General features: G+C 43.2%; 1 protein-coding gene across 1 annotated transcript; it reads left to right on the top strand.

The window, feature by feature from the left end:
- Positions 1 to 3783: 3783 nt before the first annotated feature.
- On the top strand, positions 3784 to 70835 carry LOC139323744 (ATP-binding cassette sub-family C member 12-like). The gene is made up of 42 exons (XM_070953211.1): positions 3784 to 3867; positions 7440 to 7619; positions 8849 to 8994; positions 10375 to 10522; positions 12581 to 12814; positions 13714 to 13887; positions 16563 to 16710; positions 17357 to 17505; positions 18694 to 18834; positions 20318 to 20590; positions 21718 to 21789; positions 22934 to 23058; positions 26200 to 26272; positions 29720 to 29923; positions 35710 to 35844; positions 38951 to 39056; positions 39140 to 39199; positions 39581 to 39748; positions 39965 to 40024; positions 40232 to 40291; positions 40997 to 41056; positions 41549 to 41608; positions 41825 to 41884; positions 42376 to 42435; positions 42652 to 42711; positions 43194 to 43253; positions 43470 to 43529; positions 43747 to 43806; positions 44022 to 44081; positions 45816 to 45905; positions 46719 to 46822; positions 48540 to 48737; positions 51469 to 51695; positions 52290 to 52427; positions 55645 to 55831; positions 59409 to 59498; positions 60922 to 61111; positions 62648 to 62807; positions 64819 to 64897; positions 66339 to 66452; positions 69982 to 70146; positions 70740 to 70835. The coding sequence occupies exons 1-42, from the start codon at positions 3784 to 3786 to the stop codon at positions 70833 to 70835; spliced, it is 5118 nt and encodes a 1705-aa protein (XP_070809312.1).
- The last annotated feature ends 31493 nt before the right edge of the window (positions 70836 to 102328 follow it).

Below are 102328 nucleotides of genomic sequence, written 5' to 3'. Positions count from 1 at the left end.
AACAACTCATTAAACAATTCATTAAATTAAAAAAAACCCACAACCGTATCAGTGGAGGGTACATTTTAACGACGTTTCTTGCCACATTGGTGAAGTGAATCCCTTGTTAAAAATTCGTGACAGGGTTGTTAAGTGAATCTGGCTTCCCCATTGACTTTGCTTGCCAGATGGTCGCAAAACGGGGATCACAGAAGCCCGGGACACGGCGACCGTCATAAATACGAACCAGCTACCGTGCATCCAAATGTAAACCATGTCACCATGATGGGGATGCAGCAATGGTCATAAGTGTGGGAAATGATCATAAGTCACTTTTTTTCAGTGCCGTTGTAACTTCGAAGGGCCACTAAATGAACTTTTAAGATGAGGGCTATCAGGCGAGTTTTTTAAAAAAATATTAAAAACGTTATTTGCTGTGTAATCAATTGCACAGCAATAGGGATGCTTCAATGCAGTAGTTAGAACTGCAAGAACTCAGTTCCCCCCAGAGATAAGGAGAATCCAGGACCTCAGTGCCTTCTGTCGTGCCCTTAAAACCCATTTTTTCAAGCAAGCCGGGCTGGCTTAAGAAGAAATTTTTAAATGTTTTTAAATGTTTTAAATGTTTTAATTGGTAGTGAGTTTTAATTGGGCCAAATTTATATATCTTTTAATTGTTTTTTAATACTTGTCCTGCATGTTTTTTTTTAATTCTGGCTGTACACCGCCCTGAGTCCTCAGGGAGAAGGGCGGTATAGAAATTCAATAGTAAATAAAATCAAAGAACTAGTCATGTCGCTTTTTTCGGGGGCCTTGAAACTTTGAACGCTTGCTAAATAAATTGTGGTAAGTCAAGGACTTCCTGTATATTTTTAAGCCTTCAAGACAAGGAAAAGCAGAGTTGCGAGGAACAGTTAAAAAGTTGACGACCGATATAAAGATTGGACTGCCTGCAATTTGGCAGTTCAATCTCACCGGCTCAAGGTTGACTCAGCCTTCTATCCTTCCGAGGTCGGTAAAATGAGGACCCAGATCCATCCTTCCTTCCTTCCTTCCTTCCTGGCTTCCACAGCCATGAGTTCGAACCTGATGGGCTCAAGGTTGACTCAACCTTCCATCTTTTTGAGGTCAGTAAAGTGAGGGCCCAGATTGTTGGGGGCAAGAGGCTGACTCTGTAAACCACTTACAGGGGGCTGTAAAGCACTGTGAAGCGGTATATAAGTCTAAGGGCTATTGCTATTCCTCCCTCCCTTCCTTTCTTCCTTGGTGGTGCAGTGGTTAGAATGTCATATTGCAGGCTGACTCTGCCCACAGTCAGGAGTTTGATCCTGATGGACTCAAGGTTGACTTCCATCCTTCCAAGGTCGGTAAAATGAGGACCCAGGTTGTTGGGGGCAATAGACTGACTCTGTAAACCACTTAGAGAGGGCGCTTAAGCACTGTGAAGTGGTATATAAGTCTCAGTGCTATTGCTATTAAAGAGATACAACTGCACTGGTCAAGGAACCAATTATTTTACTTGGAAAAATTGTATATACTGTGAAACAATTCCAGACTCTCTCCTGTTGCTTTATCAGTTTATGACCACAAGGTGTCAGGGCATCACACATTTGATTTCCTGAGCTTTAATAAATGGGATGTCTTAAAAAAAAACTTATCAGCAGATGGCACATTTTTTCTATTAAATAAATCTTTTAAATGCTTTATGGGGACCACTGAAATCACCTCAAGTTAATTGAACCTGGTTTCATTATGTATATGGACTAGCTCAAGAAAATAAAAGATTAAATCATGCAGACACACACTGTTGTTTAAACTCAACAGTGTTCCAGTGTATCAAAATCAAATGGAGAGCTTTGATCAAGGAAAAATAATACAAATACTTTGTTTCTACCTGGAAACGGCTTCTAGACTTTGTGCTTGAGGTAGAAAAGAAATGAAACTTTGATTTGGGGTTTTACGGATTAGATAGATACAGTGTTACAGAAATGGCTAGTTTAAACTACTATGTAAAACTAAAAAGTTCTGTTTTGATGTTATTACCCTATTCTACTGCACCAAAGGGAGTCGGAAGTCAGTACCTTTTCTTTCTTTTTTTTCTCTTTCTCTTCCACACTTTTCCCTTCCCTATTTCTCCTTTTTGCTTTTATTTATTATTGTTTATTTATTGGTTCGATTTATATGCCGCCCTTTTCCGGAGACTCAGGGCGGCTTACAATGCGTTAAACAATAGCCTTCATACTTTTGTATATACTTACTTATATACACCCCCTAAGCGGTGTTCTTTTTTATATGAAGTCAGCTTATTGCCCCCACAAACCGGGTCCTCATTTTACCTACCTCGAAAGGATGGAAGGCTGAGTCAACCTTGAGCCTGGTGAGATTTGAACTTGCAGTAATTGCAGGCAGCTGGTGTTACTTAACAGTGCTTTAGTCTGCTGCGCCATCAAGGCTCTTTTGTATTTTTTTTCTGTATGTTATATCATAAATTAATAAAACTGTTATAAACACACACAAAAAGAGAAATCAAATGGAGTGCTTGATAGGATAAAAAACATGGAAGTACACACGCTTTGAAAGGAAAGTGAAAATAATGAAATTGGCAACCATGACATGAAACCCTTTTTTGATTTATTTGTGTTTTTACAATGGATGCTCCTGGTAGAGAGAATGTGTGTGTGTGTTGACTTTTCTAGGCATCTCAAAGCCATTATGTGAGTGACACCTTCCTTGTTCCCTAAATTCATTGGCATTTTGTACGTCTAGTGCAATCTCTGTGAACAATTAAATGCATCAATTAAGGTTAAAGAAACAACAAATTGCACCTTCTATAAAAATGAAGCCCTAGCATTGAGTTCTTTTCACTCCTTGATAGAAGGCAATAACTAATTACTGAAAGATAGTGGTAATCTTATCACCAGCCTGATCCCCTGCTGGCTTCCCCATATTGTGCCACGCTACGGTTTATTCAACCGTAGTTTATTGTCTTAACCATCATTAGCAGGGTTCCTAAAACTCCATAAGCCATTGATCGTGGTACGTGTAAGACAAAATGAAACAATCCACCCTGTGGTTTAACTAATTCTGTGAAGCCAACTTTAGAGAAGGGCTAGGAGTGAAGCAATGCACCCTGTCCACGTGGGCTCTCCAAAAAATATTAGCCTTGGGACTCCCAAAGGTGCTTTTTCAAGAGGCAACTGGACTTTCTTTGAAAGTCTCATCCAAGAAGCTTCTTCAGCTCATCCATGACTTGGATGACTGGGAATCTCCATAGACATTTATCCTTGGGACTGGTCAGCCATTAGGGCCATTCCTTCCCAATCATCAGTTTCCTTTTTCCTAATGGCCACAGGCGTGGGAATTTTACCAATCTATGCACCTAGAACTGCCCAGACCTAAGAAGACTCAACCAGTGACTTCAAGGAGCAGAAGAATATAATCTTTTCTTTTAAGAACCAATCTCTAGACATCTCTCAAATGGCCACGTATTAACTGTCCACCATAGCATTTCTGGTTCTCTTCTCACTTACTTGCAACTCTCAAAAACGCTTCGGAGTCAGGAATATTCCAGTTCCACAAATATATCTCCCAAGAGGGCATCTTCCATTTTTTTTGTTTGTTTGTTTGCTGTTACAAAATGTACTCTTTGGTTCTTCTGACTCTGCAAAAAGCCAAAGTCAATAATTACAAAGGTTTCCAATTAGAATTGATAGAATGGGGTCATTTAAAAAAAAAAAACAGACAGCAAAAATAAAGCACTTAACTTTCTCACTGTTAATTTGATCTGAAACACATTAATCAGCCATGAAGCTGGAGTACTATGATAAACTGCCATTCCGGGTAGAACTTAAAAGTTGTTCAACCGAGGCTGTACAAAATGTTTGCATGGTAATGCAGAAAAGTTCACCAAGGAATCCTGTTCCTTAGGGGTGGGAGACGTACCCTTTGAAAGATGTGTTCTGACAACCATCAGATAGGAATGACTTGATTTAGATTCCTGTAACAAGCAGAGAATTGATATTCTAAACTGTCTCAACCGATTTTATAGTTTCATGAAATATTGTCAGTCCAACCCGGTATTTATCCAACTGGATAAATCAGAGCAGGAACTCAACCAAAGTTACTTGGACTGAGATTGGTTATCATAACACAACTTTGCTAGTCTGCTTGTGCTCCACCTTGTCCTCCTCCTTAAAAAGGTAAAGGTTCCCCTCGCACATCTGTGCTAGTCGTTCCTGACTCTAGGGGGCGGTGCTCATTTCCGTTTCTAAGCTGAAGAGCCAGCGCTGTCCGAAGATGTCTCTGTGGTCGTGTGGCCAGCATGACTAAACGACAAAGGAACATGGAACACTGTTACCTTCCCACCAAAGGTGGTCCCTATTTTTCTACTTGCATTTTTTACCTGCTTTCGAACTGCTAGGTTGGCAGAAGCTGGGACAAGTAACAGGAGCTCACCCCGTTACACGGCAGTAGGGATTCGAACCGCTGAACTGCCAACCTTTCGATCAACAAGCTCAGTTCCTTAGGGTTCAGTAAATTAGGAAGGCATCTGCCTAAGCCATTTCTGAATATATATCTTCTGGATTTTTTTTTTTTTTTAAATACATATTTCAGCCCTCTTGTCTAGGCAACAAATATACCTCTGACAAGGTTATCTTCTTTTACCCTTTATTTTTGCTGCTACCTGAGAAGTAACAACTAGACGCTGGAACAGAAAGCTATATACTAATAGAAGATCCCTGAATCTATTACTTAGCTTGGTAATGAAATATCTGCAAGAAAGCAAGAAAGCTCAGAGACCACCAAGGACCATAGTTGTCATCTCCATCATATGCTCCTCCTCCCATTTTCTTCTTCTCCTCTCCGCAAACCCCATCCCCTTCTCTCACTGATGATATTACCTACTTGGGTAATGAAATGTCTGCAAGAAAACAACCAAGCTCGGACAGCGCCAAGGACTCCGCCGAAAGCTATTATGCCATGTGGCTAACGTTGCACTTCTTCAACAATGCCAGTCTTGAACATTCATCACAAGCTGAAGAGTCTCGTGGGGTTCTACTACAAGATGAAACAGATCTCCCAAGCCTGAATTCTTCTTATCCTTCTTGCAATCCACTCACCAGTCAGAACCTGGTTTAGAAAGTTCAACAGAAGTCAGGAGGGAGAGCAGGAAGCATTCTAGAACAGGGGTCTCCAACCTTGGCAACTTTAAGACTTGTGGACTTCAACTCCCAGAATTCCTCAGCCAGCTTTGCTTTGCTGAGGAATTCTGGGAGTTGAAGTCCACAGGTCTTAATGTTGCCAAGGTTGGAGACTTCCGTTCTAGAATGTTCTTTATGAAGCCAGAGTGGCAGTTGAGTCAGGCAGTTGCGGAGAGAGAGAGGCTGCACCAGTTTGGAAGATCAGACAAAAAAATACTTTCAGGTGGAAGTGAATTGAAGGTATAGCAACACGAAGGGCGAGGAAAACATCACATATTCAGTCTGTCAATCATCTCTTTAGGGGAGCAGTGGCACATGCAGGAGAGAATTAAGCAGCGCAGTCACTCTACAGAAGGGTGAAACCAAGCTTAATCAAGAGGAGGAGTGAAATTCTCAGATTCACAACGTCAACTCGGGTCTAGAAATATTTGCATGTCTTTCGGCTAAACTTTAATCCTGCTGGCCAATCCGTTACACTGCGTGGTGGCCACACAAAGCTACTGAGAAATTGTCTTTCATCTTAAAAATCCAGGTTGTGGAGAGGAACTCATTTCAAAAGAGGGCAGATTTGCAGAAGGCAACGTTTTGATGTGAGATAAGGGGTTGTTTTTTTTTCTTATCTATAACATTCACATCCAGTCTCCTCTCTACAGCTCTACATTCTTTTTCCATTCCAAATTTCCTGTCAGTTCAGCAAATTGGGCAGAATAGCAAATGCTTTGGTTGAAAATCTAATTCTTTCGTCACAAAGTTAGCTCCAGGTTTAGGAGTCTTTTCCAACCCTTAGTGCTTAATGGCTATTTTTCATTTCTTTCTCTCTTGCTTCTGGACCGTGTCCAGAAGACAAGGGTCCCATCCTTTGATCTCCATAAAATGGTGAGCTCTCCACACACCCCCACACACAGAATGAATGGATCAGTTTGACTGACCCAGAACAATAAACTTAACACCTTTCGACCTTGAAGCATAATCGCCAACAAAGGGAATGGAAATTGGTGGGAGCAAATGTATTTCAACAGCTCAGCCAACCAGAGGCGGCACTGACCTGCAACCAACTCACACACCCCCCCTCCCACCGGCAGTTCGCCTCTCAATGACTCTGACCTGACTCCTTATCACAAGACCCATCACAAGACTCACTGATGCCTCACACCTGACCCATCACAAGAACCTCACTTGACACACCCACACCTGGTACCGAAACATTCAGAAACCAACCCACGAGCTCTGAGAATGAACCTTCAGCCACAAATGTATTTTGTTGTCACTAGGTATGCATGTAAAAACATGGGGCATAAACGGGTGGGATTCAGATGATTTGGACTGGTTCAGGTGACTCGGATGCTAATTTTACATCTGGTTCGCCAAACCGGTCGTTGTAAGGACTGGCTGGCCCCGCCCACCTTGCCTCGCCCCTCCCAGGAGTCTCCACGCGGCCCGTTTTGGATGCCAGGTAAGTGCGCCGCCCGCGCGAAGGCTCTCGGATGGCGAAAAACGGGCCTCCCAGAAGTTCCAGAAGTCCAGAAACGGGTCCATTTCCAGCCTCTGGAGGGCCTCCAGAACCTGGGGGAGGCCATTTTTGCCCTCCCAGAGGCTTGAGGGAAGCCTCCAGAGCCTGGGGATGGCAAAACCACCCCCCGCCCTATAGTGCAGGAGGCTTAGTAGGCCACGCCCACCATAGCCACGCCCAACCAGCAACCGGGTAGAGAACCGGTTGCTAAAATTTTTGAATCCCACCTCTGGGCATAAACTATGCCTGAAGAAACATCCCATCAAACTGTTGGCCTAGTTTTGATGCTACTTTGTCTTACCTTAGAATCTTTTGCTCTAAGCTATTCTTTAAAAGAGGAACATATGAAGAATTGGGGAAGGGAGGAGATGAGAAGTAGGCCACGAGAATAAGGGGGCAGCCTTTCATTAGGTTATAAACACGCGGTGCCTAGTTGCTTTGGTCTTCAAAAGTAGAGGATGGTTGCCAAACAGATTCAATCAACTATGCCCCATTGATAAGCATTTGGGACCCTTCCATTTCTGCTGCTGAAAAAAATTGACTTAATGCCTCCGAAATTAACATAGCTTTGCAAACAAAATTGATCTATGCAGGTGTATTTGCCTTTATCTTTGACTGGCAGAGATTTCTGTTCCTCTTCTGACTCCAAGCCTTCCAGCTTTTTTTTTTTTTTTTTTTTACCAACAGGAAAATGAAAAGAAATGGTTGCTCAAAATTAATCCCCTTCTCTCATTTTTTCCCCCTTAAAGGCAGACAAAATGGCTAAAGACAGCAAGCCCTGGTACCTTCAGAATGACAGTATACTATTGGAACATTATCTGCCTCCCACTGATTTGAACAAAACAAATATTGAAAAGACCTTCTACCAGAAATATTCACAAAGCTTAAAAACCATGATTCCCATCCGCTTAAGAGCAAGGCAAGTTCCAGTTCTCGTACTTATAAATATTGCGATGAATATTAGAATATTGCGATGAATACGTGGTGGCTCAGTGGCTAAGACCCTGAGCTTGTCGATCGAAAGGTCGGCAGTTTAGCGGTTCGAATCCCTAGTGCCGCGTAATGGGGTGAGCTCCCGTTACTTGTCCCAGCTTCTGCCAACCTAGCAGTTTGAAAGCACGTAAAAAATGCAAGTAGAAAAATAGGGACCCCCTTTGGTGGGAAGGTAACAGAGTTCTGTGCGCCTTCGGCATTTAGTCATGCCGGCCACATGACCACGGAGACGTCTTTGGACAGCGCTGGCTCTTCAACTTTGAAACGGAGATGAGCACCACCCCCTAGAGTTGGGATCGACTAGCACACATGTGCGAGGGGAACCTTTACCTTTACCTTTAATATCCCTATGATTGTCACCATGACTCCTGAATGAATCAATCATCTAATTTATAACTATCAGAGACCTGGTGTTTACGACCTTTCCTGCCACAGTTGTTAAGCGAACTGTAGCAATTGTTAAGTTAGCAACACCGTTGTTAAGTGAATCTGGTTTAGCCATTGACTTTGCTTGTCTGAAGGTCACAAAAGATGATCCCGTGATCCTGCCGTAAGCATGAACCGGTGGCCAAACTTCTGAATTTTGATTGCATGATCACGGGAATACTGCAACGGTCATAAGTGTGAGAAACAGTCATAAGTCACTTTTTCCCATGCCATTGTAACTTCGAACAGTCACCAAATGAACTACGAGGACTACGTGTAATCTTTTTTTTTTTAAGTACCCCTTGTTTGCTCAGTTGTTCCCCATTCCCAAGGCCAGCTTTACATTCTTCACACACACACAGAGCCCAATTTTAAACTTATCATGGAAATTAAATGATTGGCAAGCACGGGGAGAATTGTTGAGAATTCAAAGCGGGAGTGAATAAAAAACCCGTATCTTGCCTGTTTTCACTGTTGAAAAGACAACCAAGACGGCTGACTTCTCAGAGACAGCTATTCAATATCCAGTGAAAAGATTAGAGAACTCTTGCTCAAAGACCATAGCTGCCGGGGATGAGGAAAAGGTCTCACTGATGAACAAGTGCCAATCAAAGAGATGATTAGGAGGATGGAATGGGCAACGGTCCAAGGCCAAAGGCAGCTTTTGATTCCCGTAAAATCTTCCCCCTTCTCCCAATGGCTGATTCCCTCTTTCTGCCCGACCTACAGGTCTTCCAAGAATCCAGTGGACAATGCTGGACTTTTCTCCTTTGCTACCTATTCTTGGTTTTCCTCTCTAATGCTCCAAGGATACCGGCACAAAATCAATATAGCGACGTTGCCTCCCATCTCTTACTACGACAGTGCCGAACCGAATGCCAAAAGGTTATTATTTTTAAAATCTCTCTCGACCCACCCCAAGCTTCCTGGAGAGAAGGAGGTGGCCCTCGTTTGCATTTGTTGGACTTTGAAGATAACAAACCCAATATCCTGTTTTCCCGAAAATAAGACCTAGCATGATTTTTAAGGATACTCATAATATAAGCCCTCCCCAAAAATAAGCCCCAGTTAAGATAATTAGCCAGACGGATGGATATTAGTACTAATAAGCCCTCCCCAAAAATAAGCCCTAACAAGAAAATAAGCCCTAATCAGGGGTGAAATCCAGCAGGTTCTGACAGGTCCTGGAGAACCAGTAGCGGAAATTTTGAGTAGTTTGGAGAACCAGCAAATACCACCTCTGACTGGCCCCAGAGTGGGGTGGGAATAGAGATTTTATAATATCCTTCCCCCAGGAGTGGAGAGAAAAAATGGGGATTTTGCAGTATCCTTCCCCTGGTGTGGGGTGGGCATGGAGATTTTGCAGTATCCTTCGCCTGGAGTAGGGTGGGAATGGAGATTTTGCAATATCCTTCCCCCAGGAGTGGGGGAGGAAATAGGGATTTTGCAGTATCCTTCCCCTGGAGTGGGGTGGGAATGGGGATTTTGCAGTATCCTTCCCCTGGAGTGGGGAGGGAATGGAGATTTTGCAATATCCTTCCCCTGCCATGCCCACCAAGCCACACCATGCCCATCAAGCCATGCCCATAGAACCAGTAGTAAAAAAAATTGAATTCCACCACTGGCCCTAATACATTTTTTGGAGCAAAAATTAATATAAGACCCAGTCTTATTTTTAGGGAAACAGTTGTTTGTAACAAAATAAGAGGGCTGGTGGTGTCCTGCCGTACCTTTCCTAAAAGGAGAAGGAAAGCAGGGCAATGGGCCAAAGCAAGACCCTGTACTTTACTTTACTTTACTCTCTACATGATTTCGGTTGCACCTGGAAAGTTATCATCCTGGTTTAAGTCTTCTTTGCAGACATTCTTTGGAGAAGGTGTGCATTAAGAAGAGATTGGACAACCATTTGTTTGAAATGGCATAGGGTTTCCTGCCTGAGAAGGGTGTTGGACTAGAAGACTAGAAGGAAAGGTCCCCTTTGCAACTCTGTTATTCTGTTATTCCCTGCAAAGTGGAACACCAGTGAAACAAACAGTGGAGTAAAATAACCAACTTTTAGATAAGGCATTGGCCAAGCCTTGATCGATGCTTATCCAATACTAGATTTCAATGTCTGTTTAAAGCAAGATGCCCCATTATAACTTCTCAATTCTCTATCTGGCCTCTGTAATAATTAATTGACAACAGCAACTTTAACAAGCGTGGGTGTGGAAGAAATATGTCACGTGAGTTGTTTGCTTTTTTTTTTTTTTTTTTTTTTTACAGATTTCGACTCCTTTGGGAAGCCGAGGTTGCCAAAGTCGGACTTGAGAAAGCTTCTTTAGGCAAAGTGTTCTTTCGGTTTCAAAGGACAAGGATTTTCATGGACATCATTGCTAATATTTTTTATTCCATTTTTGGTGTTTTGGGGCCAGTGAGTAACCTGGAAGCGCATGTTGAGAGCTGACACCCAATAACCTTTCAAAAGATTTGGAAAGAGAATTTGACGGGGTGATTTCTCAGAAATTTCTCCGGGGGAAAGAGGACATTTCAAACCCTTGTTTGAGGCAGAACTTTTGATAAATCCACCCCTCAGTCAAAAGGCTACCCTGGAGTGGTTTCTGATGTCTGTCTTTGGGGTAGAAAGAATAGGTCGGAAGCCAGAGAGGCTGGAATGGGACAACTTGGGACAGCCAAAGTGCCATGGCCAACTCAATACAGCCAACTTGCAGTGGGACAACTTGCTGCAGGACAATTCAACTAATTAAAAAATTATTTTAATTTTTGTCATTCACATTTCATTTTGTCCCTCCTTTCCCAGCCTTTCTTTCATGATTCGATTCCACCATTTCTTCGCTAGTAGTGTAACTCTTGTCCTGCAGCGAGTTATCCCATGGCGAGTTGGCTGCAGCAAGTTGGCCATGGACAATTGGCCATGATGAGTTGGTCATGGCAACTTGGCCACACCGAGTTGGCCATGCTGTAGACCTGGCTTCCCAGTTGATTTGTCGCAAAGAGCAAAGAGAGAGGGAGGGAGGGGGAGAGGGAGAAAGAGAGGGAAGGGGGTGGGAGAGGGAGAGGGAGAGACAGAGAGAGGAAGGGATGGAGGTAGAGAGAGGGGGGAGAGAGGGAGGGAGAGGGAGGGAGAGGGAGGAAGGAGAGAGAGGGAGGGAGACAGGGAGAGAGAGAAAGGAGGGAGGGAGATGGAGAGACAGGGAGGGATAGAGGGGGAGAGGGGGAGGGTGGGGGAGGGAGACAGGGAGGGAGAGGGAGGAGGGAGGGAGAGAGAGGAGGGAGAGGGAGGAGGGAGGGAGAGAGAGAGAGACAGAGGGAAACCTACTTCACTTTTAAGACACTCATTGCAATTGGCATCTGCTTTGAAAGAAATTTCAAAAGCAAATTCTCTCTCATCAAATTGAATGAGAATCGATAGACCAGCTACTGGAGAATGTCTCTGCCTACTGCTATTGCATTTATAAACCATTTTTTTTTTTTTAAAGAGAGATCTTATTTCAGTGAAACACTCATACCACATGCAAAAAGATCCCACTTTTTGGTCTTTGGCCCAAACTTGATAGGGAAACTTTTCTTAGGCTAAGAACCACATCCATCTTGGCATCGCCATCATCCTGAGTGATCTGGAACCACAGCTCAAACTTGGTGATTTTCCTAGCAGAACACTGTTTTGACAATGATGATAAGGATGACGTCAGTTCCGATGACCCAAACATTGCTAAAACACGTCTCCTCCCAATGCTTCGAATTGTGAAAAAACACTCAAAAGAAATCTGCCAAAAAAATCCCATGAGAATTCAGGTTGCAAATAATCCCAGATGATCCAATCCTCTGAAGATTATTTTGTGTTGGCAGAGCAATTGTAAATTGCCTGGGAGACCTGTCAATTTTTTTGCACAGCTTTTATTTTTTTTTACTTTTTTAAATAGTATTTATTGAATTTTCCAACATTTAAAACACAAAATACATATTTACACTTATAACAGCTTCTCCATATCGGTATCAATATCTTTCGTAACAATCATATTTGCAAAAATTCTATTTATCTACATCACTCTCCTATGTTATATCCTTATTTAAATTATAATAATATCTACTCACAAATCAATATCATATATTTCTTATACATTTTACGTTCTATATATTATACTTTTTACAATTTATACCTTAAGTTTTACGTTTACTCTCAAGCCAGGAATACCATCTGTTCCAAATTTGATAGTACTCAGTTTCTTCCCTCTCCTTCATTTCCATAGACAGTCTATCCATTTCTGCACATTCATACATTTTCCTTATTATCAGGTGGTCTGGAGGAATATCAGTCTGTTTCCATTTCTGTTTTTAAACTGTGGGCAGGAGGGGAATTAAATCAGGCGGTATTGAATAATATTGACTGCTTTAAAAATGTATCAACTTAGCAACACACATTGTCCAAGAAATTTACATGTTTATGTTTTGGTGTGTATGTTTTTGCCAGACCTTGATCTTCCATAACATTCTTCAATACACGGACAAAAATTCGAGGGACTTGCTGGAGGGTATTGGCCTCTGCATGGCCCTTTTTTTCACCGAAGTTTCAAAAGTTGTGTTGTGGTCACTGACATGGGCTATCAACTATCGCACAGCTGTCCGGGGAAAGGTTGCCGTGACAACCATTGCTTTTGAGAACCTGCTGGCTTGTAAGTCCTTGAAACACGCGTCTTTAAGCAAGGTAAGATTTGGAGATCACATCCCAGGGTTGAAATTCAGCAGGTTCTGGAGAACCGGTAGCAGAAATTTTGAGTAGTTCGGAGAACCGGCAAATGCCATCTCTGGCTGGCCCCAGAGTGGGGTGGGAATGGAGATTTTGCAATATCCTTCCCCCAGGAGTGGTGAGGGAATGGGGACTTTGCAGTATCCTTCCCATGAAGTGGGTTGGGAATAGGGATTTTGCAGTATCCTTCCCCCAGGAGTGGGAGACAGAGGAAAGAGATGCTGCCTACAGAACAGATAACAGACAGCCTAGCCCACTGCTATATAGTGAATGGGGCAAGAAGAGAGGACAGCTTCAAATTCTCAAGTTGTAGAAGGGACACTAAGAGAACTGTACGGGTAGTCCTCGACTTACAACCACAATTGAACCCAAAATTTATGTCGTTAAGTGAGACATTTGTTAAGCAAGTTTGCAAAAGGGGGAATCACATGACCCCGGGACACTGCTATCGTCATAAATGTAAGTCAGTTCCCCCAGCTGTGAATTTTGATCACGTGACCATGGGGAATGCTGCAACGGTTGTAACTTTGAAAAACAGCACTTTTTTTCAGTGCCGTTGTAACTTTGAACGGTCACTAAACAAACTGTTGGAAGTCAAGGACCACCTACCTGTACGTTCAGACTTGCAAGTGTGTTTGTTAGTACAATTCTTGCAATAAAATAGAATTAGCTCACCTGGTCAGGTTGTCTGTTTAGTCTATCTGGGAAGGTAGATCTTCATCCGTGGTCTTTAGAGTTGGCCATTCTAGACGTAGGAATCGGCCATTCTGATCCTGCCATTCACATTGATGGACGACGATTTGGAAAGCTTTCCAAACACTGGATCATTTTTGAGCAGTTTCCTCGTTGCCTTTCAGTTGATTAATTTCTTAGCCAACGATGGTTTTCGGATATTCGAAGCTGCCTTGTTTGGCCCCATGCCCATGTTGGCGCCTCTTCTGATCGTGGTTTGCACCATCTATTCCTGTGTCCTCCTTGGTCCAACAGCACTCATAGGAACATTCATTTATACTGCATTTATACCATTGCAGGTAAAACGTTTTCCTTTTCTACAAAATGATGATGCGCTTATACCAGAAGATCTCCCCTACGGTCCTCTCTTTGTGTTATTAAAATAAGGGGGAAAAAACCCTCCCATGTTAAGGAAGTTGTTAGTGGCAATTAGATAGCAATAGCCCTTAGACTTATATGCCACTTTTAGTGCTTTTACAGCCCTCTCTAAGCAGTTTACAGAATCAGCCTATTGCCCCCAACAATCTCAGTCCTCATTTTACAGACCTCGGAAGGATGGAAGGCTAAGTCAGCCCTGAGCCAGTCAGGATTGAACTCCTGGCTGTGGGCAGAGCCTGCCATACTGCATTTTAACCATTGTACCACCATGGAAGGAAGGAGGGAAGGAAGGAAGGAGGGAAAGAAGGAAGGAAAGAAGGGAGGGAGGAATAGCAATAGCCCTTAGACTTATATGCCACTTTTAGTGCTTTTACAGCCCTCTCTAAGCAGTTTACAGAATCAGCCTATTGCCCCCAACAATCTCAGTCCTCATTTTACAGACCTCGGAAGGATGGAAGGCTAAGTCAGCCCTGAGCCAGTCAGGATTGAACTCCTGGCTGTGGGCAGAGCCTGCCATACTGCATTTTAACCATTGTACCACCATGGAAGGAAGGAGGGAAGGAAGGAAGGAGGGAAAGAAGGAAGGAAAGAAGGGAGGGAGGAATAGCAATAGCCCTTAGACTTCTATACTGCTTCACAGTGCTTTTACAGCCCTCTCTAAGCGGTTTATAGAGTCAGCCTATTGACCCCAACAATCAGGGTCCTCATTTTACCCACCTCGGAAGGATGGAAGGCTGAGTCAACCTTGAGCTTAGTGAGATTCAATCTGCCAAACTCCTGGCAGCCGGCAGTCAGCATAAGTAGCCTGCAGTACTGCACTCTAACCACTGTACCCTCATGGCTCTTATTAGATGTGTAAAGTGGGATGTGAAGAGGACATTCTATTCCAGGGGTCAGCAACCCGTGGCTCTGGAGCCGCATGTGGCTCTTTCATCCTTCTGCTGTGGCTCCCTGTCACTGGTTGGCTCCACAATTAATAGGGCTTTCGGTTAGGACAGGTAGAGGAAAAAGGATGCCGCGCTAGGAGGAGACTCTATGGTGGGGGAACCAGACTTCCGGTTGGCAGATGAGAAAGGACGCCACACTAGGAGGAGTCTCTATGGGAACAGGACTTCTGGTCGGCTCCGGAATTGAATGGGGGAGGGTGTTTCCGGTTAGGACCTTTGTGGCTCGTTGAGTGTTTAAGGTTGCCGACCCCTGTTCTAGTCCATGGGTGTCAAACTCACGATGTTTTTCCCATTCATGGAGCTGGGGTGGGCGTGGCCTGCATGGGACACATCCGGGCCGCAGACCGCCTGTTTGACACCCATGTTCTAGTCTGTTTCCATCATATTTTGATCTTAATGGTTTTGCTTCCTAGCAGAGATCTCCTTGCAGGTTCTGGTGGGATTTTACTAAAAGTCTTCTGCAAATGTTATAGTCCAAATCCATTGATATCGCCCTCCTCCTATACGACAGCAAGACGAGTGTGGACAGTTTTGGTTAAATTTAATTGATTTTAATTGGGTTGTTTTAAATTGCGGCCAAAAATATTTAATTATTTTTAAACTGTTTTTAAATTTTGTATGTTCTGTTTTATTCTGGCTGTTCACCGCCCTGAGTCCTGCTGGAGAAGGGCGGTATACAAATTAAAACAAACAAATAAATAAATAAATATTTAAGTGATAATACAGGTAGTCCTTAACTTACAACAGTTCATTTAGGGACTGTTCAAAGTTACAACGGCACTGAAAAAGGTGACTTATACGACCGTTTTTCAAAGTTATGGCCTTTGCATCATCCCCATGATCATGTGATCAAAATTCAGAGACTTGGCAACTGGTTCATACTTATGACCGTTGCGATGTCCCAAGGTCATGTGATCCCCTTTTGCGAACGTCTGACAAGGGAAATCAGTGGGGAAGACAGATTCATTTAAGAACTGTGTTACTAACTTACCAACTGTAGTGATTCACCTAACAACTGAGGCAAGACAGGTCGTAAAACGGGGCCAAACTCACTTAGTAAATGAAACATTGGGCTCAATTGTGGTCGTAAGTTGAGGACTACCTATACTCACAGCCTAAATCTGAACAACAGAAGGGATATCAATAAAGGAGAATATTTGTAGCTCTGGGTTGACATGAAGGGTCCTTAGTGCTCTCTGAGCTTTGTTGTTTTTTTTACAGACATTTCATGACCCAGGTAGGTAACATCATCAGTGCCAGTACCAAAGAGGAAGGAAGGAAGACACAGAGGGAGAGAGGGAGGAAGAGAGAGAGAGGGAGAGAGAGAGAGAGAGAAAGGAAGGAAGGAAGGAAGGAAGGAAGAAAGAAAGAAAGAAAGAAAGAAAGAAAGAAAGAAAGAAAGAAAGAAAGAAAGAAAGAAAGAAAGAGTATTTGTAGCTCAGGATTGAAATGAGGGGTCCTTGGTGCTCCCTGAGCTTTGTTGTTTTCTTGCAGACCTTTCATGACCCAGCTAGGTAACATTATCAGCGCTAGTCACAGAAGGGATAGCTACAATTATAAAGACTCTTCAGCCTTTAGCCATGGGTTTACCTGTCAGCCCTGTAATGAAATCTGGGCTGTGGCTCACCTTTTGCTCCTCTTCCTTGCAGATGCTGATGGCCAAATTAACATCTGTTTTCCGAAGACGCTCTATTTTGCTGACCGACAAACGTGTGCGAATCATGAATGAGGTGTTGACGTGCATTAAATTAATCAAAATGTATGCCTGGGAAACATCGTTTGCAAAAATTATCACAGGTACCTGTAGTGGGGAGGTTCGTGTTTCAGTGGAATGTTTTAACTAGATCCTCCGCATCCTGATTTATGATTCACCTTTAATTGAAGATGTACAGGGTATAATGTGCAAAAAAAATCATAAACCAGGGGTCTGCAACCTTAAAACACTCAAAGAGCCATTTGGACCTGTTTTCCACAGAAAAGAAAACACCGGGAGTCACAAAACCAGGGTGGGTGTGGCCAACTCGATGTCACTCACTTCCACCAGTCACATGACCCCCTAGCTGTGTCTACCCAGCCGGTCATTAGGGCAGAGAACCGGTTGTTAAAAAATATCTCCCTCTCTTTCCCTCCCTCCCTCCCTTCCTCCCCCCTCTCTCCCTCCCCTCTCTATATCTCTCTCTCTCTCTGCCCTGGCCGCTTCTCCATCCCCCCCGCCATCGTCCTTACCTTCTCAGGCCAGGTGAGGAGTGACTGGGAGGGGAGGACGAGGAGCGGAGCTAGTCAGTGGTGGGATCACCCAACAGGGAGCCACAGCAGAGGGCCCAAAGACCTGCATGCAGCTCCAGAGCCGCAGGTTGCTGACACCTGTCATAGACCATGGTCTAGAAAAGATTTACCTCTTCGTTCCATGTGTTACAGGATGATGTCTTTTTACCCTTTGCAGGCATCAGGGAAGCAGAAAGAAAAATCCTAGAAAAGGCAGGATACTTCCAGAGTGTGAACTCTGCTCTTACCCCGGTCGTTTCCACCCTAACCATTGTTATGCTGTTTTCCTTCCACACCCTGTTAAAGCGTGAACTAACAGCTGCTGCTGTAAGTTGATATTTCCATTTCATAATTGCCCCCCCCATTGTATTTTTATGATAGCTATCAATCCCTAACCAAGATGATCCCAGAATGACAGATCAACAGTCCTAGGCTGCATTAACACAGGGATAGAATCAGGATCACGTGAAGTAGTTAACACAACTTTATAATGCCTTGGTAAGGCCACACTTGGAATACTGCGTCCAGTTTTGGTCACCAAGGATGTGTGTGTGTGTGTGTGTGTGTGTGGTCATCTTCTTTTAATGACCCCATAATCCCTTGTGGGATGGAGTCAAAGCAACTGAATGGAGCTGAGTGTTTACTGGCCGGATGCCCTTCCTGTCACTAATGAGTAATTATATTCAGCTGATATATTCTCATCGTGCCCAGATAAGTGTATGTATGTATGTGTGTGTGTGTGTGTGTGTATTACAAACTATTCTAAAAATACGAGTTCCAGGTATATTTGTAAACAAATATTAGTTCCAGAGCTCGCATAATGTCTGTATCTTTGTTTAGATAGATAGATAGATAGATAGATAGATAGATAGATAGATAGATAGATAGAAAGAAAGATAGATAGCTATAGCTATAGCTATAGCTATAGCTATAGCTATAGCTATAGCTATAGCTATAAATAGAGATAGAGATAGAGATAGAGATAGAGATAGAGATAGAGATAGAGATAGAGATAGAGATAGAGATAGAGATAGAGACATATATAAAAGATGTTGGAATTCTAGAAAAAGTGTAGAGAATAAAGATGATTAGGGGACTGGAGAGCATATGAAGAAATGGTTGCAGGAATTGGGTATGCCTAATTTAATGTGCTAATCGTTCCCGACTCTAGGGGGCGGTGCTCATCTCCGTTTCAAAGCCGGAGAGCCAGCGTTGTCCGAAGACGTCTCTGTGGTCATGTGGCCAGCATGACTCAATGCCAAAAGCGCATGGAACGCTGTTACCTTCCCACCAAAGGTGGTCCCTATTTTTCCACTTGCATTTTTAACCTGCTTTGGAACTGCTACGTTGGCAGAAGCTGGGATAAGTAACGGGAACTCACCCCATTACGAGGCACTAGGGATTCAAACCGCTGAACTGCCGACCTTTCGATCGACAAGCTCAGCGTCTTAGCCACTGAGCCACCACGTCCCTACATGTGATATTAAGAATCCTTTAATTGCTTCTCTTTTACAGGCCTTCAGTGTGATTTCAGTATTTAACACCATGAGGTTTTCAATTGCCATTTTGCCATTTTCAGTGAAAGCCCTTGCAGAAGCCAGCGTCGCCTTAAAAAGGTTGAAGGTAGAAAATGGTGGTTTTTTGAGGGGAGTGCGGGTAGGATGATTACAGATGTTTTGGGATATTTAAGCAAGGACATAAAAGAAGAATACCCTGTGTTAGTTACAGAATACACTAGATTGCTATATTATATCATATCTGTTTTGCTGTCAATGCCCCTTAATCTATTATTGAAAAATTGTATTATACACACAACAATGTGAACAACTGTTCTTTATGAGGAACAGTTGCAGGAATTCAGGCAGGGGTGGGCTGCTGGAGGTTCGCAGGGGTTCGGGAGAACCTCTAGCTAAGATTCTGTGCAGTTTGGAGAACCCCCAAATCCCACTCCTGGCTGGCCCCGCCCACCTCACCCCTCCCCTCCCAGGAGTCCCCACACGGCCCATTTTGGATGCAGGTAAGTGCAGGGCGCGCACAGAGGCTCGGGGAGGGTGAAAAATGGGCCTTCCGGAAGTTCGGGCCTGTTTCCAGCCTCCAGAGGGCCTCTGGAGTCTGGGGAGGCTATTTTCGCCCTCCAGGATTCTCGAGGAAAGACTCCGGAACCTGGGGAGGGCAAAGCCATGGTGCAGGAAGCCGACTACGCCACACCCACCATGGCCATACCCACCCAGCAACCGGACAGAGAATCCCTTGCTAAAATTTTTGAAGCCTACCCCTGAATTGAGGATGTCTACCAATGAGGCAATGGATGGAAACTAATCAAGGAGAGAAGCAACTTAGATCTAAAGAGAAATTTCCTGACAGAACAATTGATCAGTGGAACAACTTTCCTCCAGAAGTTGTCGGTGCTCCATCACTGGAGGTTTTTTTTTTTTTTTAAATTGAAAAGTTTTAAAATATTTTACAAACAGATTTCCCCCCTCCTCCCCTCACCCATTCCCTTCTCCCTTCCTCCCCCCCCCCCGCAACTTCCCAGAGCAAAATACAGGGTATTGCCTTTAGCAAACATAATCTAATATAAACAAACTAACTATAAGCTCTTAACTCCCCCTTACTCTTTAACTCCCCCATGGGTACCAAAATATCAGAATAAGAAGAAAAATCATCTAAATATTTCATTCAAAAGCTATTTGCAACTTTTTAGTCCCATATTTGTTTTGTATATAGTCAATCCATCTTCTCCATTCCAGTACATATCTTTCATTCGAATGATCCTTCAAATATGCAGAGATTTTAGCCATGTTGTTTAGCATGACTAAACACCAAAGGTGCACGGAACGCTGTTCCCTTCTCACCAAAGGTGGTCCCTATTTTTCCACTTGCATTTTTTACGTGCTTTCGAACTGCTCGGTTGGCAGAAGCTGGGACAAGTAACGGGAGCTCACCCCATTACGTGGCACTAGGGATTCAAACCGCTGAACTGCCGACCTTTCGATCGACAAGCTCAGCGTCTTAGCCACTGAGCCACCGTGTACCATCCAAAAACTGCTTAGAGAGGTCTGTAAAACACTGTGAAGCGGTATATAAGTCTAAATGCTATTGCTTTATCTTAGATCATTTTTTTCCCCCTCTCTTGTAGAAAATTCTCACTATGAAAACGCCTTCTGAGTATGTGATGACCCTGCAGGGCTCCAGAAATGCGGTGGTGTTGAAAGACGTCACCTTATCTTGGGAAAGTGCTTCTGGTGAACCCCAGAGGAAAAGTGGGAAAGAAACACTTCTGAATGGGAAAAGGGTCTACAAATCTCCTCCCAGGGTAAATGCGATCATTCCTCACTCTCAGATATCGGTGGTTGGGAGCGATATCAACTGCAGCTTTGTCCTGCGGAATATAAGTTTCATAGTAGAGAAAGTAAGTATATGGGAACACTAATATTTGAAACCAAATTCGACCTGGTGATAATTTACGTTAAGAGGTTAAGATTTGGCCTGGATATAAACAATCTCCGGATTGATGGGGAAGATCCCTTACTGCCATAATATAGCTTGCCTCCCATAGAAGACCTATGTATTGTATGAGTCAGAAGGAGGGCTGAGAAAATGTCTACAGAGCCCTCACATCCTGGACATAAATTATTTCAAGAATTCTCCCTTTGCTAGAGGACATTGCATGCCAAAACAACTAAACACAATAACAATAGTACTTAGACTTATATACCGCTTCACAGTGCTTTACAGCCCTCTCTAAGCAGTTTACAGCGTCAGCATCTTGCCCCCCAACAATCTGGGTCCACATTTTACCCACCTCGGAAGGATGGAAGGCTGAGTCAACCTTGAGTCTATCAGGATCAAACTCCTGGCTGTGGGCAGAGTCAGCCTACGATATGGCATTCTAACCACTGCACCACCATGGATGGATGGATGGAGGGAGGGAGGGAGGGAGGGAGGGAGGAGGGAGGGAGGAAGCAAGGAAGGAAGGAAGGAAGGAAGGAAAATAGCCTTTAGACTTATATAGTGCTTTATTAGCCGTCTCTAAGCGGTTTACAGAGTCAGCCTTTTGCCCCCAACAATCTGGGTCCTCATTTTACCCACCTCAGAAGGATGGAAGGCTGAGTCAATCTTGAGCCTGGTGAGATTCGAACTGCCAAATTGCAAGCAGCTGGGAGTCAGCAGAAGTAACCTGTAGTACTGCATTCTAACCACTGCATCACTTAGATAGCTTTTTCCCTCATGTTATCACTCTGCTGAACACCTAATTCCCACAGTACTATCTTAGGTAGTACTATCTTAGGTAGTACTATCTACCCTTGTTGTATCTCTGTAATATTATTATTATCCTTCCCACCTTGTCTACTACCCTCTCTGATATCATTATTATGATTACTATTACCCTGTTGTTTTGCATACACACTGAGAGCTTCTGCACCAGGGACAAATTCTTTGTGTGTCTAATCACACTTGGCGAAATGAAGTATTCTAATTCTGAAGTATTCTACTGCTGTCTATAAATTATACTTAATTTTTTTTTTCCTTTCCCAGGGCAAAGTTTTAGGGATTAGTGGCAATGTCGGAAGTGGAAAAACCTCAATCCTTAAAGCAGTATTAGGACAGGTACATAAATGTCTACATTTTTCTCAGTTCAGCTCTGATGTGATATTTTACAGTTAACATGGCTTTTTCCCCTGACTCTGCTATGCTGATGAAGTCAAAGCTTCAGTATTATGTGGTAGCCAAAGTTAGGCCTATAGTGCATGAACTATATATACATCATTCTGCTAATACGCTGATCTTCTCAGCTCTTATGGTTAATGCATACCAACATTATGATGCTGGTTGCAGGTGTTTTACTATTTGCTTAAACAGAGGAAGCAGATCTAAAAATTCGTGCATTTGCTCCAGAGATGGGTTTCAAAAATTTTAGCAAGGGATTCTCTGTCTGGTTGTTGAGTGGGCATGGTCATGGTGGGCGTGGCCTAGTCAGCATTAAATATTTTATGTAACTGCAAATCGTGGGAGGGATTGCGCTGCACAGACTAAATCAAGATGCAAAAAATTCAATCTATCCGATAATTCTTGGTGTATGACACACAATAAAATCTTTCCCCAATCATAATTTCAAAACTACAATAACAGCAAAGGAAATAATTACTTCCACTACATGACATAAAGTTTAAATTTAGAGAATAGAAATTATGTCTTGTTTGGCCCTGATGGAAGGGCTGGCCTTGGTATGCAGTGTCTTCTCTCCCCTTCCCTAATTTTCCAATATTTTCAAATTCTCCATCAGAAAAAAAATAGGTATCTAACAGTGATGGGATTCAAAAACATTTACTACTGGTTCTGTGGGCGTGGCTTGATGGGTGTGGCATGGCTTGGTGGGCGTGGTTTGGTGGGCGTCGCAGGGGAAGGATACTGTAAGATGTCCATTCCCACCCCATTCCAAGGGAAGGATACTGCAAAATCTCCATTCCCTCCCCACTTCAGGGGAAGGATCCTGCAAAATCCCCATTCCCTCCCGATCAGCTGGGACTCGGGAGGCAGAGAATAGATAGGGGCGGGGCCAGTCAGAGGTGGTATTTACCGGTTCTCCGAACTCCTCAAAAGTTCCACTACCGGTTCTCCAGAACTGGTCAGAACCTGTTGAAAGCCACCTCTGGTATCTAAGAATTGTGATTTATGATACCTGGATTCACAGATAACAGGGAAACCCACTGAAGCAGATTTGACATCCAAGCATTCCTTCTCTCCACTTCAGATGTATCTGTATCGTGGGAATGTCGTGGTGAATGGCACTTTGGCATATGTGTCCCAGCAAGCATGGATATTTCATGGAAGTGTCAGGGATAACATACTGTTTGGAGAAGACTACGATGAACAAAGGTAACTATAAAAAAATGCTAAAGATTTCCCCTGTCCTGTCATGTCCAAGTCTAGCAGTGCTCATCTTCTTTTCTTAACCGGGGGGAGCCAGGATTGTCCGAAGACAATTCTGTGGTCATGTGGCCAGCATGACTATATGCTGAAGGCGCACAGAACTGTTACCTTCCCACCAAAATGGTACCTATTTATCTTCTCATGTTTGCATGATTTTGAACTGCTAGGTGGGCAGGAGCTGGGATGAGGACGGGAGCTCACCCCATTGCATGGAGCTCAGGTCTCGAACCCAGTCTGTCTGCTTTCTTTAACTGCTGAGCCATTGTGCCCCCAAAGGTAACTACAATTTTAAGTACTAAAAAACATGAAGATTAGTGGGGAGAGTGCTCCATCGTTCAAAATTATCACACTCTCTTTGCTGATCCTTGGCTCTGTTTTTTTTTATTTTTTAAGGAATTAAGTCTTTAATCCTTTTATTCTTAGCTACATAAAGGAAAAGGCAAGCATTGTGTTCAGCTAAATGCTAGGTGTTGTACTGTTAAATAACTGTTATCAGACGTATTTATGGAAACACCTACTTATTTCTCTTGCTGTATTTATAAGAAATGCCCTGGGGACAGAAAAGGGAAGTAACAAAATGAAAATGTTCAAAATGGCAACTCAGATTTAAAAAAAAAAAGCACATTAAACCAAAACATAACTCGTCAATTGGAGAGGAAATGGTGGCATAAAATGCCAGCTCCATAAAGGTTCTCAGATTCTAACATTGCCAGAGGACTTCTGCAGGCAAGGCACCACCAAACCTGTCTTTCTGAGCCATCTTACCTGAGTGAGCGATGGGAACTGATGTGAGGCTTCAGAAGTTGACCTGAATGTTTGAAGAAGTTCATTGGAGGACGGAGAGCAATTTGTATTAGGCCTTCTCTATTTGAAGTCTGGTAGCCTGCCCAGGCTCCATTTTTTGGCCACAACGACCTCCTGCAGCCCTCTGCCAGTGAAAATAGAGCATGGGTGGGGGGGTGCACGGCCTACCAGGGCTCCGTGTTTGGCCACGACGACCTCCTGCAGCTTTCTGACAGCGAAAATGAAGCATGTGTTTCTGCTGGCAGAGGGCTGCAGGAGGCCATCACATCGATAAGTGATGTGGAGCTGGCCATGCCCATCATGGCTACACCCACTATGGCCACCAACGCACGCCCCCCGGCCTCCCAAGGTCAAACACAACCTTGAATGCAAATAGAAAAAATAGGGGCCACCTTTGGTGGGAAGGTAACAGCGTTCCATGTGTCTTTGACATTTAGTCATGCCGGCCACATGACCACAGAGTTGTCTTCGGACAGCACTGGCTCTTCGGCTTTGAAATTGAGATGAGCACCACCCCCTAGTGTCGGGAACAACTATCACATATGTGCAAGGGGAATCTTTACCTTTTAACCTTAATACTCCCCATATATTTAATGTTCTTTTTAAACGTATCAAGACCAAAATTACAATTTGGTTGGCCATTTCAAAAGGTCTTTAAGGGCTTCACCCAAGTATTCTGAGGGCCACAGGCAGGTCAAGGACCTCAGCTGAACAACCTATATTACAGTAATCAAGATAAGACATGTCTTAACTTCTCATTTTCAAATAGAGTTTATGTATTCCCCAGAAAATCCTTTGCTTTTAATGAAACCAAGGAAACTGTTCTTTCTTATTAGTTTTCTAAATATTATACCCGACCAGTGTACTCAGCTGTGAGAATAAACGGTTGCTAAATATCACTTCTGTCGTTTCCTCAAATTATATTGGAGTGGATCAAAAAAAAAAAAAGAAAAAGAAAAAAGAAGAGAAAAGAAAGAAAAGTCTATTCCAGCTTAGCAGGAACAAACAAACAAGCCAACCCAACTCCCAAGAGCCCATTTTAAGACATCTTCAAAATGGTTCCAGGGAATATTACCAGCATGTCACAAGCCATTAGATGCTGCAGGGAAGCATTAAGCTTTGCTGAAATGATATGAAATAGAAAAGCAACCTTCAGTTCAAATATTACATACAATATCTAAGGGTAAAATAATTGATAAGGCCCAGTTATTTGAGTGCCTTCTTTGCTCGAGTCATTTCCATCTCAGCTGGTTATTGTAAGAGCTCTACAACTTGAAAAAAAATTGTGAAGAGATGCTATCTAGGGAAGAGTTAGATAAGAGGAAACATAGCCCACAGTTGCATAATGAGTGGAACAGGAGTTTTACGAGGGATCCTTAATGCTAAGTAACTGAGCGATACCTCAGTATTCAACATTAATTGGTTCTGGGAGGCATGCTGAGTACCAAAAATGATGAGTACCAAACAAAATTTTCTCACGAGGAATAATGTAAATAAATGTAATGTATCCCAAATCCAAATACACATTTTAAAGGCAATGTATAAAAAGATAGGGTTATATAAAACAGAACAACAGGGTTGGAAGGGAGCTTGTAGGTCATCTAGCCCAACCCCCTGCCCAAGCAGGCGACCTTACATATCATGACTTTACATGAGAAATAAACCTAGAAATTAATAAATACGTAGATTAAATAAAATAAAAACTTCAGTTTACCTGTAGTGATGAGGGGTGGGGAGCGCAAAAATACACAAAATGACCACAGAAGCTAAGATAAGACTGCAAGAGGATGTACATAGGGCACGAGTTACCACGTGACTAACATGGCACCCTTTGTTTCGGCTGGAAAAGGGTAGCGAGTCACGAGGCAACCAGCATCATCAAGTTCTAGCTTGTGTATTGTTTGTACCAAACAAACAATGAGTACCGGGACAAAATTTTCTTGTCAAAATGCGTTGAGTACCAAATTCGATGAGTTTCAAAGCAGTTGAGTACGGAGGTACCTCTATATCAGGCTATAAAGCTGATGGTGAGAAAATTGTACTTTCAAATTTGCAAGGTTCTATTAATGCAGCTTTACAATAAAATAGAATTAGGTTATCTGGTCACATTTGCTGTCTGGTCTGGCTGCTAAGGCTAAGACTGAGTCAAGACTGGCAATACTCAACATTGAAGGAATCTTCTCCAATTATAAATCACAATAATGCTACAAGGCTTATTTATAGAAGTGAAAGAAATTTGCTGAGATTCATTGCTTGCAGTTCATTTCAGTTTTAATATTTTAGGTATAATCATATCATCAACATTTGCAATCTCAAGACAGATATGGAACGTTTATCCTATGGAGATATGACTGAAGTAAGTATAATGGGGTTTCATTTAATTTAAGGATGCTAAGTTAAACCGCCAATTTACGGTTGCTTATTTTGTGTATTGGTATCTCACCTTATGGCAACATATTTGGAGATCTCCCTTGATTTTATGCATGTAATAAGTCAATGAGCTACGATGGATGGAGAGAGAATTTTTTTTTGAAAGAAGTTTTTTATTTTTATTTCTTACGCATATATAGTAAATGTACATTCGCTTATCCATAATTGATCATACATATTTTTTTCTAATGAAAGCATAAAGAGAAGACATTTTAATCCCATTTGGGGTTGCTCTTCTACCCTCTCTTTTCCCTCTTTTCACAACAAACCTTCTTCTCCTTCTTCTTTCTTTTCCCTCCCTCCCTCCTCTCCTCTTCTACTTTCTTCCTCCTCTTCTCCTCCCTACTTCCCCTTCCTTTCCCTCACTCCTCCCCTCTTTTCCCCCTTTCTCACCTTCTCTCCTGCTCTTGTCCCCTATCCTTTCTTCCTCTCCTTCCCCTTTCTTCCATTCCTCGAGAGAGAAGGATTGACCTCAAATCACCTACTGAGTTTCTCGGTCAATTGGTTAATTAATGACAGCATTATATTTGCTTTTTCAAGAAAGAAAAATGCATCACTGGGCCTGAAGCCAATTGGTCAAACTAGCTCTAGATATTCTTCCTAGTACGAAGGGTACAAAACTCCAATATTAATTCATGTTAAGCATCTTCAGGTGTTACATTAGCTTTGTGAAACAGTGATACAAATGAGTTTCCTATAATTTTGCAAAGAAGAGTTAGGGGTGACATGATTCTGATTTCAGGGCTACTACAGATATAGACTGACTTTCAGAACATATTGGCTTAGTCATGGCTTGTTGGATAAACCATAATAGGTTGTGCACAAGGTAGTAAGCCACAAAGCATGGCTAATGGACCCCTGGCTTCAAATAATACAGTAGGCTAATGTAAACTGGGATTGGATCAGTGGTGAAATCCACATTTTTTACTACCGGTTCTGTGGGTGTAGCTTGGTGGGCATGGTGTGGCTTGGTGGGCGTGACAGGGGAAGGATACTGCAAAATCCCTATTCCGTCCCCACTCCTGGGGGAAGGATATTGCAAAATCTCCATTCCCACCCCACTCTGGGGCCAGCCAGAGATGGTATTTGCCGGTTCTCTGAACTACTCAAAATTTCCGCTACCGGTTCTCCAGAACCTGTCAGAACCTGCCGGATTTCATCCCTGGATTGGATCCAGCTTGTTGTGGGAACTCATCTGTCAGTCTGTAAATAACTGATAGGCCAAGATGTTAAACCAATCGTGTTTTGCTAATTTAGTTTTGATGTGTTTCATAAACCCAACATTTGTCATAACGCGTTGAGGCTAAATTGGGCCATAATGTGTTTTTATCACCAAAGGATTAGTGGATCTGAAGGAGAGAAAAAAAAAAAAACCCTGATTTAAATATTCCTATTTTATTATCTGAGCAATCTGCTGTATTTTCCTGGAAATGGCTGGAATACAAGCAAGTCTGGGCTCCAGAAGGGGAAAAAAAAATTATTCTAACAAGATTTGGCATTTTGTCCCTCCAAGCTAGCTTGTCAGTTTACATTTTCGTTCTCGGCATTCTGGCTTGCAACATGATCAAACTTGAGACTCATAGTGAAGTAGTTTTGCCCTGGCTATGCTGCTCAACATCTGTGGATGTTCTGAAAATGGCATTATGGCCTCGCTGGAATTCTTATAGCTGCTGCTGATTTCCGAGTTTCTGACATACTGATAGAGTCCCAGGAGAAAAATCTTGAACATATCTTTTAGTAATTCCCTGTAAACACACAGACCATCTAATTTTGTTCCCTGCTGTAAATAAAATACATGGTGAGGGGCCAGGATTACGGTTAGTTATGGGGCAGGGAGGAACCACACAAAAACAGGAGGTCCTACATAATCCACAGTCCCAACCCTGGAACTAATAGTACCTCACCATAACATGTTCCCAAAAGGAAAGAGATAGATTCTTCAACCTTTAAACCGCTAAGTCAAATTAGCCACTCTGTAGTTGTTCTTAGAAAAAGTAAAAAAAAAAAAAAAAGAGAGAGAGAGAGAGAGAGAGAGAGAGAGAGAGAGAGAGAGAGATTGATTCAGACAAACTGGCGAAAGATCAGGAAAATGTCATAATTTGTCAGCCCTTTGAGGTCAACCAAGTCAGAAAATAGATGCCATCAGGACTGCTTTAAGCTACAGTTGAGGAGTAACATAAAAGAACTTGACCAAGATTTTCTTCTCCATGTTATACCAAAGAGAATCAAGATGGGACAATCTTGAGTTTCTTTCTCACTCTCTCCTCTCTTGAAGGGCTAAGATTGTGTCTTATTCAACCACATTCCTCCATGTAATTCAAGCAGGAGTCAACTGCAAATCTTTAGAGGAAACGATAGGAAGGACGGATCGTGTGGTTGAAGCCCCATCATCAACAAGACAATCATAGTTGTGTGAAAGATCTATGGTTGTGAATGCCATCTTAACTTTTTTGTTTTCTCTCTCCTCTTCATGCATGGATGTCCCTGTTCCCTTCATAATTTATCGGTACTTGGGGCCTAACCTTCTTCCTTTTGCATGCTAAGATTGATCTCACTTTCTGCAGAATACAGTAGTTGGCCAAAATATTTTTCAGAAAATGAGGCTGACTCTACGGTACTCTTAAGATGAACACCTGGCAGTCCTATCTGCGCTAACTAAAAAGGACATTATGGGCCATGGAATAGCAATAGCACTTAGACTTATATACCACTTCACAATGCTTACAGCCCTCTCTAAGCGGTTTACAGAGTTAGCCTATCGCCCCCAACAATCCGGGTCCTCATTTTACCGACCTTGGAAGGATAGAAGGCTGAGTCAACCTTGAGCTGGTCAGGATCAAACTGCTGGCTATGGGCAGAGCCTGCAATACTGCATTCTAACCATTGTACCAGGAAGGAAGGAAGGAAGGAAGGAAGGAAGGAAGGAAGGAAGGAAGGAAGGAAGGAAGGAAGGAAGGAAGGAATAGTAATAAAACTTAGACTTATATACCGCTTCACAGTGCTTTACAGCCCTCTCTAAGCAGTTTACAGAGTCAGCCTCTTGCCCCCAAACAATCTTCATTTTACCCACCTCGGAAGGATGGAATGTTGAGTTGACTTTGAGCCAATGAGACTCAAACTGCTGAACTGCAGGCAGCTGGCAGTCAGTAGAAGTAACCTGCAGTACTGCACTCTCACCACTGCACCACCTTGGTTCGTATGAATAAAGAATCAGTCCTCTGAATGTTTGTCATAAAGGCCGGAAAATTTCATAACCTGACAAATGTCACATACATTGCAATAAGGATGGAAAGCTTTTTTTTTAAAAAAAAACCCCGTATATGAATATTATATATTTGGGTTTGATTGATGTATCCCTTCTGTTTTTTTAAAGATAGGAGAAGGGGGCGTGACCCTTTCTGGAGGTCAGAAGCAGAGAATTAGTTTAGCTCGTGCTGTGTATGCAAACCGAGATATTTATTTATTGGACGATCCTTTGTCTGCCGTGGATGCTCAAGTTGGAAAGTCTATTTTCAAAGAATGCATTAAGAAAGCTCTTCAAGAGAAAACCATCCTTCTGGTGTCTCATCAGCTGCAGGTAAATGAATTGCTGAAAGAAACAGGAAAGAACTTCATAGGGAATGGCTATGAGGAACGGCGTCCTAAATCAGAAACTCACCCACGATGGAGTTGGGGTGAAAGAAATCCAATATTGGTGTTGTTCTTAGTTGCAAAGTGGTGTCAGACCCATCGCAACCCCATGGACAACGTTCCTCCAGGCCTTTCTGTCCTTTACCATCCTCTGGAGTCCATTTAATCTCACGCCGACTGCTTCAGTGACTCCATCCAGCCACCTCGTTCTCTGCCGTCCCCTTCTTCTTTTGCCCTCAATCGTTCCCAGCATTAGGCTCTTCTTCAGTGAGTCCTTCCTTCTCATTAGGTGGCCAAAGCATTTGAGTTCCATCTTCAGGATCTGGCCTTCTAAAGAGCAGTCAGGGTTGATCTCCTCTAGGACTGACCGGTTGGATCGCCTTGCAGTCCAAGGGACTCACAGGAGTCTTCTCCAGCATCATAGTTCAAAGGCCTCAATATAGGTAGATACAACTGATTCCAAAATTTCAGTTGCTGAGCAAGACCTTTGTTAAGTGAGTTTTGCCCAGGGGTGAAATGTAAAATTTGTTACTACCGGTTCTGTGGGCATGGCTTGGTGTGTGTGTGTGTGTGTGTGTTAATGTGACTGGGTGGGCGTGGCCAACTTTTTTTTTTTTAAACTTTTCAAAGCATTTTTTCTAATGCTTTGAAAAGCCTTTGCCGATCAGGCAACTCAACTGGGATCATCAGAGACTTTTCAAAGCATTTTTTTTACCACCTCTTCAGCCAAGAGTTTGCAGAAAAAAATGCTTTGAAAAGCCTCTGAGGATCCCAGCTGAGCCGCGCAATCATCAGAGGCTTTTTTTAAAACTTTTAAAAGCATTTTTTCATCAGAAGAGGTTGTAGAAAAAATGCTTTTAAAAGTAAAAAAAAAAAAAGCCTCTGAGGATCGTGCGGCTCAGCTGGGCATGGTGCGGGTGGGGGGGTTCGCAGGGATTTTTGCTACCGGTTCTCCAAACCACCCGCCACCATTGCTACTAGATTGGGCGATCCGGTCCAAACTGGGAGCATTTCACCCCTGGATGGAAGGCTGAGTCAACCTTGAACCTGGTGAGATTCGATCTGCCAAATTGCAGGCAGCCAGCAGTCAGCAGAAGTAGCCTGCAGTACTGCGCTCTAGCCACTGCGCCACCATGGCTCATAATTTATAAGATGCTTTTCGATTTTAAAAAATAATTTTAATATTTTAGCACAATGATGGCTAACCTTTTCTGGACCGAGTGCCCAAAGCACACCCAAACCCCCCAAATGCAATGTGCACGCGGCCCCTGTGCATGCGTGTGCGCCCCCCTGCACGCTCCCCGCCTCTGCGTGCATGCACATGCGGCCCTCTTCGCATGTGTCCCACCCCCTGCATGCGCTCCATGCCCCGCATGTACCCTGGGTGCCCCCCTGCACGTCCCCCAGCCCTGCGCATGTGTGGCAGAGAGGCGCACACGCACACACCTGCTGGCTGGCAGGAGGCGCACACGCATGTGTGGCAGAGCTGAACTGTGGTGATGGCTCGCGTGCCGTCAGAGAGGGCACTGCGTGCCACCTCTGGCACGTGTGCCATAGGTTCACGATCACGGCTTTAGCATGTTCAACCAATATTCATCCTTGAACTGTTTTCCAGTAACCCTCCTCCATTTTGTTTAAATTCCTGCAAACCATTTAGAACCTCTTCAGAGCTGCTAATATTTTCCTCTGGTGTGTGAACATTCCCTTCATAATAACCTACATTTGGAGAGTAAGTGTGCTATTAGTTTAGAAGCAAACAAGCATTCTGGGTTTTATGCCCCCGGAGAGAGACAATTGCACAGCGAGTCTAACATAACAGAAAATGAATTAGAGCATTTGGCAACGCTCTTAACAACACCGAGCAGGGAGGTTGGTGGCATGGTTTGGTTTTCGGGCAGCAATTATTGGTTGGAGAATTGAGGTCAGCAACCATCCATCCTTTCCACGGCAGGCGCAATGTTTGCGAGTCTTTTGAGTCTTTGCCACTCTGGTTTTATTTTTCATTGTTAAAAAGACCTTCTCGACAAACATCCCTGCGGTTTTATTTGGTTATATTTTCCCTCCTCCTCCCTTCTTGGAAAATAAAATATCTTTTTCCATACCAGCAGAGGGCACAGAAGTCCTTGATCCCTTTAAAACAGAACAGAAACAAAGATACTTGTGCTAAAGAATGGGGAGAATTTCTATAGTCTGACCTAAAACACAGCCCGTGCCCTATAAAAGTATTTTCTAAAATTTGCACTCTTTTTCTGTTGAACAGAAGTGAACCCCTGCCTCTCTGTCTCTTTGTCTCTATGTACTTTAACTGTCTATCTGTTTCCCATTGTCTGTCTGTCTGTCTGTCTGTCTGTCTGTCTCTCTCTCTCTCTCTCTCTCTCTCTCTCTCTCTCTCTCTCTCTCACACACACACACACACACACACACACATAGAGGGAGGGAGGGAGGGAGGGAAAGAGAGAGACATAGATACATATACACAATGGGAATCTCTCCCCCCTCTCTCTCACACACACAGAGGGAGGGAGGGAGGGAGAGAGAGAGAGAAGTATGTATAAATCTGCCAAAATCCATTTTATTGGTTCATTGCAATTTGTGATCCAATTCAATTCCAGCTTGAATCCAGTTTGATTTTAAAAAAATCGTTTCAATTTACCTGGAATGTCTAAGCCAGTGTTGGCAAATCTTTTCGGCATCTGAGTGGCGAAATGGAGCACTCGCGCAGGGGAGTGCCAGAAGCCAAAAGAGCAGCAGCTCAGCACGCATGTCCGTGCCAGGAAGCTGAGCTTCCAGTTTCTGGCAGGCGCATGTGTGCCAGTCACCTGGTCTTCCGGTTTCTGGTGTGCATGCATGCATGAAGACCAGCTGGTCGATGCACCATGTGCACGCCAGAAACTGGAAGCTCAGCTTCCCAGCTAGGGCCTGCGCACCAGGGAACTGCACTTCCGGGTTTCCGGTGCTACCGCGTGCACGACCAGCTGGCCGGCATGCATGCGCGCTCCAGAACCCAGAAGAGCAACAGGCAACAGCTGGTGTGCCAAGAGGGATGGCTCTATGTGCCACTTGCGACACGCGTGCCATAGGTTTGCCAACCCTGGTATAAGCTAACCACTTTCATTCAAACTTCAAAAAAAAAAAGAAAAAAAGATTAGAATAAAGGCTTTTTGGGCACACATAGACGTTCTTCAAAATTGATCCAGATCTATCCAGTGGCATCAGTTTGACTAGACAGTTGCAACTGACTTGCTGATTCAGTTCAGAAATCTCATCTGATCCAGAGATTCATTTCTACAGCCTTCAAATCAAGTCTCCAAATTGAACATTTTTATGCTGCCACAATACGGCATATTACAACATACACTAGATCAGGGGTCAGCAACCCGTAGCTCTGGAGCCGCGTGCGGCTCTTTCATCCCTCTGCTGCAGTTCCCTGTCACCGGTCGGCTCCACAAATGATAAGGCTTTTGGTTAGGACTGTTAGAGGAAAAAGGACGCCGCGCTAGGAGGAGAATCTATGGTGGGGGAACTGGACTTCCGGTTGGCAAAGAAAAAGGATGCTGCGCTAGGAGGGGACTCAGACTTCCGGTCAGCTCCAGAATTGAACGGAGGGCTTCTGGTTAGGACCTTTGTGGCTCTTTGAGTGTTTAAGGTTGCCGACCCCTGCACTAGATCCATCCACCTATCTCTATTTTTTTAAATTGCTATGTTTTATTTAATTGAATCTCTGTATCTTTCAGAACCAACAATCTCTTGCAATCTCGTCTGCTAATTGCGGCAAGTCCATTCATGCTGTCTATGAGAATAAGCAAATGGGAGGTTTAAAAAACTGGTGTGCTTAAGATACTACCCAATATCCAATCCACACGTATAAAGGTTTAGATTTTTGGCCTCATTTCAAAATGAGAAAGGAAAAGACTGAGTGTGCAAGACTGATAAAAATGAAGGAGGGAGTCCAAGGAACAGAAGTTAATCCATGATAAAAGTACAAGACTGATAAAAGTGAGGAAAGGAGTCCGAGGGACAGGAGTTAATCCATCCATGTCCTTGGACGGCATCTAGAAGCAGCAATAATTTGAGAGGGAAGGTGAGCTGCTGACACCTCTTCCTTTGCATCGTCATTCAAAGGTTTTTCTTAATTTTAGCATTCTTCAAACATTGCTGTCTTATCTCTGACTTAGCAAAGGTGGCCAGAGGAAGACTTCTGCTTTTCCTTCCTTAAGCTTCATGCTCAGACTGCATAATTTGCCTATAAGAACTTCCGAAACTCTTATCCACCAAACAAGAACATACAGGTAATCCTCAACTTACAATAATGTGTTTAGGTTGTAAAATGGGACTTTTGTGGTTTGCCAGTAGCCTGCGGAGCTGGCAGCGGAGTCAGACAGCGATGAGGCTGAGGAAGAACAGGGGCCAGTCCTGGAGGCTGGGGAAGGCCCAGATGAGGGCTCTGCGTCGGAGGCAGAGATGGGGCCAGGGCCATCGGGGAGTGATGTGCGGACTCCGGAGGCTCCAGAGGCTGACAGTAGAGAGGCAGAGGAACAGGAGGAGCCTGTATGAGAAGAGCTGCCAGAAGGCAGGAGCAGATAAAGCAAAGAAGATGACTCAGGAGTACGGACAAGAGATGATTGGCCCCTCCCATAAGGCTTAAAAGACCAGCAGTGGAGTTTGGGCTCTTTGTCAGAAAACAACATTGATAGTATTGCTGGACTTATCTCTTGTCGACGTGTTCTGCTTTTGAACTTGTGCCAAGAGAAGCCTTTGGCAGTTTGCCTAATTATACCAAGGTTGGTAATAAGACTGAAGAATTTGTGCTATGAAGAGTTTGTTTTAAATTTAGTTTGGACTACGCTGAGAATGAGTTAATTCTCAGATGTTTTAATAAAGTCTGTTTGTTTTGGAACTGTTTGCATCGATTACTACCTACCTGGGCCTGGGTCACAACAGGGACAAAACTCACCTAACAACTGTCTTGCTTAGCAATAGAAGCTCAATTGTGGTCATAAATCAAGGATTACCTGTATTTAGACCCAAGAAAGAGGGAGGCGTGAGAAAGACACCCAAGATAACCCCATGTTGATATTGTTTGGTACGTGGGTCCAATTCTCTCCTACAACAATAAACACCGTTTAAAAATATGATTACAGGTAGTCCTTGACTTACTGCCGTTCATTTAGTGACCGTTCGAAGTTAAAACGGCCATGTCTCTTCCTTGATCTTGTGTCCCTTGAAGACTAACGACAATCCTGAAAGTCTACAGGTAGTCCTTGACTTACAACAGTTCATTAAGTGACCTTCAAAGTTGCAACAACACTGAAAAAAGGGACTTATGACCGCTTTTTCACACTTACGACCGTTGCAGCATCCCTGTGGTCACGTGATCAAAATTCAAATGCTTGGCAACTGACTCGTATTTATGACGGTTGCAGTGCCCCCGGGGTCGCGTGATCCCCTTTTGCGACTTTCTGACGAGCAAAGTCGATGGGGAAGCCGGATTCGTTTCACAACAGGGTTACTAACTTAACAAGTGCAGTGATTCACTTCACGACTGTGGGAAGAAAGGATGTAAAATGGAGGCAAAACTCACTTAACCAATGTCTCATTTAGCAAAACAAAAGCTTGGGGCTCAACTGTGATCGTAAATCGAGGATACCGCTATAAACGTGGGGCCCTGAAATACAAACCCTACAACCTTCTCATTAGTTTACTGATTCTTTTCTCTCTCCTTAATACCCACAGTATCTGCAGTTTTGTGATCAAATCATCTTGCTGGAAGATGGGGAGATGTTGGAAAGTGGTACCCACACGCAGCTGTTGAAAGCCAAGGGCCGTTACGCTCAACTCTTTTATAACCAGCGCGCAGAAGATGTCATTGTGGGTTTTAGTTCTCCGGACTTATTTTGTGCTGCTGCCTATTAGCATCCTCAAAGTTAGTTCTCGGGTACTGGGTGAAAGCTTCTAGAAGAGCTGTCTTCTGACACAGCATGGGATGTGAAGCCTTTTGATGCCTTTTACCAGCAACCATTGGGTAGGATAGAGACATTCAAGAGATTGGACAAACATTTGTCTGAAACGTTATAGGGTTTCCTGCCTAAGCAGACAGTTAGACTAGAAGACCTCCAAGGTCCCTTCCAACTCTGTTATTCTCTTCTCTTCTCTTCTCTTCTCTTCTCTTCTCTTCTCTTCTCTTCTCTTCTCTTCTCTTCTCTTCTCTTCTCTTCTCTTCTCTTCTCCTCTCCTCTCCTCTCCTCTCCTCTCCTCTCCTCTCCCCTCCCCTCCCCTCCCCTCCCCTCCATTCTAATTCTAATTCTAATTCTAATTCTAATTCTAATTCTAATTCTAATTCTAATTCTAATTCTAATTCTAATTCTAATTCTAATTCTAATTCTAATTCTAATTCTAATTCTAATTCTAATTCTAATTCTAATTCTAATTAATTCTAATTCTACTCTGCTCTGCCCTGCTCTGCTCTGCTCTGCTCTGCTCTGCTCTGCTCTGCTCTGCTCTGCTCTGCTCTGCTCTACTCTTGCTTTAAAACCTCCAAGGTCTCTTCCAACTCTGTTCTTCTATTCTATTCTATTCTATTCTATTCTATTCTATTCTATTCTATTCTATTCTATTCTATTCTATTCTATTCTATTCTATTCTATTCTATTCTTCATCCCAATCTATTATTCTATTCTATTCTATTCTATTCTATTCTATTCTATTCTATTCTATTCTATTCTATTCTATTCTATTCTATTCTATTCTATTCTATTCTACTCTACTCTACTCTATTCTTGCTTTAAAACCTCCAAGGTCCCTTCCAACTCTGTTATTCTATTCTATTCTATTCTATTCTATTCTATTCTATTCTATTCTATTCTATTCTATTCTATTCTATTCTACTCTACTCTACTCTACTCTACTCTACTCTACTCTACTCTACTATTCTTCCTTTAAAATCTCCAAAGTCCCTTCCAACTCTGTTATTTTGTTATATTTCAATGCCTAATCCACACTTACCAAGCACGAGCGCAAAGAACAATGTGGCTTATGCACTAACACTAGCACTCTTGCAGATTTCCACTGCAATTTTCACCTCGCAAACTTTTCGAAGCATTGCACGGATGAAGAGAAAATGTACAACAGCAGCAGTGTCTGTGCAGAGAGCAAAGGGGAGGTGACTCAGGCAATCAGTACCACGTGAAATACTGTGATACTTTTTCCGCGTGCATTGTTATATTCCAGGCATGTGCCAAAAGGACCAGAGTTTGTGGATCAACCCCCACCAAGAGCCAGGCAACGCCTTCTGGTGCCTGCGAAGATGACAAAAGAGAGAGAGGGTTAGGCGGAGAGGCACAGCTTTAGAGATAATCATATGCAAAAAAGTGCTTATTACAATAATGTAGGTAATAGCAGGTCCGGTTACTGTCGAATCTCCACTTTCATAAGACCTAGCTAATTTGGATAATAGCAGTGTATGATAGGAAGTGAAGTCTAACAATATCTGGATGGCTATACATTTTGCAGTCTAATGGATGATACTTATGGCCCAGTGATCAAGATAGTTTAGGAGTAGCCCCTGAATCAGAAAGGCAATAGAAACAATGGCTGGAGAACATTACAAGATAGTCCTCGACTTATAATAGTGACAGTTCAAAGTTACATCATCGCTGAAAAAAAGTGACTTATGACCGGTTTTCACACTTAGGACCATTGCAGCCTCCCTATGATCACGCGATCAAAATTCAGATGCTTGTGTTCTGATCCAGTTCCCAAACATGACAAACCCTCTGAAGTTAACTCAAAGATTCCTTTATTAGGAGCGGCAAAAAGTTTCTCTCTCACTGCAAGCTAACAAGTCCGACTGGCTGGAAGATGAATAGTTGTCTGCCGCATCTATTCATCTCCATCCCCTATCTTTTATCCCCAGAGCTCATGTGGGGCTTCAAAGCAGCGGTGGCTTTTCTGTCACAAGGACCGGCCCATACATTTCCACTGCTCTCCTCTCCTTTGCCTTCTGTGCATCCCTGCGTCAGGCACTGGACCCAGCTGTTCCTTCTCTTCCTCATCAGCCACCTCCAGACCTGGGGGCTGTTGACTCTCCATCTGAGGGCTAGGCTCCACCTCTGTCTCTATCTCTGATAGCTCCATTCCCTCTTGCCCCTTGGAGCTCTCTGGTTGCCTTGATGCTGATCCTGACTCCTATGCCTCCTCCTCCTCATCTGATATGGCTAAGGAGGGGCCGGCGGCCAACAGGCCACAACAGCTTGGCAACTGGTTCATATTTATGACGGTTGCACTGTCCTGGAGGTCACAAGATCCCCTCTTGCGACCTTCCGAGAAGCAAAGTCAATGGGGAAGCCAGATTCACATCACAACTGCGTTACTAACTTAATAACCACAGTGATTCACTTAACAGCTGTGGCAAGAAAGGCCGTAAAATGGGACAAAACTCACTTAACAAATGTCTCACTTAGCAATAGAAATCTTGAACTCAATTATGGTCATAGGTTGAGGACTGCAAGTCGAGGAATATCTGTATCGTGTTGAGCTTGTAGGCTTCCAGGAGAAGTCTGCTTAGATGTTGTAGGTAACAAGCTGTTGGACTAAACTGACTTGGGGTTGAACACACCAGGGTATTTTTATATTCTTAACAGATGAGGAAAAACTGTCAGGACTTAGAACAATCAATAGTTTTTAGAAACAATAGCTAACATAACTTCCTTGGGTCACTGATACTGTTCCTTCCAGTATCAGATGCTGGAGAAAAACAAGAATAAATAAGTGTTATCCTCAAAACAAGTTTATGGGGTGTCCTATGGGTTAGACCAGGGATGGGGAACGATGGCCCTGCTGTCTCAGGAATTCTGGGAGTTGAAGTCCACAAGTCATAAAGGAGGCCGTTGTTCCTTACCTCTGAGTTAGAAGGATGTTGTATATGATCTAGCTGGGCTTCTATATTCTCAAATAAAAAATTCTTTGTTTACTTTAGATTGAAGACAACCAATTTCTTTCGTCATCATCAGACGAATCAATGAAAAAGAAAGACATCCAGGATCACGATTCAGACATCTCTCCGACAGAAATGAAAGTTCCTGGTAAAATTGTTTCCTTTCCTTCTTTATATTTTTAACGATCACAAGTATTAGTTTGACTCTCCCCTCACTTTTCATCTCCCAAGGTTTTGATGAACCTGATGATACAGAGACTAAGAAAGATCTTGAAGAAGGAACAAGCAGAAGTAAGTTTCACTTTGTCTTCCTGCACGATTAAATTCCCAGATCTCAGTGTCAACCCCTGTGGAGTGCAAAAACACCCAGGCTTGCTTAGAAATCTGCTTCAAGGTTAGACCTTGGTAGTTTTTAGGTGAAATTAATGTTGCCAAGTCAGTGTGAAATAAGAATGCTTTTTTCCCGCAAGTATTAGCTTCCCACTCCCTTGTTCGCTCCTCTTTAATTTCCTATGGGAGGAACCAATCACCTCCAAGGTATGGCTTTACTCCTGAGTCGACCCTGCTTTCTGAGTTGTTCTTGTCTTCTGGCAGCTCTGCGCATCCACACACTGGGAATGGGCTCCAGATGTTCCTCTGCCTCGCTGCTGTCTAGCTCCCTCTCTGCCTCAGAGGCAGAGCATTCGTCTGAGCATTCCCCAGCTTCCATGATTGGCCCACGTTCCTCCCCAACCACCTCATTGTCTGATTCTGCTGCCAGCTCTGCTGGCCGCCAGCAGGCTACAACAGAGCCTGAGGATACAGAGACTAAGAAAGATCTTGAAGAAGGAACAATCAGAAGTAAGTTTCACTTTGTCTTCTTGCGTGATTAAAGCCCCAGATCTCAGTGTCAACTCCTGTGTCGTGCAACACCACCCAGGTTTGCTTAGATAATTGCTTCAAGGTTAGGCCTTGGTACTTTTGAGGTGAAATTAATGCTGCCAAGTCAGTGTGAAGTAAGAATGCTTCTTTTTGCAAGTATTAGCTTGACTCACCCTTCACTTTTCATCTCCTAAGGTTTTGATAAGCCCGATGAAACAGAGACTAAGAAAGACCTTAAAGAAGGAAAAAGCAGAAGTAAGTTTCACTTTGTCCTCCTGTGTGATTAAACCCCCAGATCTCAGTGTCAATCCCTCTGTAGTTCAGAAGAACCCAGGTATTCTTAGATAATTGCTTCAAGTTTACTTTTGAGGTGAAATTAATGTTGCCAAGTCAGTGTGAAATAAGAATGCTTTTTTCACACAAGTATTAGTTTGACTCTCCCTTCACTTTTAATCTCCCAAGGTTTTGATAAGCCGGATGATACAGAGAGTAACAAAGCCCTTAAAGAAGTAAAAAGCAGAAGTAAGTTTCATTTTGTCTTCTTGCGCGATTAATAATAAATAATAATAATAATAATAATAATTTTATTTCTATACGGCCCTTCTCCCGAAGGACTCAGGGCGGTGTACAGCCTATTTAAAAACACAAGACAAAACAGCAGTTAAAAATTAAAATAATTAAATAGATTTGGCTCAATTTAAAACCCCAAAAATTTAAAATACCCCAATTTAAAATTATCATGTTGATAGGCCAGCCTGGCGGAACAACAGGGTCTTCAGTGCGCAGCGAAACACCCGGAGGTCGGAGATCTTGCGTATTTCCGGGGGCAGTTCATTCCACAGGGCTGGGGCTCCCACAGAGAAGGCCCTCCCCCTGGGTGTCGCCAACCGACATAACTTGGCCGATGGCACCCTGAGGAGACCCTCTCTGTGGGAGCGGACTGGCCGGTAGGAGGCTATTGGTGGCAGAAGACGGTCTCGAAGGTACCCGGGTCCTATGCCATGGAGCGCTTTAAAGGTGGTAACCAACACCTTGAATCGCACCTGGAATTAAACCCCCAGAACTCAGTGTCAACTCCTGTGTCGTGCAAAAGCACCCAGGCTTTCTTAGATAATTGCTTCAAGTTTACTTTTGAGGTGAAATTATTGTTGCCAAGTCAGTGAGAAATAAGAATGCTTCTTTTTGCAAGTATTAGCTTGACTCTCCCTTCACTTTCCATCTCCCAAGGTTTTGATAAGACTGAGGATACAGACCCTAAGAAAGACCTTAAAGAAGGAAAAAGCAGAAGTAAGTTTCACTTTGTCCTCCTGCGTGATTAAAGCCCCAGATCTCAGTGTCAACCCCTGTGTAGTGCAAAAGCACCCAGGCTCCCTTAGATAATTGCTTCAAGGTTAGGCCTTGGTACTTTTGAGGGGAAATTAATGTTGCCAAGTCAGTGTGAAGTAAGAATGCTTCTTTTTGCAAGTATTAGCTTGATTCACCCTTCACTTTTCATCTCCCAAGGTTTTGATAAGCCTGATGATACAGAGACTAAAAAAGACCTTAAAGAAGGAAGAAGCAGAAGTAAGTTTCACTTTGTCTTCCTGTGTGATTAAAGCCCCAGATCTCAGTGTCAACCCCCGTGTTGTGCAAAAGCACCCAGGCTCCCTTAGATAATTGCTTCAAGGTTAGGCCTTGGTACTTTTGAGGTGAAATTTATGTTGCCAAGTCAGTGTGAAATAAGAATGTGTCTTTTCGCAAGTATTAGCTTGACTCTCTCTTCACTTTCCATCTCCCAAGGTTTTGATAAGCCGGATGATACAGAGAATAACAAAGACCTTAAAGAAGTAAAAAGCAGAAGTAAGTTTCATTTTGTCTTCTTGAGCGATTAAACCCCCAGAACTCAGTGTCAACTCCTGTGTCGTGCAAAAGCACCCAGGCTTTCTTAGATAATTGCTTCAAGGTTAGGCCTTGGTACTTTTGAGGTGAAATTAATGCTGCCAAGTCAGTGTGAGGTAAAAATGCCTCTTATCGCAAGTATTAGCTTGACTCTCCCTTCACTTTCCATCTCCCAAGGTTTTGATAAGACTGAGGATACAGAGCCTAAGAAAGACCTTAAAGAAGGAAAAAGCAGAAGTAAGTTTCACTTTGACCTCCTGCGTGATTAAAGCCCCAGAACTCAGTGTCAACTCCTGTGTAGTGCAAAAGCACCCAGGCTCCTTTAGATAATTGCTTCAAGGTTAGGCCTTGGAACTTTTGAGGGGAAATTAATGCTGCCAAGTCAGTGTGAAGTAAGAATGCTTCTTTTCGAAGTATTAGCTTGACTCTCCCTTCACTTTCCATCTCCCAAGGTTTTGATAAGCCTGATGATACAGAGACTAAAAAAGACCTTAAAGAAGGAAGAAGCAGAAGTAAGTTTCACTTTGTCTTCCTGTGTGATTAAAGCCCCAGATCTCAGTGTCAACCCCCGTGTTGTGCAAAAGCACCCAGGCTCCCTTAGATAATTGCTTCAAGGTTAGGCCTTGGTACTTTTGAGGTGAAATTTATGTTGCCAAGTCAGTGTGAAATAAGAATGTATCTTTTCGCAAGTATTAGCTTGACTCTCTCTTCACTTTCCATCTCCCAAGGTTTTGATAAGCCGGATGATACAGAGAATAACAAAGACCTTAAAGAAGTAAAAAGCAGAAGTAAGTTTCATTTTGTCTTCTTGAGCGATTAAACCCCCAGAACTCAGTGTCAACTCCTGTGTAGTGCAAAAGCACCCAGGCTTTCTTAGATAATTGCTTCAAGGTTAGGCCTTGGTACTTTTGAGGTGAAATTAATGCTGCCAAGTCAGTGTGAAGTAAAAATGCCTCTTATCGCAAGTATTAGCTTGACTCTCCCTTCACTTTCCATCTCCCAAGGTTTTGATAAGCCTGATGATACAGAGACTAAGAAAGACCTTAAAGAAGGAAAAAGCAGAAGTAAGTTTCACTTTGTCCTCCTGCATGATTAAAGCCCCAGATCTCAGTGTTAACCCCTGTGGAGTTCAAAAGCACCCAGGCTCCCTTCCATAATTGCTTCAAGGTTAGGCCTTGGAACTTTTGAGGTGAAATTAATGCTGCCAAGTCAGTGTGAAGTAAGAATGCTTCTTTTCGCAAGTATTAGCTTGACTCTCCCTTCACTTTCCATCTCCTAAGGTTTTGATAAGCCTGATGATACAGAGACTAAAAAAGACCTAAAAGAAGGAAGAAGAAGAAGTAAGTTTCACTTTGTCCTCCTGCGTGATTAAACCCCCAGATCTCAGTGTCAACCCCTCTGTAGTGCAGAAGAACCCAGGTATTCTTAGATAATTGCTTCAAGTTTACTTTTGAGGTGAAATTATTGTTGCCAAGTCAGTGAGAAATAAGAATGCTTCTTTTCGCAAGTATTAGTTTGACTCTCCCTTCACTTTTAATCTCCCAAGGTTTTGATAAACCGGATGATACAGAGAGTAACAAAGACCTTAAAGAAGTAAAAAGCAGACGTAAGTTTCATTTTGTCTTCTTGCACGATTAAACCCCCAGATCTCAGTGTCAACCCCTGTGTAGTGCAAAAGCACCCAGGCTCCCTTCCATAATTGCTTCAAGGTTAGGCCTTGGAACTTTTGAGGGGAAATTAATGCTGCCAAGTCAGTGTGAAGTAAGAATGCTTCTTTTTGCAAGTATTAGCTTGACTCACCCTTCACTTTTCATCTCCCAAGGTTTTGATAAGCCTGATGATACAGAAACTAAGAAAGACCTTAAAGAAGGAAAAAGCAGAAGTAAGTTTCACTTTGTCTTCCTGTGTGATTAAACCCCCAGATCTCAGTGTCAACCCCTCTGTAGTGCAAAAGCACCCAGGCTCCCTTAGATAATTGCTTCAAGGTTAGGCCTTGGTACTTTTGAGGTGAAATTAATGTTGCCAAGTCAGTGTGAAATAAGAATGCTTTTTTCACACAAGTATTAGCTTGACTCACCCTTCACTTTTCATCTCCCAAGGTTTTGATCAGCCTGATGATACAGAGACTAAGAAAGACCTTAAAGAAGGAAAAAGCAGAAGTAAGTTTCACTTTGTCTTCTTGCGCGATTAAACCCCCAGATCTCAGTGTCAACTCCTGTGTAGTGCAAAAGCACCCAAGCTTGCTTAGATAATTGCTTCAAGGTTAGGCCTTGGTACTTTTGAGGTGAAATTAATGTTGCCAAGTCAGTGTGAAGTAAGGGTGTTTTTTTTCACAAGTATTAGCTTGACTCACCCTTCACTTTTCATTCCCAAGGTTTTGATAAGCCTGATGATACAGAGCCTAAGAAAGACCTTAAAGAAGGAAAAAGCAGAAGTAAGTTTCACTTCGTCTTCCTGCATGATTAAACCTCCAGATCTCACTGTCAACCCTTCTGTAGTGCAAAAGCACCCAGGGAGTTGCTAAGCTTCAGAAACATTGAACTAAATGGAGCTTCTCCGCTGTTTTCTGGAATTGTAAGAAAGAGATACTATGAGGCAATGAATATGCTCTATAGGCTAGAAACCAATCATCTTTAAAGATAAAGACTGGGTTTGACTCCACTAGTTTTGGCTGACTATAGGAACCAGTGCTCATCTCCTTTTCAAGGCTATTGATCCAGGGCTATGAAGTTATTTCTGTGGTCATGTGGCCAGCATGCTGTTACCTTCCCACCGAAGTGGTACCTCTTTATCTACTCGCATCTGCATGTTTTTGAACCGAGGATGGGAGCTCACCCCATGTGTATCGCTCAGGTCTCAAACCTGGGCTGCCGGCTTTCTGGCCAACAAGCCCAGAGTCTTAACCACTCCGCTGCCCTTCTAGAAAGGCTTATCATATTTCTTCAAATATAAAGAAAAGGCAAGCCAGAGATGCTTTCTGTTTTGACCTAGGCTTCCTTAGAAAATATATAGCACAATTTTAGTCCCGGCAGACCTCTTTTATTCATACGGCTGTGAATTATTGTCATTCCCAGTCTGAAAGATTTCTCAAACAGTATTTCAGGGGAGTGTTTACAAACACCCACCTTATCTCCCTTGGAATGCTGCCAGAGAACTAATTGCCACACGCAGGGCAAGGCCAAACTTAGCACAGAATCAAACAGAACCTTCCCAAAGCTTTTACCAACCAGATAAACTATAGTAATTGCTTCCTGCAAAAGCTCACATCCAGTTCGCTCCTCTGTTATGTCTTATGGGAGGGGCCAATCATCTCCAAGCCTTACTCCCAAGTCAACCCTGTTTTCTTAATTGTTCCTGTCTTCTGGCAGCTCTGTGCATGTGCACACTGGGAACAGGCTCACACTGTTCTTCTGCCTCACTGATGTCAGACTCTGGAGACTCCGGAGGCAGCAAAGAACTACCAGATGGCCTTGGACCTCTCTCTGCCTCCGACTCAGAGTCCTCATCCGAGCCTGCCCCAGACTGCAGGACTGGCCCCCGTTCCTCCCCAACCTCCTCACTGTCTGAATCTACTGCCAGCTCTGCTGGCTGCTGGCAGGCCACAACACTTTCCCCCAACTGAATGGAAGTTCTGGAAGTGCCACATTTTTTAAAAAAAAAAAACATTCAAAATTAAGTAAAAGACCACAGAGAGAGGCCTGGTGAATTCTGTGCCTAAAAAGTTCAAAAGAGGAAATGATGATTAAAAAATAAAAAAGTTCAAACTCCAAGCTAAATCAGTCCCTTGGGGCTATTTTCCTTCTGACCTGCCTCTCCTTTGTTCACAATCAAAAGAGGAGAATAAGAAAATCAATCGGGTTTTGCATCCCAGCTGCTGGCAGTATTGATCACTTCAGGTAAATCAATCTCCTTCCCAATTACATTCTTGTCACGGGCTTCCATTCATTCAACAGCCATTAGAGAAACAAAAGGAGCATTTTCCATATGGCTTCATCCAGGGGGAATGGCAGGAGTGGGGGGGGGGGTTAAGGCCCTTGCGAAGCTGCAAATGTTCATTTGAGGAGCTGGGCTCAACCGACGTCCAATTTTGCTTGAAATGCATGAGAATTGTCATCCCTGGGTAAGGTTGTGGTCTGAATAAATGCTTGAAAAATGATTTCTCCCACAGCTCCTGAAGTTCAGCTGATTCAAAAAGAGGTGAAGGCAGAAGGTTGGATCAAATGGGAAACCTACCATACTTATATCAAGGAATCTGGAGGTACACGCCATAACCGGTTGCACAATTTCTGAAATGCATTTGTTGCTGGTAAATAAGTTCAGCATTGTTGGAAGAAAAATCCACCTGGTTCAGTTCCAAGTGAGGGGAAAGACACCGGAAACATGGAGGCTGATTGGAAAGATGGTTTATTGATGGACAGGACCACATGGGTTTTGAGGTCCTGGGCAGCTGAACACATGGAGGAGAGAGTAAGAGGTATTTATACCCTCTCTCGGGCCTTGCCCTTGAGCTTCCTGTTCCTGTGCAAGATATGCATTCTATTGGTTGTCAGACTCCCAGGGGGCTATGCAGCTATGCAGTTGTAGCTAACTTTTTAAGTTGTCTGAATTAAGTTTGATTGGATTCTGAGATGATGCAATGTCCTTAGGAAATTTTGAAATGCAGTGAGCCCTGCTGTCGGATGGGTAGAGGGCTAATCCTATTATGTCCTGAGGGGTCATGTCTTAATCCCATCACCTTGGAGTTGAAGGTCTTTTGTTTTGTAGACAGGCTGGCCCAGTCCTTCTCAACGGGCACCAAATACCTGCTGGGGGCAAGGAGCTGAAGCTCTGAGTTCTGTATCCCTTAAGATTTCTATTTCTCTTTTAGGCGAAATATTCTGCCTTTTTAATATTTCCTAAAATATTTCATTCTTCTAGGAGGGGTGAGTGGGTGCTGACTTTTTACGGCAGGTTATGCAAATTCAGCCGCTAGCTCTTCACCGTAACTGGTTCAGTGGTTGTGTGAAGTCAGCCTTCATATCCCCAGGAATGCAGCATGGTTTAACATCCTGTGTCTACATTCCCCCCCTAGGTTTCCTATTGTGGTTTGTCATCATTCTTCTCTTTGTTTTGATGACTGCCAGCTCAATCTTCAGCAACTGGTGGTTGAGTTTTTGGCTAAACCAAGGATCCGGGGTAAGTAAGTGCCATTTGGCACCAAAATGTCATTCCGTTTATGTTGGGGGTGTCCCACTTTGATAACTTAAAGACTTATGGACTCCAACTCCCAGAATTCCCATCCCTGGTTTATGTCCTCCTGTACACGCAGAGTGTTATAAAAACATCCCAATAAAAAACCAAAGACAAAACCACAAGCAATAAATCTTACTTTAAGATTCAGAGGATTATTTCATAAGCAATTTGGAACATGAACAGTCAACATAGCAATCAGAGGTGGGTTTCAGCAGGTTCTGACCAGTTCTGGAGAACCGGTAGCAGAAATTTTGAGTAGTTTGGAGAACTGGTACTAAAAATTTTGAGTGGCCCTGCCCTCATCTATTCTCTGCCTCCCAAGTCCCAGCTGATCGGGAGGAAATTGAGATTTTGCAGTATCCTTCCCCTGGAGTGGGGTGGAAATGGAGATTTTACAGTATCCTTCCCCTGCCACGCCCACCAAGCCATGCCACACCCACCAAGCCACACCTACAGAACCGGTGGTAAAAAGTTTTTAAACCCACCACTTGCAATTGCAATGCAATTTCACAACAAAAGTTACATTATTAAACCATTGCAATGGGATCCCATGACACATAGCAGGTCCTACGAGGACTGCTATCAGGCAAAGGACACCATTCCCATCTCAAGTCACATTTCTTATACCTTCTTTTTTACTCACAATACACAATCCATAGTTTCACTTCCTTGTTCTTTCTGACATTCTTACTGACTGTCACTCTCTGCAAACACCCATGTACGTCTCAAACCTCTAATCCATCGGCTACTTTCAGTTCCCTATTTCTCACAGTGTCAACGTTCTGATTCCAAACATATCTCAAAACTACGTACTTTGCAAAATCACATTTCACAGCAACAGCTCAGTAGGGTGACAAATAGTTCTGATACACTTTGAAATCTTTCTATCTAAACTTGGATCCGTGTAGCTTTTTTTAAGGGCCTGCTATCCTTCTGAGACCTATGGACTCTGGTAGTCTAATAGGTTATTTGTCTGTTTCTCACAAGAACCTGGGCTGGCAAAAAAAAAAAAAAAAAAAGTCAAGTAAGACTTCATGAAGTTTCATTTGGACAATATTCCCTTTCCACAAACTTTCCTCTACCTCTACTTTTTTTTTGACAAAAAACCCAGAGGCAAAGACATGGCCAAGAAGAGACAATGTGTTGTGACTCAGGCCCAAGTAGGTAGTATTAGATGCAAACAGTTCCAAAACAAACAGACTTTATTAGAACAGCTGAGAATTAACTCATTCTCAGCGTAGTCCAAACTAAATTTAAAACAAACTCTTCCTAACACAAATTCTTCAGTCTAATCACCAACCTTGGTATAATTAGGCAAACTGCCAAAGGCTTCTCTTGGCACAAGTTCAAAAGTAGAAGACGCCGACCAGAGATAAGTGCAGCAAGACAAGAAACAAATCTATCAACGTTGTTTTCCGACAAAGAGCCCAAGAGCCGTTGCTGGTCTTTTAAGCCTTATGGGAGGGGCCAATCATCTCTTGGCCCTACTCCCGAGTCGTCCTCTTTGCTTTAGCTGCTCTTGCCTTCTGGCAGCTCTTTTCATATGTGCACTAGGAACAGGAGGAGATATATAACTGATGCTCCTTTTCCCCCTGTCTCCTATTTAAGAAAGAAGGAAATGCTTCTCTTCTTTTTTTTTTGCTTCAAATCTGTTCTTTAGAACATGATCTGTAACCAGCCTCAAAACAGAACCTGCAACAAAGGCAGCATCACCAACAATCCTCAGCTTCACTTCTACCAGCTGGTCTTCGGGATGGGTGTGATTGCCATGATTATCCTGAGTTTCATCAAAGGTTATGGTTTCACTAAGTTGACCTTACGAGCTGCCTCCAACCTCCATAACACCATGTTTTACAAGGTATCATTAAACTTTGGTTAACCATCATTGTGGTTCCATATATATATATATATATATATATATATATATATATATATATATATATATATATATATATATATATCAAGCTATTTAGCTTTCATCAGCTAGTCATACCCTTACTTGGATTCAAACTTGGGCTTCCTGCATGTTAGGCAGTTGAATTAACCTCTGAGCCACAAGTTCTCCTCCCTTCATCAGCTTGAGCCAGGGGAAAGATTAAGTGTTTTTCTATTGAGACACCTGGTCTACCCCAACATGTGGGAGGAGGCAAAATATATTTGACAGGGAGAATGAAGCAAATTTAATTTTATAAACCTAATTTGGGGTGTGTGTGTGTCAGAAAATCATTCAATGCCATCAGGCATGAACAATCAGACCCACGCTTGTAGAGTTCAAGCAAGCTACTTTATTGTTCTATGCCCATTCTACGGGAATCTCCTCATTGCTAGCTTTTACCTGGGAAACACCAGATAAGGCTCAAAGACAAGGATGGATGGATGGATGGATGGATGGATGGATGGATGGATGGATAGATAGATAGATAGATAGATAGATAGATAGATAGATAGATAGATAGATATGATAGACAGACAGACAGACATGGAATACACCATAGACAAGGAGGTCAGATCTGGATTTTTTCCTCAAGGCCAAAAGAGCATTTCTATAGAAATCTCTCATGTCCATCGATCCAATTTTAAAAACTAAACTAAAACTAAAATAAAACTAAAGCTTAGAAAAGGCTATAACTTCTTGATGAATTTCAGAGATGCAGGAAATAAAGTTTCAGGAAAGGTTTGTGGCCTGAATCCGCTTACAGCTAACAATCTGTTACTGGAAAGTAGTTTTCTTCCAAGTCAATTAAATTCTCTGTTGGACATTGCTTTCCAGCAAAGGATCTGGTTGGAATGTTCTGCCCAAATTATGGCTGGTTTTACAGACTGGGTTGATTGAGCTCAGCCATCTGTTAAGTGCCTTCCCCTTTCTAGTTACATAAACTTCATCTCCCAGAATTTCCCGACCCGCTTAAATATAAGTAAGAATTCTGGGAAGTGAAGTCCTCTAACCTGTAGGTCACCTTGGCCAAGGAAGACTAGCATAAATCAGTGGAGAGCAGATGAACTAGAGTGCCATATTTTATGAGAACCCAACAATGGCTTAGGGCCAGGGTACTTACGGGACCGCCTTCTGCCACCAATAGCCTCCCACCGGCCGGTTCGCTCCCACAGAGAGGGCCTCCTCAGGGTGCCGTCGGCCAGACAATGCCGGCTGACGACCCCCAGGAGGAGAGCCTTCTCTGTGGTGGCACCTACCCTATGGAACAATCTACCCCCAGAGATACGAGTGATCTCCGACCTTCGGATTTTTCGTCGGGCCCTAAAAACTCATTTTTTCCAGTTAGCCGGTCTGTCTTGATTTTAGGGTTAGTTTTTAAAATTTTAATATTGATTTTAATTGATAAGTTTTAAATTATGGGCCAAATTATAAATTATTTTAACTTTATTTTTAAACTGTGATGTTTTGTATAGATGTTTTTATCTTGGCTGTTCACCGCCCTGAGTCCGAAAGGAGAAGGGCGGTATAGAAATTTGAATAAATGAAATGAAATGAACGTTGTTCTATTATTTTGCACTTAGCTAAAACAGATATTACGATTCTGCAAAAAGAAAAAAAAAATCCCATTTCTAGCAGAAGGCTTTAATTTCTACCGCTGTAGTTCTAGGATGGTAATTTTTATTGATTACGAACTCTTTCTCCAAACACATGTTATTAGAAATGAGTCCAACCACTCTCTTTTCTTTGCTCCTTCATAAAGCAGCCTTTAAAATCTTTTCTAGTCATTAGGTAAAGGGACACGGTACCTTTTATAGGGACGCAGTGGCTCAGTGGCTAAGACGCTGAGTTTGTCGATCGAAAGGTTGGCAGTTCAGCGGTTTGAATCCCTAGCGCCGCGTAACGGGGTGAGCTCCTGTTACTTGTCCCAGCTTCTGCCAACCTAGCAGTTTGAAAACACGTAAAAAATGCAAGTAGAAAAATAGGGACCACCTTTGGCTGGGAAGGTAACAGCGTTCCGTGCGCCTTTGGCGTTGAGTCATGCCAATCACATGACCACGGAGACATCTTCGGACAGCGCTGGCTTTTCGGCTTTGGAACAGAGATGAGCACCGCCCCCTAGAGTCGGGAACGACTAACACCTATGTGCAAGGGGAACATTTACCTTTACCTTAGTTATTAGGGGGGAAAAGAAGATAAGTCCCTGTTTTGCATTTTTTTTTTTTAATTTGATTTATATGCCGCCCTTCTCCGAAGACTCAGGGCGGCTTACAATGTGCTCAGCAATAGCCTTCATCCTTTTGTATATTTATACAAAGTCAGCTTATTGCCCCCACAAACTGGGTCCTCATTTCACCTACCTTAGAAAGGATGGAAGGCTGAGTCAACCTTGAGCCTTGGAGAGATTCGAACCCTGCAGTAATTGCAGGCAGCTGGTCTTAATAACCAGCTTAATAACAGGGTGCCTTAAACCTCTGTACTACCAAGCTGAAGCTTAGGTGAAACCTGCCTATTTCTGCCATCCAAAAACTGAGCGCTACAAAAGGCTTATCTATTATCTCGTGGCGTTGTTATTGCCGTTCTACGTTGTTTGTTGCATATTGTAGTGCTCTCTCTTCTCCCCCCCCCCCCAAACATCTTCCCCACTTATCTACAGATCTTGAAGAGTCCAATGAATTTCTTTGATACCAATCCCACCGGCAGAATCATAAACCGTTTCTCTAAGGATATGGACGAAGTGGACACGCGATTGCCGTTTTACCTCGAGAGCTTCCTGCTGCAGTTTTTCGGACTCCTGGCCATCTTTACAATTGTCACCGTTGTCTTTCCTTACCTCCTCATCAGCATGGCGGCCCTAACGATCATTTTCATTCTGCTCTTCCAGTAAGTGGGATGTTCTGCATGGGCGTGGCCAATACATTTTTATAAATAGATGATTGACAGCAGCAGCCCTTAGACTTATATACCACTTTACAGTGCTTTACACTGTAAACAGCACGCCCATCCACCAAGCGTGGCAGCCCTGAAGATCCAAAGTAAAAGATGGCCTCCAAGGCTGACCCAGCCCCTCTCTAAGTGGTTTACAGAGTCAGCCTATTGCCCCCAGAAATCTGGGTCCTCATTTTACTGACCTTGGAAGGAAGGAATGGAAGGCTGAGTCAACCTTGAGCCTGGTGAGATCTGAACTGCCAAATTGCAGGCAGCCGGCAGGCAGCAGAAGTAGCCTGCAGTACTGCACTCTAACCACTGCGCCACCGTGGCTCATATGATCATATAACAGATGAGATAGGTAGATAGATAGATAGATAGATAGATAGATAGATAGATAGATAGATAGATAGATAGATATAGATAGATAGATAGATAGATAGATAGATAGATAGATAGATAGATAGATAGATTAGAGAGATAGCGAGACAGACAGACAGACAAACAGAGGCATATGATTGCGCACGACATACCTGCATTCCATCACAGTATTTTTCAGAACACCATCCAAGACCTCAAACGAATTGAGAACCTCAGTAGATCTCTGTGGCTCTGCTTAATCACATCTTCAATCCATGGTCTTAGTACGATCCGTGCCTTCAACAAGACAGAGGACTACATAAAACAGTAAGTTTCCCGCTGTTGTTGTTGTTGTTTTTTCTTCTTTTTTTCACTACCCATCTCTCCATTCTTAAGTACGGCTGTTTTACTGTTTTCCACCTGAGCACCGATCTTGTGCCTGCCGCGAAATTGATGAAGCCACTCTGCCTATTGTGCTACCTAAGTGGGAGATATCCAGGGGTTTTTCCATTTGCAGAAAATGCTGAGCTGCTGGGAAGCTCTCTGATTGCCCTATGGATTCTCGGGATTGTCTCTAAGTGCAGCCGTATACGACCCCCACGAGAGCACTTTATATTCCTCTGCAACCATTAAACTATTCTTAAGATCTGGTTTCTAAAGCAAAGGAATTCAACTTTTGAGTCTTCTGCCTGTTTCTGGCAGAATCTGAGGCTCGGTGAAAAAAACGCTAACCAGTAACTCAGTGGGAGGATAGGGTGCCTTTTCCAAGCCAGTAGAATGGAGGGATTTGGATTGTTTTCCCACTATGCAATCTATAGCTTCTTCTAGGGTCATCCAACCATCATTGGCCAAAATAACAGTAATGCGGACAAGCTTCATAGCACTTTAGCGATAGATCGGCGGGGAAAATGGCTTTAGCCCTCTTTCTCTAAGAGAGGTGTAATGGTACATGGGAATGAACTTGGAGACCCAAGTCTGAAAATGGTCAGATAAGCAGCACTTGAGCTGGGACTGGGGTGGAGAAAAGATCTCAGAAGACACCCTCCCTAGTTTTCAAGACAGTGAAATTAAGGAAGGGGGGAAATGCTTTCAAGACATGTTACTGTAACCTTGCACTAAAGATAGTGTTAGTACTTATGGTAGGTACCAGAGGTGGTATTCAGCTGGTTCTGACTGGTTCTGGAAAAGCGGTAGTGAAAGTTTTGAGTAGTTTGGAGAACCGGCAAATACCACCTGGCTGGCCCCGCCCTGATCTATTCGCTGCCTCCCGAGTCCCAGTTGATCGAGTCCCAGCTGATTGGCTGGGTCTTCTTTTGTTGCCCTGCACAGGAGAACGGAGCTGGAAAGCAGGTTAGTGGGGTGGGGTGAGAATGGAGATTTTGTAGTATCCTTCCCCTGTCATGCCCACCAAACCACGCCCACAGAACCGGTCATAAAAAAATTTGAATCCCACCACTGGTAGGTACTTCTTGTCTAGACTACCTTTAAGGGCTGACAAAAGCTTACAAATAGTTTGTGCAATAAGTTCATCTCACAAATCTAATGTGGTCACTTAAAGACCTATAAAGTCACATAAAACATATTTACGAGGATCCCACGGTTCAACCCTGAGCTACAAATATTCTCTTCCATCGATACAGTAGTAGTGGCCAAAATTATGGAAATCTTTTGGGAAAAGTGTATTTTTGAGGTTTGATGGCCAATAACACCACTTTTTTTTTTGGAGTTTCAAGATAATCCTATTCCACTGCTGGAATGGCCTAGGAATATTCCAGACCTTCACCCAATTAAAAGTCTATGGAGCCGACTCAAGAAACTTATTAGTCAGAAGCGACCCAGCAATAAAACCCAGTTAATAGAAGCAATCCTTCAATCTTGGTTTCACATTAGAACAGCTGCAGAGCTAAAAGACTTGGTTCACTCCATGGGAAGAGGTTGTAAGGCCGTCATTCATGCTAAAGATTACCTAACGAAGTATTAACTGACATGGTGATCATTTTTGTATATCTCGTTTTTTCTATGGTGATAATTTTTGTATGTCTACCTGTTTCACTTTTCTTCTTTATACTGTAACTGCTATTCTATAGCAAATCCTTCATAAAAGTTATTGCATTACATTCTTGATTAAATTATCTTTCCATTGATATATAATTTTATGGTACTACTCCAAAAAAAAATAATAATGGTGTTATTAGCTAGTTTTAGAAAATAACACTTTCCCCAAAAGGTTTCCACAATTTTGGCCACCACAGTATATTAAACTTCATGACTGCCGAGCTTTATCGGGACGTTGTGACTTTGAATCAGAACATGTGTTGTTAATTGAGCAACTAAGTTAAGCATGTTTTGCAAGTCCTGCCATGGAAACTAGAGACCTGATGTAGGGAAGGTTGTGGATCCCACTACCAAGGGGTCCTTTTCTCCCTTTCGTGAGAAAAGAATAAGCAGCTCACATTAAAAGAAGGAAGAGGTAGAGGAGAAAAGCACACCACCTTCTCCACCTTGCCCAAGGATGCAGACCCTAATATCTTTGTTTTTGGTTTTGTTTAATTGACTACCATCTTATTCAACCGAAGTTAAAAGTGGGTAGCTTCTTGGATAGACCTTCCTATCCTTCAAGCTGCAGTCTCCACCGTGGCTGGCATGAATATTCATGGCATGACGTGAACATGCTGCTGCAGTTGTAGTTTTTCAAAGGGAGATCTTGGCAGGATCTCCCTTACCGTCAAGGTAGTCCCAATTCTCATCACTGCCCAGAAAGAAAGCAGACAATATCTACAGAAGGAAAAATTTCTTATTTCTAATACTACTGTATGGTTATTTGGCCTCTCTATAAAAGAGAAAGGAAAAGAGATGATAGCTAGAAGGGAGATAAAGCCTTGACATAACACTCATTTTGTGCATGTGCCTCAGTAAAGGTTCATTCCTCCTCCTTCTCCTCTTTCTCTTCCTCTTCCATCTTCTTCATCTCCTCCATCTCCTCCATCTTCATCTTCTCCTCTTTCTCCACCTCCTCTTTCTCTTCCTCCACCATCTTCTTCATCTCCTCCTCCTCCATCTTCTTCATCTTCTCCATTTCTCCTCCTCTTCTTCCTCCTCCATCTTCATCTTTTCATCTTTCTCTGCCTCCTCCTCTTTCTCTTCCTCCCTTCTCCATCTTCTTCATTTCCTCCTCCTCCTCCTCCTCCTGACTGCTAATTTGTTTAGTTCAGCACCAGCCTGCTGGAGATAACACTGTCAACACTGTTCCTCACCTGCCTCCTACCAGTGTTGGTGAGAGTGTTCTTGGTGGAAGAAAGAACCAGCAAGAATATCAAGGAACTACCAAGGACACTACCACCATCACTGATTGGGCAAGCCACTTATATAAAGAGAGCAAATCCCACTCCCTTCTATCATTGATGATGTTACTTAGTTTGGTCGTAAAACATCTGTAAGAAAACCCCCATGCTCAGAGAGCACCAAGTTCAACCCTGAGCTACAAATATTGGCTTCTATCAATCCAAGACAACTATTGAACAACTCATTCTTACTTTTGTTTCAGTTTTACGATCTTGAATAACGAAAACTCAAACCATTTCCTTATGTTTAACTATGCACTACGATGGTTTGCATTGAGGACAGATATTCTCATGAGCTTCATGACGTTGATTGTAGCCCTGTGTGTGATCCTCAGCCATTCTTCTATCAGTACTGCAGAAAAAGGCTTGGCTCTATCTTATTCTCTCCAGGTAAAAACTTGGTGGGCAGGATCTTCAAGTAATTCACCCTTCGTTTTCCGAGTGTAGACTGGATCTTGACTGGCGTGATATTAATAACATAAAAAGAATGGGTTTACAACATGTGAATGGATATTGTCAAGCGCCTGGGAAATCAGGAGATTCGGGCAGTTCAAACGAGTATAAAGCTTTATTGCAAGCTTAAGTTCTCTACAAGAATCTGGTCAAGTGACCGTTAAGGGAAATGCATGGGAGTTAAGAATAGCAAGGAATTCAAGGAGGGCTGGATTTAGATCTCTTGTGGGCATGAAAAGACTCTTGACTTATGATGTGTTTGACCCATCCCTCAGCGTCAGCCTGATCATCTCCTGCATCTATCTCTCTCATCTTCCAACAAGTTCAGGAGAGTGAGAATATACAGGCACACAAACATACATACACACATGCAGAGAGACAGAGAGAGGGAGGGAGGGAGGGAGGGAGAGAGAGAGAGAGAGAGAGAGAGAGAGAGAGAGAGAGAAGGAGAGAGATATTTGTAACTGCAGGCTGTCCTTGACTTACAACCACAGTTGGGACCAGAAGTTCCATTGCTAAGCGATGTAGTCATTAAGTGAGTCATGCCCGATTTTACAACCTTTGTTGCCACATTAGGTAAGCAAATACAGCTTCCCTTATTGTTAGAAATTCTTTGTATATACAGCATCACAGAGCAAACAAAAAGTACAGTCACCATGTGCTTTACTGCTCAACTGTTTTACCATAACAGGAAACAGGAAAATCTACTTAGAACAAAAGAGCATAAAATACCTACCATAGAGCCAAACTTGTAAATGCTGCCATCTACTGGCTGAATACTACTCTAGTTGTTGCAATACAATACATTCCAACAATGAGTTCCAACACTTAAGGACTTTGCTTGTCACAAGGCATCTGGAAAGGTCACAAATAGCGGTCATGTGACCCCAGGATACTACAACTCTTGTAAACACATGCCAATTGCCGAGCACACGAATCGTAGTCATGGGGACTATGTGACTCACTTAACAAATGTCTGTTAGCAACATAAATTTTGGGTTCAATTATGGTTATAAATTAAGGACTACCTGTGTACCTCCTTCCATAAGGAATAGGCCTGAAATGATTAAAAAAAAAAAGCTTCAGGAGAAGGAAATGGCATTGTATTTTTGTATTGAACTTTGAAGCAAATTCCTAGACATGGAATTTTTCCATCCTAAATTCATCTCGTTTTTCAAATGCACGCTGCAGCCCCCAAAGCGGATTGTTAAAAACATCCATGGAGCAAAGCCTTCTGCAGTTTTCTCCATATGGTGGGTCTCAGGATACCAATTAAAAATAACAGACACACAAACACACAAACCCAAAAAAGTTTTAAACTCCTGTAAATCTGACATATTGCCCACCCCTCTGGTAGAACACGGTCCCACCTATCACTTTACTTTCCTCCTGTGAGTTTTGGAAACCTTTATCTCTTATTTGGGGGAACCTGCTCTGTCCTTTGATATCGTGGGTTCATCCAGTTGTGGCCCAAGAGTAGGGCCAACCAGGCATCGAGCAACATATGAATGATGCTCAACAATGCAAATGGACTAAGCAAAAGATTTGCCACAGGTGAGCTACCGTTTCTTAAAAGGTATTTTGCTTGCATGAATCCAATTTTAAGGACAATAAAAATTACAACCGTAAAGGTAGCCACCACCATCCCACTTACAACTGTTCATTTAGTCACCGTTCAAAGTTACGACGGCACTGAAAAAAGTTACTTGATGACCATTTTTTCACACTTACGACCACCGTTGCAACATCCCTGCATGGTGACCGGATTAAAATTCAAAGGCTTGGAGACCGATTCGTATTTATGATGGTTGCAGTGCCCATTTGACCTTCTGACAAGCGCAGTCAATGGGGAAGTCAGATTCACTTAAGAACCCGCCTTCCTAATTTAACAAATGTGATGATTCGCTTAACAACTGTGGCAAGAAAAGTCGTAAAATGGGGCAAAACTCCCTTAGCAAATGTTTCACTTAGCAACATAAATTTAGGGCTCAATTGTGGTCATAACTTGAGGACTAGCTGAACATTTTTTCATGCAATTTTAATCCTAATTTTAATAATTGATCTACCCCATCAATGAGTTGATCTCTCCTTCCAGCACATTTCCAGAAAGGAAATCCCAAATCACATTCATGTGAATTTCAGAAGATGAGAAGCTCCATGTTGGATCGGATTTGCATTTATCTAATATTCTGGCCCCATAATAGTGGTCAGAATTTCTTAAACAGGAGATGTGTACAGCAGCATCTGTACACATTTGTGGCTACTGTTCGCCCACAATAGGAGTCAAGAGATTTGCAGCTTGTGAAATGGGATTTTTTGAGTGGTAACTACCAAGGAGTTTATATCCTTCGTGGATTTCTCTAATCTCCTTTTAAATTCATTCCTGATTTATTTATTGAGGCCACATACATATGCTGCCTACTCGTGCAAATCTACAGTAAAGCAGGGCTGTCTTAACGCCTGATGGGCACTTGCCCGTGGGCCCCACGAGCATAGTGGCCCCATACTAATCTGTGCATGTGAACCCTTCAATGCACCTTGTATCATATAAATACAGCAACTGTATGGCTTACTGAGTATTATTGTGTTTTCCAAGCCTCGTGTATTGTTCCAATGTTGATCATGTTGATTAGTTGCTGCTGCACAGCATGTTTTTAATGTTTCAACACTGGTTTTGTCGGAAGTGCCAATAAAATAAATATAGGTTTAATTTTATCAACCATTTACATTTTTATTCCTGTGAGTAGTTGCCGTAGAGGCCCCAGTACACGGCTTTGCCCGGGGCCCATAATACTGTTAAGACAGCTGTGCAGTACTGTCGTTTGCTTGTACCAGATGCCTATGGAACTGTGCTGGACAGTGGTGGGTTTCAAAATTTTTCGCTACCGGTTCGGTGGGCGTGGCTAGGTGGCGGGGCATGTGACTGAGTGGGCATGGCCAACTTGATGTCATGCCGACGGCCACTCAGTCACATGACCCTCCCACCAAGCCACGCCCACAGGAAAAGATAGGAAAAATTTTGGAATTTCCACCTATCTAACCCCGTCCTCCCTTCACCAGTCGCCCCCGTTTCCCCTCCTTTTCGGTGGCCCCCCAGCCAACCGCCACTGCTGGAAAGCGGTTGGAAAAGAAGTCTCCCAGCCTCTGGCCACAGGCTGCCAAAAAGTACCAGAAGTCACGGAAAAAGCTGCTGCCGTCACCGCCATGTTCTTTGCGCATGAGCATCCCATTGGACTTGCAAGGCAATGGGATGCGTGTGCGCGAAGAACATGACGGTGATGAACATGGCGCGCGGGGTGAACGAGAGGCGACTGGGGAATCAGTTCAGGGGCATGGCCAACCGGCCATCGCTACCGGTTTGGTGACCTTGGCCAAATTTCTGCCAACGGTTTGTGCGAACCGTTGCGAACCGGCTGAATACCACCTCTGATGCTGGAACTGACTGGATCTTTCCCTTCAAAAGATCTTTCCATACAGTTCCCTGTCTTCTCACGTTCCCCATTGTTTTTTCTAGCTAAGTGGACTTCTTCAAGTATGCGTGAGATCGTGCATCGAAGTTCAAGGCAGATTTACTTCGGTGGAGCAGATAAGAGAATACATTGTGGTAAGAAAGGTTCTTACCATCAGAGGAATGAATGCTGCAATTTCCATTTTGTTTTTCATGCACCCCAAACACAAAAAATAATATTTGCAGAAAGCCAGAACATGAAGGAATAAATCGATAGAAGTTGTTGACATGGTTGAAATGCTGGTGTAAATACAGTATCGAGTTGGCATTTACTAGTTGATAAATCTAATTTTCTATTTCTTCTTTGAACTGAAAGTGACTCAGATATCAAGTACCCACTGCTATAATGACACAAAACGTTTGTTTTAAATAATAGGTGAAAGAGATCTGGTTTATTTTTTGGGTGTGTATGTGTGGTTCTTTTTCATGAATTCATTCCCCCAATTTTATTTTTAAAATGTCTCTTGGAACAATGCCATAAATAACAACAGATTGTATGAGCTTCACTTGAGCCTCAAATTATGATAATGTTCAACTTCCGGAAATTCCAATCTCTAACTAAAGTTACTATGATACCCTAACAGGAAGTAGCAATAAACTTGAGAAACAGACGGAAAAAAAGGTCCAAATAAGAAATCGGTCAAACAAAATAAATTTGAGTTGAAAGCAGAAATGTAAATTAAGAAAGCATTTCATTTTTGATGCTCCCTAGTTCTCTTGAAGATAAAGGAAAAGAGGGAGGACATGCATTCAGATTTGCAATACTTGATTTACGGCCACAATTGAGCCCAAAATTTATGTTGCTAAGGGAGACATTTGTTAAGTGAGTTTTGCCCCAGGTTATGACTTGCCTTGCCACCATTGTTAAGTGAATCACTGCAAGTTGATAAGTTAGTAACCGGGTTGTTAAGTGAATCTGGCTTCCCCATTGACTTTGCTTGTCAGAAGGTTGCCAAAAAAAAGCTGATCACATGACCCTGGGACATTCTAACCGCCATAAATACGAGTCAGTTCCCAAGCATCTGAATTTGGATCATGTGACCAGGTGATTGCCGCCATGGTCATAACTATGAAAAATGTTCATAAGTCACACATTTCAGTGGCGTTGTAACTTTGAGCTAAATGAACTGTTATAAATCAAGGACTTCCTGTATTCTGTTATGGTAACCTTAGGATAGGATAGGATAGGATAGGGTAGGGTAGGGTAGGGTAGGGTAGGGTAGGGTAGGGTAGGGTAGAGTAGAGTAGAATAGAATAGAATAGAATAGAATAGAATAGAATAGAATAGAATAGAATAGAATAGAATAGAATAGAATAGAATAGAATAGAATAGAATAGAATAGAATCTTTTATTGGCCAAGTGTGATTGGACACACAAGGAATTTGTCTTCGGTGCATAAGCTCTCAGTGTACATAAAAGATATAAGTGATAATAAAAGTAGGAATAGCATTCATATCTGGTCTACCCCAAAAGGCTGACAGATATGGATTCCAGATGCTCTTTCTTTGTTTCCTTCAGAAATGCACTCCTGAGGGATCAGAGACTCCTTCGGTGATCACCCCTCCTCCAGGCTGGCCCGATCAAGGGGAAATCATTTTTAAGAACTATCAGATGAAATACCGAGAAAATAGTCCCATTGTACTCCATGACATCAACATCCACATTCATGCTAAAGAAAAAATTGGGATCATTGGCCGGACAGGTTCAGGTATAATCTACTCTGTCGATTGCTTTGTACGTTGTACATATAATGAAATGCTTGTTTCTTTAGGATTTACTCAAATATGGGAATAAATGGGGAGGCATTGTAAAGACCAAGAAAGTGAACACATAACTTTTTGATCTGACTGATGGAGACCCTGTCAGAGGCAATCAGCCCCGTTAACTTCCTGGGGTAATTGCCTGGATCGTGGCACTCTCCTTGTGTATACTTTTGATAAATAAAACTGGAATACATCTTCTAATAAACTCATATTTATTGTAAAGAAAATAAAACATCTAACTATCTAAATAATTAATTGTTACATTTTTGCAAAGTTCCTATCAGCTACTTCTCAGTAGCCGGACTTCTCTTGGCAAGAGAAGAAAGAAAAAGTGTGAAGTGGAAAGAAAGGAATGCGGATACACGTAGTTAGCTTACTGATAAGAAATTTTGGCAAGCTACGGAAAGTCTGACAGTCCAGAAATAATGAGCTCTGCTGGTAAATACAAAAACGCAGTGACAGACCCTACATTGTACTGAACAATTTTTTTAAAAAAGCAATTTTGTCTTAGATACAGTTCTTAGTTTTGCCAAAGAAAGGTAGAGCATCCTTTGATTTTGTATGTGAGAATGACCTTGGCAGACAGGAGGAAGAGCCAAGAGATTAAGTAACAGTCAGATGAGACAGGTGAGTCCTCAGAATATGTGGGAACATGGCAAACATCTCAGAAAGGACCCTGTTGATTTTCTTGGATTGTATAAGTGAGGTACAGAGACATGTACTTTCAGACTTGCCAGATTCCATTTTACGATAAAATAGAGCTAGCATTCCTAGTTTTCTTCTTGTCTGGACTATCTTCCAAGGCTGACATCAATCTTGCAGTTGGTCAATCTACAGATAAAGGTTGGGAATGAACATTTCCTGCAGGCCACTCATTCAATTTAGCAGAAGCACAATTCATGGAAAAAAAATGAAAAAAAAACATTCCTGATGACAGATGAAAAATGGTCTCTTATCACCTGAGTTTCCTCAAGGCCACCTTGCCTTATAAGAGATCTGCAAAAAAATTCATCATGGAATAATCCAGCCTTGAAAAGACCAGGGGACTCCAATCTCAGTCCCCTGTGATAGACACTTCTTAACTCAAAACAGATCCATTCTGAGGTTGGACACAGCCTGTTTGAAGATCGGGAGGTTGTTTAATCAAATATTTCACCACATCCAATTTACACTTTCTAATCCTAGCAACACAGAGTGTCCCAGAAGGTTTTTAATGCCATTTTTTAAAGCTTCGAAAACTCAACACTGCACTAAAACATGAAGCTTTGAAAGCTTAAACCTGCACTGAGACTTTTGGGACACTGGTATAAAATCTAAAGAGCAGAGTAAATTCTCTTTCTCTTTTTGGAAATCCTAGATTTCCAGAAAAATATTTCTTGGCCCTCAGATGTTGGCATCCTTGGCCTGGCATATTTTTTTAAAAAAAGGACGGAAAAGCTCATTTAAAAAGGACCCATGTTGGCATTGTTCAAATCTTGCAGGAAAGTCCTCTTTAGGAGCTGCTCTGTTTCGACTTGTGGAACCAACATCTGGCACGATCATCATCGATGGCATCGACTACTGCAATATTAGCCTGAAATCCTTACGTTCAAAGCTGTCCATCATTCCGCAAGATCCTGTTCTGTTTGTAGGTACAATAAGGTAGCTGTTGCAATTATCCATTAGCCTTTCCAGCCGTTTTTGGGGGGCAGGGCGGTGCCTCAATGATTAAGACTCTGGGCTTGTCAATTAGAGAGCTGGCAACCCAGGTTCGAGACCCAGCGCCACGTGATGGAGTGAGCTCCCATCCTCGATCCAGTTCCTGCCATATTCGAGAGCATGCAAATGCAAGTAGATAAATAGGTACCACTTTGGTGGGGAGGAAAAGCACTCTGGGACGTCATGCTGACCACAGGTCCATGAAAACGTCTTCGGAATTGCGGTGTAAAATCCGCAGGGATCTCTTTACCTTTACTTTTCCTGCCAAAGCGTAACCAGAACACTAATGGTAGTTTCCAGGCCTTCTTTTAAAAAGGAATCTAAAGGATTGATGATCTCTGGGTTACAATCTGGAGTGACAAGCGAGACAGGTTGTGAATGATGACCCTGTGTGAACTTTTTTTAAAAGACATTATTTGCACCAAAGCACCCCTTAAATTGACTGGCTGCTATTTCATCCCTTATCTTTACATTCTGCTATTTCATCCCTTATCTTTACATTCCAAACTCTCAGATCATTTTTATTGTAAGTGGCATTTATATTTTCTCTGGGTACTTGGGATGACAGAGATTGTCCCAACGTCGCTGCGTTTTAGCCCTTCCAAGAAGGCAAAGAGAACAGTAACAGGTACAGAAATAATTTTCCTGGCGGTAGGGTATAATGCAGGTAGTCCTTTGACTTACGACCAAAATTGAGCTCAAAACATCTGTTGCTAAGCAAAGACAGTTGTTAAGTGAGCTTTGCCCTGATTTACGACCTTTCTTGCCAGCGTTGTTAAGCAAATCGTTGCAGTTCTTGAGTTATTAACACGGTTGTTAAGCGAAGCTGACTTTCCCCATTGACTTTGTTTGTCAGAGGGTCGCAAAAGGGGATCATGTGGCAGTCCGGGACACTGCAACTGTCATAAATACGAGTTAGTTGCCAAACCTCTGAAATTTGATCTCGTGTCCATGGGGATGCTGCATTGGTCATCAGTGTGAAAAATGGTCATAAGCCAGTTTTTTCAGCGTGTTGTAAACTTTGAATGGTCACTAAACAAACTGTTGTAAATCAAGGACTATCTGGAATAGATTTTTTTTTTCCTAGGCCCATCAAGGTTTCTTTCTAACAGATCTTACCACGAACAAAGAGAAGGCAGGATTATTTTTGAATTAATTTCTTCCTCCTCCTTTGTTTTTTTTCCAGCAGCTGAGAAATCTATTTTGAACCTCCTACTCCCTTAATGCTCCATTTATCTCTTTCCCATTTTCAGGAATTTGTTTCATCTTTCTATCACACCCACACATTCCCTGGGCAAATGAAAACCAGACCTCGGGTCTAATCAGTGCTCGTCTAACACCTTATGGCGAGGCTACCCAACGTTGTTGAGTTATAATGACTCCGTTGATTAAATTGGGAGAGGGCCAAGCCTTGGAACGGTCTCCATCCCATGGGTTTATGGGCCTCTTTGCTGGCTGGGTTATGAAAACTCATCCCACACAGTTTTCTTATTATACTGTATGCAAACACAGCCAAAAGATTCATCACCACGTTGAGCCATAAGGCGGCTTATTGAACTTAACCACTGGGTGAAGCCAGATCCTCTGGCTAATTCCATGAAAAGCAGTTTTTGACTTAGACTTATATGCCGCTTCACAGTGCTTGACAGCCTTCTCTAAGCAGTTGACAGAGTCAACTTGTTGCCCTCAACAATCTGAGTCCTCATTTTACCCATCTCGGAAGGATGGAAGGCAGAGTCAACCTTGAGCCTCTCAGGATTGAACTGCTGACAGTCGGCCGAGTTAGCCTGCAATACTGCATTTTTTGTTGTTGTTGTTATTTATTTTTTTATTGCACTTTTTCTCTTTACATATCTCTGTTACATATTTAATGGATCTGTGACAGATCTGTTAAGAGTTGTATTATCCTTGGAGCGAACAATTTATTTTTTTGATACCAATTCCTGCCTTCCAGATACAACTTGGATCCTCTTCTTAACCATACTGATGATCAAATTTGGCAAGTTCTGAACCAAACCTTTATGATGAGCAAGGTATGTGGTTTGTGTTTTTGATAGTAAGTGTGTATTATTATTTGCTGGTTATAAAACAAAAGGCAGCATGTGGAATGAATAGATGTATAGATGAGTAGAGATAGGGGTAAGATAGATAGAAAGATGGATAGAAAGACAATTGATATAGAGATAGATAGATAGATTGATAGATCGATAGATCGATAGATAAATAGATAGACAGACAGACAGAGAGAGAATAGAGATATATAGAGATATCTATCGATCTATCGATCTATCGATCTATCTATATCTATCTAGATATAGATATAGATATAGATGATATAGATATAGATGATATAGATATAGATATAGATTTATAGGTATAGGTATATAGATATAGATACAGATATACAGGGATAGAGGGGGAGAGAGAGAGAGAGAGAGAGAGAGAGAGATGATATAGCTATATAAAGATATAAATGTATAGATAAAGATGTCGATGGAGATTCTCAGCCATCCAGGTCTTGGTTATCCCAAAGGTGCTTTTTCAAGAGGAAACTGGACTTTCTGGTTTTTCTTTGAAGATGTTTCGCTTCTTATCCATCCTTCTTAGAGCTGAAGAAGCTTCTATGATGAGAAGCGAAACGTCTTCAAAGAAAATCCAGTTTCCTTTTGAAAAAGCACTTTTGGGACATACAGACAAAGGGAAAGAAAGAAAGAGAGAGAGAGAGAGAGAAAGAGAGAGAAGGAAGGAAAGAAAGAAGGAAGGAAGGAAGGAAGGAAGGGAAGGAAGGAAGGAAGGAAGGAAGGAAGGAAGGAAGGAAGGAAGGAAGGAAGGAAGGAAGGAAGGAAGGAAGGAAGGAAGATGAGAAAGAGAGAGAGAGAGAGAGACAAGTTATCCATCACTGGATCCTTTAACACCAGAAGGCAAATTTTATCAGAACTATTCACCTCCCTGAGATACAAACCAAGTTTATCTACTTATTCTATAATATGTCACCATCCAATGGAGATTAATTCTTGGAGACAGAAGGTGTCCTCAATCCCTAGGTGTTGGTTGCACTGCAAAATGTTACATGGACCATTTCTTTCTTTCTTTCTTTCTTTCTTTCTTTCTTTCTTTCTTTCTTTCTTTCTTTCTTTCTTTCTTTCTTTCTTTCTTTCCTTCCTTCCTTCCTTCCTTCCTTCCTTCCTTCCTTCCTTCCTTTCCTTCTCTCTCTCTCTCTCTCTCTCTCTCTCTCTCTCTCTCTCTCTCTCTCTCTCTCTCTCTCTCTCCTGCTCCTTTCTCCCGTCTGCCTGCCTTCTCCCTTGCCTGTCACCCAGCATTTGCGTCACTTATCACACGCTTCATTTATATCTGCATCACTTTTAGAGAAGCAGCACCGGTATAATCGTTAAAACCCATCACCCGCCTTCAACTATTGTGAGCATCAAAGATGAACCTTTTAGCTGTGATGTTTTCCTCCCTTCCTTGCTTTAGATTTCCAAGCTACCAGGAAAGCTGGAGGCAGAAGTGGTCGAAAACGGGGAAAATTTTTCAGTGGGGGAACGACAGCTGCTCTGTTTGGCAAGAGCCCTCCTGCGAAACTCAAAAGTGAGTCCTGCAGCAATCTGACTTGATTCAGGCTGGTCTTGAATACTTAAGAGCCCCTCGAAGTTAAAAGATTGTTCCGTCTGCATTTCCAGCTATCAATCAATCAATCAATCAATCAATCAATCAATCAGAATAGAGCTGGAACGGACTTTGGGGGCCTTCTAGTCCAACCCCCTGCAGGAGATCCTATACCAGGGGTCAGCAACCATAAACACTCAAAGAGCCAGAAGGGTCCTAACCGGAGCCCCTTGTTCAATTCTGGAGCCGGCTGAGAAGTCCGGTTCCCCCACCATAGAGTCTCCTCCTAGTGTGGCATCCTTTTTTCCTCTGCTGACCAGAAGTCCGGTTCCCCCACCATAGAGTCTCCTCCTAGTACGGCATCGTTTTTCCTCTACCTGTCCTAACCGAAAGCTCTATCAATTGTGGAGCCGACTAGCAACAGGGAGCTGCAGGAGAGGGATGAAAGAGCCACATGCGGCTCCAGAGCCGCAGGTTGCTGACCCCTGTCCTATACCATCTCAGACATGTGGCTGTCCCGTCTCTTCTTAAAAACCTCCAGTGTTGAAGCACCCACAACATCTGAAGGCAATCTGTTCCACCGGTTAATTTTCCTCACTGTTAGGAAGTTCCTCCATAATCCCAGGTTGCTTCTCTCCTTGATTAGTTTCCATCTGTTGCTTTTTGTCCTGCCTTCAGATGCTTTGGAAAATAGGTTGACTCCCTCTTCTTGGTGGCAGCCCCTCAAATATTGGAATACCGCAATCATGTCATTCCTTGTCTTTCTTTTCTTTAGATTAGCCATACTTGGAATTTCTGTCCCCCTCTGACCCACACAAAAAGACCTCGAAGGGGGAGACTCTCTGCAGCAATATGTTCATTGCACATATCTGTCCCAGAGACTGTAGTTTGAGGACCCCTGATTTAGTGCAATATAAAAAATGCAAATAATTTTTCTGCTGACCAACAAAATTTTCTCACAGACCACCAGTTGGTGACCGTTGCTCTAGAACTAAGGAGAAATTTCCTGACAAGGGAGCAACTTGTCTCCAGAAGTTGTAGGTGCTCTAAGATTGGAGATTTTTAAGAAGAGATTGGACAACCATTTGTCTGAAATCATTTCCTGCTTGAGCAAGGGGTTGGACTTGGAAAATCTCCAAGGACCAACTTCCGTTATGGTCAATTATGAAAGTGGGGGGGGGGGTTTCCCAGCACCTGTCTTTCTAAAAGCTCTCTTCAGTAATTTTATCGGCCCTCATCGCCAATTTTTCTTTTAAAGGGGCCTTACTCTGTGCTTTATTTAAGCAATTGTTTGCATATTTAAGAGACGCGTTTGAATATTTAAACACTCGTTTCGGTGAATTGTTTCACCTTGCTCAAATGATGGACTGTTTAAATGATACTGTCGTTCCAACACTATCATAATCATTTTTTAAAAATTGAATTTAATTTTAATCGGCACGCATTCCTGTCACCGTTCCAACCAATTCTGGTTTATTGAAGAGGCCCAGGTGTGCTCCTGGGGGCTGCAATTCTTTACGAAAAAAGGAAGATGGCGCTATTGTTCAAAGGGCCGGCAGGCTCCATCTGCATGCAAAATGTCAACTCCACCTGATCTTGTTAATAAGGATTCCAAATATTTGTTCGGTTAAATAGGCTCTGAGGGAACAACTGGCTTACTCTGTATCTCGGCTTGGCATCCTGCTTTTTGTTCCAAAAATATCTATTCTGACATTTCGCTGCCTACCTCACCAAAAAGCCCTTATGGGATCTCGCAAATCAATAAAACATCGTCCAGTGTAAAAGTGCAAATCTATATCATAACAGGTAGTCCTCGACTTCATTTAGTTCATTTTAGTGACCGTTCAAAGCAGTTGGTGGTATTCAGCCAGTTCGATCCGGTTCGGGCGAATCGGTAGCGGCGGCTGCGAGAAGCTTCACCCACCCGCCCGGATGTCATCACATCCCATTTTTGATGCTCTACGCATGCGTGGAAGGCACTGCGCCAGGGGTGGGTTCTACTTACCTTTACTACCGGTTTGCAATGGGATCGCTTCTGCGCATGCGCAGATCACTTCTCATGACATCAGGGTCAGTGGGCGGAGCCTCCTGCCAATTTTACTACCGGTTCTATAGAACCGGTCCGAAATGGGAGCAATCCACCACTGCTCTGCATTTGTGAACTGGTAGCGAAGGTAAGTGAATATCACCCATGGTTCAAAGTTACAACGCCACTGAAAAAAGCGACTTATGCCCGTTTTACACAATTATGAGCTTTGCGGCATCCCCAGGGTCACGTGATCAAAATTCAGATTCTTGGCGACTGGTTCATACTTATGACGGTTGCATCGTCCCGGGATCACACGATTTGCAACCTTCTGATAAGCAAAGTCAACGGGGGAAGCCAAATTCACCTCACAACCGGGGTTACGAACTTATCAACTGCAGGGGTTCACTTCACAACAGAGGCAAGGAAGGTCGTAAAATGGGGCAAAAACTCACTTAGGAAATGTCTCTCTTAACAACAGAAATTCTGGGCTCAATTGTGGCCGTAAGTCGAGGACTACCTGTACTTAAATCTTCATGAAGGGTCTTACAACTTTACATATGGAGGAACGTCCATATGTAATGTTTAAACCATCCTCACAGAGGGTTCATGAGCACATTTAACGGGTGACACATCACTATAGACACAACTGACTGCTCCATTTTTGGATCTATGCTTGGGTGCATACACATGATCATAGACAGAGATCCAGGAGTGAAATCCAGCAGGTTCTGACAGGTTCTGGAGAACCGGTAGCGGAAATTTTGAGCAGTTCAGAGAACTGGCAAATTCCAACTCTGGCTGGCCCCAGAGTGGGGTGAGAATGGAGATTTTGCAATATCCTTCCCCCAGGAGTGGAGACGGAATGGGGATTTTGAAGTATCCTTCCCCTGCCATGCCCACTGAGCCACGCCCACCAAGCCACACCATGCCCAAGCCACGCCCACAGAACCAGTAGTAAAAAAAAATTGGATTTCACCACTGTAGAGATCCCTGGCCAAGTTTCTCCAGGATACATGAGACTATTTGCACAACCCAAAGACTTTCCTCTGCCTTTACATTATGAGCTGCGGTGGCGCAGTGGTTAGAGTGCAGTACTGCAGGGCTACTTCTGCTGACTGCCGGCTGCTTGCAATTTGGCAGTTCAAATCTCACCAGGCTCAAGGTTGACTCAGCCTTCCATCCAGTGGTGGGTTCTAACCAGTTTTACGACTGGTTTGCATCGCGCACGCACTTTGTGCACTCTTCCTGTTCCTCTGCCTCTCTGCTGTCCGACTCTGGGGGCTCCGGAGTCCGTGCATCACTCCCAGATGGCCCTGACCCCATCTCTGCCTCCGATGCAGAGCCCTCATCCGAGCCTTCCCCAGACTCCAGGACTGGCCCATTGCCCTCCCCAGCCTCCTCACTGTCCGACTCCGCTGCCAGCTCTGCAGACTGCTGGTGGATCACAACACCTTGCCTAACCTGTTTGAATTCTCCCCGCAGATTATCCTTCTCGACGAAGCCACCGCTTCTATTGATTCTGAGACAGATACGCAGATCCAGAAGGCCAACCAAGAAGCATTTGTAAACTGCACAGTCTTGACAATAGCACATCGCCTAAACACCATTAAAGAGTGCAACCGTATTTTGGTGATGGATAAAGGCAAGGTATTGAACCGGAGAGAAGAAAAAAAATCCACAGAAGACTCAGTTCTTTCAGGAACTGATGTATTGAGCATTGGGATTATTTTCAGAAAGGAATTCTTTTGGGTCCTTTTCAACGATAAGTATTCCTTTCGCGGAAAAGGGAAAATGATTTTTTTCCCCCTTAAGTAAACAATACAGGAGAAACAGTGAAGTGCATTTGATTCATAACCAACACCCCAGTAAGCACCCAAATAATATTAGGGAGAAAATACAAACCATGAACTAAAACAATCTTAACATGAACTAAAGAGATGGAAAGCTAGCACTGATGAGGTTACCTAGTTGGGTAATGTAACGTCTGCAAGAAAACAATCAAGCTCAGAGAGCACCAAGGACCCCACAATCGTGTCTCCTCCTCTCTCTCCACAAACCCCACTCCTTCTAGCACTGATAATGTTACATAGTTGGGTAATGTAACATCTGCAAGAAAACAACTAAGCTCAGAGAGTACCAAGAAACCCACAGTATCCTCCCCTCTCAACAAACCCCACTCCTTCTAGCACTGATAATGTTACATAGTTGGGTAATGTAACATCTGCAAGAAAACAACCAAGCTCAGGGAGTACCAAGAAACCCACAGTATCCTCCCCTCCTCCTCTTCCTCCTCTCAACAAACCCCACTCCCTTCTATCACTGATAATGTTATATAGTTGGGTAATGAAATGTTTGCAAGAAAATAACCCAAGCTCAGAAAACACCAAGGGCCCCCACAGTCCCTCCCTCCTCCTCCTCCTCCTCCTCCTCCTCCTCCTCCTCCTCCTCCTCCTCCTCCTCCTCTCCACAAACCCCACTCCCTCCCAGCACTGATAATGTTGCGAAGTTGGGTAATTAAATGTCTGCAAGAAAACAACCAAGCTCAGAGGGCATCCAGGACCCCAGAGAGGTGGGAATCTATGGCAGATGGCAGACATTCTCAATCATGAGCCCTATTTTAGAAAGTGTCCCGCAATAAAGGAGCCCCCAGAGCAAACCCAATCCACAATGAAGGCCCAGAACAAGTCCACTGTTTTCTCTTATTGAGCCCTTCTGGTTTCTCCCCCCTCTCCTTCTTATTCTCCTTCCCCAAGCGACTTCTAGATGGTAAGAAATGCATGCAGGAAACTCACTGCACGCTTGCTTCCTACTTGACATTTGCTAATGCAGCTGACATTTGTTATATTCCTCGTTCCTGATTATTTTCAGGTGGTTACCTTTGGCAAGCCGAAAGAGATATTCAGACACCCCAGTTTTCATTTGCCCGATGCTTAGCCACGGCCAGGAAACTCCCACAGGAGGAAGGCAAAATCATCATCATCCTCAGTGCTTTTCTAGGCGGACTTTGGACCAATAAGGCACTGCAGGGAGGAAGGCGAGTAAGTGGAGAATTCATGCTTAACTCACCCAGCCTGTCCACAGATATTATAACCTTTTCACCACGGATCCCCCTTCTGCTTGGCGAAGCTGGCATGAAGCCAGCAATTAAAAACAGAGAACTCGACGAGGAAAACGGAAAGAAGCACCATGATCTGGGTTCCAACAGACCACTTTCAGCTTGTGTTTGGTGTTTCAAAAATAAAAGCAACTGCCATTTCATGTGCAAAGAAAAAAAAATGCTTCTCTGGTACATTGAACTCCACACCAGGAGTGGGATGAAAACAGGGGTGAAATCCAGCAGGTTCTGACAGGTTCTGGAGAACCGGTAGCGGAAATTTTGAGCAGTTCAGAGAACCGGCAAATACCACCCCTGGCTGGCCCCAGAGTGGGGTAGGAATGGGGATTTTGCAGGAGCCTTCCCCTGCAGTGGGGAGCGGATGGGGATTTTGCAGGAGCCTTCCCCTGGAGTGGGGAGGGAATGGGGATTTTGCAGTAGCCTTCCCCTGCCACACCCACCAAGCCATGCCACGCCCAACAAGTCACACCCAACAAGCCACGCCCACAGAACCAGTAGTAAAAAAAAAATGGATTTCACCACCAGATGAAAACCTGAACATTGGAACGTTGGCAGTCCGTTACACTTGAATATATTCCAGTCCAGGTAACCTTTGAGCTTACGACCACAAAATTGAGCCCAATATTTATGTTGCTAAAGTGAGAAACTTGTTAAATGGCTTCGGCTCCATGTTTTATGAACCTTTCCTGTCATATTTGTTAAGTGAATCGCTGCTGTTGATGAGTTCGTCAACTTGGTCGTGAAGTGAAATCTGGCTTCCCCATTGACTTTGCTCTGCAACCGTCATAAATATGAGTCAGTTGCCAAGCGCCTGAATTTTGATCATGTGATGCTGCCATTGTCATAAGTGTAAAAAAAAAAAAACAACCCACAGTCATAAGTCACTTTTTTCCATGCTGTTGTAACTTGGAACTAAATGAACTGTTGTAAATCAAGGACGACCTGTATAACAAATAGCAAATGTAGTTTTTTTTTTAATTTGATTTATATGCCGCCCTTCTCCGGAGACTCAGGGCGGCTTACAATGCGTTAAGCAATAGCCTTCATTCGTTTGTATATTTATACAAAGTCAGCTTATTGCCCCCACAAACTGGGTCCTCATTTCACCTACTTTAGAAAGGATGGAAGGCTGAGTCAACCTTGAGCCTTGGAGAGATTCGAACCAGCAGAAATTGCAGGCAGCTGTGTTAATAACAGGGTGCATTAAACCACTGTACTATCAAGGCTCTAATGGGATAGGTCCAACTAAAGTCTCATTAACCTCAGCAGACTTTTAAGCACCTTCAAAAGTCTGTAGAGATTCTCAGCCATCCATCCTGAGGTCATGGTTGTCCCAAAGGTGCTTTTTTTCAGGAGGCAACTGGATTTGGGGATCGCAAAAGGGCTCCCCGTGTACTTTCAGTTCCCCCAAATTACAGAAAGGCTGGGGTTTAAGGAAATGATCCTTTGGTTGTGCACTACGGAAAGGGAAGATTTGTAACCTCGATCGTTAGCTTTTAAAAGGGAATTGGGTCACCTGGCAAAACCTTTCCCTTGGTCACGCTGATTTATCTTTCAGCTATTTGCACGGAATAACAAACAGTTGTGTCGGGAAGGATAAATATAGCCGTTTAATTAATATTTGCTTGTTCCCATTGTTTTACTGCCCCCAGATTGCTAAACTCACTGCCATTTCATTGTGTACAAATCATATTCCTACATTCATCTCTGGCTTTAAATTTCACAGAGAGCCTGTATAGTATCACTACTACTACGGCCATTACTATTCGGCAGCTCCTTTTGTTTCTTCTTAGCATGGAAGGAAACAGCGTACCGAGGGAGCTGCCTTTGAATAACTAACAATAGTACCGTAGTGAGAATCTAAAATTTTCCTAATGGATGCTGGAGTGGGAACATCGTCACCTAACGGGAGCTACAATTACATGGGCTGCCTTCAGAAGTTGCAGGATCTGGTGCAGAAGAGAACAAACGGGCCCCTCCTTCTGCTAAATGGATAGCAACTGGCATGACTCATCTGCAGTGCAGGAATTATCCAAAGAGAGCATCATATGTTTCCTGCGGGAGAACTGATCTACCGCGTTTCCCCGAATATAAGACCCTGTCTTATATTTTTTTGAACCCTGGAATAAGCGCTTGGCCTTATTTTTGGGGAGGTCTTATTATTTTGGGGCGCGTGGAGCAAGATGGGGCTCCTCTTGCTGTCTTACCTTCTAGCTCTGTGTTTAAATATTTTCGGGGGGGGAGGCTTATTTTAGAGCACACACTCAAAAGCCCGACTGGGCTTATTATCAGGGGATGTCTTACTTTTGGGGAAAGAGGGTAGTAGAATATTCCCTGATGAAAGAAACTGTGTAGAGGTGGAGCTCTTGCCTCACTGTAAGTTCGATGCTAGGTAGAGGCAGATATTTCTCTCTCTGGGCACAATGAGAATATATATGCCAAACAAAACTCCGCATTGGTGATAGGAAGGGCATCTGGCCAATAAAAACACTCTGCTAGCTGCATTCAGTTGCTCAGACTCCACCCCGCAAGGGATTATGGGATCGTTAAAAGAAGAAGATGATGATGAAAGAAACTGTGTAGGAATGCTAGCTCACTAGCTAAAGCAGGGGTCTCTAACTCTCTCGGCAATGGGCCACTCCTGGGCTGTGGCTTGTTCAGAACCAGTCCATTCAAACGGAAGGGAAGTGGCACGGCCTTCCTCGTCTCCCCTACATATATTTCCAAAGTCACGGATGCTTAGATTTCCAAACGCGGAGATTAAATGCTGCCGCAATTATAACTCCTAGAAGTAATTGCAATCTCTCCTTAAAAGAAGATTATCAAGTCGCCACTCAAGTGAAATCAATCTAGGTTCAAATAAACACAACACAGCTGCTTGATTTCATATTCTGGTATGCAAGCATGCCTAACGTGAGTTTTTAGGAGCCAAGAGTGAAAAACAAAGGGATCATTCCCATATTCTGGTTATGAGCATCTCCGCTTTACAGGTCCATATTATATTAGAGAGTTCTTTTCCTTAATTCAGTAAGGCTCATACAGATTTCCCTGACACTATCAAATCTTTCTTCCAAAGCCCCCCTGAGAACGAATCTTCTAACATGGCTATCCAAAAGATGAAGATATTGCAGCTGGGAAATTGCCTTGGGAAAAGATAGAACTGATATTGTTCTGTTTCAGGCTTCAAATCCACACACACAGCAACTCGCTGAGAATAGCAAATTATTCAAGGGTGAGAAGATAACAGCAGATAAGGGAAGGAATGTAAATCGGCAAAATCTCTTGGAAAGAAAGCTTTGCCTGGGTGGTTCTGCTTTCGACCGCAACACAACTGAGGAATAGTCAAAATCCAGTCCAAAGTTCAAAAAGCCAAGCCAAGTTTGTCAGGCAGTCCAAGGTCAGAGTTTCACGAGCAAGATTCATAGGACTGTCCTGCCAGAATAGGAAATCAGACAGTTATTTAATCAAGAAATATGGGTCAGAGTTGCCTCTTAAATCAGGCCAGTTATTTTCAATAAAAAGCGCTTGTCTCTTGCTTGGCAGGGAGCCTCACTGAGCCTTTTTGCTCTGCTCTCCACTCCATTTGCCAAGTCAGAGAGGCTTGGGGACCATACCTACCATCTGACTAATGCTCCTGTTTTTTTTTTTTAATTTTATTATTATTTGATTTATATGCCGCCCTTCTCCGAAGACTCAGGGTGGCTTACAATGCGTTAAGCAATAGCCTTCATCCTTTTGTATATTTATACAAAGTCAGCTTATTGCCCCCACAAACTGGGTCCTCATTTCACCTACCTTAGAAAGGATGGAAGGCTGAGTCAACCTTGAGTCTTGGCGAGATTCGAACCCTGCAGTAATTGCAGGCAGCTGGTCTTAATAACCAGCTTAATAACAGGGTGCCTTAGACCACTGTACTACCAAGGCTGGTTCCGGTGATGCTTCTGGTGTTTCCTGGCTTGGTTTTTCCTGAGGCTGAGACTCCACGGGTTCAGCTGGAGCAGCTTCTTTAGAGTCAGAATCTGATTCCTGGGCCATGAGAGACATAAACCTAACGTAGGTGGCTTGTTATATAAGACATATTTCTCTATAAGACCAAGCCTGCTAAATGATGGACCCAGGATAAAGAATGCTAGCTGTTGCAACTTTGGAATGTTGCATGGTAGGTAAATCAATTTTGTCCAATCCTTTTAGAATACAATTTTCACACTCTTTACCTTTGGACATTTTGTCCAAGAATTTTGGAAATGGTCATCTAAAACTCTCTGGAAGGTACTGAACTGAAGAAAGTTCTCCTAGTTTTTTTTTTTCTTTTTATGACCCTGTAATCTCTTTCTTCGGGGTGGGGGACAGAGCAATTGAGTGAAACTGAGCATTTACTAGCTGGATGCCCTTCCTGACACCTATGCAGAGTTCACAGCAGATATTTTCTCTTCGAGCCCTGATAGAGAATTGTCTGTTGCCGCCTAGGATTGAACTCTCAACCTTCTGAGTGGGAGGCAAACACCTTCACCTCTAGGCTACCGCACCGATCAAAGAAAGCTCTCTTAGTATATCACAGCAATTGGAAATTTTAAGGAAAAATGCAACCAAAGAAGATCCTTTATCAATTATGACCTTGTTCTTGAATTGAAGAGTCACAATCTGGATCAGACCTATCTACATTGATAGAAAACTCCCCATTCTCTCTGGAATGACTTCCCCCCTTCCCAATGTAAATCATACATTTGACCCTTGCTGTGGATTGTGACTCTGAGTGCAGTGGGGGTATTCAGCCGGTTCTATCCAGCTCAGGCGAACAGGTAGCGGCAGCTGCAGAGGCTCCGCCCACCCGCCCGGACATCATCACATCTCATTTTTGACGATCTGCACATGTGCGGAAGGCCCTGCATGCACACTCAATTTTGCAAACCGGTAGTGAAGGTAAGTGAATACCACCTCTGCCCGAGTGGGACAAAACAAATACACAAACAAATAAACCCCCTACTTCCCCCAGTTGGCTTTTCTTCTTTCCCCCAACAGACCATCTGCAATCGTTTACTCCTTAGGTTAATCAGTCTATTGATTAATCCATTGCAGCTATAATGGGTAATAAATCAGCTTTAAACAAACACAACCTCTTTCCTCTTAACCTCCCTTCGAAAGCGCAAAATCCCATTATGGAAGTGCCCCAAGCATAAGTGAACAAGCCTTCGGAACCTATGTGAATTATTTGTGGCATAGAGACACCTCTCTGATATTGCAACAGGCGCATGTTCGGGCTCATTTTTCAATGACTGAGCAACAGCTTTCCTCGACAGGGAACTCACGCCAAGCGTGACAGCCAGCTACCCAACCGGGGAAGAATACAAGGGACCGGCGAACAAGGTGAGGGCGCCAAGGGAGGCTCCCGGAGAACCCCAAAACAGCAAGTTAGCTGTTGGATGCCATTGACCCAAGAGGACAAGGTGCTTAAATGCTGCGGCTGATGGCAAGTGATAAATGACAGCGATTTCTGGAGCTGGAAAAGTCAAGTGAAGATAAAAAGGATAATAAATGGAGAAATAACATACATGACGCCAGGGTTAGGGGAGCGAGTGCAAAGAAGGACGGCTGGTTTATTTGGGCCGGGGGGCGGGGGGAGGGAGATGAAATGCATCTGAGCACAGCAATATTTCTCTACAGTCGGTGTCGGCCACTGTCAGTCTGTACCTGTACAAGAAATTAGGACGTTTTAGGATGTCTGGGAAGTTGGGAAGAAGGTGGTAGAATGATGCAAAACAATAGAAAAACAGAGAGCTAATGCTCCATTCACTGGAGGTTTTTAAGAAGAGATTGGACGGTCCCTTGTCTGAAATGGTACAGGGTCTCCTGCTTGAAGACCTCCAAGGTCCCTTCCAACTCTATTCTGATTGATTGAAAATCAATGGGGGAAGCAGATTTGCTTAATGACCACATGAGTCACTTAACTACAGTAATTTGTTTAACCACCACGGCCAATAGGTCGTAAAATTGGGGAGCCTTAATGATGGAAATCCTGATCCCAAACTGTGACTGTGTCAGAGTGTTTACAGTGTAACTACTATTTTGAGACAACCCAGTAGCAAAATACACAGAGGTTTTGTCATTACAAACAGTGGTTTATATACAAGACTTTTATGTGCATACATACACATGGTAGGCAATCAATCAATCTTCAACTCTACACAGAGAACTACAATTCAGGTAGAACACAACGAGGAGAGTGATACACGAGGAGAGAAAGAGATGCCCTCTAATGGCCTCCTTTATATAGACAGCTTCCTAAAGGGCAATAACCCTGCTGACTCATCCTCAGTCTTAAAGGGGCTGGTCAGCTTTAAATCTTCATTACCCTGACAGACTGTAAGTCAAGACCATGCTGTAAGTTGTGAAAAGGGGGAGAAAGTTTTGTAAAGAAACGGTGTCCGTAAAAAGTTACAGGACAATAAAATTTTCTGTCCGAGTTCTTATCTGCGTTTGGAGCTGGAGTTGTTTTGCTGAATACATGCTGTCTTCTTGGATAAACCAACTGCAGCTTTTTTATCTGTCCCTGCTGTCTTCTCAAAATACAACCTGTATTTCAAAGCGACTCCTTGCCTTTTGATTCTCAGTGCAAATATACACCAGTTTCAAAACCACCAACTTCAGGGGTTCAGGGAAGGAAAGGTCGGGGGGAAAGAAAAGAAAAACCATATTTTGCTCTGATCCTGACTAGAAATGAAGACATATTCTAAGCAGTTGAGAGCAGCAGCTCACATGGAACGTTTCTTTGCCCGGGGTGGCAAAAGCAGGTCCAGTTTTGCAGGGTCTCTCTGCAAAATAGAGCTCAGATTCGGGGGCTATTAGGGCTCACACTGGCTTTGCGGGATGAGGATTTTTGGGACCACGCCTGCAGGTGAGCAAGATAGCCATGAATGTGACATGCATGAGCTAATGAAAGGGTTTCTCACTCAAGTCTTTTTCCAGCTAAGCAAACGAGCGTATCCTGGCTTATCAGGCAGTTTTCATACATGAGCTCTCTGTTGATAGATTTCTGGAGTCGGTTAAATGACAATTTTTATTATAGCAGAAAGGGAAAATGCACAAACAAACTAAAATGAAGACACTTTCCTACCTACCCTTGAAAACCTTTTTGAAGGAGGAGGAGGAAGGAGGAGGAGGAGGAAAGCAGGAGGAGGAGAAGGAGGAGGAGAAAGGAGAAGGGAAAAGGAGGAGAAGAGGAGAGGAGGAGGAGGAAAGCAGGAGAAGGAAAAAGGAGAAGGGAAAAGGAGGAGGGAAAAGGAGGAGGAGGAGGAAAGCAGAAGAAGGGAAAAGGAGGAGAAGGGGAGAGGAGGAGGAGGAGGAAAGCAGAAAAAGGAGAAAGGAGAAAGAAAAGGAAGAGGAAAGCAGGAGAAGGAGAAAGGAGAAGGGAAAAGGAAGAGGAGGAAAGCATTAGAAGGGAAAAGGAGGTGAAGGGGAGAGGAGGAGGAGAAAGCAGGAAAAGGAGAAAGGAGGAGGGAAAAGGAGGAGGAGGAGGAGGAAAGCAGGAGAAGGGAAAGGGAGGAGAAGGGGAGAGGAGGAGGAGGAAAGCAGGAAAAGGAGAAGGGAAAAGGAGGAGGAGGGAAAAGGAGGAGGAGAAAAGCAGGAGAAGGAGAAAGGAAAAGGGAAAAGGAGGAGAAAGGAAAAGGAGGAGGAGGAAAGCAGGAAAAGGAGAAAGGAGGAGGGAACAGGAGGAAGAGGGAGGCAGGGACAGGAGGAGCACAACTGTGCTACTAATTTAACAACTGCCGTGATTCTCGTAACAACCGTGGCAAGAAAGATCATAAAATGAGGCAAATGCCTCACTTAGCAACAGAAATTTTGGGCTCAATTGTGGTGGTACATCGAGCACTGCCTCTAGCAAAAAAAGACAGAGAATAGAGAACTTCAATATGCACTGATATTGAATTACAGTGATAGAAGAAAGGAGTTAATCATTCAACCTTCAGACCGTGCAGCCCATCAAATATTAGAAGCAATTGACAATTGTTTCCATTCACTCTTATTGTACCCCTATATGAGCTGCAAGATGTAGGACAGATTAATAACAATGTGTAATTTTGATTTCTGGCGAGGTTTGTGCAGATAGCGCAATATGGATCCACGCTCATTCCCGTAAACCTTGTCAATCGCAAAGGCACAACTGATGTTTTTCTCCCTGCCTCCCATCCTCTTAGCGATTTCCAAATTCTTTGGAAGCAATTCCATCGATTGAAAAATTGCAGAGAGGTGCGCTGATCCATAAAATTCTGGGAGCAATCAATCTTTTGTTCCTTGTCTTCTGTTCTTTTTGTTGCCAATTTTTTTGTTTTTTTAAAAAAAATCCAACAATGACGTGTGGAACGTGATCCTACACACTCGTTCCTCTTCCCATTGTGTCTTCTTGACCGAATTGTCTTCACGGCGAAGCAGACCCTTTCATTAGCTCCCCGCCCCTCGAGGAGACCAAACGCCACCCAAATGATACATCTTGGCGTTTAACTCGTTCTGATTAGATGTGGGCGGATCAAGAGTTGCAGGTCCTGCTACTCCACATGTAGATTCTCCATCAAATGGAATTCTAAATAACAGGTTACCCCTTGGCTCCAAACAGAAAGATAATGTATGAATCCAGCAGAATCAAAGGGTCAAGGCTACAGATCACGGAGAGGGGAGGGGGAGGCGGGGGAGAGGGAAATGAACTGAAACGTAACAAAGGAATGAAGAGGATGCAAATGAATTTTCTTCCGCTGATTAAGTCAGGAATGGAACCTCAGAGAAATAAGGTCACCCGTAATAAATGATTTGCCGGTGGAATCCGAAATACTTTATGGAGTGATTGCGAAGTCCAGATATCCAGAGGCATAAAAGCTTTTTTAAAATGCAGAAAGACACCAGGCCATTAAAGCAGGAGTGAAATCCAGCAGGTTCTGGAGAACCGGTAGCGGAAATTTTGAGTAGTTCAGAGAACCGGCAAATACCACCTCTGGCTGGCCCCAGAGTGGGGTGGGAATAGAGATTTTGCAGTATCCTTCCCCAGGAGTGGGGAGGGAATGGGGATTTTGCAGTATCCTTCCCCCAGGAGTGGGAAGGGAATGGGGATTTTGCAGTATCCTTCCCCTGCCATGCCCACCAAGCCACACCACGCTCACCAAGCCATGCCCACAGAACTGGTAGTAAAAAAATTTGGATTTCACCACTGCATTAAAGCAAGGGGTTGTTAGGAGAAAGAAAATGGGGCAAGAAAGACCTCCCCAAGGCACAGGTAGTCCTTGACTTATGACCACAATTGATCACGTAATTTGTGTCATTAAGTGAGACATTGGTTAAGGAAATCTTGCCCCGTTTTACGATCTTTTTTGCTGCAGTTGTTAAGTTAGTACCCCGGTTGTTAAGTGAATCCGGCTTCCCCATTGTCAGAAGGTCGCAAAAGGCGATCACATGAGCCCGGGATGCCGCAACTGTCATAAATATGAATCATTACCAATTTTGATCACGTGACCATAGGGATGCTGCAGTCGTAAGTGTGAAAAATCATCCTAAGTGACTTTTTTTTAAAGTTCCGGTGTAACTTTGAAAGGTCACTAAAGGAACTGTTGTAAGTCCAAGACTACTGTACTGGAGGGGGGGGGGTCTCAGAATGTATTGATTTGCTGGATAAAAGTGTTCTTGGGGGCACCTTTGATTTTTTTATAACCTATCCACAACGTTTGAGCACCAATATATTAATTTATTCAAGGGAGATCGTGGCTTATTTAACTCTGATTCTCTTACTGGGCCTTCCTTTTTTTAATTTGTTTTCCCATTTGGATACACAATGTGATGTCAGTTGGGTGTAAGGAAAGAAGGCAAAAGCTGGGACAAGTAACAGGAGCTCACCCCGTTACGCGGCACTAGGGATTCGAACAGCTGAACTGCTGACCTTTTGATCGACAAGCTCAGCGTCTTAGCCACTGAGCCACTGTGTCCCTTCCTTCCAGAGGAAACCTTTATGCAAATAACAAGGGCTATTTAGATTATTCTGATCAGGGGGTTTATTTCATGCAGGATCAGAAGCTGCTAGGAAGGAGATTGCAATGGCATATAGGGGTGTCCTTGAGAGATGAGGGAAAGAGATGCTGTCTAGGGAACGATCAAATAAAAGGAGGGGGAGCCCTCAACTGCACAACAGGAAAAAGAAAGAAACTTAGAAAAGGTCAACCCTAACTTTTCGGGCTGTAAAAAGAGGAGGGGGAGAAAGATTTGTACTTTCAGACTTGCAAGATTCTATTAATGTTGTCTGTTCTTCTAAGTACAGAGAAGCCCAAAATGTCCAGAGGCAATAGGAGAAAAGGGAGAAGAAGAGAAAATCAATGCTTATTTCATGATGGGAATAAAAGGCACACTTTCAGTTTTCAGCTCGCTTGAATTTGGTGAGCAGACAGCTTTCTCTTTTCTTGATACCGTCCCTTGCTCTTAATCACGTGTCCTGATCTGAAAATCTCTGGTGATTTTGCTTCCTCTACAGCAAAGAAGATGGATTTTGGGTAGACGAAAGGCTGGTTTAACCATTTTGGAAGGGAGTGTTGAAAGCTACAAAATATATACAGGGGTGGGCTTCAAAAATTTTAGCAAGGGGTTCTCTGCCAGGTTGCTGGGTGGGCGTGGGCCTGGTGGGCGTGGCCTAGTCAGCCTCCTGCACCACAACGGGGGGGAGGCATTTTTGCCCTCCCTAGGCTCTGGAGGCTTTTCTCGAGCCTCCAGGAGGGTAAAAACAGTCTCCCCAGGCTCCGGAGGCCCTCTGGAGGCCGGAAAACGGGCCAAAAAACGGGCCTACCAGAAGTTCGGGAAGGCCAGAAATGGGCCTGTTTCAGGCCTTCCTGAACTTCTGGTAGGCCCATTTTTCGCCCTCCCCGAGCCTCCATGTGTGCCCTGCACTTACCTGCATCCAAAATGGGCTGCGTGGGGACTCCTGAGAGGGGCGGGGTGGGGTTGGTGGAGCCAGCTAGGAGTGGGATTATGGGGGTTGTCCGAACTGCACAGAATCTTAGCTAGAGGTTCTCCCGAACCCCCAGAAGCCCACCCCTGAATGTATAGGATCACCTCCCATTTGTAAGCAGGGCTGTCTTGGAAGGAAATTTTTTTTTTTTGAAAATTTCATTTTTTTTAATTGCACTACTACTCTCTGTTCTTGATCTCCAAATGCAGGTGAGTCATGGCGGTGCAGTGGTTAGAATGCAGTATTGCAAGCTATCTCTGCCCACTGCCAGCAGTTCGAATCTCACTGGGCTCAAAGTTGACTCAGCTTTCCATCCTTCCGAGGACAGTAAAATGAGGACCCAGATTGTTGGTGGAAATGTGCTGATCCCGTTAATCACTTAGAGGAGGCTGTAAAAGCACTATGAAGCGGTATATAAGTCTAAGGGCGATTGCTATGTCTAAGGATTTGGGATAGCTCCAAAATGCCACCTAAACATTGAGTTCTTTAATGTGACAAGGAAATTATTATGATTAGGACACAGGACATCATTATAGTCATTGCAATTCATTTAAATTTCTTCAGGCTTAGTCTTAATTTTTGTTAAATATAACATCTTTTTGTCTTGTCCAAGTCGACATTTTAATCCTACCATCAGTATGGTCTTTAGTTGAAAAAATCGTTCTGCATGTCCAGACTAGCGTTCGGCAAGGTTCCAAGACTGCCCACCCCCCAAAAAAAGCTTTCCACCCATATTCCAAGATAAAAGAAAGGTAAGACGGTATCACAGTGATGGCGAACCTTTTCGGCACTGAGTGCCCAAACTGGAACGCACACGCATGGCTGGTAGGAGCAGCGCAGCTGAAAGAGAAGGCGCCAGGCAAGAAGATCCTCACTTATCTGACCGTTCCCTTGGCAACTGCCTCTTCGCCTTCTTCCCCAGGTTCTTTTCCAAGTACCGTTACACAAGCAGACTCACCACGAGTTCCCCAGCGAACAGAAAATGGATTTGTAAGGGAATAGGAATTCCGCCCAGGGTGAAGCAAAATTCTGATGACGACTTCAATGCCGGCTCTTCTTGAAGTTAATACTTCTCTACAGAGTTGTTCTATGACTAGAGGGAAGGAGAGGAGATGATGACAACCTCTCCGATTTCAATGATCTTCATTTCAAAAATGATTCTGACAGCCATAAAGTCTACACACGTCCCGGAGAATTTCGAAGGAGAGTGCAGCAGGGAGAAGAAAAACGCAGAGATCCATTAAACCAACAAGCCAGTTACAGGAGACATCTATTTTCTCCTTTGTTGAAGAGAAGCAATAAGAAAGACCCCCGAAGACAGTTTAAAATGATCCATCCCATGTGGCTGCTGGCAGAGAAATGGCTCAGTTCCTATTTTTTAATCACATCTGTGAAAGGCTTTTTGCTCGTGTTCCGAGGAAAATGTACACCGTTTTATTGGTTAGAAATCACGATTTTAGAAAAGTAGGTGACAGAGGGAAAAAAAACCACCTCAGAATTTCAGTTTTTAAATGCATCCTAATCATGTTTTTTTTTATACAACACAAACTCATTGCTTAGCAAGATTTAGCGGCCGTCTTCTGCTTTCCAGATCTTTTGTATCACAAAGGGATTTTTTTTCCCCCTGAAGGGAGACAACTGATGTTATCAGGATGCCCAGGGAGAAATAGCTAGCCACGTGATCAAAATTTGAGCATTTAGCAACCACAGCAGAGGTGGTATTCAGCCAGTTCGAACCGGTTCGGGCGAACCGGTAGCGCCAATGATCAGCTGGCCCCACCCATCCATCCCCGCCCTATCCTGTCCTTTATTTCCTTCTTTCTAGCTCAGCTGATTCATGCAGCAGAGCTGATTTCTGCGTCTCCACTGTTCTACTTACCTTACCAAAGGTAACCAGCTGAGCTTCAAATTGCTGTAGTTTGAACGCTGCGCGCAAGCTTGTTAGGCGATCACTCGCTCATCAAACCAGTTGTTAAACTGGCTGCATCCCACCACTGAACCACAGCCTATATTTATGATGGTTGCAGCATCCCGGGGTCATGTGATCACAGTGTTGGAAGGAAAATCCATCTGGTTCAGTTCCAAGCTGGGAGAAAGACACTGGAAACAACATGGAGGCTGATTGGAGAGAAAGTTTAACGATGAAGCAGAACAGTGGTGGGTTTCAAAATTTTTTACTACCGGTTCTGTGGGTGTGGCTTGGTGGGCGTGGCAGGGGAAGGTTACTGCAAAATCCCCATTTCCTCCCGATCAGCTGAGACTTGGAAGGCAGAGAATAGATGAGGGTGGGGCCAGTCAGAATTTTTACTACCGGTTCTCCGAACTATTCAAAATTTCTGCTACCGGTTCTCCAGAACTGGTCAGAACCTGCTGAAACCCACCTCTGAAGCTAAGACACTGAGCTTGTCGATCAGAAAGGTCAGCAGTTCGGTGGTTCAAATCCCTAGTAAAGGTCTCCTGCACGAGCAGGTGTGGTTGAACTAGATGACCTCCAAGGTCCCTTCCAACTCTGTTACTGTAACCAACAGGTCTATGTACAACAGTTTCCAATCTTCACAGCTGACAGATCAAGTCAATGGGGGAAGCCAGATTCACCTCACGACCACATGATTCATTTAGTGGCAGTGATTTTCAGAGTGGTCTAGTGGTTAAAGCCCATAGGCTACAAAGCAGGGGACCCTGAGTTCTAGTCCTGCCTTAGCTGTGAAAGCCCACTGGGTGACCTTGGGCCAGTCATGCTCTCTCTCGGTCCAATCCACCTCACAGAGTTGTTGTTGTTTTGGGAAAAATAGGAGGAGGAATGTGCTGGATAATGTCCGCCACCTTGAGTGATTCGTAACAATACTCAGTGGCAGGATATAAATAAATAAATAAGGTTGTAAAATTGGGTGTGGCTCATTTCACAGCTGCCTTGCTTAGCCACTGAAATCCCAATCTCAGTTGCGGTTATAACTGAAGGACTACCTATAGTAACAAACAAGCCCCATCCCCCAAACTATGGTCCTGGCATTGCAAGGATGGTATCGGCTACCTACACAAAGTAGCTATCGGGTCTGCAGAAGTGCCGGCCTCTTTAGAATACCCTCCATCCTAAACTTGCAAGCCATGATTAAGTTTGAGCCACTGTGTTTTGTTAACCTACTTAAGGTTTAGCTTGTAATCCGAAGGCGGCCTTGGGATAATCTGAGCACTCAGTTCAGCATCTGGTTAGAATGCCAATTACTTCAGAAGGAGAATTAGTGCATTATGTACTGTAATGTTTCCCAGCCTGTAATCCAGGGACCATTTTGGTTCCAAACGCATGCTGCAGAGACTATCTGGTGCAACTGCCTTTATCTAGTTAGTGTGTGTGTGTGTGTGTGTGTGTGTGTGTGTGTGTGTGTGTGTGTGTTCTTGCCCCAAATCTTTCAAGAGTTTTGGAGTGCAGAGAAAAGCAACAAAGATGATTAGGGGGACTGGAGGCTGAAACATGAAGAACGGTTGCAGGAACTGGGTATGGAGAGTCTAGTGAAAAGAAGGATTAGCGGTGACAGGATAGCAGTGTTCCAATATTTGAGGGGCTGCCACAAAGAAGAACGGGAATCAACCCAGGGGTGAAATGTAAAATTTGTTACTACCGGTTCTGTGGGTGTGGCTTGGCGACGGCGCGTGGGGGGTAATGTGACTGGGTGGGCGTGGCCAACTTTTTTTAAAAAAAAAACTTTTCAAAGCATTTTTTCTAATGCTTTGAAAAGCCTCTGCTGATCAGGCAAACTCAGCTGGGATCGTCAGAGACTTTTTAAAGCATTTTTTTTACCACCTCTTCGGCCAAGAGGTTGCAGAAAAAAACGCTTTGAAAAGCCTCTGAGGATCCCAGCTGAGCCGCGTGATCATCAGAGGCTTTTTTTTTTTTTTTACTTTTAAAAGCATTTTTTCGTCGGAAGAGGTTATAGAAAAAATGCTTTTAAAAGTAAAAAAAAAAAAAAAAAAGCCTCTGATGATCATGCGGCTCAGCTGGGCATTGGAGTGGGTGGGCGCAGGGATTTTTGCTACCGGTTCTCCGAACCACCTGCTGCCATCACTACCAGATCGGGTGATCCAGTCCGAACTGGGAGCATTTCACCCCTGGGTTAACCTATTCTCCAAAGCACCTGAGGGCAGGACAAGAAGCAATGGGTGGAAACTAATCAAGGAGAGAGGCAACTTAGAAGAAATTTCCTGACAGAACAATTCATCAGTGGAACAACTTGCCTCCAGAAGTTGCGACTGCTCCAACACTGGAAGTTTTTAAGAAGAGATTGGATAACCATTTGTCTGAAGTGGTGTAGGGTTTCCTGCCTAAGCAGGGAGTTCAAGCATGAAAAAAATCAACCAATTGAAATCATGAGATTTTAGACATTTTTCTCAATTTGCTTTCTTCTTGAGTTCTGTAGACAAACATCCATGTTTGTGCATGGATGTGTGTGTGTGTGGGGGGGTGTCATTTGTACCACAGTGCCTGCCGGGGCAGATTGTTGACTCCTGGTTTACAAGGACACAACTTCTCAGGTTTTAGCCACATTTGTGTCCAATGAGAACCTTGCTGTAGAAAAGACGATTGTTGGAGTATGCAGCCAGCAGGTGTGCAGAAAGGACAATCTATCTTTATTCCAAGAGAACAGAAACAGTTGGGTTTCTGTTCCTGAAGAAGAGGAATTGCACAACTCCCAAAATTGCTTTTTTTTTTTTTTTTCAAGAGGCAACTGGACTTTCTGGTTTTTCTTTGAAGATGTTTCGCTTCTCATCCAAGAAGCTTCTTCAGCTCGGTTGAAGAACAACTCGTTCTCCCAAATGAAACCGAACTAGTCAGATAACATCTCTGCTTTTCAGAATCTACTTCTTCATCTTCTGGATCAAGTGATGATAGGAATGAATAGCCGTAATGTTCATGATATTCTCATACAGCCATCATCACCCCTTCACAGTGGCCGTGATTTATGTCAACAGTGTTGACTGTCACAATTAAGTTGTCATTCTTTTCCTGTGCCAACCTGGTATGACAATCCATTGGCAATTTTGCCTATCTAGCCCGATCTTTATTTTGTGTTTCTAGTTTTTCTGTCTTAGTCCTGCCCATAAATTTGTTCTGGCTCTACTCTGTTCAAGTAGATGGCCCCTGACCTATCACACCATCACCAAGCGTAGCTTTCAACCAAGACAAATCTGCCCTCTTCTTAGCTGTCTACTTCTTCATCAGAATCAAACTTCTCAGACAATCCTTCCATTTGCCAAAAGAAAATTTACCTTCTAATTTTATTTCAAAGAGACAGAGGAACTTGGGAACATCTTACAGAAGAGAAAATAGTCTGGTGTTCCTGCACCTTTTCTTTACCTCCATTCTGTCTACTGTATTTTTTGGAGTATAAGATGCTCTGGAGTATAAGATGCACCTTAGTTTTTGGGGAAGAAAATAAGGGGGGGGGGGAAATTCTGCCTCTGCCTACCGGCATCCATTGGTATTCATCTGGCTAGCGTCCTATCAGTGTGTGAGAGCATTGAGGGCTGTTTGGAAACTGAAACAGTATTTGCTGTGTGAGCAACAATGCGACAGCAAGGAACCTGGGTGTGGCTTAGCTCAACTGTTCTGTACTAAAGCTGCATGCTGCTCTGAAACTAAAACTGAAACTGAAACTCCTCTCCTCTGCTTGTGTTTTGCTTGTATTTACTACCATGTTGGAAAACCTGCTTTTGGTACTGTATATTTTTACTACATGTGTTATATTATATATAAAGAGAAGTTATTGAATCCTGCTGAATCAGTTACTTGTGTGTGCTTTCTGGATGTGATTGCTGCTGCAAACTCTGACACGTCCTTGCAGCAAATAGCAAACAGCCAGATCAGCTTCAGCATATTATTGCAGCCTGATTCAGCACGAGCAGCTGATTGGCAGGTGAATAGGCTTCCCGGAATACCCCCCAATCAGCTGTTCCTGGCTGCAGGGATTGCCACAGACCATTGCAACCTCTGGGCCTCATTTTTGGCTTTGTGGGTGGGGCTACATTCGGTATATAAGACGCACCCAAATTTTCACCCTCTTTTTTGGGGGGAGTGTGCGTCTTATACTCTGAAAAATATGGTACTTCTTAGAACAACTAAGGCGTTCTTTTAGAGTCCACAATCATCCCAATAAATCGAATGTCTATGAAGTAAGAGGAGGTTCTGAGAAAATCACTGATCCCAAACTGCAGAATGCTTGACTAAGTGGTGGGCAGCCAGTAGCGTTCTGATAGAACACAAAGTCTGAGGTTGAACTACAGGGATTGTGATTAACCTCCTGGGAAGCTGATGAATCAGAGATTGGGTGGGCTGCACTCAAAATTTGGTATTTTAAGAAAAAGGTCCCTACGGTCTCTGCATCCTTACAAAATCTATTGATGGAGGTCTCCTGGGGAGGTTTGCTACAGTTGTTTCCTCCCTAGATTTATGATTATGAGAGGCAAGGAGAAACTTTATAGCAGGATAAGTAGGTGTTGCAGCCGACGCATTGGAGTCAGCTTTCTTCCTACTGACTATATCTGATGTTGATGAATGACAGGGATAAAAAATTGATGAACATCCAAATGTGTTTTCATTTGTGCCGCTCCTAATGTTCTTAGTGCACATTTTCCATAATAATGTGTCCTTGGGGAATCTCTCTCTTTTTTTAATATACTGTATTACAACCTTCCAGCATAGCAGAGTCTCCTACAATCCTGTCTCAAGCTTTGACAGAGAGCTGATCTATTTTCCAAAGCACCAGAGGGCAGAACAAGAAGTAACAGGTGGAAGATCCTTAAAATTAGAATCAAGGAGAAATTTCCTGACAGTTTAGAACAATTAATCAGTTAGAACGACTTGTCTCCAGAAGTTGTGGATGCTTCATCGATGGAGATTTTCAAGAAGAGACCAAGATAACCATTTGTTTGGTATGGTATAGAGCAGGGGTCTGCAACCTTAAACACTCAAAGAGCCATTTGGGCCTGTTTCCCACAGAAAAAAAAAAAAACACAGGGAGCCACAAAACCTGAGTTGGCATGGCCAACTCGACATCACTCACTCCCACCCAGTCACATGACACCCCCCCAGCCATGCCTACCTATGTTTTGTGGCTCCCAGTTTTTTCTGTGGGAAACAGGTATCTCTCTCCGTGTGTGTCTCTCTCTCTGTCTCTCTCTCATCTCTCATCTCTCTCAGGCCAGGTGAGGAGTGACTGGAAGGGGAAAGCGAGGAGTGGGACCAGCCAATGGTGAGTTCAGCCAATAGGGAGCCACAGCAGGGGGACAAAAGAGCTGCATGCGGCTCTGGAGCCACGAGTTGCAGACACTCAGTATTGAGTCTCCTGCTTGAGCAGGAGTTGGACTGGAAGACGTCCCTTGAATTGAACGTGACTCCTGTTGACCAGATGTCCTTTTTGTCTAAAAGATTGTTTCAAAAACAACCATTTGGGAGGGATCTGTGATAACTTTCTTCTGGAACTCTTCAACTTCCCAGTCCAACCAACCATGTTGTGGTTTTCTCATGGTCCCATGTCCAAGTCCTAGGTCTAAGTAGCAAGTCCAATTTAATTGGTTGTAGGGAGATCAGCCAAGGTTTGCCGGTTGCTGAATACAGTTGTTCTGATCTGGCTCCCAAACATGACCAGCACGCTGTTTTTAACTAAACGTTCCCTTTATTAGGAGCGCCAGCATTCCCAGCAAAGAGCCTCTCTCTCACTCACAGTAGGCTAACAAAATCTCTAAGTGCCTGTGGAAAGCAAAGCTCGCTCCCTTTCCCCCTGAAATGACTCCAACCCACCAGGAGTCTCTCTCTCTCTCTCCACACCTGTAACAGAAGTCCTGCAAGGTGCGCTTGCTCTTTTTCCAGCAAAGGACACACACACACACACACACACACACACACACACACACGCTCCGAAGGTACGCCTGACTCTCCACGCCGCCGATTCCAAGAAAGGATTCTGATACAGTTCCCCACAGGATTCAGAATTTTGGACTTTCAGTGGCTAGCCGACAGGGAGATGTATAGTTGTCTGCCACACCTATTCATCTCCGCCCCCTGCCTTTTATCCCCAGAGCTATGGTAGGGCTTAGCTAGCAGCGGTGGCTTTTCTGACTTGAGGACTGGCCCATAGATTTCCACTGCTCTCCTCTCCTCTGCCTTCTGCACGTCCATGTGTGAGGTACGGGACCCAGCTGTTCCTCCTCTTCCTCATCAGCCATCTTCAGACCTGGGGGCTGTTGACTCTCCATCTGGGGGCTAACAGACGGCCCAGGCTCCGCCTCTGTCTCTATCTCTGCCAGCTCCATCCCCTCTTCCCCCTCGGAGCTCTCAGATTGCCTTGATGCTGGCCTCAACTCCCACACTGACTCCCTCTCTGATTTGGCTGTTGGAGGGGCCAGCGGCCGACAGGCCATAACAACAGTATTGTACAAACCATCATTAATCTCTAAATCAAGTGATCCCGAGCTTCTCTTCCCCATTCCAGTTCTAAATAAAACTCTGTTTCCCTATTTGTTCTTGTTTGGGATAAGGGCACTATTCATTTTCTGGCTGAATGTTATGGCTTGGCTTAGAATGGCAAGGGAAAAAAAATGAGCCATTGAGGTAAAAAAAAAGGTGTTTCGGTTAAACACGGTGAGTTTGCTTTTTCTATTGATTTATTTCCACAATCATTAATTAGATCTGTCTGAGCAATGTGCTACATTATGGGATTATTGTCAAATTTGGAGCTAAATTACCGTCTTAACTCAAAGCAGTAATTTAATTTAGTTCTTCCTCGGGTGGAGCTGATGGCCGTTGCAGTAGTCTACAATCAGATATTTAGTGGAAATAAATAGAAAATGTGTCTTTTTTTCAGAGAGGAAAAACCCAGACTGCATAAAATAAAGCCATTCTTCTTTTGTTATATCAAATTAACCGCCCTTCTTGAATTATTATTATTATTTTTTTAAAAAAAAGTCATTCAACAAAAAGATTCTGAAGCTGAATCGCTCTGAACATACAAAGAGGAATACTTCTGCCAAATGCGACTTTTAAGAACAGTCATTCCACAAAAAGAGACATTGTCTATTTCTATTTTAGGAAGCGAGCAAGTGTTGAATTTGGAAACCCGTGTTCAAGTTACGCTCCAAACGTTTGGCCATTGTGCAAAATGGTTTGATTTATAAATGTTATTCACCGTCTCCGTTAAACTCCAAGGTTTCTAAGGAGCGGCACAACGAAATACGAATTTGAGCTGCGCGAAGTCCTGTTCGAAGCATTCAAATTTGCATTTTGGCAACTGAGAAGTGAACTGAACTGGGGAGTACCAGATCTACAAAATTCTCAGTGATGACAAAGTGAGGTGTCACAGGGCTCTTTTACGCATACCCAACAGTGGTGGAATTCAAATTGTTTTACTACCTCTTCTGTGGGCGTGGCTTGGTGGGCGTGGTGTGGCTTGGTGGGCGTGGCTTGGTAGGCATGGCAGGGGAAGGATACTGCAAAATGTCCATTCCCGCCCCACTCCTGGGGGAAGGATATTGCAAAATGTCCATTCCCACCCCATGGCACCTGGGAAGATTACATCAGCCAACAAGGCTAGCTAAGACCCCCACCCCCTGGGAGTCTGACAACCAATCAGGATACTCTTTCGGGGCCCCAGGAAGTTCAAAGCCAGAGAGGGCATAAAACCCGGGATGTCAGGTTTCGGTGCTATCTTAAATGAGTTTCATTTTCAAGCGCAATCTCTCTAATGAAACATTTTTATTTAAGAACATAAAAAACCGACAATCCTGATTTCATTTTTGAAGCCAAACTGGCCCCTCCTTCCAACCCCCTCCTCTTCCGCTCTCCAACCCCAATGTCCCATTGGCCATCATGCAGATCCATCTCTACCTCCCGGCACGTTCTTTTCACAGGAATGTAGCCCCCACCCTCGTCTCCCAGGAAACACTATCTGTACATACAAAACTAGGTAAAAGTTCATCTTGTTATGTCAGCGCTGGAAGAGAGCCTAATTTGGAACGCTGACACGGGGATTCGCTGCATCTCAGCCCCTTTTCTGTTCAGGAACTCAAACCATGTGATCCTGTCCACCATTAAACCATTTTTCCAAACAATCTCCATGTTTCCAGTGTCTTTTTCCCCACTTGGAGCTCAACCCAGAAGGATAATAGTTCTAACAGTATAATTCCATTGCGAATCAGTAATCCGAGTTGGAAAGATGCTTCATTTCTGTGTAACTATTGGGCTTTGAAAAGATGGCATATGACAAAGCAAAAAAACATTTGTTTTAGGATGATATTGAGTGTAATCATCTGCTTGCTGGCTGTTACCATTTACCTACGGGTTGTGAGTAGCTGCCAGGAAGCTGATATAATGGGATTTGGAAAGGTCAGTGTGAATGAACCAAAAGAAAAGAAAAAAATGTGGGAGTGGAAAGGAATGACTCATAAATAAATTTTCACCAACAGGGAGTCTTTAATTGCCAACTATCCAAGGAAATTACTGGGACCAGGCCTGGCAGTCACTTGGAGTCAAAACCTGACTGGAAGGTACACATTTATGATGTAAAACAGGGGAATCCAACCTTGGCAACTTTAAGATCTTTGGATTTCAACACCCATGCTAGCTGGGGAATTGTAGTCTGGGAGTTGTAGTCCACAGGTCTTGGACACCCCTGAATGAAAGTATAGTTTGTGTAACTATAACGGATGGAAACTGATCAAGGAGAGATTCAACCTGGAAACAAGGAGGGATTTTCTCACACTGAGAAATTGCCTTCAGAAGTTGTGGGAGCTTCATCACTGGAGGCTTTCAAGAAGAGGCTGGACTGCCATCTGTCAGATGGTGTAGGGTCTCCAGCTTGGGTGGGGGTTGGACTAGATGACCTACAAGATCCCTTCCAACTCTGTTATTCTATTCTATTCTATTCTATTCTATTCTATTCTATTCTATTCTATTCTATTCTATTCTATTCTATTCTATCCTATCCTATCCTATCCTATCCTATCCTATCCTATTCTATTCTATTCTATTCTATTCTATTCTGCTTGGTAAGACCTCTTTGGTTCATTTCATTTATCCAGCCAGTAAATCACTGAAATGTATAACTGAAAAAGTTCTTAAGAGATTTCATTAATTCTCATAATTTTCCCTCAATGATTTTGGTGATATAGATCTGTGTTTCTCAGCGTTGGCCACTTTAAGATGGATAGACTTCAACTCCCAGAATTCCCCCTTTTCAGCATGCTGTTTGGGGAATTCTGGGAGTTGAAGTCCACCCATCTTAAAGCTGCCAACGTTAACAAATACCTATAGAGATGATAGCTGGATAGAGAGATGGTCGAGGAATAGAGAGAGAGAAAAAAAAACCTTTTGAAGGTTAACAGGACTCCAATGATTCATAGACAAATGCAACAATAACTACAATGGTCTCAAGTGTTTTCACATCCAGAAGCAAAAAGCAAAAAAAAAAAAAAAAGAACTGTCAGAAGTTTTCCCCTCAGGGAGCCGTTGTTATATTTATTTTTCTATTTTAAAAATCCTTCCCACGCTAGAAAAAGTCCCGTTGTGTATGCGTGAAGGGAGAACTGAGCATGAAGCAGCTGGATAAATTCAAAGTTCTCCAACTCCTGATTCATTACAGATCTTAATCAGGAGCTGGGCCTCCATTTTATGCCACTCCTTCACTTGTGGTGGTTTTTCGTGATTCTAACGTGGGCTTTGCCTGTCAGCACTTTGACCTGAGGATTTTTTGTTCCACCGACTTCTTAAGGACAGATGTTGCCAGGGGTGGGCTTCAAAAATTTTAGCAAGGGGTTCTCTGCCTGGATGCTGGGTGGGCATGGCCATGGTGGGCATGGCCTAGTCGGCCTCCTGCACCGTGGTGGGGAGGGCATTTTTGCCCTCCCCAGGCTCTGGAGGCTTTCCTCAAGCCTCCGGGAGAGCAAAAATGGCCTTCCCGGGCTCCAGTTTTTGTCCTCAAGCCTCCGGGAGGGCGAAAATGGCCTCCCCAGGCTCCGGAGGCCCTCTGGAGGCTGGAAAGAGACCTGTTTCTGACCTTCCCAAACTTCCGGTAGGTCTGTTTTTCGCCCTCCCCGAGCCTCCGTGTGCTCCCTGCACTTACTTACCTGCATCCAAAACGGGCCACATGGGGACTCCTGGGAGGGGTGGAGCGGGGTGGGCGGGGCCAACCAGGAGTAGGATTTGGGAGTCCTCCGAACTGCCCAGAATCTTAGCTTATCACGAACCTCTGCGAACCCCCAGCAGCCCACCCCTGGATGTTGCTTTTTTAAATGTGGGTCTTTGGAGAAGGTGGCAGTATTCTGGTGCAATCCAGCAAGGGAATTCAGAAACAAATGTCCCCCACTCCTTCCCTTGGTCTGTTTGAAAGACAAACAGGTGAGAAGGAACTTCATTCAACCAGGGGTCCCCAATCCCTGGTCCGGCACCAGTTCATGGCATGCCAGCAACCAGTCACTAAACAAACTGTCGTAAGTCGAGGACAACCTGTAGTAGACTAAGCCCGTTAAAAAAGGAGAGGAACATCATGAAATGTTAATATTACCCTCAGAAAAGATTCTGAATTGTACCTATTAAGTCGTATGCCGCGCATTGCTATCAGGGTTGCTATTCAGCAGGTTCTGACAGGTTCTAGAGAACCGGTAGCGGAAATTTTGAGTAGTTCAGAGAACCGGAAAATACTACCTCTGGCTGGTCCCAGAGTGGGGTGGGAATGGAGTTTTTGCAATATCCTTCCCCCAGGAGTGGAGAGAGAATGGGGATTTTGCAGTATCCTTCCCCTGGAGTGGGGTGGGAATGGGGATTTTGCAGTATCCTTCACCTGGAGTGGGGCGGGGAATGGGGATTTTGCAGTATCCTTCCCCTGGAGTGGGGTGAGAATGGGGATTTTGCAGTATCCTTCCCTGGAGTGGGGTGGGAATGGAGATTTTGCAGTATCCTTCCCCTGTCACGCCCACCAAGCCACGCCCACCAAGCCTCACCACGCCCACCAAGCCACGCCCACAGAACCAGTAGTAAAAAAATTTGAATTCCACCACTGATTCCTATGTATAGGAAGTAAAACCTACGGAGAGAAAAAAAAATGTAATTATGCTCTCCCTTCCCAGATATGGTCTCAGACATATTGGGGGCAGGAAGAAATACATTAAGGTATAATTGTTGATTGTATCAAGAAAATACCAAGCCATTATACTGAAATAATCTTGTGCCAAAATTAGCCCGAGCTCGTTTCTATTTTGAGCTGAAGTAGCAAAGCATAATTCTATAAGGTGAATGCTTGACACACTTCTAAAAATGGAATAGAACAGAAAGGGAAGTCAAGTGCCCACAGCCAATGGCTGTACAATAGAACAAAGAAACAAACCCTTTTTATTTATTTATCCGTTTAATTATTCATCCATTTCCTACCCTTCCCATCTCACCTACCTGACTCTGGAAAGTTTACGAATAAATATTTTAAATGTCAGCTCCAACTGAGAGTAACAAACAGCCAGCTAGTTTTATAAACTTTATGATTCTGAGCCTGCTTTTCAAAGTACCCGGAAAAGAAAATGATAAATCTCTATTTTTGTGGATCCCTGAAAATCGGAAAGCTGCAGTTAAGCATTTTCTCATCCCCGGTGGATCTTCCAAACGGCAGATAATGAGAATGAAAAAAATCAAGCATCATTTGCATTTGATCTAATTTGCTGGAGAAGGGACATCTTGCAGTGCCAATTGCTTAGCATTTTCAGCGGCAATGCTTGCTCAATCCCATTGAATTCATATTTAATCTATCCATCCATCCAATTAAAAAGGCTGCGTTCCAGCAAAAAGAATTAAGGCTGTAATTTTAGGCACTTCCTCCAGAGGAACTTTCCTGGAAGTGAGATTTCTTCCCAAGGAAAAATATATAGGGATTGCACTAGAGGTATACACAAACTCGACAGTGGTGAAATCCGATTTTTTTTACTACCAGTTCTGTGGGCGTGGCTTGGTGGGCGTGACTTGGTGGGCATGGCAGGGGAAGGATACTGCAAAATCTCCATTCCCACCCCACTCCAGGGGAAAGATACTGCAAAATCCCTATTCCGTCCCCACTCCTGGGGGAAGGATATTGCAAAATCTCCATTCTCACCCCACTCTGGGGCCAGCCAGAAGTGGTATTTGCCAGTTCTCCGAACTTCTCAAAATTTCCGCTACCGGTTCTCCAGAACCTGTCAGAACCTGCTGGATTTCACCCCTGAAGCCCAGCTACTAAAAAATATAGGTTGTGGGTCCTCTTCCCCTTATTTGAAAGCAGTTTGAGCAGTCAACTATATTTCCACTGTTTTGAAGATTCTACTTGTTATGATTTCCTCTTCCTTTCAGTAAAAAACATGGCTGCTGGTTCCTATTTTGTCACTTCACTACTGGATAAAAATACCTGCTGGGTCAAAGATATAACTGTAATGGGTTTTCATACGCTACCATCACGATCGTCCATTCCCGTCTTCCCACCGCACCCCCCCAAAAAATGAATTCATGTTTGACTCTTGCTTTAGAGTGATGGAATTCTATTAAAGAGACAGAGGTTAGAAAACAGATCTTGGATGTCATTAACCCAGGCAGAGATTTTCAAAGAAAAGTCCCTGTGGGACTTCGAACTTTTAACTCTTGACTTTTAAGGCTCAGCTCTTTATTTCAGAGATTGAGAATTGGTATGTGGTTCCTGGACAAAGGCCGAAGGGTATATTTTTCTCTGTTTCATGGATCCAATGGTGGGGAGGGGGAAAAAAAACTGGTGAGAAAGATTTATTTTATCTTTCTATTCCTTAGAGTCTTTCTAAAGTTAAAAAAAATCAAATTGGAGGGCCAAAAGAAGAGATTCAGACTCACAGAAAAATATAAAGTCGCTCAAGAGTCACAATTCAAACTTTGGGCTGAATTTCTTGGTATAGAATAGCATTTTAAGGGTCCATGCATGCGTATGTGATGGTGGTTATGAAGATGATTATTTTACATTTAAGTTCGGTCCTTCTTACATACTCAAAATGACACATGTGTTTGAAATGCTTGGTCTAAAGTCACCCAGTTTCCATCATTTCATATGATAGTTGGCTCAGCCAAAGCAAACATTTAAACTTAGTAAAAATAATTAAGGAGAAAATCTTTGGGAAACTGAGGAAAAAAAGAACCAGATAGATGGAATGACTTTGTCACAGATGACCAAAGCTTTTGAGCAGTGTCTATTCTTTGGTACTTTAGAGAAGAATCAATCATTGGTAAGGTAAAGGTAAAGGTTCCCCTCGCACATATGTGCTAATTGTTCCCGACTCTAGGGGGCGGTGCTCATCTCCGTTTCAAAGCTGAAGAGCCAGCGCTGTCCGAAGACGTCTCCGTGGTCATGTGACCGGCATGACTAAACAGCAAAGGTGCACGGAACGCTGTTACCTTCCCGCCAAAGGGGGTCCCTATTTTTCTACTTGCATTTTTTACGTGCTTTCGAACTGCTAGGTTGGCAGAAGCTGGGACAAGTAACAGGAGCTCACCCCGTTACACGGCACTAGGGATTCGAACCGCTGAACTGCAGACCTTCTGATCGACAAGCTCAGCATCTTACCCACTGGGCCATCGCATCCCATTGGAGACTACTCTCCCAATAACTCCCTATCCGTAAAAGGTCTGGGTAATCCAACATATATATGGATGAGATCAAGTTAGAGAAGGCGGTTTTAGAAATAATTGGTACTGATCTAAGTTGGAATACAGTTTATTCTGGGGATATTGTGCTGTTGCTGATGGACAGAGATGTAAATATGGTACCCCAGCAGGGAAAATGATGTTCTTAGCTGTCTTGAGGAGCATCAATACATGACCTTTTTAAATGCAACTCCTTTGCGGGAATTAAAAAACACAAACCAATCAAACTGTAGGAAGCTGTGTTGCCATCCATCACTTTCCAGCTCTTTGCTTTCAAGTCCAGAGGTCTCCTGATGTCCTGCCGACCATGTCTCCAAAAATACCTGACCAATCAAGGTTGTCTTGATGCTGATCCTGACTCCCATGCCTCTTCCTCCTCTGATTCGGCTCCTGGAGGGAACAGCAGCCAACAGGCCACGACAATCTGCTAGTTTTGGCTCTCAGCCATCAAAAGGCTGCCCACTCTGAGTCACCAGGTGCATGAACTGTGGCTCACTCCACAAACCATGCATGTACAAACCATGGTTTAATACAACATGAAAGTTATCAAAATGACATCTTCCATATGGAATGCTCCTTTCTGCATGAGACCTGTTTCTGTAAACAGATCCAACTACTTGATTGTCAGGGTAAAGATCCAAGAGCTGACCAGCTGCTACAATGATGTAATGCTGGGATGAGTCAGCAAGATTTTTGGGCTGATATCACTTTAAGAGCCTCTAATAAGAAGAGGCCCTATTGGGGCGTATCTCTTTCTCCTTGGGTGCTTCCGTGCTGTAACTGCTGATTGCTGTTTGTTTGAGGTCTGACTAAAGACCGTGTATGTATATATTCTTTGTAGATAAAATCACAATTTAAATACAAACCCCTGTTTGCTGTATTTTCTCCTGGGTTGTCTCACATAGTCAAAACTGTGCACGCTCTGACATTGATAGTCCTCTCCAACTCTTCCTAGAGATGAATGATCATCTAAAGCATAACTTTGTTTTCCACCAGCTTTGCTAAGAGCCTCGTTCCTGTACACATGTTGGCAAGTATTCACTCCAGCTCTCCATTTCACATTAATCTTCTCCACTCTGTCTAGAAGTCTCTTGATAGTCTGCCTTGCCATATCAGTTAGCTCATTTTTCTGCATGACTACAGAATATGATGTAGGCTTGGTAGCTCATTAGCAGAAATAAAGCGCTATCTTTAGTTGGTAATTGATACAAGTGACTTCCATAATGTGCCCCTGATTGCTATGTAATAGCACTTTAGAGAGGGCAATTTTAGATGCAGCCTAAAAATATTACACATTCCTGATTTCCTCTGATGATAGAAACTTCCTTCAGGCAATGCAATTCTGCTTCTTGGAAAATGTTATTCTACCTTTATAAAAATAATCTGATGCTTATCATTCTACAGAGTGATGTGGGACATCCAGTATGTCAGACAACTCCAGATCAACCTGGACCTCTAGAATCTCTGTAAATCACATCCCACTCATTAGGCTTTTCCTGAACATAAACATTGAATATTACTGTATTGTATTAAGCCATGATGAACTTAACAATAGGTTTTTTAAAAACAAACCTTGGGTGGTTGGCTGGGCCAGTAAACAGAAGTGGATGGAAAAAATATTAAGTCATAAAAACAATTCATACTATTCATGAATCACCTAGTCTGAAGTGGTGGCTACCATCATACCTGACTGCAGAAAAGCCCACAGTTTAGCCAAGGGTCAGTGTTGAATATCCCTGCATGATGGCTCAGTGGTTACAAGACGCTGAGATTGTCAGATGAAAAGCTGGGCTTGAGACCCGAGCGCCATGTGATGGAGTGAGCTCCCATCCTTGTCACAGCTCCTGCCCACCTAGCAGTTCGAAAGCATGAAAATGCAAGTAGATAAATAGGTACCACTTCGGTGGGAAGGTAACAGCGTTCCATAAGTCTTTGGTGTATAGCCATGCTGGCCACATGACCACAGAAAATGTCTTTGGACAACACTAGCTTCCTCAGCCAAGAAATGGAGATGACCACTGCATCCTAGAGTCGGACACGACTGGACAGGGAAACCTTTACCTTCAGTTTTAGTTAGAACCTCTGAATTCAGAAAGCCAACATCAAATCAGCACTGGACAGCTCCCAGTAGGAACGACATTACATTAGCTTCAGGGCGAGTCAAATTCCAAAATTGTACAATTGGCCAACTCACCATTGCCAACTTGCTCATAAAGAACTGATTCTCTTCATTCTTGTCTCCCTTCGGATCACTGAATAAGAGCTCCACTGACAGAAATCCAGTTGAAGATACTAATGCACTGAGTTGCTGATCATCCCAACTGACCATATTTCATATTCTAGTCCAAACCTCATTGCAGATGCACTGTTGGAAGAAATAGGGGAAAAAAAAAAACTATTTGTGCACAATATCCCTAATTCATTCTCTACTTGGTCACGGCACAGAGATAGGACTATTATTATGCAGAGGGCAGAAGCGTGAAAATGAATAAAACACACTCTCAAAATGTATTTCTCTGCCAAGCCTTGTGGGATTAGCACTTTTGCGTCAATCTCTGTTCAGAAAGGGTTTTTTGATTTGCAATAATAATAATAATAATAATAATAATAATAATAATAATAATAAATGTAACAACGCACCCAAACTGTATTTCATCTAGGAAAAGGAAGAGACCCAGAAATTCCTCAGCAATTAAAGCCACATCAAGGGCAAACTTTGGATCAAAGGAAGATTTGCAAGGCAAACCCATTCTCTGAAAGAAAGGAAGAAAAATATTTTTAATATGAAGGGCCAGCACGATAACAATTACCATGTAAGAATCTGGCATACCAGAACTTGTTTCCCCCCTAGGCAGAAATCTGGAGCAAAGGTAGCAATTACTCAGAACATCAGAAGACAGCAGTGTTACCTGAAAGCTAAGATAGACAAGTTACAGACCAAAGCTAGGCAGGCTGAGATTAATATCAGAAAATTTCACTGTCAGAAATTGAGATCGGAATACACCTTTCCAAGCTTTCAAAAGGATAACGTACGGCCTTCCCCTCTTCCTTTTTTACATCCATCAAATTTATTATGTTTTCTGAGCCTGAGTTATTTAAAACCATCTTCCTCCAACGTGGTTTTTCTTCTGAGAGTTGAAATCTGCACATTTGGAAGCATCCAAAGTTGAGGGGGGGAAATTGACCTAAATGCTCATTTCTTCCAACCCAGAAACACACATATCTTAAGCTGGTCTTTGCAATGATTTTTCTGATCTGTACCAGAGGTGAGTTTCACATAATTTTTTTTTAAAAAAATAATTTTATGAAACAGTCTGTCTTTAAAAACAACACAAAAAACAATCATACACATATAAAAACAAAACATGTCAAGACATAACGTATTGAACATTACATAACATTAATGGTAATTTTACAAAATTTCGTATTGACTTACGTATTTTGCTTTTGTAGTTCTCTATTCTATCATTTCTATTTACTACTCAATAGTAGGATAATTGCATTACTCCAACATATATATTATTATATATATATATATATATACACACACACACACACATTATAATAGTCATTGTTCTTATCTACACATTTATATTTGTTTATATTTACATCTTTTTATTAAATGTTGTTCAGTTACTTTAAGTTTCATCAATATTAAGTTAAACATTTCTTGTTCTGATTTCTATTTTTGAGCCAACTGTACATGTTATTCCATATTTCATAATATTCCGAATCCTCTCTCTCTTTCAACTCCATAGTCATTTTATCCATCTCTGTGCATTCTAGAAGTTTCCTAATTACTGTTTCATCTGAGGGTACATTTTTTTGTTTTCAATTTTTTTGCGATTGTGATTCTTTCTGCGGTAAGTATTTGCAATATAATGTATTGAAGGTTTTTGTTCACTTTCGGGTCCAGTATTCCTAATAAAAACAATTCAGGTTTCAAATCTATTTTTTGCTTTGTAATTTCTTCCAACCATTTTTGAATTTGACACCAATACTTCCTTGTGATGGGGCACGTCCACCATGTGTGGTAGAATGTTCCAGATTTATGGTTGCATCTCCAACAATTGGGTGA

The sequence above is a fragment of the Pituophis catenifer genome, unplaced genomic scaffold (assembly GCF_029215685.1).
Source record: "Pituophis catenifer annectens isolate HBS135680 unplaced genomic scaffold, rPitCat1.0.hap2 SCAF_13, whole genome shotgun sequence".
Classification (NCBI taxonomy): Eukaryota; Metazoa; Chordata; class Lepidosauria; order Squamata; family Colubridae; genus Pituophis; species Pituophis catenifer.
This window is presented reverse-complemented; position numbering and strand designations above follow the sequence as displayed.

Excerpts from the sequence above, each read along its gene's own strand:
- LOC139323744 (XM_070953211.1), top strand. The coding sequence starts at position 3,784 with ATGAAGCTGGAGTACTATGATAAACTGCCATTCCGGGTAGAACTTAAA. Across the intron at positions 39,057-39,139 it reads GACAGAAATGAAAGTTCCTG|GTTTTGATGAACCTGATGAT; the intron begins GTAAAATTGTTT and ends TCATCTCCCAAG. Across the intron at positions 44,082-45,815 it reads TAAAGAAGGAAAAAGCAGAA|CTCCTGAAGTTCAGCTGATT; the intron begins GTAAGTTTCACT and ends TTTCTCCCACAG.